General features: G+C 47.0%; 3 protein-coding genes across 7 annotated transcripts; 1 reads left to right on the plus strand and 2 right to left on the minus strand.

The window, feature by feature from the left end:
• Positions 1-638: 638 nt before the first annotated feature.
• DPYSL2 (dihydropyrimidinase like 2) lies at positions 639-56,636 on the plus strand. 4 transcript variants are annotated; one of them, XM_085559234.1, is made up of 15 exons: positions 639-788; positions 1,656-2,025; positions 15,676-15,764; positions 16,971-17,155; positions 35,186-35,350; positions 36,115-36,176; positions 37,242-37,322; positions 39,139-39,207; positions 43,383-43,503; positions 46,533-46,689; positions 46,850-46,991; positions 48,248-48,418; positions 52,142-52,321; positions 54,995-55,160; positions 56,129-56,636. In XM_085559234.1, the coding sequence occupies exons 2-15, from the start codon at positions 1,675-1,677 to the stop codon at positions 56,218-56,220; spliced, it is 2,031 nt and encodes a 676-aa protein (XP_085415360.1). In that variant the 5' UTR covers positions 639-788; positions 1,656-1,674; the 3' UTR covers positions 56,221-56,636. The 4 variants fall into 4 exon arrangements, with proteins under 4 accessions (XP_085415360.1, XP_085415361.1, XP_021401947.1 ...); XM_085559235.1 differs by lacking the exon at positions 639-788 and adding an exon at positions 1,087-1,305; XM_021546272.3 differs by lacking the exon at positions 639-788 and having other exon boundaries at positions 1,643-2,025.
• A 13,107-nt stretch (positions 56,637-69,743) lies between these two features.
• On the minus strand, positions 69,744-83,092 carry ADRA1A (adrenoceptor alpha 1A). Of its 2 annotated transcripts, XM_085559239.1 has the most exons (4): positions 82,793-83,092; positions 81,060-81,618; positions 79,989-80,973; positions 69,744-70,397 (listed from the first exon to the last, which is right to left on the minus strand). In XM_085559239.1, exons 3-4 carry the CDS (start codon positions 80,869-80,871, stop codon positions 69,886-69,888), a joined length of 1,395 nt encoding a protein of 464 aa, XP_085415365.1. In that variant the 5' UTR covers positions 80,872-80,973; positions 81,060-81,618; positions 82,793-83,092; the 3' UTR covers positions 69,744-69,885. The 2 variants fall into 2 exon arrangements, with proteins under 2 accessions (XP_085415365.1, XP_021401945.2); XM_021546270.3 differs by lacking the exon at positions 82,793-83,092 and having other exon boundaries at positions 79,989-80,969; positions 81,060-81,194.
• A 20,852-nt stretch (positions 83,093-103,944) lies between these two features.
• Positions 103,945-105,639, minus strand: LOC146765607 (uncharacterized). The gene is made up of 4 exons (XM_085559241.1): positions 105,369-105,639; positions 105,038-105,127; positions 104,481-104,937; positions 103,945-104,150 (listed from the first exon to the last, which is right to left on the minus strand). The coding sequence occupies exons 1-4, from the start codon at positions 105,529-105,531 to the stop codon at positions 104,072-104,074; spliced, it is 789 nt and encodes a 262-aa protein (XP_085415367.1). The 5' UTR covers positions 105,532-105,639; the 3' UTR covers positions 103,945-104,071.
• Between the last annotated feature and the right edge of the window lie 36,646 nt (positions 105,640-142,285).

The following is a 142,285-nucleotide window of genomic DNA, read 5'->3' on the forward strand; positions in this document are numbered from 1 at the left end:
TGGAGACGACCTATTGTATGCTGCACTTCTTACCTTTGTGACCAGGCTGGCTCTACTCCCACATCCCCAGGGGCTCACAGGGTCTGGGGGACTCCACTCCAAGAGTCCCTCTGGGAATGACCCCAGCCCTCCCTCCACCTCGCTGTGCCCGGAGCGGCTCGTTTCGGTGCCAAGCCCGGGGAATAAGCGGCAGAGGATGCCAGGATGGGCTGAGCAGAGCAGCCGGAGCCCGGCGGGCTCCGCGCCGCCCCAGCCGGGCACGGCGGTGCTGAAGGGACAGCGCCGGTGGCCGGGCCGGGACCAGCGGGGTCCCGTCTCCCCCTCGACCTCCACCCCTCTCCCTTGCCCCCATCTTCCCTCTTCCCCGTCTCCTCTGCGCTGCACCTCTCTTCGCCCTCTATCTCCGCTCTGCTCCCCACCCTCGCTCTGCCCTCATCCGCTCTCCATCCCCCATTTCCCCTTTCTCCCCCAGCCTCTCCTCGCCCCCATCTCCCCTTTGCCCATCTCTCCCTTCCTCCCCATCGTTCCTCGGCTCCCATCTCCCTTCTGCCCCCCTCTTCCCTTTGCCCCCCTCTGTCCCCATGTCCCCCTGGTCCCCGTCTCTCGCAGGGTCACTGTCACCCCGGGCAGGAGCACGCGGGGCTGCTCTGTCTCCTCCTCTAGAAACCTGCCCTCAGCCGTAGCCGCCTGTGGCTGCCTCTCCTCATCTCCCGCAGGGAGGAACCGGGGTCTCCTGGCACTGCGGAGGCTTAACTGACTCGCAAGGTCAAGAATTTGGGCTTCTGGAGGTAAGTCCCCGTTGGCAGCTCGTTTTTCCGCCGGTTCCCATATCCCTCTCCCATCCTTATCTCTTTTTCACCCTCTCTTCAATGCCATCCATCAGCCCCTTTCCCCCCTGAGAGGGTCTGCACCAGCGACGCCCCGAACCCCAGGAAGCTGAGTCAGCGTTCTGCTCCAACCCCCCTGACCCAGCTGCGATCCCAGCTGCTCCCGCCCTCGGCTCCGCGGCGCTGGGCAAAGTGAGGAACAATGGGATTCCCGGAGCTCTCCACCATTGCTGGGCTGGGGGAGGCAGGGAGCAGGCACAGAGGCAGAGCCCCTCGCTGCCCGGCCGGGCAGGAGGAGCGGCCGGAGCGGAGGAGGTGCTCGGACCCCATCAGCCTCTGGAACAGCGAGATCCGCACGCCGGGGAAGGGGAGGGGGAGAGGTGGGTGTGAAGGGGGCTGTTGCTCCAACCTGATCGAGTCCATTTGCCACTTCACCATTCGCATCACTTCCGGAGCAGTCCTCAGTTTCTGCTGCAGAGTGAGCTTTTTTTTTTTTTTTTCCCTTCTCTCTCTCTCCTTTTCCCTCCCTCCGCATCTGGATGCTGGGAACTTGAAGCCTCCTCCCTTTATTGCAGCAGGATCTGCCCCATCCTTGCTTCAACTTTGCGCTGCATCAAAGAAAGAGAGAAAGCGAGCGAGCCACAGGCTGGCGGTGCCGATGGGGGCAGGGGGCCGGCCGGGCACAGCCCTTTGCAGCTGATGTTGCCGTGTCTCTAGGACCCAGATCCGTCCTTTTTTTCCTCCCCACCTCTTCTCTCCGAGTGTGTGTGTGTGTGTGTGTGCGTGTGCAGGATCCTCCTGGTTACCGCTGTTGTTATTCCCCCTTAGCAGGGAGACCACCCCAGCCATGGCAGAGAGGAAGCAGAACGGGCGGCAGGGCGAGGAAGAAGAAGTGCCAGCCTTCTTCAAAAACCTGGGCTCGGGCAGTCCCAAGCCCCGGCAGAAATTCTGTGGCATGTTCTGCCCGGTGGAAGGCTCCCTGGAGAACAAGACCATCGACTTCGACTCGCTCTCGGTGGGCCGCGGCTGTAACAAAGTGGTGGCAAAGCAGAAGGATGTTGCCCACCTGGGTCCAGATGCTCAGTCCGTCTATTGCAAGCAGAGCGGGAAGGGAGGGGAACCATCTGTTGAATTCGGGAGAAAGGTGGAGATCAGGAGTGCCACGGGGAAGGAGGCGCTGCAGAACCTGAATGACAAGGTGGGTGCATATATATAGAGATATATTTATATATATATATGTGTGTGTTGTCTGGGGAGAACTCGGGCACGCGATAGGCTGCAGAGAGGACGGATCCTCTCCACCTGCAGCCGCTGGCTTTTATGTCCCTGCATCCGTGTGGCAGCAGCATCTCTCGCAGAGCCCTCCCTCCGGAGCTGTCCGCTGCTCTCTGCAGGTGTACGAGAGGGGGGCACGAGAAGAAAGAAGATCCCTCCCCACCCCCCCGCACTCACCAACACCCCGCCCTGCCCTCCTGTCTGGGGAGAAACAGCGACTTTTTTGTTTCTTAGGCAATTCCCCCAGCACGAAGGTAGGGAAATGCCCCACCCAGGCAGGGATGCAGCTCACGGAACAGAAAGGCGGCTGTGAGCAAAAGAGCATCAGTGAGGCTGCACCCACCGGGATCAAATCCCTGCAGGCTCCTTCCAGGGGGGACTCCTGCCCTGCTCCCAGGGGAGGACAGGAGCCGGAGCGACCCCGGCAGCTGCATTTCAGTGCCAAATTTCAGCAGGGCTGCTGGCTGCAGTGGGCATTTTTGACTCGGGAAGATCTGGGACTTTCACAGGAATGAGGCATCCTTGTAGCAACCCAGAACTCCTCCCAGGATTTTAAGACTGCTGCAGATACTTCCCATTCTCTGGCTCTGTCAGGGTGTAATAAAGCCCATTCTCTTCCAGAGGCAAAACCCACTGAACCCATAGATCTGCCTGACCATGCCCATCTGCTTTCCTCAATAGATGGATTTAAACCAGCTTGGCTCAGCTGTGAGCCAGGAAATACTCAGTGCACACCTCTGACAATGCTGGCAGAGGCTGGAAGAGCAGAAATGAATGAATGAAGGACCTCCCAGCAGCCTGCTAAACTCCAGCTATAGGGCAGGAGTTCCTCTGAGCAGCCTCCCCGTGGGTACAGAGCAGCCCTTTCTTCTGGGATCTGCTCCTAGGATTTTAATTCTGATATGGATTGTGCATGCTGGGCAGAAGTCTGCCTGGAATTCAGAATATGGGCTTGTTCACCACTTTCTCCTGCTTTCAGAAACGTGAAGTATTACTGAAGGTAATATAAAATATAAATTAATCACATGTATTAGTTATAAAATATAAACTAGAGGCTCATCCTCCCCAGATCAGACTCTGTTGCAGTGACCTGAGGGCTCTATCCAGCCAGTGCTGTTACAAAGAGCTCACAAAGACAGGCACAGATTTTCAGAATTCCCACACACCAGCCCCAGTGAGGAGGAGGATGTGCTCCACAATGCTCCAAACCTGGTTTCCCAAACCCAAACAAAAATTTGCCACTACAGATGCCTCAAGTTTGCTTGATCATGCTGGAGTGTCTATTAATGGAGTAACTTTCCATGATTAATTAGTCTTGTTGGAACAATCAAGGTGCGTTTCAAGAATAAAGGGCTTTTTCATCTCAGGGAGTCAAAGGTTCTGCAATTCATGATGTTTTAAGAGCTAATTTTGGACTATCTGATGTCCTGTGGGACATAAGTATAAGCAGGATATACATTAACTCTGAAAAGATAAATTATTTTCTGACCAGTATAATAAAAATTTAAGTGCAACATTGTGCAAAATCAGAATCCACTGAGAATATCAATAATATTTTTTAAGTCTGTTTTTTGTTCTATTTTAAAGATTATTGCCTAAATGTTAACTGAGGGGATGAAATAATGGGATGGTACAAAATATTTGAGCTGTTTCTCATTAGCTTTACTTTAACACTGATGCCAGTGGATCGTGATGAGAGGAGTGGTGAGCACTGGGGTAAGTGAAGTCTCTTGGGATAGATGTCATGCTATGGATTGGGAATTTATTGCAGGAATGTTTTAGCTTTGGTTTTCCAGCTGACTGCACCCATAGCTTGAATCAATGGTTAAATCCTCAGCAAGCAAAATTGGCTTTATGGGTTTAAAACTCAGTCATCCTTTCTGTCACATATAGAAAAATCTCATCTTAATCCCCTTTGAAATAGTTAACAAAGCAATGTGGACAAGCTATTTTTTATGTTTTTCTCTGAGGTCTCAACTGTCAAGAGGGCAAAAAAGGGGATGCAATTATTCCACATTAAATTGCAATATTTTGTTTTGCGGGGCAAGATAAGGGCAATCAAATCCCTCTGTGTCTGCCTTGCCTGGGACATTCTGTAGCCATCTATCACGTGCTGCCCCTGGGCTGTGCTGCCTCATAATTCAGGGTTAAGATCATCTCTGGAGGCACCAGGAAGGCTCAGCTCAGTTCCAGCAGCGTTTGCAGCTCCGTCTCTGGTGGCCAGTTCAACAGGTCTGCAGCTCAGCTTGGAGCCAAGCTCTGCTGCTGCCAGGAGAACTGACTGTGCTGCTGCTTCCCTTCTGAACTTTCTCCTCTCCCTCTTGGGGCTGCTCCTGGTTCTGGAGCTGCTGGTTCAGTGTCTGGGCTCAGCATGGGATGTGACAAGAACAAAACCTTCAGATCTGGGATTCCCTAAACGAGGCAAGAGGTCCTTGACCTGGCTCCCAGGAGCTGCTGAGCACCTGGAAGATCAATTTCTGCAGTGGGATTTACCCACAGAATAATCCAGGTTGGAAAAGCCCTTCAGGAGTATCGAGTCCCAGCTGTGCCCAGTCCCCACATTGTCCCCAGAGCTCTGAGTGCCACATCCAGGAGTTCCTGGGACACCTCCAGGGATGGGATCCAACCCTCCCTGGGCATTTCCAGTTCCTGAGCTCCCTTTCCATGGGGAAATTCCTGCTGGTTCCACCCTGAGCCTGCCCTGCCCAGCCTGAGGCCGTTCCCTCTCCTCCTGTCCCTGGCAGGAGCTGTGCAGAGCCACAAGGTCCCCCCTGATCCCCCTTTGCTCCAGGGCTGAGCCCCTTTCCCAGCTCCTCAGGAACTCTCCAGCCCCTTCCCAGCTCCCTCAGGAACTCTCCAGCCCCTTCCCAGCTCCTCAGGAACTCTCCATTCCCTTCCCAGCTCCTCAGGAATTCTCCATTCCCTTCCCATCTCCCTCAGGAACTCTCCAGCCCCTTCCCAGCTCCTCAGGAACTCTCCAGCCCCTTCCCAGCTCCCTCAGGAATTCTCCAGCCCCTTCCCAGCTCCCTCAGCCTCTCCTGGTGCTCCTGACCCTTCCCCAGCTCTGTTGCCCAAAGCTCTGCTTTGTAGTCAGTGCAGAAGCTGGAAGGTTCCTGGTCCCAGAGCAGGGACTGCTGGAATGCCATCCCAATATTCCCCTTTTCCTTGCATGACAAGTCTTGAGAGAGGGGCATCCATCTGGGGTTTGAAAAACTTTGGCCATTGATTTCTTCAGCTGGGTCATTTCTCCTAGTGTATTTCTCAGATTTCCCATATCTGTACTTGCTACTCCTTCCTCCCGCATTTTTGGGAGAATGACAGTATTTTAGGAAACACCTATAGAGAAAAACAAGGTTTAATTGCAAGAGAGATCACCAGGACTTTAATCTGGTTTGCTGAGAGCCTGAGTACCTGCTCAGACCCTACAAGGCCTGGGATCCCAGATGTCTCCTTCATTTGCCATCTCGTAGTAACTCCAGTGGTTCAGGTGTTTTCCTTGGGCACCTTTAAATTCCTTTTTTGCCTCCCTTAAAACAGTTCCTGGCCCTTTGGGAAGCACAGAGCACTATGTGTAAACTGCTGGTCTAAACCAACTAAGCCTATTGTAACAAATAACAACAACGAATAAACAGACAGTAGGAAAATGTTTTTAGTTTAGAATTGATAGGAAAGAACTCACTTGCAAAACACTGCCATGAAGCTTGTGACATGACTGGACTTTTTCCTAAAACCTCAAAGCTCTCAGGATCATGGTTGTTCATTCCTGGAGAGAAATAATGAATAACAGGATGTTGTTGAGAGCTCAAATAATCACAGACTCTGGAACATTAATGGAACTGTTGTCTAAAACAAAGGAGCTGTTCCAGACAGCTGGAAACGCAGTCCTGAGTTTAATTTGTTACAATGCCTGCAATTTTTCTAGCCTTGTTTCGACAATCATTGCTTGCAAAATAATCATAAGGGAGGATGACTTGCATATTCTTCCAATGGGTTGGGATGGTTTGTGGAAAAAAAAACCAACAAAAAACAAGAGTGAGGAGCAAAAATGCCAAAGTCCTCTTAACTTCTTCTCAAAGCCATCATTCTGCACAGCTGCTGTTCCACACATCCAATGGGTGTCTTCTGGAGTGGTTTTACATGCAGAATTTACTAATACCATATTTCCATGCAGGAATGAACAAGGGGTTTTGATCCAGGCACAATGGATTATTTGGGTTAAAGATTTGATGGGAAAATTTAAACATTTGTGGCCAGATCTCCCTGCTCGGCTTGGAGCTGATCCAGGCTGCATCCCAAGGGATAATTGCAATTATTGGCACGTGGGAGTGGCAGTTTGCTGTGCCACCCTTATGCCACCTCCCTGCACACAATTTAACAGGCCCCATCTGGTTTTTAGTAGGTGCTGAGCAGTCATTTAGGGTCTGCATAAGGATTTTTACCTGCGGGGCCGTGTCTGACTCCTTTATCACCCATCTGCCTTGTGACACATCAAATCTGGGTGTATCTCTTAGCTTATAAAACAACAGCATTTGGGAGCAGAAAACCACCAAAACCCAAACCTCTCTTCACTTCTGTGTGATTATTGATGTCCTGTCCTGTGACCCCCTCCCAAAGAGCAGGAATGATTCTCATGGTGGGAGAATAGAGGCCAAAATTCCATTTTTTCCCTGAGTTATGATCATCCTGCACTTCAGGGGAAGGCAAAGCTGGCTGGCACAAGCAGGGACAGCCGTGGCTGAGAGCTTGATGCTTTGCCCTCTAGGTTTTTGGGGAAGGAGAAGGGATTATAATGTTAAAAAATTGTACAATCACTAAAACCAGACATTTCTTAGCACCTACCCATGCTTCCCATGGGCCTGGGAGTGCCAGGGGATGAAAGGGAGAGGCAGTGACAGCGAGGCCTGAATGCCCCATGCCTTTATTCCAGAAATCCTGCAATTCCAGAATGTCCCATGCCTTTATTCCAGAAATTCTGCAATTCCAGAATTTCTGCAATTCCAGAATGTCCCATGCCTTTATTCCAGAATTTCTGCAATTCCAGAATTTCTGCAATTCCAGAATGTCCCATGCCTTTATTCCAGAATTTCTGCAATTCCAGAATTTCTGCAATTCCAGAATGCCCCATGCCTTTATTCCAGAAATTCTGCATTTAGCTGTGGTGCAGGTCAGGGCAGGATGTGGTTTGGAGAGAATAGCAGATTTTTTCTTTGAACTGTACAACCCCTGACAGAGCAATCCCTGTCTAGAACCCTGAGGAGAGCCTGGCTCGTTGCTGGGTTCGTGATGGGGAATTGTTTAATTGCTAGGATTGTTTAAGGATAATTCACATCACGGTGCTCAGGACATTTCCTCTAAGAAACACACTCCAACACTAACAGCCTTCTTCAAATGCTATTTTTGAGCCTCCTGAAGGGGTTCTCTGGGTATTAAAAGAAAGAAAATCAATTGTAAGGTTAATTTTATTTTGCAGATCGAATGTACATTTTGATTGACCTGTTTGTGTGGCTAGAAAGTGAATCTTACCCTCAAAAAAAGTGCTAATCTGTATTAAAAAAAAAAAAATCAGGCTATTTCTCTGAGAAGCTGTATGATTTTTAACTTCTCATAGTAACATGTTTGACCCCCATGGTAATTTCTTTGCCATAACTCTTAATTTTCATTTTCTGCTCTAAGATAATAAAACAAGAGATGTCTGTTGTCAAGCACAACTCCCCTCAGTAATTTCATTTACGATGATTAATGAAGGACAGTTCTTTCATAATCTTTTGGGAAGGACAGATGTAACTCCTCCTACCATGTACCAGCCTGGATTTAATCCTCTCTGCACTTCCTAGTATGCAGGATGTTCCTGGATCCATGGAAAACTCCTTTAGAATCATTGAGAGTTGGAGCAACAATTGGCATTGGCAGGATCATGGCAGCAAATCAGGGCCTGGTGGGTGAACTCCTGGAAGCTCTTTTGGCCCAGTTTATTTAAATCCATCTCTGATCCCTCTTTTCATTAAGTTTTAAAATGGATATTTCCATTTGCAGGTTTTTTAATTTCATGGCAAAACGCCATTGTGGACACACCTTTAAGTATTCAGTAGGAGTAGAAGCAATTTGAGTGTTGCAGAAATTATGTGGGCTTTGTTGCCATTACACTAAAATTCCACAGAGGAAGAAACTCTTTTTAATACTTCTTTTCCCAACCATCCAGTAACTCACAGTGGGAATAAAATTCTTTTCCAAGTGCTTTATGGTAGTTCACAGAATCCGTGAGTTAAGATTCAGAGCTGATGTAAATTGATTTCCTCTGATGCCTGTGCTGATTTATTTCAGCATGGATTTATTCTGATGATTTTAGCATAGATTATCACTGCACAGGGACTCTCATATTCCTGTGCCATTTTCCCTCTAGACATTTGCAGGATATAAATTTAGACATATATATGTTCCTTTAACATGAAGTAAGTTTTTGCAGCCAAGAGTCTCACGAGAAGTGCTGCAGCAGCTGGGCAGGAAGGGCTGATGAAAATCCAATACTCCCCCAAATACATGAAGCCTGAGGATGGGCCAGGGACACTCTTGTATTCCCCTTTATTAGCATTGATTAGACAGTGCTCATTAATGTGACATCTTTAATTTTATCCTGTTCAGCCCCCTGTGTGCATTAAGAGACCTGTGGAAGACAAAGTGCATCAGCATTATCCAGAAATCCCATCACTTCTCCAAATATCCCAGCACTGCTGTGGGGCAGCAGGGCTGGATAACTTTCATGTTATATCCTGCCAGGATTTAACATGAAAGTTCAATTCTTGACTTTCAACAAAAGATCCAACTCCTGCCCCTGACATTTCCTGAATAGTTACTTTTCTTCATTTAACTTGTGGGGGAATTTATGCAGAAACTAGAGATTTATCAGAGGAATTACTCCGAGAATCCTGGAATGGTTTGGGTTGGAAAGAACCTTAAAGCTCAACCAGTTCCACTGGACCAGATTGCTCCAAGCTCTATCAGAACCAAACAAAAAGATGCACTTAAGTAATTCCAGGTGGTTTCCCAATTGTTCTCATCCCAACACTGTCCATTAACTCTTCTCCTCTCCTCTCCTCTCCTCTCGAGATTATACAATAGGCAAGTTCCATTCCTCACCTTTTTTTAACAAGGCCAAATAAACCAGTTTTTACTGGTAATTTTTACTGGTAATTTAAAACTACAGTAATTTAAATGTTACTTATTTTGACGTTTTAGCTCATCATTAAAAGCAAAGAAAATTGGGGCATATCCGTGTGCTGTAATGAAGCTAAGAGACAAGCTTGGGAGCTAAATCATGCTCCTAAATCATGGAAGTTTTAAAAATTTGGTGCTGTGTAGTTGTTGCATTTTCAGCAACTGTGGTTTTCCAGCCCTTTAATCTCTGAATTTACTTAATTCTTGTATTACTTAGGTTCTTGCAACAAGGTGATGAGAAAGACAAGCTAAGTGTCTCCTGAAGATTGGTTATTGCTTTGTGACCCTAGTCACTGCTGGATCCAAGTCATAGAATATATGATTGTGGAATACTCAATGTTCAAGAACTGCTGCTCTGAATTAAGCCCATGTGCAGTAGGATGTATTTTTAAAATAAAAAAAGAAGAAAATTTGGAATAGGTGTGTTTGGGCAGCTGAGATGGGCTCTAGGTGTGTTGGTGATCCACTGCCCAAGGCCTGGGTGCCAGCTCCCAGCCTTGGGCAGTGTGTGATTCCTCTCTGGTACTCTCCTACCTGCAAATAAAAGGCATGGAACAATTCAGACATTAAACTGAGGAGGAAAACAAGCATCAAAGAGAAAAAAATGGAACAGTTGCACTGTCTAAATTTGAGACTTGATGTAGGTTCTTGGTACCACGTTCTGAGCAAAAATATGCTAAGGTTTCAAATCTTCTTCAAGCACACATCAGAGTCTCAGGATAACTCATTCAGGGTTGTCTAGTCTAATCATTAAATCAAAATAAACCCTACAGGCTGACAAATTAATAATTTTGTCACTGTCATAATAAGCCACTTTTTCATTTGTTGCTAATTGGATATTAACTGATTGACACATCAGTTCCTTAAATGTTGTGTGATATCCTACCTATAGCCAGAAAAAACTACTTCCCTATATTCCTTAGGGCTTCCTGTGAATAAATGAACATAAAAGGTCTGGGTAGGAGTCTGTTTGACCAGATGTTGTCTTTATCATGATTTACTGCTCTCCTAGACCAAAGGTTTCATTTCTTAGTGGCTTTGCGTGGTGTGTTTGGATATGCAGAGATCACAATTTCGTGGCAGGCAAAGATGCAGTTTGTGTGATGTGAAATTCATGAGTGAGGGAAGGTAAGTCTTTGATCATTATTAGTTGCAACCTTCAAGCAGAAGTGAACTTGTGGCACTGAGTTCTCAAAAAATTGTCCTGTACCTTACCCCAGCACAGCTGATGTGAGAGGAACCGCCTGGCCACGGACCCCACCACCCTTCCCTGCACTGAGACAAGTGCGCTGTCAACAACGAGGAGATATTTATGCCATTTAATGCATTTCTTTCCTTGAAGTACCAGCTTATGGAGTTCAGGGACTGAGAAATTTGACTCCAAGTGTGACTGAAACATGGAACACGGAGTTGGCAGCACTGCAGTAGTAAGGAATGGCCCGGGAGACCATGGAGAGGACAACCACGGCCGGGTGCGTAGCTCTGAGCCCACATTTCCCTGGCACTCAGGTTTCAGGTTAGTGACCACAGGTGGCTGGGGGGGTTGGATCCGGGCTGGATTTTCTGGACGAGGCATGGGAGAAAGGCAGACTGGGAAAACAAAGCGTGGAAGCGGCTTCAAATCTTTATTCCCCCTACCCTCGCCTGTTTGCTAATTGGGAGCGGCAGGAAGGGCGGGGTAGGACAAAGACGATGCAAAGCAGCGAGTTCCCCGCCGGGCATCCTCCGCTTTTCCCGTGCTCGGGGGGATGGAGGCTGCCCGCACTCCGGGAACGGGGGATGGATCCCGCTTCTCCCGGGATGGGTACAGCCTCATGGGGGTGTCGGGAATAGCGGGGTCCTTCCTGCCGCTCCCGGGGGATGTCGCAGGGGAATAAAGCGGGGTGTGAGCATCCCCCGAAGGGCTCCCTTCGCACAGCCCCGCGGCTGCCCCGCCCAGCGCTGCAGCTTACTAGCGCGGGGCCCACGGGAAGCGCTGCGGTGGGAGCGGGGGGCCGGGCGGGCGGTGCTTGGCGCATCCCGATGGATTGCGGTCCGTGTATCCCGAGATATCCCGAGATAACATCCCGACATCATATCCCGACATCATATCCCGAGCTCTTATCCCGACACGTCCCGACGCCTCCCCGCCCGCGACCCCGCAGCCCCGCCCACCGCTCATTTACATTCCTCGCGTCCCCCGCTCTCCCATTGGGTGGAGGCCGCCGTTGATTTGCATCCCGGCGGGCGCTCAGCCAATGGCGCGGCGTGCCGGGCGGACCGGGCCCGGGAGCGGCGGGGGGCGCATGCGCGCTCCCGCCCCGCCGCTGCTGGGGGCCGGGCCGGGCCGGGCCGGGCTGGGCTGGGCCGGGCTGGGTTGGGCTGGGTTGGGCTTTGCCGGGGCTGGGTTGGGCTTTGCCGGGGCTGGGCCGGGCTTTGCCGGGGCTGGGCAGGGCTCCGGGCACAGGGAAGAAAGGGAGGCGCGCAGGGTTGGCTGCTTCTCCCGTTCCTGCCATTGCGGAGAGCCGATTACCTCTCGCGCCGTGCCGCGCCCTCCCCCGCGCTCCCCTTCCCTGCATCGCAGTGATTTGGCCTCGGGAGATTGATTTTTGTTCTGTTGGTTTTTTTTGGTGGTTTTTGTTTGGGTTTTTTTTTGGGTTTTTTTTATTGTTTTGTTTTTTTCCTTGATCTACACACTGGTGGAGGGGAGGTCGCGGGAGACAATAGCGGTGCAGCAGCCGCCGCGCTTCTCTTTACAAAAGAATACAACACCCTTGAATAAATACATCGGGGCTTGATTTCCCAAGATGTCTTATCAGGGGAAGAAAAATATTCCGCGGATCACGGTGAGTGGAGCGCAGGGGGGAGCGGCGGCGGGGAAGGGGGAGGGGTGCGCGGGGATGGAGCCCTTTGTGTGCCGGAGCGATGCGGGGCTGGGGCAGGATAATGGGATCAGGGATAATGCGGCGCTTCCTGTGCTGCAGCGCCGGGGGGGCCGGGGGTCGGCGGAGCCGGCCCCGGGAGAACATCGGGGACCCCCGCCCGGGCGATCGGCGCCGTCGGGCCGTGCCCGGGGAGGGGTCCCGGCCCCTCGGGGTGTGCCCGGAGGGTCTCCCCCATCCCCCGGAGGGTCTCCCCCATCCCCCGGAGGGTCTCTCCCAGCCCCCGGAGGGTCTCCCCCATCCCCCGGAGGGTCTCCCCCATCCCCCGGAGGGTCTCTCCCAGCCCCCGGAGGGTCTCCCCCATCCCCCGGAGGGTCTCCCCCATCCCCCGGAGGGTCTCTCCCATCCCCCGGAGGGTCTCTCCCAGCCCCCGGAGGGTCTCTCCCATCCCCCGGAGGGTCTCTCCCATCCCCCGGAGGGTCTCTCCCATCCCCCGGAGGGTCTCTCCCAGCCCTCGGGGTGTACCCGGAGGGTCTCTCCCAGCCCCCGGAGGGTCTCTCCCAGCCCCCGGAGGGTCTCTCCCATCCCCCGGAGGGTCTCTCCCAGCCCTCGGGTTGTACCCGGAGGGTCTCCCCCAGCCCCCGGAGGGTCTCTCCAGCCCCCGGCTGTGCCTGGCAGGGGATCGGTGCCATCCCGGGGGGCTCCATCCCCGCCCGTCCCAGCCCGGCGAAGGGCGGCGCCGGGCGAGCGCATCCCGGAGCGCCCGGTCCCCGGCGGGCTGGCGCTGGGGATTGTCCGGGATGGGCTTTGCTTGGCCGGGAAGGTTCTGGCAAGGCGCAGGTTTCGGTGCGGTCCCGGGGGACATGGAAGGAGCTGTTATATAAGCCCCTCCCTGGGTCTCCTTGTTGTGGGAGCCGATTTAGGGCAGGTATTGCAGATCCAAGGGTACCAACTTTTGGTTACGTAAGATATCCTCGCCTAACGGGCTGCTGGAGCCGCTTGTTTTCATGGACACGGGAGTTCTTCGTCCTTGGCAGCGGTTCTTCACCTTCCCCACGGACACACCCTTCCCCGTCCTCCCTCCTCATCCTCGGGGGCAGGAAAAGGAGCTCCGGAACGGGGCTTTGACGTGTCGGGTTTGGGCAGGAGTCGCTCGATTGTACAATGGCAGTGTTTTAAGGAAGGGAGAGGATGTGCAAAATGGTTATTGATAAATGGAGCATCCTTCTTTTTATAAATTATTTTTTTCTCTGGAAAGGGGAGTCAGTTTCCCTCCAAGAGTCCAATGGTAGAGAGTTTAAAAAGCTGCCTCTGTTTAAAGGGCAATGGAGGTTCCTGCTGAATCCCTGTCATGGGCCAGGAGTAGCATGACGCATTTTTTCTTCTGGCTGAACGCTCTGATTTATGTTCTGTGCACACAATCCTCCTGCAAAGGAGTAGGAAAAATCAGATTCTGCTTCTGTTTGCTGTTGTGCAAACCTGGGATTATCAACCGAGGCTAATGCTGGAAAAATGAGGATAATGGATGTGTGGCTGCCCTGATTTTGCTGCTGAATAGACACAGATTTGGTGGCAGGCCCTCGCAGGGATGTGAGCTGTGTGTGCTTTTGTCTCCAGGGTGGTTGAGATGAGCAGGAGGATTTGTCCTGATCTCGGAGCCTTCTCGAGAGCCCAGCAGCAGCCCTGGTTACTGCCAGGAGCATCATTAAAATGCTCCAGGCTGCGTTTTTGTCGCCATTTCGCATCTATTTTCCCCCTTCTTCTTCCCTAATTGATGCCCAGTGTGTGAGGACTTGGGCTGTTGGTGGCATCCATGGCCAGGTTTTCCCATTTTAATGGCACGAGGAGCCTGCAGTGGAGGTGAGCATCAACACTGCAGTATTTCTGGAAATGGTAAACATGTAGGATAGTTTGCTGGAGAGGCTGGTATTGAAAGACAAGTGGGTTTTTCACACCCCACATTTATTCGCTCAGGTTTCTTGACATTTGCAGCAGCTCCTAAATTTAAATTTTGACGGTTTCTTTGTATTTGAAATCAGTAGCATTATCCAGGGGAACTCTCCATTGCAGGAGGAGGAGGAAGGAGAAGCAGAAAAGGAGGGAGATGGGCTGAACATCTCCTAGATGTTAAGCAGTGATGCAAAAGATGGATATAATGGTATAAATCAGTATCTGGTGCAATTCATGGACCCTTTTGGTGTTAAAAGAGCCATGTCAATTGAGAATTGGGTGCTCCAGCTCTTCGGTTTTATTATGAGGAATTTGGGAAAATGCCTGATTGTTCCTTCAACGAGTGGAGTTGGCACTTCAAAATCGGAGCCCTCAGCACCCCCATCACTGTTTTATATGTATTTTTATATAATTTCTTATATATATTTTCTATAAGTCCGTGGCACCTCTGAGTTAAAAGTCTAGGTTTTGATTCCCCCAGCCTTTGGCTGTGCTGGTATTGCTTTGTTCTCTTTCAAAGATGTTTCTGTGAGAAAGGAGAAAAGGATCAGAGTAAGTACAAGTGCAGATCTGAGGGCCAAAGGTGTGGTTTAAGCCAAAGATTCACAGCATGTGTGTGCTTTGCTTTAAATATTCATCTGCTGTAAAAATGCATCTGTGATGGGGGGAATGAAGGAACCGGGGGTTGTAGCAGCCAGACATTTTTAACTCTCCTCCCCATCAGGAGCTCTGCAGCGAGTTTCACTCTTATTTATGACTACTGCAAGGAAAAAAAAAACCTGAAAGCCAACATTTGTTTTTGACCTAAAATCTTGCAGAAGCAAGCTGTAACCTGGGCTGGGATAAAATCACACTGCCTGATAACTGCCTTTTTATAATTGCCTTCCTGTTCCTGCCAAACTGTCTTCTAATTTGAGGAAACTTTAATAACCGTTTTGTATGTCCTTCCCTTAACCCTAATTTGCTAAATGCGTGCACGTATTCCATCTGGTTCTGCAGTGGTGCTCTGGATCCCCTGCACTGAAACATCACTGAAGTGGACCAAAGGAGTTTGTTTGTGTTGTGTAACCCCCAGCAACAGACTTTTGGGCCATTTCCCTGACAGCAGCTGACTCACATGGAGCCAAACAGTGACTCCACTGTGTGGATGCATATAGGAAATTCTGCGTATGACCAAAAGAAAGAAATAAGAGATGTGGTTCTGACACATCCCTCCAAGTGTTATTTAGTGCTGCTGCTGCAGGTGATGGTGGCAGGCTTCAGGTAGGAGTGAAGCTGCCAGAGTAGATAACATCACTGGAACCATTTCTTTCCTCATTCTGATTTTTATTTTGTTTTTTGGATCATCGGTGATGAAAGGCCTTGCAGATGAAATAAAGCATTTTATCTTTCCAGTTGAAAGTGCGGCAGTTGACTGGTGTTTTGATGTGTGCTGGTGAATAATGCAGAGGTTGTTGCCTTCCCTCCTCTTTCATCTCTGGAGTGACACTGCAGACTGTCAGCTCTCCCATTGAATAATTGTGTCTTGTGCTGTGCTTCTTTTGTTGCAGAGCGATCGTCTTTTGATCAAAGGTGGTAAAATAGTTAATGACGACCAGTCCTTCTATGCAGACATTTACATGGAGGATGGCTTGATAAAGTAAGTGAAGCCTCATGGTGGGACTGGGTATGTACAGAAATGCACTGCAGATTGGCTGGAATAGCTTAATCTCTGGGAGATCTATTAAATTACAGTGAAAAATGAATATTTCCACATCTATCCTGGTGTTTAATGAAGGAGCTTTAAAAGTAGGGTATTGAATAAATAAACAACTGGGCCCAAACCCTGCTGGCTCCAAGGAGGTACTTGCATGTGCTTAATTTTAGCCATGACAGCAGCCCCATGCTGAGATGACACGTGTGTTTGAAGTTATCTGTGCTGTAAAGTTTCACTGAGTTATGACTCCAGATATTTTGAATTCAGAGTTCAGCGTCCTAACACAATTCTCTTTTAGGCTTGGAGGCTGGACTTAGGTGACCTCTGGAAATCTCTTGCAGTGCTGACTTCTCTGGGTCTGTGATGCAGAGATCACTCCAACCCCCCACAAGTAAAAAAGGACCCTGTAGTGGAAGAGGTTCAGACCTCTTTCAGGCCTGGAACATGTGTTCTGGCACATTAAATGTGTTACAGATTTCTTTGGAAAATTACTCCTAGGAAAAAACATACAAGCCAGAGGTTACAAACAAGGAATTTTCCTGTTCTGGCTAAACAGTCAGCACATGTGCTTTTTTAATCAAGGTTAAAAGTTAAAGGAGCCAGCCAGAGACAGCTAATTAATAGCATCCACTACTGCACTGCTAAAAATAGGTCTGTGAAGAGTTGGACTGGAGAGACCTCTGAGGGTCTCACCAGGAATTTGGTGACCAATATCTGCTGGAATTTATGTTTGTGTAGGGACTCTGTAATACTTCCATATGAGAGGAAGGTAGAAAATAAAGAATCAAAAATTCTTCCAGTGTTCCCAAACAATGGTAACGTGGAAGTGGCTGTTAGAGAGCTGCAACAAGTGTTGAGCTGCTGCTTTAAAAAGTCCAGCCCCAGGAAGGCTGTGTTGGGTGCAGTGAGGGGCTCCTTTTCCTTCCTGTTATGTTGTCCCAAAATCCTGAAGAAATTGCACCCTTACCTCACCGTTACACAAATGCTTCCAGGGGAAGCCTACAACACCCTCAGCCCTGTGTGTGCTGATCCTGTGCCCTGCTTTAGATGGGAAAAGACAAGTGCAGCTAGGCTAAGTAGCACAGGGGTGTTTGTTTACAGCTGCTTACCTGGCTGTGCCTGACCTGCTGCTCAAAACCTCTTCCCCAGGCAGATAGGGGAGAACTTGATCGTGCCAGGGGGAGTGAAAACCATCGAGGCCCACGGCAGGATGGTGATTCCCGGAGGGATCGACGTCCACACCCGCTTCCAGATGCCAGAGCAGGGGATGACATCTGCTGATGATTTCTTCCAAGGGACCAAAGCTGCACTGGCTGGAGGCACCACCATGATCAGTAAGTGCCTGCTTTCCTCTTCCAGCAAAGCTGGGCTTTTTTCTTTCCCAGATAAGAGCAAGAGCTTTGGGAGTCACCTTGTTCTAGATCAGTGTCTGGCTGGGAGAAGCTTGTGGGAATAGGGGCAGAAAAGCAGGACTCCAGGATTCCCCCATCTTGCAGTTGTCACTCATTTAATTTGTCTTCCCTTGCTGGTGGTGTGACTTCAGCAAGTTTTTGGGTCTGCTCCTGCTTGAACTAGTGTCTCTGTGACCTCTGGCTCCAGAGAGAGGAGCAGATCCCCCACATTCCTGTGCCTTGGTCCCTTGTCTGTGGAGAGATAACTATGGTGTTTGTCACACCCAGAAGCCTGACGCCAGTGTTCAGTGTGTCTTTGAAAACTGGGCCACTTACTTCAGGATCTGCTTTAGCCACCAAGATTTTTGTTAATGTAGCTCTGCTTGGGCTCATTTCCTCCTTTGGAGAAAGAGAGGAATTGTGAAGTGAAAATACCTCAAAATAAAAAAACACAGACTGACGGATGTGCTGGCAGCAGGATTAGATACTTTGGGTGTTCCCTTCTGTCTCTAAAATGCCTCAGGAATGATTTCCAGGCTATCTGTCCCTGCTTATGATGGCCACAGGATCTTAAACCACGAGCGAGTCATAACCCTGTAGCTTTGTTTGAGCCAGAATAAAAAACAAACCCCTCTGTTTGTTGCAGGATCAGGTGTAAAAATCTACCATGGTGTCCCAGGCTCTGCATGTGGGAATGAGGGATAAAGGTGTGAAGTGATCCAAAATCTGAGCATCTCACAGTCTTTCATGTACTCTCAGGTGCTGCCATTGCACAGAACAGGAGTTCAGGTGCAGAGGAATGAAAGCAGCTGGTTCAGAACCTGTGTCAGTGTCTGTTGTTCAGTCCATGGGTACAAAGAGATCTCAGGCACAGCCAGGAGCCAGCTGAACTCTGCTCAGTTCAAGCCAAGCTCTGCACGGACTGGAGCATCCTCATCTCCCAGCCCATGACTGTGAGCAGTCCTTGATCCCTGGCCTGCTGGCTGGACTTGAATTGTTTGACAGGAGGCTGGAAGTAGCTCTGAGTCTGATGCTTCAAAGAAATAAAATAACTCGGGAAATGATTTTTCATAAAATCATCACTTCAGGGTGTGAGGTTTGTGTCTGAAGGTAACCTCACCCACACAGGGGGTGTGGCTGTGGATGGTCCCTTTGTGCACACCAATACCCAGTTCTCCTTCCAATCTTTGCTGTCAGCTTAAATCAGTAGCACTGAAATGGTTTTTTATTTCCAGTCTCACTTCATTGACTTGGTTTCGTTGGTTGCTCCTTTGTTAGAGTACCTGGTTCACACTTGAATTTTCATTTTGCTCTTCCTTGTTAAGTCGAATTAGATCAAAAGAACATTATCTGTCATCTGCATGTGACCTTTCAGCAGCACTGTTCCCCTCAGTAGCACTTTTTGAAAGTAGAAATTGGTTTGCAAATTTTTTTTGGAGTAGCCCTTTACTTTGGTTGCCTAATTTTACCTCAGCAGAGCTGCCTGCTTCAGAAATCCTTTATGTGTGTAAATATTTATTGCCTTTATGGCTGTAGTACCTGAATACCTCACTAATGATAAGGTAAGACTTTTCTGACTTATGGAGGTGGAAGGAGGATACCCCATTTTACAATTTCTCCTTATGAATATGAACATAATTTGGATTATGACCATGAGCAAGCCATTTAGAGAAAACTAGGGATTAAACTTGACCATCTTGAGTATTTCAGACTAAGACACCAAAATACAAAATCATCTCTGAACCACAAAAAATAAATCTTCCTGAGACTGCAGCAAGGACTAATTGGACTAAATAGGATGGTGGAGAGACATTTCTGCTGGGTGGGAGTCAGCAGCTGGAGCAGTGCAAAGCAGGATGAATGACCCAGAGTGGACTTCAAAGCTTCAGAGCCTCTGCCCTGTGTCAGCTCAGCTTTTCTCTGAGCAAAATCTGGACAAGTTCTTCCACAGTGAAGCTCTGGTGAACAGTCTCTTGGTGGGAGTTGTGGTGGATGGCAATATTTTTTTCTCTTTATGATTAACAGGTCAATATTTAGTCAGCTGGATTCACAATATCACCAATTGCAGCCTGAAAATGATGCTCTTATCTCATTGTGTGTTTTAAATGTTGGGATTTTGCAAAGGGAATCTGCTCCTCCCATGGACTTTTGTCTCTGTTCTTCAGTCTTTTTTAGGAAAAAAACACTTCTTTTTGGATGTGAGATTTGTGGGAAAAAAAACCCAAACAATTTTCTCATTAATACTTTAACCAAACTTTGTATGATTTATTTACAAATACCTTTACTCCATCTGTTTCTCTGCTTTATGCAAAGCCCTCACTTTGGGCACACAAACAGCTTCCTCAGCTTCATGCTTCAATTTATTTCACATTTTTCTGCTGGAGGGCACTTTAAGGCTGTTTACTTTACAATCATTTTAAGGAAATATTTGTTTTGCATGCAGTTTTCGGTGAAATTGAACCAAGAACCTTGGATAGATTCCCACTGATGGTTGGTTTATAAAAATTGTGGGTGAAATTCTGACTTTGGTGAGTTTTGGCATCAACCTGCATTGCCAGGGATTTACCTGGAGGATCTGCTTTGGTGAACCTCATTTTCAGCTCAGATCAAATTCAATGTTTGCCCCTTTAATTCCATGGCAGGCACATCCAAGGAGTGCACAGGAGTGTAAAATGTTGTTTCCAAGCCCTCATTTGCTTGTTCTCTCTAAATTCATCCCTGCAGCATCAGGGAGGGGGGATCAGATGGATGCTGGTGTCAGATGGAAGAATTGTGTTGCTTTTGGCACCAGGGGAGATTTATCCTGGTGGGAAGCAGCTCCAGCTCCAATCCAGGGGAAAGGGGCTGGGGTGAGGATCCAAATCTGCCTTTTTTGTCTCTCTGCCCCTCGCTTTCCTGAGCCTCCCTAGGTTGGTCCACTCAGGAGTTAGGGCTGATTGCTTTTTCTGCTGGCTCCCCTGAGGCCATCTGAGCAGGAATTCCAGCTATGATCCTTCTGTCTCTCCCCTCTGCAGTGCCAAAGGCAAAGTTCCAGCTGACTTTGCTAAGGAGGAACAAACAAGAGTTGGTTTTTTTGCCTGAAATGACGTATTGTGATATCTTTGTTTTTCTGCAGTGGCAATTTGCACGGTCCTTTTCTTGGTCCCCACCTTAGAAAAATATTGGTGTGGGTATGTTAGCTGCAAAACCCTCCCTCTGGGTTTTAGGATAACATTGCTCTGGGAAAAAAAACTTGGATTGTCGCCCTTTTGAAATGTCAGAATGCAGTGTTTGGGCATTAAGTTGAAAGGAGAATTCCAGAATGCTCTGCAGAGAATTTTGATGGAGACAGGAGTATTGAATATGTTCCAACCTGTTCTGGTTGCTTCCCTAAACTTCCCTGTATTCCATGGAAAGGGAACAGTCCTTCCAAGAGCTTTGGAGAAGGACTCTGTCTGAGGTTGCCCTCTCCACAAGGCTAAAGTTTTGGTGAGCTAAAAATGGCATTTTTCAGAGACTCACAAACCATCCTGAGTTGCAGGGGATAATCCCCAAGGACCACCAAAGCCCAATGCCTAGCCCTGCACAAGACACACCTATTTTTGAGCCCCTGTTTTCCCAGCCTGAGCTAGGTTAATACCCCAGGAAATAACCCAGTCCCTGGAGCTGTTAGAGGAGGAAGAATTCCTGCTAGGAACAGGGTGGCCTCTCGGAGCCTGCTGATGGTTTGGTTGCTGATTAACTGTGATGGGTGAAATCCCCATCAAAATCGGTGGAAAAACTCGCCCTGATTTGAGCAGGGATTGCCTCTCTCTGCTCCCAGCCCTGCAGGAGGGATGAGAAAGTTAAGCTCTGTGTATTTACTGGCTCTCTGATCCCTGAGCCTGTTTCTTGTCCCAGTGAGAGCTCCATCCATCCAGGCCAGCTCCCACACACATTTGAGCCCCTCCTCCCAGACTCTGCCTTTTCTCTGGTATCTGCTGGCCTTGGGTGAAATCTCTTGCTGACATTGCCTCTCTTGACTCAGTCAACCACTGCTCTAGAGAGAAATTACAGTGAGAGAAATGATAGCTTTTTCTGGCCTGGTGGCTTGGAAGCCAGCAGCTTTGAACTCAGCAGCAGTTATCCTAAATGACATGGGGAGGGAAGGCTGGGGAGGGCAGCCTGTGTGTCTTGGGAAGTTCAGGAAATGAAGGGGAGCCTCACATGGGCTCCCTAATTCCTGACCCTGCTATTAAAGAGCTCCTGTGGGCAGCTTGGCAGGGCTTTGAGCGGGGTTTGAGCTGCCTAGCCACAATCAGACTCAAAGTGAGGTGACACCAGGTCTCCCAGGTCATCCTGGAGATCACCACCTTGCTGGAAGGAGATGTTTCTAGTCATGAATGATTCCTCCCCTCTTGGGTTTTGATCTCAGCGTGACAGAGAATGGCCCAAAGGAGATCAGACTCTATGATAGTCTCAGCTTATAGTGGGGTTTAGACAGGATGAGGGTGTGGGATGGTATTTAAAAACCCACCAGTGGAGATTAAATCCTATTCTACCTGACTGCGTGCATTTATTTTGTGTTATCAGGGTTAGTCTTGTGCTGAGTAAATGGTGAGAGGAAGAGGAGGGAAGCAGAGACAGAAGGAAGTGACAGGAGTGGTCAGGCAGGGACTTTTGGCTAAACTGGAATTATAAAACCAAGTGTTTTGCATCCAAAATCAGCGACCACAGAGCTGCAGTGTCTCCCCAGGCCCCTGGCTGTGTGTACACAGCACTGCATTGTTCCACAGGCACCAGCCCCACTTTTGTTTCTCTTTGCACCCAGAGATGAAAGAGGAACTGTGCACTGGGACCAGCCCTGCAGACGGGCTGCCTTGGCTCTGCAACTCATTTCTTTTTCTGGCAGTTCTTCTGCCCCAAAGAAATCTTTAATTCTCTAGAAGCACAGTGAAAACGTCCACATATTATTGGGGATTTTTATGTGTGGGAATCCTTGCTCTCTGTGACTGGAATAATGGCATCGCCACACAGAGGTGCAGAGTCCCTCCTGCCCTGTCCCTCCTCTCTCCAGCTCCCCTTGGTCCTTTTTACACCCCCAAAAAAACAGCCTTGGCCCTGATTCACCCTAAATCTCTTTGCTTCACCAGCTTCCTGCTGCTGTGTTTGCACCTTTCATCCAGGGCAGGCTTCAAATCCGTGATGAGAAAGTGGGGCTGTAAGTAGAGCTGGGCAGTTCCCTGGTGTGAGCTCCTCTTCCTGAGCTTTTAAACCCCTCTAAGTCCATTAGGTTCTGCCTGCAGTGGATTGTGCAGCCTCTGTCTGGGGCTTGCTCTGCTCCCAGCATCCCAATAATGCTGGATGGGCTCCCCCATTGTTCTGTGGGAATTCCAGCAGGGGCTCACAGGGCTCTGGTCCTTGATGTCCCTTGCCAGAGAGCACAGGAGGAAACGGTGAAATCTAACCAAGAACCTCGGAGAGATTCCCTCTGATGTTGGTTTATAAAAATGGTGGTTGAAATTCTGACTTTGGTGAGTTTTGGCATCAATCTGCATTTGCCAGGAATTCACCTGGAGGATCTGCTTTGGTGAACCTCATTTTCAGCTCAGATCAAATCCAGTGTTGCCCCTGTGCAGACTCAGATGTGTTGTGTGTTTCTGGGTGTGCTGAGGGGGCACGTTTGGACCCTTTGGGCTGTAGCTGTTGTTTGTCAGCTCTCTGTGCTGTGAGGAGCACTCAGGAGCTGTGTGGCTGTGCCTGGGGCGATGCAGGAGACCTGTGGTGTGGTGAGGTGTTTCACAGAATCCCAGAATAACGAGGTTGGAAGAGACCTCCGAGATCATCAAGTCCAGCCCATGCCCTGACACCACAACCAGACCATAGCACCAAGTGCCAAGTCCAGCCTTTTTTTAAACTCATCCAGAGATGGTGATTCCACCACCTCCCTAGGAAGACAATTCCAGTATTTTATTATTCTTTCAGTGAAAAATATTTTCCTAATATCCAACCTAAACCTTCCCTGACGTAACTTGAGGCTGTGTCCTCTGCTGGCTGTCACATACTCAGCTGGGCCATCATCCCCTTCAGTGCTGAAAGGTGCAATCACCTGCCCTGCTGTTGGGCTGGATCCTGTGAAACCTCTGCAGTCTGACCTGGCTTGTTTCTGAGTCAGTCAGGAGATCTTTCCCTGTTTTCCCATTTTTCCTTCACTGCTGGGGATCCTGCTACTTGCTCCTCTCCCATCCTTCTGCCTCTTGGTAACACTGATTTTTTTAAAGAGCAGGTGAGGGGTCTCTTTCTCTGTTTTGACCTGTTCTGTTCCAGCCCCTCCTTGTGCAGGGAAGGAGGGGATGGAATCAATTCTAATTCTAATCCAATTCTAATTCTATGCATGCTGGAGCTTGGTTTAGTAATTCTATGCATGCTGGAGTGGCAGCAGTTCTGACAGTGCAGATGTGACCGACCTAGATTTTTCCATGCATCCAAAGAGAGGGATTTATTTCAGGAGAAATTAACCTGTGTTGTCTGTTGATGCAATAGCACTTAATGCCTCTTATTCCATTTAGTGCTGGGGATCATTGATGCTGCTTTTCCCACTGCGTGGGGAAGAGTTCTTTTGCTTGAAGAGCTGCTTTGAAGTGCTTTTTTTACAGAATCACAGAATGGTTTGGGTTGGAAGGGACCTTAAAAATCATTTTGTTCCACCCTCTGCCATGGGCAGGGTACCTTCCATACCCAGCTTGTTCCAAGCCCTGTCGAGCCTGACCTTAAACACTTTCAGGGATGGGGAACCTGAGCCAGGGCCTCACCACCCTTCTAATAAAGTATTTCTTCCTAATACATCATTTAAAGATGCCTTTCTTCTGCTTTAGGCCACCTCCCCTTGTCCTATGACTACATGCCCTTGTGAAAAGTCCCCAAAAATCCCCAAATTCTTGTTTTCTTTGTCCAGTGTTCTCATCCCCAAGTTCCAGGCCTTAGGGATGACACAGAAGTAAAGAGCCAGGGGATCTCTCTGATGTCCTGTTTCTCACCCAGCTCCTTACATCAATGGAAAATGATGTTTTCATGGGGGCAGGTGTAAAACTTGGCTCCTCCAGGTCTGCTGTGGATGGAAAAAAAAAATCGTAAAAAACTCAAATGAAATTATCCACCTCACTTCATATAACATCATTAGCTGCTTGTGATAGGTTTTCAGAGCATGTGTGTTAAACCTTGCTAGATAAAAGTGCCTTAATCACCTTCAAGTCTTGACAAGGTGCTCAAGGAAGCAGCAGGAATTGGTGCCTCCAGCTCTTTTCTTGGCCTGCTTTTCTGGGCAGGGAGTTTTCACCTCCCCAGCAGTGTTGAACGCCTTGGCTGCTTTTGCCTTCCTGTGAGTTTGACTCAGCAGAAAATGTCCTGGTCAGGCAGGACCTTTCAGCTCCCCATGTCAGAAACTGGTTCTGTGTTCCGTGGGAAGTGTCAGAATCTGAGGTGTTGATGATTCTGAGATTGTAAAAGTCTCTGTCTGTCAGCCCCCTGCCAAAGAAGAAGCCATAATTAATCTGTGCTGGTTTCCAGGTTGTTTATTCTGTTTTTCTCTCACATGTTCTGCTGCCCTGCCCAGCTCTGTCCTGCAGGGCAGCGTGTGGGGCTCTGCCCTCAGTGGGATGTGACAAACATTCAATACCAGAAACTCCCTGGGCTGCATTTACAAGAACGTGCCAATATCTGTCACCTACGTTGGACAGTGTGTCCCCAGCCTGAACCAACAGAAAAATGCCAACACCACAGTGAGACATGGAGGGCATGAAGAAGGAGAAAAAGGACAAGGCACACCCAATTTCCTCCATCTTGTCCCCTTTGGACCCCTCATCTAGAATCCTAAAATTTTACTTTTGCACCCGTGCCACACTTAATTATTACTGATATCAAACCCTCAGAGCTGGTAATTGATCCTGTGAGATTGAAAACTCTTTTCCATGGACAGAGATCACAGCCAGTGTCTCTGGGGGTTCTGTCCAGGGGGGTCCTGAGCCCTGCCGGGGTCCCAGACCTGCCAGGGCAGCCAGAGGGAAGCTCTGGGTTCCCACATGGGAAGGAAGCAAGTGGAGCGTGAAAGAAGCAAAGGCTGTAACCAACTGCAGGATTCCCCACTTGGGAAGGATTTGGAGTCCTGCCTGTGCAGTGGGATTTGATGTCTTTGATCAGCAGAGCCTTTTTTTCCCCTCTTTCCTTCAACCCCAGTGCCTTTAGAGTTCATAGATCCCATGTGTTTCTTAGAAACTGGATTTTTTAAAAAAATCTTTCTGGTGAGAGGAAGAATTGTTTGAGGAATACAAATGAGCTTCTCCTGTCTGGCACACTTTAATCTCACTCAGGAGCTGCCAGTTGTTAGCAGCTTGGGGCTGTGCCTGTGTCTTTTCCCAGCCCTCACTGCCATGGAAGCCCTGTGCATTTCAAGGAATGCAGGGATGGACATTTACAGGTTATGGCTTCTGGGAAAACTCTTTTCTTCCCTTAGTCCCCTGCAGGTGGTGTTGGGACCCTGTCTGTGACAGTGGGAATGTCATTCCATTTCTCCATGCTGCCTGTCTATAATGGGAGATGGCTTTGTTGCTGAGGGGTTGTGGTTTTAATTCAAATTAATTAAGTTCACCTACAGCCTCATATCATAAGTAAAAAGTGATTATTTTTATGGAGAGCTACCTGAGAAGCTGGTCTGGGCAACACTGGAAGTAAGGAGATAATCCCTGTCCCTCCCACTTGGCATCTGCAGATCCAGATCTGCTCTTGGCTTCCTGTTGTAGGTAAAAGAAGGAACTTGGAGATTTCACATGCAGATATTAACTGGGAGATGCTTTGGTTGGTTTTCAGACCCACCAAAAAGGGCTCAGTTTTTGGAAGCTTCTCTTTCAGCCTCTTGTCAGAGTGTTTTTCCACCACATTGCTTTAGTCCCTAGGAGCAGCTACATGTGTGCAGCATGGATATTTTTGGAATCTGGGGGACTCGATGGTAGTGTTTTACATATGAATGAAATTCCCTGGCACAGCTTGCAGGCAGCAGGAGCTGGGGAAGGAGTTCCTGGAGAACCATCCCAAATTATTGCACAGCCCTGAGCTGTGGAGGGAAGGGGGGAAGCTCCCAAATGACAACACCCTGAGTGGTTTGTGCCTCCGAATTGGGGTTCTTCATGGGCCTGGCAAGATTCCAGACTTCTTGAAAAGCCAGGCAGGGCCAGTTCAGCATCTAGGGGCTGTGGCACAGGATTCTCTATTCAAATATTCCAATATTGCTTTAAAAAGCCCTCATTCCAGCGTGGCTGTCAGTTAATGATGCTTTCTGTCCACCAGGCTTTTCTTTACTTCAGATAAGATTTCTGAGGATTAGTATCAGTGTCTCAAGAGAAGAGTTTGGCTACTGATGGGTTACAAAGGACTTTTCAGCCTGATGGGCAGAGACTCTTTCCACTGTGAATGGAAAATGTTTGTAGTGCAGCTGAGAAAAATGTGCAGTGTGTTCTTAAAAGTAGAATCAGGCCGTGGAACCAGGAGCAGAGTCAAGGACTCTGAGGCAGTCAGTCCTCCTGCAATGCAAACATCATAAAGGGGAAGGTGGCAGCTCCCCCTGAGCCATCCTGCCCAGATCCAGGGGCAGTTGTGGCTGTTCATGGAATCCCAGCATGATTTGGGTTGGAAGGGATTTTAAAGTCCATCCAGTCCCACCCCCTGCCATGGGCAGAGATGCCTCCCACTACCCCAGGTTGCTCCAACCCCTGTCCAGCCTGGCCTTGGGCAGGGATGGGGCAGCCACAGCTTTTCTGGGCAGCCTGTGCCAGGGCCTCCCTGCCCTTAGAGTAAAGAATTTCCTTGTAATATATGTTTGAGACAGGAAATTAAGCCTAGGTGTAGAAAGCAACATTTGCCCCTAAAGACTTGGTGCATGGAAAAAACCAAAAATCAGATCTTGTGTGTAGGAGTTTCCCAAACCAGGTTGCCATAGGATGGGTGTCTCTCTTTGGGTGGGCAGCTCAAGTGCTGCCCAGGAGTGATGCTCTGTGCCCCCAACATTGGATTCTTCACAGACAGCTTGTGAGGCCGGGCTGGGCTGGCTCAGAGCTGCAGGAGGAGGTTCAGCAGCTGGGGAACGTGGCACAGGAGTCTCTGTTTAAATTTGGGATAATCTAGCTAGGACCTCCCAGAGGTTAATGATTTTAGCAAGCACAAGAGCTCAATTTGCAGGTGGAGAGAACACCTGCAGGTGTGGCCAGGAGATGGCTGTGCGAGGGGCTGATGTGGTGCTTGAGCCTTGTGGTTTGGTGGAAACCAGGTTCTGCTGCACCTCCCATCGGGATTTCTCCCTAAACAAGGAACTTTTAGGTCTGATTCAGCCCTCACTTCCTTGCCTGAAGCTGTGTGTGAGAGTCGGCAGTGGTTTGAGTGGGAGCAGGATGGGGATTGCTGATATTGTAGCAGAAGTGGCCGTGGCTTGGTGGTGATGGGTGACAGCTTCCACCTTGGAACATGATGTCACCTTGGCACAGTCATGAGAAGAGGAAGTGTCTGGTCCTCATCCAGGCAGGGGAGACGTTTATTTGACAGATACAGGGTTTTTCTTTTCCCATTTCTCTTACAAGCTGTATTAATAAGAAGTGCTTTTCTAGAATCAGAGCTCTTCACATTTCATTTATATTTGAGGGGGAGGGGAAAACCAACTTTTCTAATCCCAAACACACAAAGCCCTCTCAGAACCACCACAAATTTCCATTGTAAAAACTGGCGTCCTGCAGTCGTGCTCCTCTTCATCTCCAACACCCTGAGACAGGCCATGAAATGCAGGTGAGAATGCAAAACTCGGTGATAAAAATGCCAATCCAGAAGTGTTTCAGCTTCCCAGCGAGTGGAAAAAGCCTGAGGGGCAGGACACATCTGCAGTGACCTGAGAGGGACACAGCTGGCTCGTGGACGTGATCTTTTGTCCTCCTGTGTCTGATCAGCTCTTGCCCCTTGGATGTGTTATTCATTCTTATGTCTTGACTTGAAAGTCATGGCTACAAACCGAGGTTTTTTCCCCATCTCAGTCCCTCCAGGTTTACAGACCAATTCATTTGGAAGCCTTTGAAGTCCTGTGTGCTCTTTTCATGGCCTTCCAGTGTGGAGTAGTGCCTAAAAGAAAGAACAACTCTTGGAACCACTTACATGTCTCTTTTGAACTTGGTTCCCCTCCCTCTCTGCCATGGTGACCTCCTGACATACAACAAATGCACAATAAGCTTTACTGGGAAGAGATGCAGCCTTTTTTTTTTTTTTTAATCTGACCTTAATATGCTGCCATGCCAGCTGCTGGGGAGGGTTATTAATTATTGTGTGAATTCTTTATGTTTGTGTCCAGCCGGCCTCAAATTGTTAATTGTATTTTGGATGTAATCAGCCAAAAGGACAAGTGAAATATCTGTATGACATCAGAGAGGGGATAAGGGAATGGTGCAGACTGAAAATGTAATCAGTGGAGCACGGATGTGTCTGATTCTTCTGAGCCTGGTCCAGCTTCTGATTTCTCTGCATCAGGTCTTACAAACTGGATGTGAACTGACAGAAAACAACGTGTGGTGTCATTTAGGCTGCCTTTACTGTGAGTTTGGCAGGCAGGTACAGGAGAACAGTCCTTAGGTACTTGTATTAGCACTATAAATGCTGTCCTGTGCAGGGCTGTAGCTCTTCAGAATAATCTCTTTATTCCACTGTTGTAGGAATGTGCCCCTTGTTGATGGAGTAAACAAGTTACCCTTTGTCTCCTTAAAAAGGACAAAAGCCCAGAAGTTTCTCTCCTCAATTTGGTTAAAAGACACCTCATAGGACCTTGGGGACTTCACCTCAAACTTAAGGATAGCCAATTGGACAGGAGCCAAAAAGTCCCACCTAAGCAATTTCTTAGAAAAGAAGAGAACAAAATAATTTAATCTCTTCTGTGAAGTGTTTTAGCAGGAGCAAGAACCTCTTGCCCTGGCTTGGTTTTTCGCTGTAAAGAGCTTTTTTATTTTGCCTTTTATTAAAACTTTTTTCTTTCCAGCACTGTCAGAGGAGCCATCCTGCTTCTTTTATGCCACCTGAGGCAGCTGAGCTATCAAGGGTGCAGTGCTTGTCTATAAGCCTGGCTCGAATAGACATAACACAGATCTTTTCTTGAGGGAAAGGGGCAGTGGGGAGGGAACAAGAATAAAACACTTTGGGAATAAATCCCTGCAAATGCACAGAGCTGAAAATCTGGTTGCTGGAGGCAGGATGTGAAGAAAATCCTTGGTTTGATTTCTCTTTAGCTGAGGTGCATCAGGTCCATGGAGCTATTTCCTTCCAAGTGATTTTGGATTTTGTCGCTGTTCTTTTTCCCAGATCAAACCCTCTAAACCAGAGTGAGGTTTAGAGGAAGAATTGGGGTGGAATCAGAAAAAAGGAGGTGTGAGGCTCTTCTGGATCGCTTGATTTGGGATTTTTTGAGCTCAGAGAAGGGCTGTGGTCTCTGGATGGGGGCAGGGCTGCTGAGCTGGAAATTGAGGTTTAATGCTTAAATCAGAATTTTTGCTGCTGAAAACAGCTTTGTTACTAGATGAGGCAGCTTTTGGTAGCCCAATTCCTTGACACATAAAAGGGTCATGATGCATAAAGGCAGAAAGAATTGTGATATTTTTCCAGCTGAGAATTGGAAGCCTCTGGATCAAATAAGGTCTGTGATTATGGAATAATCTATGGGTCAGTCAAGGGCCTGACTTTCAGTTCACTGAGGTTGGTTTTATTCCTCTTGCTTTCACAGAATTATTCCCACTTCACTTCAGTGCCAGGAGAATATTCCTGCAGCCACAGCCTGACAGCTCCAGACTTCTAAGCAGGGACCTGTGCAATTACCAGGGCTGAATTTAATTACAGTCTCTCAATAAAATGCCTTGTGACTTGAATGTACAACTCAATAAATTCACCAGATTTCATCACACACAGTTGCTGTGGGGATTAAGTAGTATTAAAAAGGCAGATGTGTTTATGGTGATCAAGCTGCTATTTAAAGTTTTCGGTAGGGGAGATCTGCCTGCTTAAAATGTTAAGGATTTTCACCTTATAAACTCCTCTTAAACAATAGGCACATTAAATGCTGGTAGGAGCAGGAACTAATGTGTAAAACTGCAGTCTGTAATAGCAACTGGAACCCTGAGTACATGTTTTTTATTACATACACAATTTTGGTAACATCTGACCCTAATTTATGTTTCTATTGTCCATTTCAAACAGTTTTTCTCCTTCCTGGTAGTGGCATTCATGAGCTGAAGCCCCAGAAAATTGTCATGCATGTTTTGGATGACACTTAATTAAACCAGCTGAAAAAAAATCCTCTGCAGTGGAAAGCTGGAAGCATGGGCTATTAATAGAAGCTCCAGGAGTGGGTTGTTCGCAAGCCAAGGCTTACTCAACTGAGGCAGGATGCAAAAAAGAAAAAAAAAAAATGCCCATGCCACAATGCCAGGAAGCTATAAAACCCATTAATCCCCACCCATGAGCACATCCATCCCAAAAAGCAGAGTTCTGTTTTCAAGGCAATCATTTCTCTGGAGTTTAGCAAGGGGTCAAAAATATAAAGGCATTGCTCTTCATCTGCTTTTTTTTTTTTTTTTTAATTCGAGAGAGATTCCAAGTGTCAGAAAGAGATGATATGGGGATTTTTCTGGCCCTGGTCTCAGGGTATCCTGCAGAACAAATTCTGCTGAGTATTCCCCAGCCTCTGTGCTGGGTCCCTCTTGCCCATCTCCCTTCTTGCTCAGGGTGCAGATGCCACCCTGCTCCAGGAGAGCTCTTCAGGAGCATTCCTGAGCTGGGAAGAGGGAGCCAAGATGTGATGCAACATTTCCTAAAGCCACCATTTAAAGCTGAGATTGGCACCATTTTCCGTGGGCTGTGGAAGTGGTTTTAAAGTCTGGGAGCAGCTGGATGAAGACAAGGAGATATTTCAGGCCAGCATTTACTGTGGTTCAGCTTTTCGGCTGTCCTTTCTGGAATCAGTGGTTGGATTTGATCTGTATGGGTCCCTTCCAGCTCAGGATATTCCATGATTCTGTGAATTGTGTAAAATGGCAGTAGGAGTGATCTGAACTCCAAAATTACGTGTGTGTGTGTGTGTGGGATTGTGCTGGGATCTGATTTTAGTACAGCTTTTATGCTAATATATGATAAGAATGTGTTAATAATAGGTATATAGCACTATATAAAGTGCTGCTAGCACTTCTGTGTAGATTTTTCCATGGTTATGTTAAAACAACACTGCTTTCTTTTCCCCATCCTTGGAGCATTTAATCCGTTCCCCTATTTTTAGTTTCATTTTTGCCTTCCCCTTTCATTTCATACCCAATTATCTCCCCACCAGCATCTCACCAGTTTGGCCCATGAGATACAGAATATTCCAGCGTGGCTGGGGCCAGCTTTGGTGCAGAAGAGCCACATGGATCACCCAGTGCTGGTGTCTCACTTCAACTCATTGTCTGCCTTTAATCCTGAGCTGATTAATCTGCCCAAGTGCCAGAGCTCACCCTGGGTCACGGGTGGCTCCGTGTGGTGGAAAAGTCTCTCCTCCAACCCGAGCTTCCAAAGAAAGGCTCAGCAGTCTCTGTTGTTGGGTCTCAAGGCAGTTTATTGCAAGTTATCTAAAAGATTTTCTCCTTGGGCTGCTGTGGTTTGCTCAGCAGCTCAGGCAGAGGCACACACACACCCTGACATCCTCTCTGACCCCGACTGCTTCTTCTCTCCCACCCAGGGCTGCTGCTCTCTTTTATATGGTACATTACGTGTTACATGGTTACAGTTTTCCCCAATGCCTATTACCTATATTAAATGGTGATTTTCTATCTTTTCTATGGTACATTACGTGTTACATGTTCACAGTTTTCCCCAATGCCTATTACCTATATTAAATGGTGATTTTCTATCTTTTCTATGGTACATTACGTGTTACATGTTCACAGTTTTTCCCCAATGCCTATTACCTATATTAAATGGTGCCTTTCTATCTAAACCAATCTGTGAGTGCCAACATCACCAAGAACGTGGAGGTGAGGAAGGAGAAAGAGGGAGGACAGGGCAGGCCCAAATCCCAAATCCATCTTAAACCCTCTGACCCCCATGTACAAAACCAAAACCCCCTGTACAGCACTCAGAAATTCTTCGCTCTACTTTGTGACTACTTCTACTCTAATATCTAAACTTTTGTGACTCCTTGTTCTTCCTGCAAGGTTGGTAACTCATTCCATGGCTCAAACCCAAAATCACAGCTGTTTGCAGCTGCCTGCCAGGGTCTCAAATGCTTCTGACCTGGGCCCAGAACATCCAAAAATGTCTGAGGGACATTTGGAGTTCTGACACCCAAGGACCCTGAGCTGAGCAGGGCAGGCAAGAAGCAGCCCTGGCTGGTGGGGGGTGGCAGCTGGAGCACTGGGAAGCAGGGGCAGATGCACCTTGTAAATCTGTGTATAATGACTGAGAGAGAGAGCCAAACCTGGAATGGGAAGGGTAATTAAGAGTCTGGATGATTAGGGCTGGAGCATGTGTTCAAATCCCACTGCTCTCAGAGGTGAGGTGAGAGCTTGGGTTGTCTGGGAGAAAGACTATCCGGGTATTTTGGAATCCTGTCAGTGTTTAGCAAGGAGAAAAATTAGAATATTTGTAATGTATAAAATAGTTTTTCTCTTTTACAAAGGAGTTCCTTTGGTGGTGTAACAGCCTTGTTTGCTCTCAGGCCTGGGCTGCTGCATTTTGGGTTCTGCAGCTCAAAAGGTTAAAAGATAATTTACAGAATGTTTTCTGCTCTTAGCTGAGAAACCAGTGTAACCCTGAGCTTGGCTTTGCCTTGCTGAGAGTGTGTTAAATAAAGAGAAACATTAGAATTAGGCCTGAATTTCACTCAGATTCAGGGAGCCACTACAAAACCCACAAAACTATTTTATTTCTTCTTTGAAGATTTCAGCACTGATGAAGTGATTCTTACATTATCTCTTCCTTTTTTTTTTTTTTTTAATCTCCGTTTTGTTTCTGTTTTTGGAACAAGCTCTGAGTTTAAAAATGAGCTGGCAACTTCCTTCTCAGACCTCAAGCAACTGAATTAACTTAAAACAACAACAGGAAGAAAACATCTGGGCTGGGAAGCACAGCAGATCAGGGCTGTGGTGGTGGGGGGAATAGGGGGGTGACAAGAGCCTGTGTCACAGCAGTTTGTCCTCAGTGGGGCAGGACAGGGATTGAACATTCCTGGTTCCTGAGGTGATGGAAGGGAAGGTGGGGCAGTGGGATGGGATTCCCAGGGAGCAGGTTGTGATTCCCAGGGAGAAGGATGGGATTTCCAGAGAGAAGGATGGGATTCCCAGGGAGAAAAATGGGATTCCCAGGGAGAAGGAGCACCGTGGGATCAGGACATCACTGCTTTTTCCCTGGGAAGCCTCCTGGGAATTCTCCAGGAGGGAGATGTGTGTGAGCTGGGGTAGGTCAGCCCTTGTGTCTGTGGTCCTGTGACAGATCATCCCCAGGGGTCATCCTGGAAGCCTGGGGCTGTGGGAACAGAGGAAAGGAGCCTCCATCAGCTTCTTGTGCTGCCCTGGAGCACAGGGACATGAAAGAAAAAGCTTTTTGTTTTACTCTGAGCTCTTGAGCTGTGCGTGAGGGCTGGAAGGAGCTCTCTGAGCTGCAGTTCCTGGCCATCTCAACAGAAGCAGTTGGAGAGCTCAGTCCTTTTAAGAGCAGATAAAGAGTCAGCCTTGACTACTCTCCTTTCCTGGGTCTGGGCTCATTTTTACTTATCTGAGCTCCCCCAAAACCCCACTCTCATGGAGGGATGTAGGCCGTGACCTTACAATGTGTTGGGCCCCTCGCATTGCACAGGGGATGGGAGGATTTGTGTCTGAACTGCCTCCAGGCCAGGATTTGGCATTGCATCCACTTTCTCCATGGCTTTTGTGCAGCATCCACTCCTCCTGCTTGCTCTGCTCCATCCTGGCCAGGTACAGGGATGTCCCTGTCACCCTGACTGTCCCTTGGTGTGCTCTGCTGGGTCCTTCCCTGTGGGAATCCAGGAATTCCCTCTGGCTGCCCTGGGACCCTGGCAGGGCTCAGGAACCCCCCTGGACAGAGCCCCCAGAGACACTGGCTGTGATCTCTGGCCATGGAAAAGAGTTTTCAATCTTACAGGGTGAATTACCAGCTCTGAGGGTTTGATATATGCAATAATTAAGTGTGGCACAGGTGCCAAAATAAAATCTTAGGATTCTAGATGAGGGGTTCAAAGGGGACAAGATGGAGGAAATTGGGATTGTCCTGAGGGTGATGATTGAAGCAACTTTTTATTTTCCTGTGTGTTTTAATGTAGATCAAGCCAGGCCCTCTCCTCCTCCTCCACAGTGCTTCCCAGTTTGTAACCCCTGAAATCCCACAGGCTTTTCCTGCTCTCTCAGTTCAGTCCTGGAGATGCTGAGTTGCTTTTTTGTTATTGCACTGTGTCATTTGAAGATCTCAGAGACTCCATGTGCTCAAATAAAAGCCAGGAACACTGAGCCTTCAGATCCAGGTCCCTTGCATCACCCTTTGAGGCCGTCCTGCAGCTGCAAGCTGCCTGTGAATGCAGTTGTTGCTGGATTTGGTGTGAGGACCAACCTCAGAGGCAGCAGGACCTTCTCAGTGTCAGAGAGCTCTCCCCAAGCACAAATTGTTGGTCCTGCTTCCTCCAGTCCTCTGGAAGGTGCTCCTGCCTGGGATGTGTAGCACCAACACTTGTAGTAAGCAAATTGTAGTAACAACTCGTTTTCCTTCAGCTGCTGCTCCATAATCCACTTCCCTGGCTGCATTCTCCAGAAACCACTGATCAACCACAAACTTAGAAATATCTTAAAGGGAAAGAGGATGCCTTGATTTTGCAGCAGCCTCTGCACAGCTCTGCTTGCTGTCCTGGGCACCCAGGAAAACTTCAGCACCAGCAATTTACCAGTGCTTTTTTTTGGTTGTCATTCCCAGTTGACCATGTGGTCCCCGAGCCTGGGACCAGTTTGCTGACAGCCTTCGACCAGTGGAGAGAGTGGGCAGACAGCAAATCCTGCTGTGACTACTCCCTGCATGTGGACATCACTGAGTGGCATAAAGGTGTGCAGGAGGAGATGGAAGCTCTGGTTAAAGATCATGGTAAGCTCAGGGAAGCCTTGCCCCTCCTTGTTTTTCAGGATCCCCTATTATTTAGGGTTGTCTCTCGTGCAGTATTTTACTTTTCTATGCCAATAAAGCTGTTTTGGGCCCATTCTGGCTCTTTGAGGAGGTTTGGGCAGTTGGGATTGCAGAGGGCACACTGGTGTTGCAGCCCTGATTTTCCAGAGGTGAATCTCCTGCTTTTCCCATGCAGAGCAGCTGCTGTGCCCAGTGAAGGTCCTTTGGGTTCATCAGTGCCCTTGATGATACCTGCAGCCATTAAATGGCTGAAAACAAGGGAAATAGGAGCCCCAGAGGGCCAGTCCAGCTCTGCATGCAATAAGTGAAGAGCTGAGTGAAATTACCTCATAGGTTTTCCCCCTCTTTATTTCCTTGGCATTTCATCCTCAGACTGGAGTGATTTTCCATCCTATTTGTACTTTCAAAATCCAGCATTTTATTTGTAATGGGGGCTTCCCACACATGCTGGGTGAGAGCTTTTCCTGGTTCCAAAGGCTGGAGAGGAGAAGCCAGCTGAGGATCAGTGGGTCAGTTTGGACACGTCACAGACTCGTGTTTCACATTGTCCTCCCTGGAGGGTGAGTGGGATCAGCCATGCTTCTGTGTGAGATGCATTTTTGCTTTTCTGTGGTTACTCAAAATAAACAGTGAATTCCTGCAGTGAATTAATGGAATTATTGCTGGGGGCTGCTTTAGGGATTGTAGTCCATGGTTTTACCTGCAGTGTGCTCTCTTTCCCCCAGGTGTGAATTCCTTCTTGGTGTACATGGCTTTCAAAGATCGCTTTCAGCTCAGTGATTCTCAGGTAGGAAGGAAGTCTTCATGTTTAATTTGTCACAAATTAGTGTTTAAATTCAATATCCTGGGATCTGACACTCTTACCTGTTTCCAGTCTTCATGTGGGTAACAGTACCTAAGATCAGCAACAGCACCCATAGCTCTGGTTTGAAGATTATATTTTTAATTAAAGATAAAACCCAGCCAACAGCAAACCCTGAAAGACTTGGTTGAGGGAAGCAATAGTAAAACTCTCATTTTGAGAGGTCAGAGGTTTTTTTGTAGCTCCTTTGGGGTAGAAGCAGTGGCAGTTCTATGAATTGCTGCTTTATGCCTCTGCACAGGGCAGGACAGGGAGATCTCTGGGCTAATTATAATTATTCTGTTTAGAAGCTAAAACTGATCCTGGTCCAGAGATGGTTTTTTGATGGTAGAATCACTGGGACCTTAGAAAAGAATTAATTACCCTCCTGTTTGCTGTTCTGGTGAGCATATTTGGGCATGTTTCGTTCAGAGGGGCAGCTGATGTTTCTGAAGGTGTGGGAGGAGAGGAATGCCTGGGAGTGTTGGTGTGAGTTATCTCTGAGGGCTCTGGAAACATTTCCATGAGGGAACATTGGTGGCACCAGCTGGGGGTTACTGGACTTGAACCCACCCAGGCTGGTTGCTGGAGTGGGAAATCACACTGCTCCTGCCTTCAGATACTGATTTCCATGGAGCACATGCCCCCAGCACTCAGATATAGGGGATGTTTTTTATGCCCGCCACCAGTAAATGAGACATCAAACAGGCACAACTCTGCGAGTCCTTTAAAATCATCCAGTGGTGGGGCTTGAGTTGTTGCTGTTTCTTCCTCCAAGGTACTCCAAACCTGCCACTGGATAATCCTTCTTTGCCACATCAGCAGCATCCAGCTGTGGAATTGGGAAATTCAGTGAAAACGGCTTGCACCTCTCCAGCAAATCACATCTTACATTGCTTAGTGCTTCTCTTTTCTCTTTTTTTCTGCAAAATCCTGTTTTCTGTGGGGATCTGGGGTGTGGCCTCCCCGACAGGTGTGTTCCTGCTGTGATGTTTGTTCTCTGGCCCCCAGATTTACGAGGTGCTGAGCGTGATCCGGGACATCGGCGCCACAGCCCAAGTGCACGCTGAGAACGGTGACATCATTGCTGAGGTATGGCCTGGCTGCTCTCGGAGTTCTTGCCTTCAAATGCTGGCAGGGCGTTAAATTCTGACTCCTTCTTTGCACACTGAGAGCCTCCCAGTCTTTTGAGAGCGTGGCAGGGCTGTGTCGAGGGTGTGAGTAGGGCTGTACAGCAGTTTTTAACCCCTTTGATGTGGGGGTCCAGAGCATCCCTCTGGCTGCCCTGGAAGGTCTGGGAGCCTGGCAAGGGTCAGGAACCCCCCTGGACAGAGCCCCACAATCCCAGAATCCCAGAATCCCAGAATGATGAGGTTGGAAGAGACCTCTGAGATCATCAAGTCCAACCCATGCCCTGACACCACAACCGGACCATAGCACCAAGTGCCAAGTCCAGTCTTTTCTTAAACATATCCAGAGATGGTGATTCCACCACCTCCCTGGGAAGACAATTCCAGTATTTTATTATTCTTTCAGTGAAAAATTTGTTCCTAATATCCAACCTAAACCTTCCCTGACGTAGCTGAGGCTGTGTCCTCTTGTTCTGCCAGTTGCTGCCTGGTGGAAGAGACCGACCCCACCTAAACATCCCAGAGACACTGTGTCTGTGATCTCTGTCCATGGAAAAGAGTTTTCAGTCTTACAGGATGAATTACAAGCTATGAGTGTTTGATATAAGCAATAATTAAGTGTGGCACGCGTGCAAAAAGTAAAATTTTAAGATTCTAGATAAGGGGTCCAAAGAAGACAAAATAAAAAAATTAGGTGTGTCTTGTCCTTTTTCTCCTTCTTCATGCCCTTCATGTTTCACTGTGGTGTTGGCATTTTTCTGTTGGTTTAGGCTGGGGACACTGTTCAACATAAATGATAGATATTAACACATTATTATAAATATAGCACACGTAGTTTCTAGTATATAATATTTATAACATCCCACTGAGGGCAGAGCCCCACACGCTGCCCTTCAGGACAGACCTGCAGCAGAGCAACAAAACATATAATATATATTATAACATATAACATATATATTATAAATAAGCAAAAAGAAACATCCTTATAAACCAACACAAACGAATTACAACTTCTTCTTTGTCAGTGGGGCTAAAAAAACAAAGACTTTCTACAATCTCAAAATCATCAATACCACAGATTCCAACACTTTGACACTGATAAAATAGGTTTTTGTGGCAGCCTGCAGTTTGGGGTGGGTATTGGGCATTTCTGCCTCTCTCCCCAAAGGTGAAAAGCTGGGTGTGGCTGTCACTGTGCACAGCAAAATGTTCTGAAGGAAATAAGAAGTGGGGGAGTGGGAAGGGATGTAGTTTCATACAGTACATGGGATGCTGATGGTTGGGGTCTGTTTCTCCTTCAAACAGCAGCAAAAGAGAAATGTTAATAACGTATCCCATTTAATCTTATCTCCAGCTCATTTTCTACATTGTGTCTCAAGCACCCAGAGGATTTTCTGGCAAGAGCCTACCCCAGTCCTTCAGCCCAGTTGCAGAATGATTTTTTCCATGAGTTATCATTCTGCCACATCTTAAAGATGATTTTATAGATGCAAATGAGTGCTAAAAGTCAAGGGGCTATAAACCCCGTGTGAAGCAAATCCAAATAAAAGGTTTCCTTGACCTCCTGTGAACAAATCAGCAAGGTTTTGTGAGCTCTGGTTATTCTCAGCAAGGGGAGTTGGAGAGGATTTTCTTGCAGGGCCTTTATGCAAAGCCCCATGTGGTTTTTAGCCAGTACAGATGCTCAGGATCTCACTCATGCACCTTTACAACAGCTGCTAGAAAAATTCCCTGTTGCTTTAAATCTCATCCCTGCTCTTTTTTCTTCTCTGCCTTAGGAGCAGCAGAGGATCCTGGAGCTGGGGATCACAGGCCCTGAAGGGCACGTGTTGAGCAGACCTGAAGAGGTGAGAACTCCCCTGCCTTTGCATTTACCCCCCTCCCCAGTTTATAACATCTCTGCATTGCCAGTAAGTCCTTCATGTTGGGATGAATGTGGCTGGAAACAGAATTTTTCTGCATTTGGGGTTATGTTGGTGGAATTCTGCCATTATCCTTTCTAGATCCAGTGGCTTGGGCTTCTCTCTTGGTTGTTATTTTGTCAGACTTCCAGTGAATAGCAGAATTTTTTAATATATGCCCAAATCGTGACATTGTTTTGGGTACTTCATAGTTTCCATTACTGTGATATTTGATATTTTGATGAAATATTACCAATGGGATGGGGTTTTTTACAGCAACGGATTAAGTGGTTTGCTGAAGGCACAGAAAATATGTACCAGAGCAGAGAGGTCATGCTCAGGCCTTAGCCCAGCACTTCAGTATAGCTACCCTTCATATTTCCCCATGGATTTCTCCAGGGATGAGCACTCCAATCCCTCTAAGCTTTTGAAATAAATCCCAGAAGTGTGAAAAAGCCTTAAAACTTTGCCTTTGAGGTTAGTTCCTGTTGTATTCTTCACTCACAGTCCCTCACTCTCTCTAAGCTGGACACCTCACCGTGACATTCCAGTTTGTGGGGTTCATCTGTTCTGTACAGAACAGCTCTTTTTGTTCCTTCAAGATCCTGGGGCTTTGCTGCCTTCCAGATGTGGGAGCTGGGGCTGTGAGATCATCCACACATGCCCCTCGTGCTCACTCTCCATTTCCTCCCCTTGATTCTGACAAGCATCATCCAGAGGCTTTTCAGTAGGAACATCAATCATTCTGTTGCCTGGGGAAAAGAAAAAGCTCACAGAATCCTCACAGAACACAGAATCTGTGTGTGGCTCCCAGAGCTGGAATCTTTTGCTTCCTGAAATTGTGAGCAAGCACTTTGCACTGAGCTTTCCAGTCACCCATCCAATTTGTGTTTTTTTTTAACATATTTTTGGCCTGCATCAGGGGAGTGGGAACAGATGCTGGTGTGACACTTGAGGGAGTTCAGTTTGTGTTGTTTTCAAAGGAACGCTGCTCTTACCTTAAAGGATCTGGACATCAAACCAGCCAAGTTGTGTCTGGCTGTTTTAAAACTCATCTTTCATGGAGCAGGAGCTTTAAATGTGAGTTGTGTGGTTCCAAGGCGTGGATGGATTGTTAATCTGTGCAGGACTGGGCTCTCCCTCTGTGCAGGGAGGAAAAAGGCAGCCTGAGGACACGTGCAGGGTGGAAGAAGGCAGCCTGAGCCACAGATGAGGCTCAGTGAAGCTTCTCCCTGATCTCACACGGGGCAGCCTCTGTGCAGCTGAGCTCAGCTGTGCTCTGCCCAGGCTTGGGAAGCGTTTGCTCCAACATTCTCCTCCTTGAAAGTCATAGGAAACAGAGCAGGAAACAATGTCATCTGGTTCCCTCATCCCCGTTCTGCAGCCTGGGAGTGACTCTGTGCTTCTAAAAACATCCAGCTCCCCTTGGGATAGAGGCCAGATTCCACGGGTGGCAGCAGATCCCTGATTCCTGTTGACTTCAACGGAGTGGATGTTTGTTGTATCTCTCTGGGGTGCTGTTGACACTAGAATTGGCTTTTCCTGCTGTCCCTTAGGGAATGCAAAGCCCATCCTAAGGACAATTGGCATCTGACTGGAGAGCTCCTTAATTCAGACCTCCATCTACAGCAAACCAGCAGGAGCTGCTGAGCAAGTCTAAAATATTTATTAACTCGACACTCCTACTCATTTCAGGTGGAATAAATATTGAGGGAAGCATTCAGGACATGCACTTGTGTCTTGGAGTGCACAAATCTGAATTCCCAGGCTGGCAGGAGGCTTGCACTGAGGCTTGAGTTTCACTGCTGACTCGGGGGTTTGGCTTTGCTCACCTCAGTGTTCTGCACGTTATTCCAGCCAGAAAACAGGGCCTGAGTTAAGACAGCACCATCTCAAGTCAGCCTTACCCATCACTTTCTGGAAAACTCTACCCCTCACAGCTCAGTTCATTCTGTGATGACTTTTCAGAGCAATCCATCATTTTTTTTTGTATTTTTTCAGCCACAAAAATGCTGGAAGCACAAGCAGTCAAAATGCTCCAGGAAATGTCTGTCTTTTTTTGTTTTGTTTTGTTTTTTATTTTTTCCAAGAGAACTGCTGTGCTAGGGCTTCTAATGCATCCTGGTAATTGCAAACATTCCCCTTTGGACTACTTGTTAGGTTATTGTTATATGCCTGTCACCATAGCATCTGGGCACAAGGCAGGAATTCAGCAGCCTTGTTCAGAAAATATTCTCCTGCTGCTTCACAGTTGCTCAAACGCCTTCTGCCCAAAAGTCTGGGGGTGTGTGTTGTTTTATCCCTGCTCTGCCTGCGGGGAAACTGAGGCACGGGGTGGGAACGTGGTTCCCAGGTGCTGCAGGGGCAGAGCCGTGCACAGACCCGTTCTAGCGGGGCGTTTGCAAGGGGAGGCCATGGCCTGGAAGTTGTGGCCTCTCTCAGTCCTCCCCTTGTCTCTCAGAAGGGACAGCTGAGCTTCTCTTGGCTCTTCCTTTCAGCCCTTGTGAGCGGTGCTGGCTCCGACACTTCGGGTCCAACATTCTGGAGCAAAACCCTCCCTCAGCCTTTGCCTGGGGCATCTGGGTGAGAAAATACTCCCCTGTGAGCATCCCCTGCCTGGGGCTGTAACCCTTCGTGCCCCAGAGAGCACCCTGCTTGCTCTGGGGGGCTGCTTTGCTGTTCCAACTCCTGGCTGTTGTTTTCCTGGAGCATTCTGGCTGCAAACAGGGCACGGGTGGCTTTGCTGGCATGAGCAGAGCTGTTCAGGACACTTGGACAGCAGCCTGGCCCTGGTTCCCCAGGCTGGTGGTTCTTTTCCTCCAAGGACAGTGTTAGGAACCAGCAGTTACAGAAACCCAGAGTGGTTTGGCTTGGAAAGGACCTCAAAGCCCACTGATCCCACTCCTGCCATGGGCAGGGACACCTCCCCCTACTCCAGGATGCTCCAAGCTCCATCCAGCCTGGCCTGGACACTTCCAGGAATGAGACACAACCCCTCTGGGCAGAGTATTCTGGGACAGGTGGTGATGATTTGTGGCACTTGGGCTATCAGCCATTGCAGAGCAGATTTTCACAAATGCTGATTGTGTGCCAACGCCTCCAGAGTCCATGGGAGGGGTTCTGGGAGCCTCTTGCATTGGGAATCTGGTGGGGAATTGCTCTGGGTTTGTTTCCTCTGTTGTTCACTTGGAAAATGTCTGTGGCACTTCTGGCAGCAGGCACAGCTAGCATCACCCTGCTGTTCAGTCTGGCATCTGGATCCTTTGATTAGGACGTGTTTGAGCCATAAAATCAGAGCAATGCCCATCATCCTGAGGCTGCAGTTACAGCGTGACCCTCAGTTTGGCTGAGCTTAATTCTCTGTACACATGCAAGGAAAAACAGTTGATTTATGGGGTGGTTCACACTCTCTCAGATCCCAAGCCAGAGACTGGAGTGGAGGGTGCAATTTAGGAGGCTTGTTTGCAAACGTGGTTTACCAGAGTATGTGGTGCAGCATCTCCCTTCTGCGTGGGCTGCAGCAGGAGCAGTTCTGTTGAGTCAACGTTTAGTTGCTTATTTTTGTCTAGGTTTAAGAAGGGGCTTCATCATTCTGACCCTGAGCACCTGGACTGGTGTTTCAGATCAGGCAGAGAGGCTCTGAAGCAGCCTGGGAGAAATGGTGGTAATGAAAGGGGACTGCAGCATGATGTCATTTAATTGTTGTGATTGTGCTGTGCCTTTTCAGGCTCAGAGGTGGAAAATGCCTTGGCACTCCTCATTTTTTGGAGAGCAGGGTCTGTGACTTTTGAGGATGAGCAGAGTGCTGTTTTCTGGGAGAGCAGGGTCTGTGATTTCTGAGGATGAGCAGGGTCTGTGATTTCTGAAGATGTTTTCTGGGGGAGCAGGGTCTGTGATTTCTGAGGATGAGTGGGGTCTATAATTTCTGAGGATGAGTGGGGTGCTGTTTTCTGGGAGAGCAGGGTCTGTGATTTCTGAAGATGTTTTCTGGTGGAGCAGGGTCTGTTATTTCTGAGGATGAGCAGGGTCTGTGATTTCTGAGGATGAGCAGGGTCTGTGATTTCTGAGGATGAGCGGGGTGCTGCTGGGTGTCCCTGACCTCCTGCCACTCTGTTCCTCAGGTGGAGGCAGAGGCTGTGAACCGGGCAATAACCATTGCCAACCAGACCAACTGCCCCCTGTACATCACCAAGGTGATGAGCAAAAGTGCTGCTGATGTCATTGCTCAAGCCAGGAAAAAGGGTAAGTTATTTCCTCCTTAGCTCATGCACTTCAGCTCCTGCTGACACCAGCTTCCTCCCTACAGGAAAGGTTTCTTTTTCATTTCCCACACACCAGGATTCAGTGGTTGTGTCAGAGCCTGGAGCTGCTTGTTCTGTTAAGTCCTGAACTTGTCTGTTCACACTCATCCTCCTCCAGCAAGCCATGTGCCTTCATGATACCACCAAGTCATTCCATGCTCTCTCCATGTAGTAAATTCACCTGGAGGCTGCACTGGGCTCTCCTTCCAGCTGCTGTGGTTTTCCCTTGGTGCTTTCTGCTTTCTTCCCGGGGTCAGCAGTGATTCCTGACAGAGCTCTTGACTCCCAAGCCCTGTTGTAGCCAAAGAGGCCACCAGTTCCAGCTGCCTGCTGTGCTTCTTGCTTGTGGAATAGATACTTTCCATGTGGTGTAACTCATAGGGATGCAGGGCTGGGAATCAGCAGGCTGGGGTGGGTTTGGGAATTGTGACTGCCTCTGATAACTCTGCTCGGGGATGCTGCAAGAAGCAAGACTCAGACCTGTTGTGGATGCTGCTGCCCATGTCTCCTCTCTGGCTGAGGCTTGTGAGGGAGCTGAATTGCTCTGAGGGATGCAAGAGCTCCCCCAGCCCGGCCCCTGCTGCCTGGCCCTCAAGGAGTCAGGATTGCTCAGGGAGTGAGTGCTGTCTGCTGCTTTATCCTGTGACTAAACCTTCCACTTCTATTTAAAGCTGCTCAGGTTGGCTGAGTAACCAGGAGGGATGATTTATCTCCTTCTTTCCTCACAAGGCTTGGATTTAAATTTCTGCAGCCTAAGTAAGCCTGGATGGGTATACAAATGACATCACTTTCCATCTGGATGTTTGATGCGAGAGGAGCTGATTTCCAGCAAACAGATTGGTGTTTGTGCATTGGCTCAGGAGTATTTTGGTCCCATGATTCCTGTTAAAGGAGTCGGTGAGGAGGACTGATTTTCAAGGCTGTCTGTGAAAGCAGCTCAAGCCATTTGGAATAAATCTTTCTCTCCCAGCTCCATCGGAGGGGATCATCCTGAAGGAAGATGCCTTGACCCAGCAATGTGGCTGCATGCTGCATCCACAGAAAAGAGCTTGATGTCGTAGTGCAGCTGTATCCTGAGAGCCAGGGAAGATTCTGTTCCCTTTTCCAGATAAAATATCGAAGGCATGTGCCCCATAAAGGTGGAGCATCAACAGAAACACCTTCTTGCTACACTCAGTGTCCTGAGACCACCAGTTGGAAGTGGAGTGGGGCTTTGGGATGAGGGACTACACACCTGGATCACAGAAAGCCATAAAACACAATTTGGCTTGGGTGGATGTTACCCTGGCTGTGAAAGGGGCTGGGATTGTCCCAGATGAATGAGCCACAGGGCTCACTTCACTGAGCCTCTTGAGCGAGCCAGAACATGCAGTTTTTATTCAAAATGTGTTTTCTCCTTATAAAGAGAATTTGGGGTATAAATGGTGCCCCATCCTCAGTTCCTTTATTCAAATAACTCAAGTTAAATGCTGTGCAGTAACCGAGGAGGGCCACACGCACTGGCCTTGCCCTCCCAAACAATAGAGGAAACAACCAAAGACTATCCAAGGCAAAAACAAGCCAGGATTGATTTGCTAAATGGCAAAGAGCAGACGTTATTTAAAGCCAGATGTTCCCAGTGGCTTTTGCATGGAGGAGATTCCCTGCAGACTGTGTTGCTGGCAGATCTGGAACCCGAAAACATCATTCCCTGCAGAACAATATCCCCAGTGTGCTGGACCACAAGCAGCCTCCCATTAACAGCCAGCATGTGTTAGGCCTTGCTTTGATTTCAGAACCTTATTTGTGGGCAGTGATGTCAGGGAGCCTCTTCCTCTGCTCCTGGAAACTCTCACAAAGGCTGTTCCTGGAGCTCCTGTGTCAGCAGCATGGAGCTGGTTAATCATCATCCTGCCTCAGCTAGTGGGCTCTTTCCCAGCTGTTTGAGACCCCAGAGACTTAACAGTAGCTCTGGCAATAAAGTGAAAGAAATACTCTGTCTTTTCACTCTGCATGGTGAGGTGTGAGACCCTGCTGACCAGCTCTGGTCGTCCCTCTGCCCATCCTTCCTGACTGAAGTATTTAGGGTTGGCTTCTCAGCCACCCACATCTTTGGCAGGCAGATCCAAACCCATGCAGCGCTTGGGGAGGCAGGTGGGTGGGCACAGAGCACATTTTGGCAAGGCTGCATTTGGTGAGCAGATCCCTGGGACTGCCAGCTCACGCTGCTTTTGAAGCTGCAGCAGCTGCTTGGTGTGCAGATGGTGCTGGTACATTCCAGCCTGCAGAGTATCCTGGCCTTAAGGATCTGCTGCTCCTTCATGTGGTTCCAAAAACCTTAATGAAGAGGAAGGATGCACTGGTGGTGAGCGCACTGCACAGTCAGGAGATGCAGTTCCATTCCCCAGTTCTGCCACAGTTTTGCTGTTTGGGGGGGGATCAGAGTTCCCTTGTGCTGTGTTTGTGAACCAGGAACTCTGGTATTTCCCCTGTGATGGGTTTTCTTTGTATGCAGAAAAGCTTTCCTGGAAGGAGTTTTCTCCCACATGGTCCCTACTCCAAGAAACCTGGCCTTGTTGGAAAGTCTTTAACTTGTACTATAATTTACAAAAACTCTTTTTAAAATTATTTTTCTTGTACATCTCTTCTAGATCAGACTGAATCTCTTCACTCCCTTACAGTTGCTCTCAGCTTCTTCCACAAAGTTCTTGGTCAAAATAAATAAAAAATAAAATTAATCTAAACAATAAAATTAATTTTTACAGTAACCATTTCAAGGACAATTAATCGGTGCCAACCTCTGCAGTCGTGTAAAGGATTGTGCACGTTGCTGCTCCCAGGTCTGGTCAGTAGCAATATCTTTATTTAATGCTCCAGGGGAAGTACCAGGCAGCCCTGCAGCATGTGTCTATTCCTTCTGCCAGGAAGCCAGGCTGGAAGTGCACATTCCTTGTGTTCACAGAGGGGTTTCTGTGTGTCCCTGTCCCACAGGCACTGTGGTGTATGGAGAGCCCATCACAGCCAGCCTGGGCACCGATGGGTCCCATTACTGGAGCAAGAACTGGGCAAAGGCAGCAGCTTTTGTTACATCCCCACCACTGAGTCCTGACCCGACCACTCCTGATTTTCTCAACTCGTTACTGTCCTGGTAAGTAGTTTTTTTCTGTGTTCAAACAGCATGTGATTTATCATGAGGAAATGGGTGATAAAATAAGGGATGTTGCTGCCAGCAAGCAAAAAACCTTTTTACCTTCAGGAGCATTCCTGTGACAATAAAATCCCATAAATACCTTTTGTTTTTCTTCCAGTGGAGACCTCCAAGTGACTGGCAGTGCCCACTGCACCTTCAACACTGCTCAGAAAGCTGTTGGGAAGGACAACTTCACCCTGATCCCTGAAGGAACCAATGGCACTGAGGAGAGGATGTCCATCATCTGGGATAAGGCTGTGGTAGGTGACACCTGTCACGGGATTGTGTTTCAGCTGGACATTCAGAGTGCAAAATGCCACAATGCTCTGCAGTCTCATGCAGCAGCATCCTTTTTATTGTCCTAGCAGCAGCACTTCTTGGTGACAAGGCTTTTGCTCTGGTTTAGGTATAAGAGCTGGCAATTGTAGTGCAAACTGCTCATTTATTTTCATCATGATTTGTAAATACTATGGAAACAGTCTGTTCCTTGACTTCAGGTATAACTGTCATTGATTTCAGCAGAGCCTGTGGCAAATGCAGTGAGTGTGTTTCAGGCAAAATAACATCCTCTGCTTGATGAACTGGCCAAATGACAGAGGAGATCTCTCACACTCTACAAACCTGACTTTGCTGTGAGGGGACTTGCAGCTATAGTCTGAACACAACAGCCAAATCCTAGACATGTAGTTTGTGAATGAATTATGTTTTGGATGTCACGTGATGGCTGTATTATATTGGAGCCACTATTATCAGTCTTCCAGAATGCCAGAAATGTGTTGTTTTCTTGTCACAGTCCTTCCACTTGGTGTTTTTACCCCTGTGGAGATCCTTGGGTGTGGGAATCCAGAGCTTCCCTCTGGCTGCCCTGGCAGGTCTGGGACCCTGGCAGGGCTCAGGAACCCCCTGGACAGAGCCCCCAGAGACACTGGCTGTGATCTCTGCCCATGGAAAAGAGTTTTCAATCTTACAGGATCAATTACCAGCTCTGAGTGTTTGATATCAGTAATAATTAAGTGTGGCATGGGTGCAAAAGTAAAATTTTAGGATTCTAGATGAGGGGTCCAAAGGGGACAAGCTGGAGGAAATTGGGTGTACCTTGTCCTTTTTCTCCTTCTTCATGCCCTCCATGTCTCACTGTGGTGTTGGCATTTTTCTGTTGGTTCAGGCTGGGGACACACTGTCCAACGGAGGTGACAGATATTGGCACGTTCTTGTAAATCCAGCCCAGGGAGTTTCTGGTATTTAATGTTTGTAACATCCCACTGAGGGCAGAGCCCCACACGCTGCCCTGCAGGACAGAGCTGGGCAGGGCAGCAGAACATGTGAGAGTAAAACAGAATAAACAACCTGGAAACCAGCACAGACCAATTATGGCTTCTGCTTTGGCAGTGGGGCTGACAGACAGAGACTTTCTACAGTCTCAGGATCATCAATAGCTCAGATTCTGACACTGGGAATCTGCTGCACTGCCAGCTCGTAGGTGGCTCATGCAGTGACTCCCGTGCTGTTCCCACAGGTGACTGGCAAGATGGATGAGAACCAGTTTGTGGCTGTGACCAGCACGAATGCAGCCAAAATCTTCAACCTGTACCCACGGAAGGGTCGCATCGCCGTGGGCTCCGATGCCGACCTGGTGATCTGGGATCCTGACAGCGTCAAGACAATCTCTGCCAAGACTCACAACATAGTAAGGATGTTCCCTAATATTCCCTGCTTCCTTTCCCCCTCTCTTCCAGTGCCAGGCTGTGCTGTCAGCAACAGGAGCTTGTGACAGCTCAGCTCAATCTCCCTGCCTGAAGCCCTCTCTGGTCTCACTCTGGAGCTCAGCTGTGGGAGCACTCCCACGTGTTCTGGGCTCAGTCCTTGGCTGTCTCTAGAGAGGGCAGATCATGGAATCCTGGAATGGTTTAGGTGGGAAGAGACCTTAAAACCCATTCAGTCTCACCTCCTGCCACGGGCAGGGACATCTTCCACTATCCCAGGCTGCTCCAAGCTGCATCTAACCTGCCTTTGACACTTGCAGGCATGGAGCAGCCACAGCTCCTCTGCGAATTTCATCCCAGCTCCTCTCCACCCTCAGAGGGAGGAATTTCTTCCCAGTGTCTCATCTAACTCTGCCCTCTTTCAGCTTAAGACCATGCCAACTGTGTTTAGAAATGGGAATTTTCTGGTTTTAAGGGGCTCTAGCAAAAAACCCTTTTTCTTTTAAGATGACACACTGTGCCAGCTGAGAGCAGCTGTGGATCTGGGATGTGGGAGGTTTGATTTCTCAGCTGGTGTTGCAGTTGCAAGAAGGGCAGACTATAGAAAGGGATAGGAGAGCTGGCTAAGGGATAATCATTCATCCAGCTCTTGCTGTGCAGGGCTTGGTGCTTCAGGTGCTCAGGGCAGAGATGTTATTAATGCAGAACAGATTCCAGCAGATTTCAGGCAATGTGGGCCAGTGAAGGCTTTTCCTCCAAAGACAGAATCACAGAATGGTCCAGGCTGGAAAAGCCCTCTGAGAGCAAATGCAGCCATTAAGGCAGCATCAAAGTCCATCTGAAATCAAGTGGATTTCCCCTGGAGCAGAGAGCCTGTCTGCTCCTTCTGAGTGTTGGGTACATAGATCTGAGCTCACCAAAAGCTCTTTAAATCCTCTAAAATATGCAAAGACCTCTTAGGACAATGTGTTTATAACATCCAGGCTTGCCAGCTGCCCCTTTTCACTGAAGTGTTATCAGCTTGCACACACTTTTTCTGGAAATCTGGCCCAGATCTGAATGGATTTATACCACCCACTGATCTGGCACATGTGTGTGGAGTCAGGATTTTCCTGGTGGTCACACCCACGTTAGCAAAGGGCAGTACCCAAACCAACCAGACCTTCCCCTTAGCTCTTCTGCAGCTTGTGGCTGTCAGCCCCTGCACTGGTGGCACTCTCAGGGACATTTGCTGGGTCCCTTGCCTTACACCTGGCCCCTGCAGTGGCCAGGCTGTCTCAGCCTGTGGGAATCTGCAGAGTGGTTCCAGTGCAGGGGCCTGGCTGGAGTTTTCCTGTGACATTCAAGCCCTGTCTCAGACAAAGCAGCCACTGTTGGCATTTGTTGACAACTTGTTTCGCTGTTGACCATGAACCTATGGAATCTTTCCTTGGCGAAAAAAAAACCTGCTTGTTCTTTCTTCACATGAATGCTTTCATTCACTCTGGAGCTGAAGGAGCAAAATTTTCTTCCACACTTGGATCCCCGGGCACATTCACAGGAAACATAATTTTTTTTTTAAAGGTTTGGTTCACTTCCCTGTGACTTAACTCTTTGCCAGAATTGATCACAAATGGTTTTGCTTCATCCTGCCACTGCTTAGGCTTCTGACAGAGGAATTCCAGGAGTCTGGTCACTTCAGTCACCTCAGAGGTGCTTCCAGACTCCTTCCAATCTGGAGAGGAATGACTTAAGAAGAGGGAACCCAGGGACTCACTGCTTTTAGGTGCTACAATTCATGATCTGAACCTGGGCTTGTACTTGAAAATGGCTCAGAGAGCTGGAAGTAGTTTGGGTGGAGTGCTTGAAAGTAATTTCTATTTAGTGGCTGTTGTCTTTGGGAAATGAACGGGGCTTTTTCAATTTCCTGACACAGAATTCATAGACTTTCTCTTTTGGGGATATGCTCTAGTGCAGTCAGGATTGGTTCTGTGATTTTGCCATGGATCTGGGCAAGGCAAAGGAGGACCAGCTCCATTCACAAATGTTTTTGTCTGCTGAGAGCTGCAGATCCCCCAAAACCCTGACAGTGTGTAAGAGGCTCCAGCACTCAGCTGTGGCCAAAGGCTGCATCCTTAAGCTGTGCCAAGAGCATGAAGGACCAAGGGCCCTCATTCCCAAGAGTTTGAAAAGCCGGGCAGTCACAGCTTGTTTGCTTACAAACACATCTCTGGCCTTGTCCCCTGTCACCGCTTTGCCTGTTGCACCTGGTGCCACACCTGAAGCTACACCAGGAGGAATTTCTCCATGGCAAGGGTGATTAGACATTGGAAGGGGCTGCCCAGGGAGGTTTGGAGTCCCCTGTCCCTGGAGGTGTCCAATGAAGGCAGCCTGGACATGGCACTCAGTGCTTTGGGCCAGTGACAAGGTGGGAATCAGGCACAGCTTGGACTCAGTGACCTCAGAGCTCTTTTCCAACCTTAATGATTCTGAAATTCTGTAATTTTATGGGTTTTACACTGCACAATGCCTTGTGTTAGAGGAGAAACTGATACAAGTGATGCCCTTGGAGTGCAGACATCCTGGTTTGGCCAAGCAGAAAACAAAAGGCCCCTTGACAGTCAGGCACAGGGACACCCTCTGATTATGTGGCCTTGGACGATTGCTAGTTTTTGAAATGTTTGAGCAACTTAGGGATATTTTCCAAGAATTCACACTGCTCTTGCCACTCTCTGGCAAGGAAGCATCAGGAGCTGGAGAGGGAGGCTGCTGTTGTTCTTGGAAGCAGCCCAATCCATAAGCTCCTGACCCAGCCTCCTCCTTTACCACCCCGTTTTTTTTCAGGCTGGACATAGTTCAGACTCAGTTTAACCACTGGTCTGGCTAATTGCAAAGCTGCACTCAGGCCTGCCCATACTTAAAACATACTTCAAGGGCAAACTCCATCATTAACTTGGTAAAAAAGACCTGCATTTGACTCAGAGATGGTCACTGGAGTAACAGTCCCCAAGTAACATGATTGCAGTGCATCTCATTCCAGGATGTTTCACATTTGCAGTGATTTCTTTCAAACTCGCCTTTTTTTTCAGTGGTGTGATGTTTCAAATCCAGTTAATTGAGGATCAGCAATCCCATTAAAATAAAATAAGATTGTCCTGGTCCCTGACCCATCAACCAAAACACTGGTTTGAAAGACAGATTTTTCCCCAAATTATTCTTTTTAGTAGGAAACTCACATAAAGCTTCCTGTGGCTCCTAAATATTCCCCCAGCTCAGCAGAGATAGGTGCCTAAATATATTTAAACTGGGAGGCTCTCATTTGAAACTGTTTTTTCTCTTCCTCAGAGAAGCTGTGGCTGCTCCATCCCTGGAAGTGTCCAAGGCCAGGTTGGACAGGGCTTGGAGCAACCTGGGATAATGGAAAGTGTCCCAACCCATGGCAGGGCTTGGAATGGGATGAACTTTAAGGTCCCTCACAGCCCAAACCATTCTGGGATTCTTTATGAACCTTATTTCAAAGGAAATTTTGCATTAATAAACCCCTAAACTTAGACTGATAATTAAAAGCAGCCTTTATTTAAATCACAGCAAATACAGCTCAGGTAAGCACTGTTGAGTTTGCTTCAATCTGTGCTTAAAATTTTGGCAATTAGCATGCCCAGTGATTGCTAATTAAAGCCCTGCTGTGTGAATATGTTTGCTTCATGTGCTGTTTTTGCTCACTGCAGTCTCTGGAGTACAACATCTTCGAGGGCATGGAGTGCCGTGGGTCTCCCCTGGTGGTGATCAGCCAGGGCAAGATCGTGCTGGAGGATGGGAATCTGCACGTCACCGAGGGCTCTGGGAGGTACATCCCCAGGAAACCCTTCCCTGACTTCGTTTACAAACGCATCAAAGCCAGGAGCAGGGTGAGTGGCAGTGCTTGGCTGCACATTTGTTCTCGGCTGGAAAACAGATGCTGTCCCCTGGCTCGGGCAACACTGCTGTTCCCTGGATGGCAGCCACATTTATTTCATTCCTCTCTCACTTTTGCTCTTCACTCAAGTCATTACAGGAATATACTTTGGGTTGAGCTTGGGTTTTTTGCAGGTTTAATTTTTCTCTGTCTGGGGACAGCCAAACTGAAAATGTGTCCAGGAACCCTCGAATTTGAGTCAGACTACCCAGAACCCACCAGGTTTCTCCTGTCACAGGAAAACCTGTGTTTTCTTTCCCAGAGGTCCCAGGAAAAGTTAGCGTTAGCATTTATATATCAAAGTTCTCAACAGCAATTTAGAATTGTAATTTATTGTTACAGATATGCTGCTTTCCCTTCTGCCAGATACAATCAGATGCTCTTGTCTGGTGACTAATGAGTCACAGGCACAGCCTACAGACTGCTTAAAAGGAGCAGTGTTCTATTTTTAAGAGGCTAAAATAGTTGGAAAGTGATTCTGTAAAATGCACCCCTTCAAAACTGAACCTGTCTTCTGATATGCCTGAATTTGCCTGACAGGGGAGATGACACTGAACTCAGTTTCTGAGAAATGAAGAAGCTTATTTACAGATGAAATAATTTCTGAGAAAAAATTATTTTGGTGTTTGAAGTGTTGCCCTCTCCTGGACAACTCCTGAGCTGTGTTGGTTCTGCTGGCCACAAGTTGGTTCTGCTGGCCCACTCCTTGCAATTATCTTTCTTTGATTGTTCTTTTGAAGAAATTGCAAGTTATCAAAATTACAACCTGGCATAATTTAGCCCCATGGAGAACACATCCCTGGTTTCTGCTGTGTCCTCCAACAGAAATACATGTCTGACCCATAAATCAAAGTGGGCAGCATCTCAGCTGGAGTAATTGCATTTTTCCCAATCGGCAGCCCCAGGGCTGGCAGCTGAAGCCAGCCTGGCTCCTCTGGGCTGCCCTGCTGGTCTCAGCACTGCTCGACTTTTTGGGGATGAGTAATCAGGTGCATTTGAGACCTGTCAGGAGCCTTTAATCCAGTGGCAGGTAGGTTAGGATCATTAAAGGACAGCACCCTTGGGCCAGGGGACAGACTGGCTGGAGCCACAGCACATTCCATAGCACACACTAATTATCAGGCCTCTTGTCCTGCACAAAAATCTAAATCCAAAATAGGAATGCAACCTGTTCCAAACTCACAGTACCACACAGCAAGGATGATCCAAAAGGGTTTTTGGGAGTGCAGAGCCGCCAAGTCCATATTGCAAAGGACCTTGGGGTGCCCACGGACTCAGGGCCCCTCAACTCTCCCATCGTGGAAGGGGTTGAGCTGCACAAACACTGGTTTTGGCTTGTAGGAAAATAGTTGTTTGCTGCAAAACTGTTTGGGTTGGACAGAGACACAGATGTGTTTTGTATAGATAGATTTATATAGATACGGATATAAAATAGAACTAGATGTAGATGCAGATATAGAATGTTTAAATCTATATCTCTAGAATACAGATATAGATATAAAAATATAGCTATATAAATATGATATAATATAGGTAGAGATATAGGATAGATATAGATATAATGCAGATATAGAGCTAGATATTAAATAGAAATAGACATTATATAGATGTAGGTATAATACAGATATAATTATGTTACAGATAGATATAGATATATAAATATAGATATGGATATAATATAGCTATAAAATAGATACAGATACAAAATAAATACAGATAGAGAGCAGCTCCCCAGGGATGAGTACAGAGGGGATGCTGTGTACTTTCAAATTCTCTTACCAACAACCAATCCTGAAATGTGTATCCCTGGCTGAGCCACATCTGGGCAGGTGTTGGGCAGTGTTGTGGCTGTATTTTAAGGCAGTGTTGTGGCTGTTTTTGAAGGTTGTGTTGTGGCTGTATTTGAAGGTTGTGTTGTGGCTGTGTTTAAGGCAGTGTTGTGGCTGTGTTTAAGGCAGTGTTGTGGCTGTTTTTAAGGCAGTGTTGTGGCTGTTTTAAGGCAGTGTTGTGGCTGTATTTTAAGGCAGTGTTGTGGCTGTGTTTAAGGCAGTGTTGTGGCTGTGTTTGAAGGTTGTGTTGTGGCTGTGTTTGAAGGTTGTGTTGTGGCTGTATTTAAGGCAGTGTTGTGGCTGTTTTAAGGCAGTGTTGTGGCTGTATTTTAAGGCAGTGTTGTGGCTGTGTTTAAGGCAGTGTTGTGGCTGTGTTTAAGGCAGTGTTGTGGCTGTGTTTAAGGCAGTGTTGTGGCTGTTTTTAAGGCAGTGTTGTGGCTGTTTTAAGGCAGTGTTGTGGCTGTATTTTAAGGCAGTGTTGTGGCTGTGTTTAAGGCAGTGTTGTGGCTGTTTTAAGGCAGTGTTGTGGCTGTGTTTAAGGCAGTGTTGTGGCTGTGTTTAAGGCAGTGTTGTGGCTGTGTTTAAGGCAGTGTAGTGGCTGTATTTTAAGGCAGTGTTGTGGCTGTGTTTAAGGCAGTGTTGTGGCTGTATTTTAAGGCAGTGTTGTGGCTGTGTTTAAGGCAGTGTTGTGGCTGTGTTTAAGGCAGTGTTGTGGCTGTGTTTAAGGCAGTGTTGTGGCTGTTTTAAGGCAGTGTTGTGGCTGTATTTTAAAGCAGTGTTTCTCTCTCTCCCTGCAGCTGGCTGAGCTGAGGGGGGTGCCCCGAGGCCTCTATGATGGCCCCGTCTGTGAGGTGTCGGTGACACCCAAAACCGTCACACCAGCGTCCTCAGCCAAGACCTCTCCTGCCAAACAGCAGGCACCCCCCGTGAGGAACCTGCACCAGTCCGGGTTCAGCTTGTCTGGTATGTGATTTTGGGAATGATTTATTGCTGAGTGATTTACTGTTCTGAAATCGTGGCTGGTTTGTGGTCCCATGTTCTGAGCTGGGATAGGGGTGGAATCAGAGATGCTGTGGGGAGCTGGGAGCTTTTCCCTTTAGGGAGGGAGAAGAGTAGTACAGGAGCTGTCCTAAATTCCTGCTTCTTCTCATAATGTCCTATGAATGCTGAGCACTCCCACGTGTTCTGGGCTCAGCCCTTGGCTGTCTCTAGAGAGGGCAGATCATGGAATCCTGGAATGGTTTGGGTGGGAGGAGACCTTAAAGCCCATTCAGTCCCACCTCCTGCCATGGGCAGGGACATCTTCCACTATCCCAGGCTGCTCCAAGCTGCATCTAACCTGCCTTTGACACTTGCAGGCATGGAGCAGCCACAGCTCCTCTGCGAATTTCATCCCAGCTCCTCTCCACCCTCAGAGGGAGGAATTTCTTCCCAGTATCTCATCTAACTCTGCCCTCTTTCAGCTTAAGACCATGCCAACTGTGTTTAGAAATGGGAATTTTCTGGTTTTAAGGGGCTCTAGCAAAAAACCCTTTTTCTTTTAAGATGACACACTGTGCCAGCTGAGAGCAGCTGTGGATCTGGGATGTGGGAGGTTTGATTTCTCAGCTGGTGTTGCAGTTGCAAGAAGGGCAGACTATAGAAAGGGATAGGAGAGCTGGCTAAGGGATAATCATTCATCCAGCTCTTGCTGTGCAGGGCTTGCTGCTTCAGGTGCTCAGGGCAGAGATGTTATTAATGCAGAACAGATTCCAGCAGATTTCAGGCAATGTGGGCCAGTGAAGGCTTTTCCTCCAAAGACAGAATCACAGAATGGTCCAGGCTGGAAAAGCCCTCTGAGAGCAAATGCAGCCCTTAAGGGGCTCAAAGTGCCACACCCACATGGATTTTAAACCTGGCAGAGTTGGTGACTCCTCCTCTCTCTCCCACAGGGGCACAGATCGATGACAACATCCCACGCCGCACCACCCAGCGCATCGTGGCCCCGCCGGGCGGCCGTGCCAACATCACCAGCTTGGGCTAAGGAAAGAACCCTCCTGTGCCCGCTGGGTACACCTGGGGGGGACCTGGAGACCCTTTTTGATTCTTTTAGAGCCTGTGACGGTTACTGCGGGCACCCAGTGTGGGGAGGGGCTGAAGTAAAAGCGCCTCTTTTCAGTCCCCTCAGGTTCCTTCCTCATCTTCACCAACCCCTCACACTTCCTCCCCCCTCAGCCCCTTACACATTTAAAGAAATAAACCCTGTTTTGACACCTCTGACATGAAAAGAGTAAATGTAAAGAGGGTATTTGAGATACATGGTCTCTGTCCTATTCAGCATCTTTCTTTTAGTAAAGGAAGGATAAAGTGAATTTCCCAGGAGCTGCCTTCAAGACACACACACACACAAAAAAAGAAAGAAATAAAAAGAAATGCACATAAAAGCTTTTTTTTTTTTTTTTAATGTCAAGCAGAAGAGTAGTTCAAGGGTTTTAAACTGGATATTCTGTAGGGCTCTGTGTTCCAGCAGAATTAGCTAGGCAAGCACGGAGGGACAGGAATCCCAGCCTGTCCATGACCATTCTCCACCACCAGCTCTGAGGTCACTCACTAGATGCTGCCAGGAGAGAGAAACACGAGGCAGCACTAGGAATGGCAGAGAACATCACCCCAGCCAGCGAGTGAGCCAGAATCCTTGGGGACTTCCGTTCTGTTCACTTGGTTTTTCCTTGGTTTCTTTATTTCTTCTGGATTTTTGCTGCAGATTAGGTCCTTGAGGAAACTTCTTTTTAAATGTTTGTGTGTGTGTTTTTAATATGTTTGTATCATTGTGTTTACGAAGCCTTATCTGAGAACTGGGAGTCTCCCTGTTCTTCCCAAACCTCATCCAAGTAAGAGACTCCTGCCAGTGTCACTGCCACTGCCACCCTGGTACTTCAGGTGTCCCTTAGTTGCATTTTCCAGCCATTTCTTGTCACGTAGCTGCAGTAAGGGCATGGAGCAGGTCCATAGGATCTTCAGTCCATCATGTCTTGAGCTGGTGCAAACAGATGAGCTGGACACCATCTGAAGCTGCTGGGATGGAGTATCTGGAAGAGTTTGTAGCAGTCAGTTTTTCTTCTGCCCCTGAAGGTGGGTATGGATGGTCAGGGAGCTGTGGGCAAAGAGCAACATGTTGCTTGAAAGGTTTTTGTAGCAGAAACCCCCTCCCTGGCCATCAAGGAGAGGTTATTTAAAGCTTTGAGGGTTTATCTTTAGCTCTCAAAGGGCAGTCAGGGAGTGTGTGCTGAGCACCTGTGGCAATTCCAGTCCAAGTCCAGCTGCTGTAACTGAGAGCTGGCTGGGTCCCCAGCAGCTGAGAATCTCTTGTTCGAATGTCACAGCTACTCAGCCCTGCAGGAATCCTGCACATCCCCCTGGGAAGGTCTGGCTGTTCCCCACCCAGCATTTGAGACCCTCAGTGGTCCTTAAAGGAATGCCTCAGCTCTGGGGTCTGGGTGTTTAACCACCCTCTGGGCTTGAAGGTCTGGTAGCTCTGGGACTGGAGGCTTCTTGTTTTTGGGACATGGAGGATCAACCTGCACTGTCAGATCCCTGCTTAGGCATAGCTGGAGGGCTCAGCAGTCCCAAGGACTCGTCTTGGCACAGAGAGCTTTTATTACCACAGCACTGCCTCCACTGTCTGCCTGCCCTGCCACTTGGCTGCATCTTCTGCTCCCTCTTCTCTTTATGCTTTGCCATCTCCATCAACCTTGTTTTTCCATACTTGTATTTTCTTAAATGGTGTTTACAGGTTCTTTGAGGAAAAAAACCCTATATATATATCTATATATATATATATATGAAGGCTTTCAAGAAACAAATACCGAATTTGTTGTTATGAGGTATCAATGCTGGGATTTGCAAAGTGTCTGGAAGCTACTTAGCTACCAAACCTTCCCAGCTGCAGCACCTAAACTCTTTAGGCCCCTTTGAACATGAAAGTTAAGAAAAACTTTGCCATATTCCTCCACGCATTTTGCATTTAGGTTCAACTCCTGGGTCTTCTAGTTTTGCATAAAGAGTTTGCACTTTGTTAAGTAATCCATGAACTTAATATATATATTGCAGCTATTTTCATTTTTAATTTTTTTTCTTTGTCACCTGTATGTTAAAATCAATTTGAACGAGTTGGGGAGAAAAAAAAAGAATTGTGGATCCGTTTCAATTCTACGAAACACTTGCGGCTCTTCAGTATTCACTTAAGTCTTCCTTTTTTTTTTTTCCTTCACTGACTCATGATTACTTGTTAAATTTTAATTTGTTCTTGAAAAGGAAAGGAAAAAAAAATCACAAAAAAAAGTTTTTTGCAGGCTATGTAAGCATGTTTTTTTCTGTGAGAGCTCGTTCGCTTTGTGTCTGTTTAATGAATGTCATATGTAAATGCTAAAAAAAAAAAAAGACGATGACTTAGTTAATTAATTAACCGCAGTGACTTGAAGCTCTAAAAATAATAAAAAGAAAAAAGTAGGATTTAATACTAGCTGGATTTAACCCTTGGATTTGTGATTGTGAACCATGAGTGGAGGAGCTGTAAGTGCTAAAGCTGATCATGTGTGTAGACAAAGAGGAGTACTGATATTTGATCATTGTCTCAATGGCAAAAACAACCCCCCATCCCAGCCCCAAGTCTTGTGTTTTATTCCTTAAGAACTCTGTGTTATATTACCATGGGAACTCCTAATAAAGAAGAAATGTTGTTGTTTCAGTTTGTGTACCTGCGCGTTGTGTGCCGCTGCATTCTGGGCTGTTGCCTTCAGCACGGGCAACCAGCCCTGAAAACCAGGCTGAGGTGGAGCTGTGCAGGGGCAGAGCTGGGGAGGAGCTCCCGTGGTGATGCTGAAGATGAATTGATGGGCCCTGGAGTAGTTTCCTCTGGAGAAAGTGAGCTGTGACTGAGGGTACTTCGTTTAAAACAGCTTTTGGCAAAGCTGAGACAGTTGGCTGAAATATCCTGCATTGCACGGATCACTGACGGATTGTGAGCAAAAGCCCCTAAAAGTGTTGGCCTTGCTCTCAGCCCCGCAGTGTGGATCTGCTTAGACCCTCTGCCAGCCAAGGAATGGTGAAAAAAGCACAGCTGTAAATAGGAGCCACAGGCAGCAGCTGAGTGGGGAGAATTGGAGCTGGCTGGAACAGCTCCCGTGGAACTTGGGGTGGTGGTGCTTGGGATTTGCAGGAAAAACACCAGTGGAACTTGGGGTGGTGATGTTTGGGTTTTAGAGGGAAAACACCAGTGGAACTTGGGGGAATAGTTGTTGGGTTTTACAGGAAAAACACCAGTGGAGCTTCCTGTGGTGGTCGTTGGGTTTTACAGGAAAGCCACCAGCAGAACTTGGGGTGGTGGTTGGATTCCACTGTCACAGGGTCAAGCTTCCCTGTCAGCTGCTCAGAATGTTGGATGTTGCATCCCTAGACCCACCAGCTCAACCCTCTGGGGGACCTTCCCCCTACTCTGAGGACAGTTGAAGTTTGTGACTGACTTTGTGAGGAGTTTTAGCTCTTGTTCCTCATCTGAACAAACCCAGATGTTGGGGTGCTCTGTGAAATGTACTGAGCTTCCTCCACACAGCTTTAAACTTGGCACCCCACAGAGTGGTTTTTCCTTATCACCTGCTGTGAAGGGGTCAGTGGTCATCCCCTGGTGAAGAGACCTCTGGTTAACATGAGGATCCTGGCTCTGGCACCAGTGACAGGCTGTTATTTGGCTACTCACATCTTAAATTAAGTATTAGTATCTGTGCAATCAGATGACATGAAGCAGGGTTGGTGGGTAGCTCTATATAAGATTTATCAGCTAATCCCAACCATAATATCCCAGTGAAAGATGCATTCAGCCTGAAGCACTGTTGCTCAGTTAACAAACATATGCAGAGCCTCTGCTTGGTTTTATTCTATCATTAATTTTTTCCTCCAGTACCTGAACTGAAATGGAAGAAACCTCTTCCTGAGGAAATAAATGTCAGGGACTCAGAAAGCTGTTGGAACTGGCAGAGTAGAGAAGGTTTTAAGGTCAGGAAGGATTGCCAGCAGCCAGATCTAAACCAAATATGTGCTGTGGGATCAAGGCAGGGAGAAAGCTCAGGAGGTTATTTGGGTCAGTGGGACAGCCCTGGTTTGCTGCTTCACAGGAGCACAGGAATAGTTTTATTTGGGCAGCCCCTTAATCCAGGTAATTCCTGATCTGGCAGCCCACAGCTCGTTAATTGGTGTTAATTTGATTCTCTGCCGGCCCACTGTGTAAAGTCCAAATTAGATTTAATCTGACCTTAACATCAGTGGAGTGTTCTGTGGCTGAAAGGAATAGAAATAAAGGAGGTGATGAATGTGACTCTGACCTGGAACAGGAGCTGTCAGTTATCAGAGATGGGGACAATGCAGCCTGATTTATCCCTTGGTGGCAGAGCAGGAAATGTCACTGTGCTATAGAAGCTTTAGGATCCGTTTTCCTCCTTTTTTTTTTAGCCCCACATTTGCTGGTTTTGCTCAGCACCATCAGCAGCAGGACATGGGGGAAGGTAAAGGTTCAGCCATGGGCAAGGACACCTCCCACTGTCCCAGGCTGCTCAAACCTGGCCTTGGACACTTCCAGGGATCAGGGGCAGCCACAGCTTCTCTGATAAACCCATCCTAGCCCCTCACCGCCCTCACAGAGAGCAATTTCTTCCTAAAATCCCACCTAGCCCTGCTCTCTGGCAGTGGGAATCCATTCCGTGTCCTTTCCCTCCATCCTTGTCCCCAGTCCCACTCCAGCTTTCCTGGAGCCCCTTCGGGCACTGGAAGGGCTCTGAGCTCTCCCTGCATCCTTCTCCTCTTCAGGTGAACAGCCTCAGCTCTCCCAGCCTGGCTCCAGAGCAGAGAAGGATCTGCTCATTAAATCCACTCGGGATTTGCTCCTCTCGTTTCCACAGGAGGGCACCAGATACCCGCGTTTAAATCGAGTTTTTATTCTTTTCCTGAGGCTCTTGTGTCCCTTCATGTTCACATCACTTCTTTCCAAAGCATAAAGGCCTTGGCATTTTTGTATGATGCTTTTCAAGACCAAAAGCCACCATATTTAGCATTATCCTGAATAATGGTGTAATGAAATATCCCACATGTGTGCTTTAATCCAGTTTTATTTTGTCTTTTCCTCTAACAAGTCAGAGCAGCCTTGCTGCTTGGGTGCAGGGGGGACCCTGGGGGACGTGACCAGGGTTTAGCAGACAATTTAAAATCTTGTGGCAAGCATGTTTCTCTCCCTCTCAGGATTTTTCATAGAGGTGCACAGAGAGAAATGAAAGAGAAAACAATTTCTAGTTCTGCTCCTTGTTTTTCCCATGTGGAATGTGTTTGGAGAATTGCTTACCTGGGGTGAGTGCTTAATTAAATTCTGGTAAGGATTGTTTGAGCCTGATGGCCAATCCAACCCACCTGGGGCTGGACTCTGGAGAGGGTCACGAGTTGTGTTAGAGAAAGTAGTGTGTAGTTTTAGTAACTTTCTTTTTCTATAGTATTTTAATGTATTTTAGCATAGTTATAATAAAGAAATCATTCAGCCTTCTGAATTGAGGCAGACATCGTCATTTCTTCCCATTGGCTTTGCCTGCATTTACAATAAAATCTCCTGGGAATTTTATACTGTAAGAAACAGAGTGAAAAAACTCTCCCAAATCAGGCATGGGGATGAGCCCTTCTAGCACAGGAGGCTTGGAGGGATCACCATTAATTTTCCAACCTCCCTCCTCTAATTCGGGACACCATCCCAGGGTGTTCCAAACCCCATCCAGCCCGGCCTTGACACTTCCAGGGATCCAGGGACGGCCACAGCTTCTCTGGGAATTCCACCCCAGCCCCTCCTCACCCTCACAGTGCTCCCGAGGTTGTGTCCCTGCAGGTGACACCCTTCCTCCTTCCAGTGTGCCAGGGACAGATCTGTTTGTTTGCAGCAGACTATTTTTACAGCACCTGAATTCATCAATCTCTCCCAAAATAACATTGGAGGCATGGGAATAAAAATGTTCCAGCTCGTGATGGATAGGACTCAGCACCCGAGTGAAAACTTTATTCACTTGTGTTTTTCTGGCAAAAATCCTCAATCAAAGAGTAGAGAGGGTCTCTTCACCCTGACCAGCAAACACAGGTGGAACCCAACTCCTGCACAGACCTTTTGTGGTTTTTAGGCAGGCAATCTGTCGTTATTAAATATCACTCTTGTAGTGCTGCAGAGTTGTGTTGGGATGGTGAATAATAGAGGATTCATCAGTGCAGCCCTGAAAAATCTCCCACTTTGTGTAGCTGATTGGGTCATAATCTGGGAACAAAAGAGAGGGGGGATATCAGGAAAAAAAAAAGAAAAAATTAAGTTTTTGCCCTTTTTGCTCCAGGGGAGCTCCTCCAGTGCTACCAGACACATCCTCTGTCACTGAAGGCTCACCTTCCCAGCACGCTGAGCTTGGCTGGTGGGTTTTATTTTTTCCTAATCCAGTTTTAGAACAGTTTTCCTGATATTTCATTCAGCAACAGCCACCAGAGGGCAAAAGCCCTTCATCCCTGGCTGGAGACATCTCCCTGTGCATCCATCCTGGACTGAAAAATTACTTAAATCAATAATAGGATTTCCATCCATTTCAGCGCTCTTTGGATTGAGTCCTAGAGTTCTTTAAAAAACACAAAGCAAAGCCAGCAGGATGTTTTATATAAACTTAGAAACAAGGTTTTATAAACTGCAAAAAGCCCCTGGCATTTATGTGCTTTGGGATTTGCTGTAACCTGTCACTTGGCTATGAAATGGGCCTTTTTATTTATAATAAATTTATTTCCTAAATACCCAACGTATTATGAACCAACCACGGCAACAGAGGGGACATAACCCAAAGCCCTGCAACTTTATGAGATCAACCTCTCAGCACTGTGAGATCATGCAAGGATCTTTGCATTGGTGGCACTTGTATCTACAAGCATCAATTTTTCTTCTGGTCAGAGAAGAGGAGGAAGTGAGGACGAGTGAGGGAAAACAACAAAAGTCAGTAGATAAAGAGGTACTGGAAAAAGCTGTGATTGAGTGGGAGACCCAAATAGAGAGAGAGGGCCCTTGCTTCCAGACACAGAGAATAGAACCCTTGCTTTAGAGCAGCCTGTCCTTAGAGGACTGCACCCCATGGACTAGTGACCTGTTGGAACTCCAAATGTCCCTCAGACATTTCTGGAGGTTCCGGGCCCAGGTCAGAAGCATTTGAGACCCTGGCAGGCAGCTGCAAACAGCTGTGATTTTAGGATTGAACATGGAATGATTCACCAACCTTGCAGGGAGAACAAGAAGTCACAAAAGTTTAGATATTAGAGTAGAAGTAGTCACAAAGTAGAGGGAAGAATTTCTGAGTGCTGTACAGGGGGGGTTTTGGTTTTGTACATGGGGGTCAGAGGGTTTAAGATGGATTTGGGATTTGGGCCTTCCCTGTCCTCCCTCTTTCTCCTTCCTCACCTCGATGTTCTTGGTGATGTTGGCACTCACAGGTTGGTTTAGAGTAGAAAGGCACCATTTAATATAGGGAATAGGCATTGGGAAAAACTGTGAACATGTAACACGTAATGTACCATATAAAAGAGAGCAGCAACCCTGGGTGGAGGGAGAAAAGAAGAAATTAGGGGACAGAGAGGATGTCAGGGTGTGTGTGTGCCTCTGCCTGAGCTCTGAGCAAACCACAGCAGCCCCAGGAGAAAATCTTTTAGATAACTTGCAATAAACTGCCTTGAGACCAACAACAGAGACTGCTGAGCCTTTCTTTGGAAGCTCGGGTTGGAGGAGAGACTTTTCCACCACACGGAGCCCCTGAACCAGGCCGGGGTTCCGACAGTGAGCCACCCCACAGCAATTTTAGGAAGACTGCCCATTGGAGGGACCCCATGGCACAGCAGAGGGAAGACTCCTCTCCCTGAGCAAACAAAAGAACTCAGGTGATGAACTGACCCAAACTCCCACGCCCTGTCTCCCTGCACTGTCTGTGGGAAAGGGGGAGATGCTGGGGGGGAGAGGGGGAAGTGTTTTCAAGGCTTATTTTACATTGGGATCAATGGGATGGGGTGGATGGTGTGGGTTGGCATCAATGCCATCAATGGGATGGGATCAATGGTATCAATGGGAACAATAGGATTATCCTCCTCTGACTGTGTTAATAACAAATTTACCTTGTAGCTTTAAATTTGGGCCTGTTTTGCCCTTAGAGTGGAAGTCCTTTCTCAGCTCATGAGCCCTTTGTTAACATTTTCCCTCTCCTGTGCCCAGCTGTGACAAATGAAGGTAAGCAAACCTTCATGTGTGCCTGGCATCTGGCCAGGGTCCCACCATGACAAGGGAGGTGACCAGGGGTTCTGGGGGGGGTTAGGCATCATCTCTTGGCAGCACTAGGGGCATATCATTCTCAGGAATCATCAGGAGACTTGCAATATGTCCAGATCCATATAGAAATATAGCTTGGGATGAGATTTATATTCAGATATTTCCTGGGTAGACACAGCAGGCATGTCACAAATGAAACAACAACCCAACCAAACCTTGTAATTTAATTTAACTGCCTCTCTTTGGGGTATGTGTCATGCATTCAGAATCAGGCAGCTGAATTCCCAATCAAATGTTCCTTGGATATAACAACAGAGTTTAAGGCATAGAAGTGCCTGAAAATAGCTTGCTAACAGCCCCATGGAACCTGTGCTTTTGGCAAAAGGAGGAGGCAATTTATGGGTCTGGGCTCAGTGCTCATAAATAAGTGCATGTTCCTTTTCCTCTGCGCTGGCAGGGGTTTGGCTGCTCATATTCTATATAATTTCTCATACACACCATAAATTCTCATACAACTCCTCAGGCAGTTGATGGGAATGCACAGGCTTTTTGGGGATGTGAATTTATCCTGTTTGAACTGGCACGAGTTCTCTGTGTGTACCTTGTGAGGAAATTCTTCCTGCACTGAGTACTCCAAATCCACTTCTGCTTCACCAGCCTGAACCTGACAAGCTGCTTGTTTTACTGAATTTGCTTGAAATATTGTTTTCCATAAAGGGAACAGCAGCAAACAAAAATTTTAGATTATTGCCTTCATATTTTTTGCTATCTGGTAGCAGCAAAAGTGATTTTTGAAGTAGATAAACAGTAATGGAGTAATTGAAGTAGATAAATAGTCTGGAGAGGAGAAAAAAATAGGAAAAATAGCATTTCCCAGGGTTTCACTCGAGACAATGGATGAGCATTGTTCTGCTGGTGTTTGTTTATAAAGAAAACAGCAAAATGAGCTGGATTTCATCTGGGACTTGATGTTTTACTGTAAGAAAGCTGAAAGAGCAGAGTAAGGACCTGGGTGCCAAATAAAATTGCTCAAAGGTTTTTTTAAGAATTTCAAAATTTTACAGTAGAAATGTAAGTTTAATTCCTTTATTCAGTTTGCACCTTGCTCCAACTAAACCCCACTAAGATCAGAAGTATTGGGAAGAATTTTTACCTTATCGTCTGCCTAAAATGTTTGTTGAAAGGGGGAAGACAAAACTGTATGAATAATTTGGAGAAAAAAAAAAACCACCAGACTTACAGCTCACATATCCCAAAGCATCCATTCCCCCCCAATAATTTATTTGTTCACCTTAGCAAGATTTCATATACATTCAGTATTTTGTTCAGGAAATTACCAGCATGAACTGTTGAAACATGATAAAGCTGGAAAACAGCATGTAGAAAATTCAATGACACGGGAATACCACATTCAGAAAATGCAGTACCTGCTTCAGGAAAAATCTTTTAAAACCAGCCAAACTTATACAACATGCAGGCAAAAAGCTGCTGTAAGAAGGAAGAAAAACAAACAAACAAACAAACAAAAAAAAGCCCCCCCCAAAAGCCCAAATCAGCTTGTATACAATTCCCACAGTTGTACTGTCAGGAAGAATTGAGTGAAATTCAGGGAGGTTTTCTATCATTGAATTTCACTGAGAATTCAGTGAAATTCAGGGAGGTTTTCTATCACTGGCTGAGTGGACTTACTTTGAAAGTGGAAATACGCTGAAATATTGGGCAGGTTTGTGTTTTCCCACTTCAGAAAATGGTTTACTAGGGGTGAATTTTGGCAGCTGATAAGAAATCTGGATTAATGCAAGAAAGTCTCATTCTTTGGACGAGACGTTGAGCACTGTAAAATTATGTTTATTTTCACTATTAACATGTGGAGGATTTTGACTCTGAAAAAGACCTTGATGTTACCATGAGGATAAAGGAGAGGCCGTGACTCATCCTGGGTTTGAGCCCGGTGTTGCACTGAGAGGGAAATGTTCATTAAGTGGAGCTTTGAGCCCTTGTGGGACTGACAGATAAGTTCTTTCTCATGTGATGGTTGCCATCCATAGCTCTCCTCCTCAGCAATTAATTTCCCCTTAGCACACATTTGCTATTTGCTCCTTCTCTGTCAGCATGAGAAATATGCAGTGTGCTCTGCAGAGAAGGAATGACATTTCACTCCAATCCCCAGGACAAGTGCTCCATCTCCTCCCAGGAAATCAGAGATTCGATTACATCTGCCAAGCTGGGGGGAAGGTCTCTATTTTAATGCACCACAGGCTACCTCTGTAGTGCCTTGTGTTTTTTGTAGCACTGTCATATGTGAAATACCTTCATAAATATCTGAGTGTGTGAGAGGTGCAGGCAGAGAGCAGATGCTGCTGTCTCACGACCTGTTGGATTTTTTTCCTTCTGAGAAAGGATAACACTGGTGCAGGTCCCAAATTTGCCTGGAGCTAAGTGCAACACTTTGAAGACCAACTGGCTTTCCTCTTTGGCTCTGCTGTCAGAAGAGACCATCCAGGAAAAATTGGTGTCAACACCCTGTCCCCTCGAGTTAGTTTTCAACATTGTCCTCCTTATCCAAACCATATCAAGACAGGAAAGAAGATCAAGGTATCTCTGGGTAGGATGTGGAGATAATTACCCAGCATGGATTGAGCCTGGGACAGCTGAAACCTGGAGAGGATGGTGGGATGTCAGAGCCATCACTCTGAGGTTTCATCAGAACACATCCCCTGCTGGGTCAGTGTAGGTCAGTGGATGTGGCTTTGAGCAGAACTCCTGGCACTCCACTGCTCTCCCTTCCCATCTGGGCCCTCTCTGATCTCTGCTCTGTGCTCCTGCCAGGTTCACACGACAGAATCCTGATGCTGGGAAGGTTTTACAAGTGATGATTGATGACCAGCTTCTGGGAAAACCTCTTGTCCTCTTGTCCTGTTCATGCTTTTAGACAGATATGTTCAGCCTCTGTGACTGCAGCTCTTTCACCAGTGCCAAGTTCACTTTAAATAACAGTAAAAATTGGGCTGATGAAATCTGCACTCTTTTTTACTGTGTTTTCTAGAGCTCCTTCTCAGTCCAAATACCCACCAAAATGACAAGTGCCAATGACCCTTCTTGCAACAAGGGAACAGGGCAGTTTTCCTGCAGAAATTCTCTGAGGGAGCCAAAGAAATGATGGGTTTGCTGTTACTGACAAACCTGGCAGCAGCAGAGGTGTGGCTGGGATCAGGCTCACCTGATGCTGAGGACCAGGAGCTTTTCAGAGTCACTGGACACAGAGAGGTTCTTTAGAATCTGTTTGGTGACAAAAAAAAAGGATGAAGATGAGACCAAGACTTCATTATTCCAACCTCTGTCTCTGCCATGCAGGAGAACGGTGTGACAACCACATCCATCATGATATTTATCTTCATCTTACAGGGTCAGGTTATATTGCTGCATCAGAATTGCTCTGGAGTCGAATTAATTCAGCTGTGGAAGCCTCCATGTGTAGCTCCACAACAACTCCTTGCCTGACACCGTGAAACCTCAATAAATCTGAAATTACTCTAGCAGCCCTGTGTAAATCTCCCAGCTTCAAAGAAGAGATGGCAAAAAGGTTCTTACTGTCATAAAACAAATATTGGTTGTAGAATAAGACAGGGTTGGGCACCAAGACTGTGCAGTGAATACTTTAAATCTTGCCAGTCTTGCTCAATTTAAGGAGTGTTTTTTCAAAATGTTTCAAAATTCAGGTTTTGTCCACGTACACGTGCCACATATCTGAACCCTTTTATACTGGAAAACTCAGCCATGAGTCTCACATGACTTTCTTATGAGATTTCCAGCTTTTCTCCTTCTGCTCTTGGCTTGAAGCACCATAAGAATATTTTCTTACATGGTATTTCCCCAATTTTAGCTTCAAATTCTCGGGCTGAAGAACCCTAAGTGTGATGAGGATTTCTTATTTCAGCTAAAACTGGGATCATGCGACAGATTTGTGTTCTGGGAGTGCATAAATAAAAGACACAGGAGACAAATTCTCTTGACATTGGGGACTTAATACTGAGTGAGAGATAAACAATTTTTTAAAATGAGATTTCTCATCAACACCACCAAGGTGTTGTTTCAAGATAAGATATGATAATGACTCTTGAGCCGTTCCCCTTTTCAGGGTAGTGGATCTTCAGCACAGGAGTTGCCACAGAAAAGAGTAGGGGCTCATGTGTTGTTTCAAGGAGCTGAATTCTTGGCAGGCTCAGGAGGAGCTATGTCAAGAGCTGCTTATTTCTAATATTGCACAGAGAATTCCTCCCACTATTTCTTCCAGATGCTGGGCATCTCATTTATTTATTTATTTGGATTAGCTGTATTAAAATATAACATGCTTCCAAATTCTTTTCTCCCAAATTCCCAAGGGATGGCTCTTTCTCGTGGGGATGGATGTCCTTAAGCCTTTTAAAATTTAACTCCCTCTGATTAGAACAAGGGGAAAATTCCTGACTCCAGAGTAGCCAGGATCTCACAGAAAGCTTTGAGCACTTGGTTTCTTCCCAACTTGAAGGAGTCAGGAAAATGATTGTAGCAAAACACCGGGCAGGGAGACAGGAAAGATCTGTGGCTTTTCCAGTGACTGTGGCACTGTGGCTATTGAGCAAAGAATTGCTGAGCCTTTCGGCAGGGTCCTGATGGACTCAGAAGATGAAAAACAAAAGGATGAACACAAGAGAGTTCTTTGAGCCTTGTTTGATAAGAACTTACCTAGTTTTGAGTTTTATTAGACCTGCATCAAGGCGCACGGATGGTCTGAATAAACCAGGGACACATGCAAATTTTCATTTGGTATGGTGTGGAGATTAGGGAGGCTGATTGTACAGAAAAGAAAAGTTCTCCTTGGTCTCTGAAGCTCGGTGGAGTTCAGTCATTTGGATCAAGTTTTCCTTGGCAATGGAGTTGACTGAAATGCACAGGTGAGGAGGTTTGGCTTTATGGGGAGGGGTGGAATCACAAAATGGCTCTGAAGGTGGAGGTGCCGGAGAGTGTCGAGGCTGAAATCAGCACAGGGTCTTTGTGGTTCTCACTTCCTCTTCCACTGCCCCGAAATGACAGCAGTGGGAATTTAAATGAGGAGAATAGAGGGATAAAGCCCTTAAATGCCAAGGAAACACCTGGCAGATGCTGGACCCTCAGAATACCATCCTCTGAAGCCATGCACTCTCTTTGAGGGGCTCCATTCATGTTCCCAGCACTCACAGACATCCTTCCTCTAAAGATCTGACCCTGTTTCCCCTGTTCCTACCTGGATCCTTTCAACTAGCACACCTATTCCTACCTCCCCATAAAAAGAGCAACATCCCATTAAACCCCCAAGCTGGTGCACCCAGCTGCTTAGACATCCTCCCCGCTCTCGCCCAGGGCGATGGAATGGATTTTGGTGGTTGGCACTTTGCAGCTCTCACGGATGAGACTCCCCGAAGTGCCTGCACAGCAGCATTCCTGCAGGAACCCTTTGCTCTTGGCTTTGGCAGCTGTGCAGTCTTTGGAAACGGCGTTTTTGGTGGGCACGCCCCGCACGGTGGAGAAGATCTTCCACTCGCAGACCCCGTCGGATTTGGAAATCTTGTAGAAGGTTTCTCCCGATCCCACGGGGATCCGCACCACCCCTCTGCCACTCTCGGTGCTCTCGGCAGCAGGATGGTTGAGGTTGAAGCTGGGGGTTTGCTTCACTGCTGGCTGCTTCCTCAGGAGGCACTGAGCTCTCAGGACATTATGGAACGCTTTCTTGAACTCCTGACTTGAGCATGGATAGATGATGGGGTTGATGCAGCTGTTTAAATATCCCAGCCAAAATGTTATTTTAAAAAGTGTGTCCGGGGGTTTGATTGCAGGAAAGAAAGAACCTAAAATGGAAAACACGCAGAGTGTTAGGGCAGAGGCAGTGAGGAATTGCAGGTAACCAAAGAAACTAAAACACTGGAAAAAATAAATAGGATTCTGTTCCTTCTTGAAAAAATTATGATTGGAAACACAATTCCTGCAGGAACAAGTGTTTCACGATTTGTGATGTCATACAATTACATGGATGTTCCATCAGAAATCAAGTCAAGAGAGCTATTTAATAATTACAAGCATTATATTCCCATTTACAGCCAGAGGGCTGATTCTAGGGATAGAGGAAAATTCCTTCCTCAGGGACTCCTAATTCAAGATTAATTACCCAAATGACAGCAATATCTTGGAGGCCATACAAGGGGCTTCAGATGGCAAGAAAATCACACCATTTCAGAAGGGTTAGAGAAAAAAGGGATTAGAGTTGACTGTGTTACAGCTAAAAGTCTTTGAAATGATGAAGTATTGGGTACTCATATTCCATGAAAACTTCAGAAAACTGAACTATCCACACCCTGCCTCATGGAATGCATCTAAAATTGAGGGGAGTTAAAGGGAAGTTTCCTTCTCATATCAAGGAACACTGGGGAGGGTCTCATAGGCAGACATGAGATATGTGCATATATTTTTAAAATTTTTTTATTTATTTATATACACATATTCTGATATATACTTGCAAAGTTATCTTCCAAAGATGACTCAAAGAGCAAGAACTTTGATGGCTCCTTAGAATGGAAAGGACTTTGGCATTTCTTTTTCTATAGAATGATGAGTTATCTGCTGATCTAAAATCTTGCAAATGTTCTTCCTGATGCCAAATCTTTAGTTTTATAAAAAAAAAAATCCCAGAAACAAAATTGACTTGTTTTGGAATTTATATTCAAATTTATCATAAACAGGACTTTTAGCACAGACAAATGCTTGTCTTCATGCTTCCCCTGGAAAAATTGTAAGCACATGGAAATAAATACTGTGAAAGGTTTGGCATCAATGCATCCATCATCCTCTCCAGTGTAACCATGTCTGCGAGCAGCTCCTGAGCTTTACAGGGATTGATCTGTTCCCTGGACCTCTCCTGGCCAAGGAAAAGCTGATAATGCCCTCGGAGGATGTGCTGATTGAAATCTGGGAGCTGCTCAACTGCTCGAACCCTTTTCCTCAGTCTTTGTCAAATGAAGCTGCAGCACTTGCAGCAAATGCTTTCAAGTGGCCACAGGAATTCGTACGATGGTTTTACCTGCCTGGGAATGCATCAAAATCCTGCCTGGGCCAGAGCCACTCCTGGTGCAGGGTGATTAACAACCTGCTCATCCTGCTGAGCACAGGATCTGCAGGGAAATGTGGAGCGATGTCAGAATCTGAGCTATTGATGATTCTGAGATTGTAGAAAGTTTCTGTCTTTCTGCCCCGCTGCCAAAGCAGAAGCCATAATTGGTCTGTGCTGGTTCCAGGTTGTTTATTCTGTTGATCTCTCACATGTTCTGCTGCCCTGCCCAGCTCTGTCCTGCAGGGCAGCGTGTGGGGCTCTGCCCTCAGTGGGATGTGACAAACATTCAATACCAGAAACTCCCTGGGCTGGATTGACAAGAACATGCCAATATCTGTCACCTACGTTGGACAGTGTCTCCCCAGCCTAAACCAACAGAAAAATGCCAACACCACAGTGAGACATGGAGGGCATGAAGAAGGAGAAAAAGGACAAGGCACACCCAATTTCCTCCATCTTGTCCCCTTTGGACCCCTCATCTAGAATCCTAAAATTTTACTTTTGCCCCCGTGCCACACTTAATTATTACTGATATCAAACACTCAGAGCTGGTAATTAATCCTGTGAGATTGAAAACTCTTTTCCATGGACAGAGATCACAGCCAGTGTCTCTGGGAGGTTTAGACAGGTGGGGTCGGTCTCTTCCACCTGGCAGCACTGACAGAACAAGAGGACACAGCCTCAAGCTATGTCAGGGAAGGTTTTAGGTTGATATTAGGAACAAATTTTTAACTGAAAGAATAATAAAATACTGGAATTGTCTTCCCAGGGAGGTGGTGGAATCACCTTCTCTGGATATGTTTAAAAAAAGACTGGACTTGGCACTTGGTGCTATGGTCTGGTTGTGGTGTTGGGTTTGATAATCTTAGAGGTCTCTTCCAAACTCATTATTCTGGGATTCTGTGTGATTTTCTTCTGTGGTTGCTCGAAGCTGGCCCAGGTAGAGCAGTTCCATTATTACTTTCAATATCAACCGGATTTTAAGAACAAAAAGGTTCTGCTGAAGAAAACAAATGCTGTTTTGCAGCAAAGCACAAGCAAACACATGTATCTACAACCTAAATTTTTTCTCAGCAAATTAATGCTTCTCTCCTTTAGTGCAAAACATTTAAATAACATTCTGAAAGAACTTTCTGGCTGAAGTCATTGGCAGATGAAAAATAACAGAAGGCTTCTAAATGCTCAAATCATGCTCAATTTTTTGGTTTATTTCCTCATTTAAACACAGTGAATCTACTGCTTTCTCATTTTGTGGTGAGGGAAAAGGTGAACCAAATCCCTGTTTAGGGAATCAGCTGTGTGAGGCCAAGTGTAAAAATGGGTAAACAATAACAATTCCTGTTTGCTGCAACTCCTCGCTCTCTCCAGATGGAATGCAAGGGTTGTGCCAAAGTCTGATAAAAATAGAAAACAGCCAATGTCAGAGTCTGTCCCTTGCTCTTTTTTTGGGGTGGGATCTGCATGTTAATTTATTAATGTAGCCTTTTTTGGTTCATCTGTGGAGACACTCGTTGCCTTGGAATGACACACAGTGAAAGAAAATGAAGGAGCTTTAACAGCACAGAGACTTTGCTATCTACAGGTCCCACTACACACTGGCTTTCAGATAACCATGGAATGGTTTGCACTGGAAAGAAAATGAAAGATCATCTAATTCCAGCCCTCTGCCATGGACAGGGACATCTTCCACTATTCCCGGGTGCTCCAGCCTGGCCATAGACACTTCTAGGGATGGAGCAGCCACAGCTTCTGTGGGAATTCCATCCCAGTCCCTCACCACCCTCACAGGGAGGAATTTCTTCCCAATATCTCATCCAAGTGTACCCTCCTTCACCTCAAAGTCATTCCCCCCTGTGGTATCAGTGCATACCCTGGTAAAAACTCCCCCTCCAGCCTCCCTGTAGGGTGTTTGACACTCAGGGGCCACCGAAATATCTGTTACCTCTGTAGCTCAGAAATAGTCCCTAATCTTTCCTGTTGGCTACCCGAGTATCTAGGAAAAGGGGAAAAATATCTTATTTTCCAAATCATTGAGGAATGGTGTTCCTCCCCACAGAATCCTAAGAACGTGTCCCTTTCTTCCAAACTTTTAATATTCAGTGATGTTGTTGTGATCAATCTCAGTGGCTGATGGATCTGGTAATGAGCAGGAGGCATCTTCAAACCTGGTGACAAAGTAGTTTGTTCAGTGCTGAGCCCTCAGAATGGACAGGTCAGGTCAGATGAACTCAAAGGAGAAATAAAACAAAGATTTTGTGGGTTTTTTTTTAACAATGACCATAATTAATAATGAAATTTAACAAGAGTGATGAATTATCTCTTTTTAAGGCATATGGTACATGTTCCCTACAGAGCAGTGAGCACAGGGAAAGCAGGTGGAGCTGGGATGAGCATTTCCATTAAATACTAGACCCTTTGGTGACTGCCAGTTTATGTCAGTTAAAGTTTGGACACTTGGACACCATAAGCTATGGCTGAGAGAAAAAAATTACTGCACCTAATTCTCAGGGCAAATTTTTCCAGTCCTCTCACTCCAGACCAAGTGGAATCACAGGTGTCCTACAGGAGAGCTAGAGGGTGAACAGCAGCTAAAATACTAAATTTTCACCTTTGAAATTAATTCTCTGTGCTATTCACTGGCCTTAATATCTTCCTTTGCACACTTTGTCAGGAATTAATTCATAAGTAGTAGCAAACCTGATTAAAGTTTAAAGGCTTCACCTTACACTGTGAAGCTTCAAGGGGTCTTTTCATGCATTTTGAATAATGGATTGGGTAAATGATGCTACAATTCTTGCTTTGTTTTCAAAAGGTTGAGGACAATCAAGTGTCAGTAGCACAATACAATTGCTTCTTGTAAAAGTAAATAAAATAAAATGTACTATGAGCCTCCTGAGATCTTTTGCCATTAAGTGCTTCATCACTCATCCCTTGAAATGTCAGAAGTGCATTTTCTTCCCTCATCTTTTATTTCCCTGTTTGTCAGCTGGAAGTTTCTTCAGCTCTGAGAGATAAGTTTGCCACATCCCTCCTGGTGAGTAAGTGCCAACTCACTCTCAAAGATGTAATTTGACTTTGTCACAAGAGCTGCCTGATTAGGGGTTGTTTAAAAAGCAGCCCAGATGTCACGCGTCATTTCACTGACGGACAGCAGAGAGGGTTTTGGAACCCGCCAGACTGTAAAAAAGTGTGTTATTTACTCTACATCATCGCTGTCAGCACCATGGGAATCAGATCCTGTATATTTGTGTGACCCATAAACCCTTTGTGGTGTTAAAAACCATCTCGGCTATAAACCCATCTCTGCTACAAATCCATCTCGGCTATAAATCCATCTCTACTACAAAATCCATCTCTGCTACAAAATCCATCTCTGCTACTGAATCTTGCATCTCTGCTGAGGTTTGCTGCTTTATTTCCCTTCTTTTTATTTTGTGAAGCTTAAATCTGGGCACTGAGGCAGAGCACAGACGTCAGGTGGGGGTGATGCTGCTTCAGTGCATGGGGGAGGTCAGGGTTGTGTCCAGAGAATCCCAGATTGGTTTGGGTTGGAAAGGACCTTAAATCCCATCCAGGGCCACCCCCTGCCATGGCCAGAGACACCTTCCACTATCCCAGGGTGCTCCAAGCCCCGTCCAGCCCGGCTTTGGGCACTGCCAGGGATGGGGCAGCCACAGCTGGGAATTCCCTCCCAGGGAACAATTCCAATATCCCATCTAACCCTACCTGCTGGCATAGGGAAGCCATTTCCACTTGTTTTGTAATTCCCTTGTCCCAAGTCCCTCTCCAGCTCTTGAAGCCCTTTCAGGCTGGGAAAAAGAAGAGTGCTCTGGTTACAGAGAAGCAAAGTTCAAAACTCAGGTGCTGGGATCTGCCTTGAATCAATCAGTCCAGAGGGCAGCAGCTCTTCCAGAGCCATAGAGACCAAGAGGATGAAGCACAGAGGAGCACTGATATTCCAAAGGGAATTAACTGTGTACCATGGCCTCCCTAATCCCTCATGGCTCTACAAACATTGATAAATATGCTACATTTATGTTCCCAAGCCGAGTGTTAGCATAAAATTTATTCCCTAAGACAAGAGTTCTATCCTGCATCTCAGGTCATGATTCAATCCACCCTCTGGAAAGTGTATTTATAAAAATAAGCATATATAAGTATATATATCTAAATAAATAAATAAATAAACATAAATAAATAAATAAATAAATAAATAATTATATATATATATATATATGCTGCTGCAGACATTCAAAGCTGCCCCCCTGTACACACATGACATCTCCAATATGCTCTCATTGCTCCCTTATGGGAACTATTTTTTATGGAATAAAAAAATGGTATGAAGGAACCGTTAGACAGTAGAAATTATCCTGGACTCAGCACAATCCAATTAACACAACCCGTGCAGAAAAAGCAGTGATGTGAGGAAGTCTTGCACTTTCCAGTTGTGCCTCCCCAGGGCCTGGAATATTGTAGCTATTCCACAGGGAAAATAAGAAGGATTTTGTGCTTGGCTATCCCTGATGCACAATAAACAGACACAGAAGAAGGAACAAGTTTGTTTTCCCTCCCAAATCCTGAATTCAGTTCTCTGCAGCACCATGAGGGTGTCTGGGCACAGGTGAGAGGTGAAAAGATCAGGCAGCAGGACTGGGTCAGTCTGGGAACACTGCGCTGATGATTTGGATTATTTCAGACCTAATTTATGCTCTGTTTCATATTGTACCCACTTAGAATGGATGATATTTCTGGGAAATGTCTCAGCAAGCAACTATTTCCAGATTTGCTGTGGGCAGCTGCAGATTTAGAAAGCTGATAAAAAACCATGGGAAGGTAAACTGAGGTTTTGTTACCCGTGTGAACCCAAACAATCACATTGTTTCACAAATCAATGTAATTGTCACTCCAATTCCAGTTCTCAAGCTCTTCCTGCAGTGGAATGGGTCTGGATCCCACTGCTGATATGTTGGGAGATATTTGATATTTGCCCTGAAGTCCTCGCTCTTGAAGTCATTCACTTATAATAAAATAATAATTTTCCTTTAAGAATAAAAAAACCCAAACTAACCAGAGAGTAGTTTGAGAAGCTGGGTCAGTCTCAGGCTGTCTCATGAGTTTGTTGTCTGTCATGATTTTGGAATCCTTGGAGTTTGAAACAAGAAATTATCTCCTTCAGCAAGAGCCAAGTATCTCTCCCATTATCCAAACTGCAGACAAATCCTGACATTTGCTCAGTGGGGTGGGAGAATCTCTCACCACAGCCTTTCCATCACTCCCCAACGCTGAATTGTGCTGTGGCATTCGAGAGTGAGGGAAAAATGCTACTCCTGCTTCCTTTTCTGTGGGGATTGAAGGTGGTGGCTGCATGACGAGGGATTCTGAGACAAGGATGAGCCACGGGAGCGGCTCTCAAAGCAGAGCGCAGCTGACCGACCTTCCCTCCCTGGCTTTTAGTAGAAATGGTTTTTAACATTGATTCCTCTGCTCCTTTGCTGTGTTCTTCAGTCACTGGGACACATTTCAGGGTTTGGGAATTGTCGGAACTCACAATGTCCCTCAGACATTTTTGGATGCCCCAGGCCCGGGTCAGAAGCATTTGAGACCCTGGCGCAGCTGCAAACAGCTGTGATTTTGGGTTTGAACCATGGAATGATTTACCAGCCTTGCAGGAAGAACAAGGAGTCACAAAAGTTTAGATATTAGAGTAGAAGTAGTCACAGAGTAAAGGGAAGAATTTCTGAGTGCTGTACAGGGGGTTTTGGTTTTGTACATGGGGGTCAGAGGGTTTAAGATGGATTTGGGATTTGGGCCTGCCCTGTCCTCCCTCTTTCTCCTTCCTCACCTCCATGTTCCTGGTGATGTTGGCCCTCACGGATTGGTTTAGAGTAGAAAAGCACCATTTAATATAGGTAATAGGCATTGGGGAAAAACTGTAAACTCAAGGAGTGCAAGAATCCTTCCTCTCCCTGAGCTGGAAGCCAGCGAAAGAGCTGGGGCTTTATTCTGAGAGTTTTTTCCCTCTTTTATATCTTTTTTTCTCCCTTTCTCACTGAGAGAACGCTGAAATATTAATGTGGGGAGTCTGTGTTGGTGTGTGTTGCTACTCTGAGTCTTTTGACCCTCTGAGAGGTCATGTTGTGTCAATAGCAGAGACGGAAAAATGCGCTTTATTTTTTTATGTCTAATGAAAGTAGAGTGGTTCTCTTTGACTCCATTAAAAAAAAATTACCACAAAACAGTAAATAGAAACCATCTGCAGACAGGATTAGAGGTTTCCCTTGACAGTGTTTGTGTCAGTTCACAAAACTAATTTACTCCTCGACCACAAATAAAAACACCCTCCAGCAGATCGTCTTTCTTAATTGCGAGAATGATTGAAAAATGCTAAAACACTTCCTCCAGAACTGTGAAACTCCTCCAGAATCGATGGGACCATGTTTTGGTCTGTCTCATGGCCACAGAGCTGCAGAGCTGGTCAAGTTCTGGCTGCCCAGCTGCTATGAGCCTCCACCAGGGTTCAACAAGGAGGATTTTGTACATCTGGAAAGTCAGGACCCCAAAACCCGTCAGGATCACTTCCCTTCACTATCCCAATTAGGCTGCAGGACAGACCTGAAAGTGATTGTTATCTTTTGGAACGTGCTCTGCATCAAGATGAGTCCTTGGCTTTTTCTGAGGACTTTTTAGTGCCATTCATCTCTTTAATATTTTTTTTTGTCCTTAAACAAAAACAGAAAGTAGTTTTTGAAAGCCCTATAATATATGCTTTAAAAATGACCTAGTAAACCCCCAAAACATAAAAAAAATATCTCCAAAGTTTCCTTACAAGGGATCAAAAGAGGATACAAAGCCATTCTGGAGCCCAGAAGATTTCTTAAATCCAAAACAAATTAATTAACAGCTCTGTATGGGCAACCAAATTTGCAGATGAGAAGTGTGTTTAATGCATTCTCTCAAACCCTTTTTGAGTATGTTCCAGTCATCTTGGCAAGCAGCATTCCAGCATGCTGACATCGTGGCCAGCACAAGCCAGGCTCTCAGGGGCTTCTCTTTTGGAAACAGTTCCAATCCATCCTTCCCACTATTGACCAAGAGGAAAAAAAATCTGATTTTTGGGGTTTTTTCACATTAGCAACGGGTTTTGGTGTGTCTTGATAAATCTTGGTAAAACCAGTAGAGGTTAATTGAAAAAGAAAAACTATTTATAAGTTTGGAAAATCAGAATTAAAAAAAAAAAAAAGGAAAATACCCCCCTCCCCCCCAATCTTTATTTCCATGTAAGGATGTTTTGTCTTTTCTGATGTCTTTTCTGAATTGTCCATATTGTCTTACTAACGAAAGCTTCCATAAAATCTTACTTTATTTTTCCTGTACAGCATAAGCCCTTTCCATAAGAAAAGCCCTGAAATTGAACAAGTCACAGATTGTAGTTTCCATGTTTGAAAAACCCAGTATTTAATGGCAGAGCCCAACTCAGTGTGATGAGCCACGTCCCTCACCCTCAGCTATAGGTATGAAATCAGTATTCTGCCTTTCCATCCTGCAACTGCATCAAACGTAACTGAGCAAGGTTTAATTAAAATTCTAATTACTTCTTCATATTCCAGCAAAGCAGAACAAATTCCTAGCTTTGCTCCTGTTTGGAATGACAACAGGAGAATAAATATTCATACCCAGCACGGTGGCTGAGCTAGTGTTTGGCCAGTGGGCTCAATGGGTTCCCAGAAAAGATGCAATCCAGAGCAGAATAAAATCAGTTAGAAGGACCCTCACTGCTGTCTCCTGACTGGTCATATCAAAACGGGATTAAAATATTAAATTCTTTTGGAGTTATGGTATTGCACAGGATGAATTTCCTGATAGGAAGCAGATATTTTTTTTTCCTTAGAGTGGGAATCATCAATGCTGAGCACTCCAGGAGATCTGTGAACAGCTACTTCAACCCTGAATGTATTTATATCCTGACCTTTTACACATTTAAGTTGCCTGGCTGCAAGCATCAACACACAAACCCCCAAAGATCCTGTTCCTATAGCAGAGATGGTCACAAATATCTGCTCTAGTTCACAAAAGAGGATTTTCTATGTGGAAAAGTATAATATTGCTCCCCTGCTTTTCAGAATTTTGCTTCTCATCACCAGGGACCAGATTTGGTCAAATTTAAGACTTGTTTTTTTTTATCATGGTGCCTGCTTTGTGGTGGTGAGTGTTTTGTTTTTCGACAGCTTTGCAGCACAGAATTTCTCCCTCCGAGCTTTTCTGACCAGCGCTACCACACCCAGCCCCAAGCACAGAAGGCACTGGAGGACCCACAAGGCTTGGCTCTACTCACCAAGAGGCATTACTACAAAAAACGGGAGCCAGCAGAGAACGAAGCATCCCACAACTATTCCCAGGGTCTTGGCAGCTTTCTTTTCCCTGGAGAACTTGAGCAGGCGCACGGAGAAGTGGTGCTTGCTCTTGGGGTTGGGCGCGGGGCCGCCCGCACCGCGTGCATTTCTGCGGTGGATGCGGAGCGTCACCTCCTCGGAACGGGATTTCTCCGTCTTCAGCCCACAGGTCAGCCCTTTGTTCTCCCTTTTGGCCACCACGTAGACCCGGCAGTACATCACCAAGATGATGATCAGGGGGAGGTAGAAGGAGCCCAGAGCTGAGAACAAGACGTAGCCGGGCTCCTCGGTGATCTGGCAGATGGTCTCATCCTCCGGGGCTGGCTCCTTCCAGCCGAAAAGGGGCCCGATGGAGATGACCAGGGACAGTGCCCAGACACACAGCAGGGCCAGCAGGCCCCTCCTCTCTGTCACTATGCTGGGGTACCTCAGCGGGTAGCTCACCCCAATGTATCGGTCGATGGAGATGACGCAGAGGCTCATGATGGAAGCGGTGCAGCAAAGCACGTCAACAGCTGCCCAGATATTGCAGAAGATCCTCCCAAAGACCCAGTAGCCCAAAATCTCCATGGTAGCTGAGAAGGGCAGGACGGTGGAAGTCAGGAGGAGGTCAGCTACAGCCAGGTTGATGATGTAATAGTGGGTGACACTCTGTAGATGTCTGTGGCAGGCTACGGACAGGATCACCAGGATGTTACCCAAAACCCCAAAACCAATCAGCCCCCCTAGAATAACACCCAGTAAGATGGCCTTGGAAATGTTCACAGGTTCCACTGAGTGGGTGCAGTTGGAGCATTCGGAAGAGTTTCCAGGGAGGAGAGCCATGGCTGGTAATGTCCATGTGAGGCTGCTGAACTTCACCCCCTTTCCAGGCAGGAACGGTGACAAGATCAGGAAGGTCCTATAGGCAACATTAGCTTAGCCTTGCTGGGGAAAAGAGTTTTAGAAGAATGTTTTAGGACTGCAGCAGCAGCAGCAATGAGAAAGATCCAGAAACATATCAGAAAACTTACCTTTGCTCCTAAGCTTTCAGCAGAATAACATGGTTGATACCAGTTCCAAGTCAAATTTAACTCCTTCTGCATTTTCCTTGGGGTGCACAAGTAGGGCTACACAAACCTGAGGCTGTTTGTGCTACTTTCCAGGGTCATGGGATAGGAAATACTGGAGCTGCAGGTTAAAATAATTTCTGTCTTTTGGGGAAGGTTCTGTATTTAAGGAAAGTAAATATTCCAAAGGGTCTCCAATTTAGCTTCTCCTGAGAGGAAATCACTGACGCTGAATCGTGTTAGTCCTGATTCTGCCTTAAAATTGGCTTAGAAACCTGACTGGATGGAGGTTTGCTGCTGTGTCTGCTCAGCAATTTTGTTGGAGATACCCACCACTCCCCATCCTCAGCGTTTAGGCTGTGAGTCAGAGCTTTCCATATGTGGAGCGCTCATCAGTCGAGGTCCTGGGCTGCAAATTAAAGCTCATATACATCTCCTCCTCCCGGCTTGCTCTGAGGGGAAGAGTGGAGTTTGCCATGTGCACAGGGCCATGCTCTTGTGCTCTCTGCAGATCCTCACCCCCCTGGAGAAGACAAAAACACGAACAATGCAATTCCCAGAAGCCACACTCACTGCTAGGGTTCTCATATAAGAATAGAGCAGGAGGCTATTTTAGGGTGCTTTCCTCAGGCTGGCTCCAGCCAGTGGAACCAACCTTTTCCAGCCCAGCACTGTTTAACAGAAACGGAGAGATCCAAGTGGGTTTTCCTGCCTAAATTTTCCCTTCTTTACAGGGCTAGGCATCAATCCTAATTATTAGCTCACCTGCAGAGACCAGTTCTAGGAAAGACAGAAGCCTGCAGGACACAATTCAGGACTATACAAACTGTGCAGCAGATTTAGAAGCCCAAATTTAATCTCAGGTTTCTTTATTAAGCGAGACCTCTCCCCGTTAAAGTGTTAGTCCAGCTGAGCTGCTCATTTTGATAATCTATAGGGCAAAGCAACTCCAAACCAAGCAGAAGACGTTGCAAGGAGCAAGCCTCCAAGTGAGTGACACAACATTTCAGAGTATCTGGAAGCCAAGCTCAGCCTTTGCTGACTAAATATGGAGAAAAGGTACCTCAGATGGAAAAGTGAGGATTAGCCTGGGAACCGAGACCTGGGGGGCACAGAGAGGAGAGCTGCAAGTGGAAGCTGCAAAACCTTTTCCAATACCTCCAAATGCATATAGAATTTCCATCCCAAATATTAATCAGAGGTGAAAAATCACCACTAAGGCTGCGCCTGTAAAACCCCAGATGAGGAAGGACCCTGTAAGTGTCCTTTGGGATGAGTCCCTCAGATCACACTTTAAGCAGCAACAACTGTCCCATTTCCAAACCTTCACACTGAACTTTCCTGCAGGCAAAAGCATTTCGAAGTCTGAAGCCCCAAAATTCCCAGTTCACAGGCAGGGAGGAGGGAGGAAGGGGGAGATGGATAGGTATGGATAGGTATCACACAGTGGGAATTTTACTTCAGTACACTAAAATGAAATTGGATCTTATTGTATTTCCCACCAGATAGAACAAGTTGAGGAATAATCCCAAGGAAGAAAAGGACAGATTACCTAAGCACATACATGAGACATGAGTGTTGCATCGAGCATCTCTGAGCATTATACTTGTGGTTATTCCCAAATAATGCCCAGCCTGTGGAGATAGCTGATGCTGGGAAGAGCAGACCCCAGGCTGCTGTGCCAGCCCCACACCCACCTCTTCAGTCTCCAGAAGGCAGCACATCTCCTGTGAGCATCTGGAGAGGAGATTCTCAGCACAGCAGGCTCCTGTTTCATGCAGGGATGGGGCTCCGTGCCTGGAAATCCTCAGCTTTGCTCCCTTCCTGCCCCCCTGGTATCCCAGCAGCTGCAGTGGGGCTGATTCCCTGTATCCCACGGCTGTCAGGGGCTGGCTCCAGGCTCCCTGGAGGGATCCGTGCCCTGCTCAGAGCTCAGCTCCACACGGGCAAGGAGCAGCAGGAACTTCGCTGCTCTGCTCTTAGCACAGCAGTAGCCTTACCATTACCGTAATTCCCAGCCACTCCCGTATTGCCCAGAAAGAAAGAGCACTCACAAGTGTAGTTTTAAATCTTCTTTTCTTTCTTTTTCTTTTTTTTTTTTTTTTTCCCCACTCGAATTCCTGCAGAGACCAGAGAGTGGAAGGCAGATAACAAACTCCTGTTTGTGAGTTAATACAAAATTTTTGGGATCTAAAAACGAAATTTCCTGCAGGAGAAACTGAACAAGGAGATGAAGGCAGGACACACTGCCTGGGGATTCTGCATGGTGGGACAAAGCACAGCTGACTGGAGATGGGGGTTTAAGGAGGAAATTCCTCCAGCAGAATGTGCTGTTGAAGGGAGGTTGGTTTTTCACATGGTTTTTCATTGCAGTTAAAAAAAAAGTGTCCAAAGTCCTCAGTGAAGAACAGATATAAAAGTGATGTCCTGAAGTGAAGGGGACACAGAGTGGGATTTCATAGCCAGCAAACCCTGTAGCCACAAGGAAGCAGATGAACCGTGTCATGTTCTTGCGTGACACTCTCCACCTCTTCCTCCTGGGCACTAACTTTGAGAGGAAATTTTGGGTTTTTGGGTTCAAGAGTTTCACAGACAGAGGCAAATTTGAGTGATGCTCAGATTCCCCCTGGAGAGTACTGAAAGCAGATCTGTGCTTGTCAACAGCTCTGATCACTGGTCCAACAAATTCAGAGTGCCTGCTTGCTTCTGGGATAGCCATGGCTACTGAGGGGAAATTGAAAAAGCAGCTCCCAGGAATGTGCAATTTGTGCAAGTTGGGCAAAGAGTTTGGGACAGTGTAGTCACTCCTGTAGCAGCTGCAGCTACAGCATCATTTGCTGTCTGAGAATAAAAAACCCCATGAGAATAAATGTCAAAGTGAGAGGGAAAAAAAAAAAAAAAAAGAATAAAAAGGAAAATAATTCAAACTGATTTTGAAGAACTTGCAAACTGCAAAAATGAGTGCTTTCTAAATGCTGTTTCTCCAGTTTTCTTGCCTCATGTGGTGCCTGTTCTGTTGTACATCTACAGAAGGTAGATGGTTTTTGGAGGCTACTTGGAGGTCTTGTCCTTCCCTGAGCAACAAAGGGTGCTGGAAGAGAGCAAAGCCTAAATGGATGAAGGGAATGCTGAGTTACTAAAGATGCTTAAAGGCTGAGATTCAGCAGGTTTATTTTCGATGCCTATCTTCAGATGAGACAACTCTGTTTCCATCGATTCATTGGGAAATGAGTCTAAGTGGCTGAGGGGAGGGAAAGGAGCAGAACCCCATTCTGAGTTTTGTTTCTACTGGTACATAGACCTGGCCATACTGGTGGTTATTTCAGGCTCTTAAATGCACCATGGAAATAAATAAATATATATTAAAGGCTTTAGTCATTAATATACTCAAAATATCAGCTCATCTGTCAGTAATACCCTTGTCAGGGGGCATCTCTCCAGAGTGGAGGGGAGCAGAAGGAAGCAACAGCAGATTTTGTCCTAAAAACCCTCAGGGAAAAATGAATTTATGGTACTGAAGAGCTCGTACGCCTGGAGACCACCAAGAGGTCAGAAGGGTCATTAAACACAGTGCAGAGTATCCCCAGGTAGGGTGGACGGGGTAGGATTAGTGTCACATCAACCCTGGTGAAGCAATCTTTGTGCTTGGCTCTGGCAAGACGTGCTGGACTTGTCTGTGCCCGGAGTAAAAGTTTTGGATTAATCAAAGTTTGGGAGAAAGCAGTGAGAGGGGTGCAAGCCTAGAAAACAAAAGGAGGAGCTATTTAATCTCAAAGTTTGCACCTCTAAAGACAGATGAAAGCCTGTCCATGGGGTTCTGAGTGTCCACCACTGGAATTTTGTAAGAACATATTAGGCAAGGATCCATGGCAGGGTTTAACTCAGCTTTCATCCTCCACTGAGAAAGGATGAACTGTCCCCTGGTGCTCACAGTGTACCTGAGTGGTTTGGGTTGGAAGGGACATTTAAAATCATCTAATTCCAGCCCAAAGTTTTATGCCACCCAAAATGATTTTCCAGACAGGGGCAGGTCTCTAAGTTGTGGAAGGAAGGAACAAAGTCCTGGATGAGCTTTTTGTTCCATCTTTGATCTTTGGCAGGTCCATTTCTGGGTGTATCTTTATCTGTGACATGGAGGAAATAATGTTTTTGTCCTCTTTCTCTTATTCATTTGGACTTCAAGCCTTCTGAGTAAGGTTTGTAGCTGACTCTGCCCAGTTAGCATCCACAAAACAGATCCCGTGCTTTCGGTGTTGTTAATTATACTCATTAGCATAAGAGTGTCCCTAGAGAGAGCTCCTAGCAATCCACAGCTGCTCAGCTGTTTCTGAGCTAAAAAATGTTAAAATCAGAACCTTAAATCCTGATTTTTGGGCAGCAATTGTGTTTTCATTACAAACATCTCATCAAAAGGGCCGAATCCCATTGTTTGTGTGTCTGAAGGCGTTTGATGGAGTGTCATTGGTAATCTGCTCACCTCGGTGCCACACCACACAGGCAGCTGGACCAGGAGTAGAGGAACTTCTCTGAGGTGCTCCAGGCCTTGAAATTACTATTTACTTGCCCAGAAAGAAGTGAAAAGGGTTGTTTTGATGAATCATCCCTCAGATTTTAGCGAGGGTTCAACTTCTGCTTGGATAAGAAAGAAGACCTAACCCAAAGGCAAGAGATGTTAAATGTTGTCTATTAAAATTGAAGCTGGACTCATTCCACTGTCTTTTTAGGACTGGGACAGCCTGAAGCTTTTAGCATGACTGAGTTGAAGATAAACTGGAAAATTCTGTGTTTAGAAAGGAAAAAACCCAACCTAGCATATGAACTAAGAGTGAGCATTCAAAATGTGGATTAAAAAGTGTTGGAAATAAAAAAAGACTAAAATTTTCAAAGCAGGTAGATCTGTCTGTGATTTCATACTTAATTATAAGATACCCAAGTATTAGAGGTTTCTTTGTCTTGGGATTCATAAGGACTTTTTCACCATGTTCCTAAATCACTTAGGCACAGGCTGGCTAAACAAGATCCATGCTTTTGCATAAATCAAGGCAGCCTCATTAAAACCTCATGGTACCTTCTTAATTCTCCACAGATGAAAATTTGAGCCACTGGATTTTGTGTACAGCTGCAGGTCTGAGAAGAGCTGTTAAATGTTTATTTCTACATAACTCACAATGAATTTCCTGGTTTGATTTATTACCTGGATGATCTGATGAAATCTGACCACATATGGAGGTCAGGGCTCTTTTGTAGCCTCAGAAAGACTGATTTTACCTAGTGCTGAAATAAATCTACACAGACATGAGTGCGTGCCTGAGTTTTTATCCCTCCTATGTCTTGCTGCATCCTTTCCCATCCTGGCACTGCTGTTCCCTCAGGTGAGAGTTCACTTTTCTGAGCTTCAGCTCAACATTCATCTTTAATATGTAAAATAGGTGGGGGAAATTGAAGATGTGTCTAAATCACGCCTTCTTGGACTCATTTAAATCCTTCCTTCACTCTTTATCTGCTGTCTGCCCACCTGTGAGAAGCCACAAGGTCCAATGCACTGGAACATCTCCCTCATCCCCCTGACTTGATTTCATCACCAAAGCTTCTCCCTTCATCTCCCTTTCCCATTCCAGTTTTTGGCAAGAGCCCCCCTTAGGGCTGGAGCTCTGACTGTGTGTCCTGTGTGGCACACCCAGCTCTTTGGGCAGTGGAGTTCACAATCCATAGAACAGAAATTAACCCAGAGTTCTGCTTTATCTTTCCTGGATCTGAGCTAGGTTGAGCTCTGATCCTGTGCCATCCACAGTGCAATAAATATCTTAGGGAAACATGGCTCTGAAAAACCCCAGGGAAGAAATTCCATGTTTATTCTTATTCCAAAGGGGCTGGAAGCCACTGTGAGTGTGTTGTGCCTTGTTTTGGCTGATTGTCCAGGCTCAGACCTCTCTTGCCATACGACTTTGTGTACAGTTCTGTCATCTCTGCTGAGCTCCACCTCCCTCCCGTGCTCCAACTGCAGCTTGTGTTTAAACAACCCTCGAGACAGCTCAGCCCACAGTGATGCTGTGCTTGATAGATGGAGCCTCTCATCTCCAAGGAGCTGTGCTACTTGGGGACCAGAAACGCAGAGCTCGTGTCACCCACTGCCATCCCTGGGCAACTGTTAGAAAAACAATTGTTTAGGGAAAGGCTGGGAAAGAACATGCTTTTAGGGATGTATCAGTCTTTCCATAGGCACATATTTACCCGTTATTTGCTTATCACCACATCTCGCTGGAGATCCCCTTGGAAGGAAAGGGGCCCACAGCAGAAATCAGCAGCCTGGAGAGGAATGTGGCAGCAGAGTCCTCTTGGTTCTGTGTCCCTGGGACCAGCACTGGTGTGGGCAGGGAGGAGATCCTGAGCCCCCCGAAGTCAGAGTCAACAGCTGGAGCTCCAGAAACGTGTCTGCCGAGTCCACTGTGCCCTGTCTTTGCCATGGATAACTGCATAACTGTATTTTTCTCCTTTAGTTCAGTATGATGAGGGAGGCTGTCCCAGTGAAGTGAGTTTTAAATGTTTTGGCGATGGAGGAACCAGAAATCAATTGTTGTTCAGTGCATTTTTCCTTCCCACTGAGCGTGCCAGGACAGAAAAGTCCCAAGTCATCCAAGCTGGCCAGAAGTGCAGCAATCCACTCAGAAACTGGGTGTCTGCAGTGATGCATGGTCTGGAGGAAAAAAAAAAAAAAAAATCAAAAAATGGAACACCAGGCAGCAAATCCAATTCTTTTTGCAATTCCAAGCCTGCATGAAGGGTAATGTAAAGATACTTCAAAGACAAGGAAGAGAATCAGGAAGCCCTTAAGAAAGGAATCAGTCATTGAACTGGAAAGACGAACAGCACCCTTATCCAGGAAAATTCCTGGGAAATTTCTATCCAGGAAAATTCCTGGGAAATTTCCATCCAGGGAAATTCAGCTAGGAAAGCTCTCGCTGGAGACATAAAACACTGTCATAAAAGACTGGAGACATCTCCAGCTTTGGAATATCATAGATTCCCAACATTAAGATAAACAGCCCCTATGAAATAAAATTTGACTGGGGAGTGGGGGGAACCTGAGACACAGGGATTTAATAACGTCTTCCATGGGCACCAAATTGACCCCAGACATCCCAAATAACCTCCTGCTCTGCCCTCTTGGCTTTTCTGTTCTTGTTGGTGCCACATATCTGATCCAGCTGTAAAACTTCCACTGCTTTGGGTTCTCCTCAAGACTCAGAGCTGGTCTGCCCAGAATAATGAGCCTGTCACAGACAAACGTGGTGCCTTTAAATTCAGTGCTGGTGACTCCTGGCAAGGCACAAGGAGCACTCGCTGCTGGAATTACTCCTTGGATATGTTCGTGTGTTTGTTTCTCCCCATATGCTACAGCATATTTTACAAATATGACATTTATTTGAGATCGAGGTAAAAATAGTGCAGGAGTATGGGAAAAAAAAAAAAAGGATGAATCATAAAATGAATCATGGAGTGGTTTGGGTTAGAAAGAGTCTTCAGGGTGATCTATTCCTCCCCCTATCCCAGGTTGCTCCAAGCCCCATCCAGCCTGGCCTTGGACACTTCCAGGGACACAGGGGCAGCCACAGCTGCTCTGGGAATTCCATCCCAGACCCTCACCATCCTCCCAGGGAGGAATTTCGTCCCAATATCCCATCTCTGGCAGTGGGAAGCTCCTTGTTCTCTCATTCCCTTGTCCCGAGTCCCTCTCCAGATCTCCAGGAGCCCCTTTAGGCTCCTGGAAGGGGGAGTTTCTGTGAGTGCTCACCCAGGCTGAGGATTTGCTGACTTATTCCATGCAATGTGGTATCTTGGGAATGTCCTTGTTTTAAACAAAGTTGCTGCCTTGCATTTAGCTCCATTCCAAGTGTTTAAAACCAGCTGCTCAATTGTGGTCAGCAGAAATTTCACGGTAACTCCATTAGGAAAAGAAAAAAAAAAAAGCACAGAATGAGAAATAATTAAAACCCTTCTAATGTGTTAAAGGAGGGTGTGTGTGGGGGAGTGGAATATCAGTGCAAGCTCTTCCAGGTTTCAAATTAACTTTATTATTTGGTGCAAATGAGAAGCCTGTCTTTAACAAATTCATTAGAGGTCCTGGTGATCTCTGAATTCCCTTGTGCTGGTGTGACTGCAGTGCCTGGCGGTGGGGAACAAGGAGCTCTGACTCCTCCGGGTTCCCCACTGCCTGCAAACCATCCAAAGCCCATGGAAAGCAGCAGCATCATAAGAAAATCAGGGTTTTTTCCCCCCAAAGAACAATCCTGATGGGTGCATAATCAAAAACAGGACAGCTGCTCTTTTGTTCATAAAAACCTCAGATGGAGAACACCTCCCAGCTCTGCTTGCAGCTTTTTTCCCTTTGGCTCAATCTTGATTTTGCTGATGTTTATAAAGCATGGCAAGAGGCAAGAGTTCAATGACTCCCATCTGAAATAAGGCATTTCTCTTTATTCCCAGCTGGGAATATTCCCAACATCCTGGGAATGCAGCCTGCACACAAACGTAGCACATCTGACAACAAATCTCCTTCTCAGGATGGCGGCCTCCTTTCCTGGTGCTCCAGAAGATTGAATTTCTTCTGCAGTTCTGGAAGCAGCACTTGGATATTACAGTAAATATCTCTGTGGGTGGAAAACAGTCTAAACAAAATTTTTCCCTCTCTGCAGTGAAGCAGGGACTGGATCCATTCATTTACCTCGAATTGCTCTGGTTCTGTAATGCAGGTTTTGCTGCAGGAAGCAGGTAAAATGATACCCACGAGGCACATAGGAGAGAAAAGTAATGTACCCATTCTACATTTTCATGGATTTATTGCTTGTTAAAGATGCTCTCAGGGTGCTGGTGTGGTGGTGAATTACTGTTTTTCTGGTTAGCAGCCAGGCACAGCAGTGAACTCCAATCAGCCTGGCTTACCAGGGAAGCAGACTTTCATGATTATCCAGTTTTTTGTTCTGCATTCATAGATATTTCCCGACACCAACTCATCAGACTGGGAAGATGTCCAAGACTCCAAACATCAAGGTCAGGAAAGCACACGATGAAGATGCTTGTCCAGACCTCCTGCCTGAGCTGGATTTGGCCAGGAACCCCTTAAATAAAGCAGTAAGAAACCAGGATAATTTCTACCTGCTCAGGCCTGGCTCACACCTTGTGGAGTCAAAGCAAAATGTGGTCCCTGCAGTTATGGATCTTCAGATCTGAGGGAAAAAATCTCATTCCAAAGCTAAACTGAGAGATCCATCCCTCACCTGACTTTCTTCCCTTGGATGGAGCAGGGAGTGGCTCAGTTTTTGTTAAACAGTAGGAAGGGATAACAGGGCTCAGGGGGCAGCAGGGAATGTTGAGTTGGCAAGTTGAGGGGTTTTGAAAAGCCTGTGGTTTAACCCCAGATGAATTCACATTTTCTGAGTAATCTTCAAAAGCAAAGCTCGTTGCCATGAAGCAGCAAATCTCCCAAATCCCAGTTTTCCACAAGAGAAGTGGAAGCTGTGACTGCTCCTCAGCCAGACCCTCCAGGCTGCACCAAGGCAAGGAGCAGAGCCTTGTTTTGGGAGAAAACCTGAAAATCCAGACAGCCTGGGGGAAAGGATCAGGCTCCATTGCAAAGAAATGAGCAATCTGCAGAAAATAATTATGTATTTCCACAGCAACACTGCTTATTTCTCTTGTTCACATCTGTGGTAGTCTGTTATTTTACAGTTTGCTCTTCTGTAATAGGTTTTAAATATTCCTTGTTATAAGTCTGTAATGGTTCATTCTATGTACTCAGTTTGGCTTCCCTAATGGTTCAGTCTTGAGTTGTTTACCCCAAAATTTTCCTGTCAGTCTCCATCAGTTCTGGGGAGTGAGCTGGCTGGAGAACATCTTCCCTGTGACCACAGCGTGCAGTGACACAAATCCACGGGTTTAAGAGCTGCTGTGAAGGGAAAGGGAGCTGTGAAAGCCTAAAGCTTTTTTCCTGCAGCGAATTTATCCAGAGGATAGGTTATATCCAGGGTTTCTTCCTTCAGATAATTTGTTGGCAAAGTAAACGCAGCTTCAGCAACCTTGGTATTTTGCTCTCAGTAAAATAACTTGGCTGGTAGATCAGCCTTTGACTCTAAGTGTTCCTGTCAACCCTCAAAATACTTGAAATAAATGGATGTTGGATCATGCTTTTAGAGCTGGGTCCAACAACTCTAAAACCTGAGCAGGATCTCAGCTCTCAAGGGAAGGCCGGGCTTGGTCACACCTCAGATCTTTCAATCTTTCTGGGGCTGACTTGGTTTTTTCCTGGTTGCTCCATGTGCTGGTGTGTGGCAAGCACGTTTCTCTCCCTCTCAGGATTTTTCATAGAGGTGCACAGAGAGAAATGGAAGAGAAAACAATTTATATTTCTGCTCCTTGTTTTTCCCATGTGGAATGTGTTTGGAGAATTGTTTACCTGGGGTGAGTGCTTGGTTGGATTCTGGTGAGGATTGTTCGAGCCTGATGGCCAATCCAATCCAATCCAATCCAATCCAATCCAATCCAATCCAATCCAATCCAATCCAATCCAAACCAATCCAACCCACCTGGGTCACAAGTTGTGAGAGTTAAAGTCAGAGAAATTAGTATGTCGCTTTAGTACCCTCCTTTTATATAATATATTAATATATTTTAGCACAGTTACAATAAAGAAATCATTCAGCCTTCTAAATTAAGTCAAACTTTGCCATTTCTTCCCATTGGGTTTGCCTGCATTTACAATGCTGGTGCCAGCCAGGGAATTATATTTCTGAAAATGGTGATGTGCTTTTGGTTGTAGACCCCAGTCCAGAGGAGTTTTTACTGCAAGAAAACCTTTTCCCACAGTTAATTTTCTCAGGGAAAGGAAAATCTTTTTCAGCTCCAGATTAGGGAAATGACACAGACAGTAACAGTCAGTGACATGGACAAAGCCTGAAAAGGATTAAACCACACTGTGTTAACATGAATTGACAGTATTTTTAAGAGGAGGATGGGAGAGAATTATCTGTTTTGAGGAAGAAATTCTAAAATTATTTGGAAAAAGGGAGAAAGGGCATGGGTTGGACTTGAGCATCTTTGAGGTCTTTTCCAACCTAGTTATTCTGTGAATTCTGTGAATTCTGCAGAAGTGTTTAATTGTATGTGTAATGTATGTAAATGTGCACATGACACCAGAAATCAGGTGAAGGAGAAACTGTACATTCTTGAAACCCCTACTCCACCAAACAAAGGTCACTCACCCATTCTGATCCAGTTTCCCATTTTGCTCTTAGACTGCAGCTCTGTTTCTCCTCTGGCCTCCAACCCACCTCCAACCCCTTCTAGGGAGGCCTAATTTGGTTTTTTGCAGTCTGACCCCAAACAAGCCCAAGTTAAAAACTTTTCCCTTTGACTTCAGTGAGTGCTCCAAAGATCCTTCAAACCCAGCCCTGCTCACAGTTCTGCTGCACTGATGGAAATTCATAGACTGCAGTGGAGTTGGGATAATGATGCTGTTGTAGAATGAGAATTAAATCAAGGCATCAGTGATGAAACTGAAAAAATAAACTTTGGTTTCAAAGTCTGCTTCAGCCAGAGGTTGTGCAAACATTCTCACAAAAAGCAAAGCATGAAGGGAACAAGGAAAATAAATTCTCTAGCAGTTGTTCCAGCAGTTTCAGGCACTGGGTCCTGTGATTCCATAAATGACAGAGAGCTGAAAATATTTACTCATCTTGTTTTGAAGTATTTAGTTATGTTCAGCTGCGATTTAAAGAGAACACGCTGGCACATAATTTCTCATGGAGATAAAAATCTACTCTTTATGTCACCACCAGGTATTTTATTTTACTTCCCTGAACCCGATGTCAGCAGCAAAAAGGCATTTCTGATCCATAGAAATTCCCAGGAGGAGTTATTGACACAAACAGCGGGAGCCTGGGCAGCAGCAGGAGCAGGGGAGCAGCGTGCTCTTCCCACATTCCCTTGGTGGCTCTGATGACAAGTCTTTGGCACCCTGGAACACTCCCTGGAGCCAAGAGACCACGGGCAAACTTCACCATTTCTATTTCTGTGATCTATAGTTTTTTGGAGCTTTTTTTTTTTTCTTTTTTTTTTTTAACAATTTCATGCTCCTTTTTCTGCTGGAGCAAAGCTTTGGTTTTTTTGTAGTCAGATAATTCCTTGTCTGTTTTCTGGCACCTGACATGGCTCAGGCAGATCCAGGTGCTTACAAGGTGAGCTCCATTATTTACCATAAAACAGGAGGAAAAGCAGATGTGAAAAACAGCACGGTGGCGGTGGGGGGGAACAAGGGACCTAAAGTCTGGTTTATGTTTACACACTTCAGTGGCAACAAAGAGATGAAGATTTCTAAAGATACAGAGCAGGGATTTTGAAGAGCATCTTCATAAAAAAGGTGCCAAATTCCTGTATCAAGGTATCAAACTTAAAGATGTGTGCTAATGTCTTTAAAAATAATCGGATGTGTGAAGGTATGGGTGTTAATGTGTTTGAAGTGGGTCTTAGTGGTTCTGCTGACTTTGGGCATCAGGTTCATTGCAGAGCCCGGCCAGCCTGGCTCCTGGAACAGGCACGGCTCTGCCCAGGGCTCAGCTCTGGGGTAACCCAGCAGGTTCAAGGGGGATATGGGCTAGGAGGTTCAGGAAGGCTCCACCTTCCCACTGCCTCAGCCAGCGCGGAAAGGAAAAGAAGAACAGGCAGGAGTTTAGGATGAAAGGGAGTCTGTGCCCCCCAAAACCTCGGGAGAGAAAACTGCAGGCGTGTGCCCCGTGGACTCTGCCCCTTCAGTCGAATGAAGCTGAAGGACTGCTCTGTCTCCTTTTTTTGGACATAAACCTCTGGCGTTTCTGGATTTTCCTGACAAAACTGTCAGGAATAATGCTATAAAAAAGCTATTTTTAAAAAGTGGTATTGATCCTCTCCCTCTGGATTCCTACACATTACTTGCTCAGCTCCCTCTGCAAATGTTTATCCCATTAATACATCTCCCTGGAACATTTACTACCAGTTTGTGACAGTTCAGGGCAGTGAAAGCAATGAGCAATGTGGTGTGGCCCCAGACTTTACAGCAAACTAATCACTTGTGGCTGCAAGGCAAGCGAGGGTGTTAATTACTCCCAGTATTAATTTTTGACCTCTGTATGGGGAAGATTGCAATAAACCCTGCTCTGACCTTGCTGTCTTTGAAGAAGAAAGGCTTTTAGAGGCTGATTCTTCAGCTGCAAAACTTTCTGAGTGCTTCATGCATCATCAGATCCTCATTGGTATCCACCAGGATAAAGGGTGTTGATTAATTGATTAAATCTTGCTAATTGTGCTCTGAGACTTACAAAAATGCATACTGAAGAGGAGAACTTCATCAAGAGTATCTTGGATACTGCATTTCATCTGTTCTATCTGCACAGGAAGGATGAAGATTTCCTAACAAATCCTGCTGCGATGGTGGGGATTTGATATTTGGCATTTCTACAGCCCAGCCACCTCTCAGCATTTATTTTACCCTGGTGTGTATGTGCTCGCCATGGTGACCTGTCTTGCTCCAGGAGTGTAAAATGAGCAAGATCCTATTAGCAGTGGGAACTGAGCATGACAGGGAGGTGTTCCACTCATGCTAATAATACTTTTTGCTTGGAGATAATAACAGTCCAGTTATGTTCATTTTTTTGCTTGGCACATGCAGTGTGCCACTGACAATGACGGCCCGTAAGTGATTTTATGAGGGCTTGGTGCACATTCTGGAGTTCTGCAAAACAATGGTCAGAGTTAAATGAAGGACAAAGCAGATGCTTAATCAGCATGTGAATCCACCAGGAGCCGTGTCTGCAACCCAGGAATTGGTATTTTTAAACCCCTGGGGAGCTCTGCCACCAAATGGGCTTTTTTTTTTTTTTTTTTTTTTTTTGAGCTATGAGTCCTCCTCAGAACAGTTTGGTTTGGGCTTTACACATCCTCTAGTAGATTTGTGAATACCCTTCTGTAACTGCTCAACCTGGCTCCTTATTTTTTAGGCAGGGATCAATCAATATGAAGAAAGTTAAGGCAAATCCTGTGAGTTTGCCAGGTTGGATGGAGCTTGGATCTGATGGGGATATTTGGCCTTGTTTTACCTGTCCTGGCCCTTGGAATACATTAGGAATAATTCAGAATGAGGTGTCCCAGCCCTGGAAGTGCCCAAGGCCAGGTTGGATGGGGCTTGGAGCAACCAGGGACAGTGCAAGGTGTCCCTGCCCATGGAATGAGATTATCCTCAAGCTCCTTTCTAACACAAACCATTACATGATTCTTAGTATTTAAATACCCAAACTCACTGATTTTGGGAGTTAAACATTGGGATATGAATGCAGTTTCTACATCCCTCTGTGAGCCTAGATTTTTAACCATCCAGTTAATTCCTGGAAGTAAATAAAGAACTTCACCGCTTGAGGTTATTTGAAAACTGCTAAGTGGGGTTTTGTCCTATTTAATTTAAACTTGACCAAAACATATACAGACTCAAAAGATAGGATGTTAGAAAGAAGTTGAAAGTGAAAACATCTATTATTCAGTAATTTTTCTTCCTGTGTCTCTAATGTAATTTTTCTCCCTGCTCCTAAATAAATAGGGGAGACAATTTCCATTAAAAGTGGATGAGCTGGAAGGCTGAGTGGAGGGTTTCCTACTCTGAAATCTAAATTCCTTAATCTTCAAAATCAATGCCCAAGTGCTCATTTGTCTCATGTTCCTCCACAACCATTTTATCCGCTAAGTAATCTGCAATGACTTTATTATTAATAGACAATGTCATGATTTTCCTCTAGCAAACTTCCCGAGGGCTTCATCTCTACTGTGAGCAAGACAATAATATTTACTCTCACTAAAAAAATCATTTTGACATTTCTTCTGACCATTAATTAAGCTCGAAAAGCACTTACCAGCACTACTATTAGCACTTCAAGCCTGACTAAACTTACAGAGAAAGAAGTGAAGAGAACAATTCAATATATAGTGAAATAAATGTGCAGTGAGGAGAACGTCATACAGAAACATGAATACAACCAACAGAAAGCTGATTTTTCTACTTTGATCTAGAACTAGAGGTTTCTGGTAAATATCCATTATATGTTTTGCTCTATACTAGACACAATTTTTTTATATACTCAAAATGCACCACAGTTATTCCTTTTTCCACTTAAATAATTACTGGAGCAGGACTTTTGCATCTTGTGTAAACATCATTAGTACTCATGCTTCTTTCTGGGATACAGAGGGATTTTCCCCCTCTTTTCTCTGTTTTCCCTTTCTCTCAGGAATTCCTTTTCTTTTTGATGTGCTTTGTTTGTTCCCACAAAGAGTTTGGGTTCTGAACATTGGAAATTTTCCAACAGAAACCCATTCCATGAGAAAATCTCCAAGCTAGTAATTTCTCTGACTACAGGCATTTTGCCTCCCATGGTCCCAGGTCCAGCAGCAATCACACAAATATCAACACAACTTCACAAATTCCTCCAGCCCAGCCCACTCCTGTAGCCATGGCTTAAATAAAATTGAATATAGAGAGACATTTCTACCTTTTTCTGGGATGCTACAGTGCTGTGGCCACCAATGGCTTCCTGATAGATTTAAATCTAAAATGTGATTTGAAATTAAATTTCAAATGAAATGTAAAATTTGATTTCAAATCAAATTTCAAATTTAATATAAAAGTACATTTATTCTAAAGCTATCTCCCAATGCATATGGGTATGAAGAAATGTCTCTGCAAATACAACATATTTTCTCATTGTCAGTGTGCATTGTAGCAAAATCATGCTGGAGTTTGCTCTTCCCCAGCAGACACCTCCACTGCAGCAAGAAAATTTAAAAACAAAAGCAAAAAGAAGATGCTTTCCTCTGTATTTGCAAAACATTGTGTGTAAATTTTCAGCACAAGGTTCTGAGAATGAAATATTATGTATTACACATACAAAAGTCTGCCAAAATGACAGCAGCTCTTGTTATATTTCTTTTGTAAGGGAGAAAAACTTGTCTGAATGGCCTCCCTATTTTATTAGGAAATGAAAAACCAATATCAAAGTGGCATTTCTTTTAGAGTTGCATTGTAAATGGAGTTAAATACATTGAAAATGTAAACATGGTTTGATTGATGTGTATTAGATCTCCCTATTTATCTGCATTTCCCTATTCCCATCACATTTTGTTCTGATTTTGACCTGGGTTCTTTGCTTAATGCTCAATATTTTTGTAGGGAAAAGACACCCTCCTTCCCAAGCTGTCATCTGCAAATCCAAAAAGAGAACTGTCTTCTTCTGATCAACCTGATGATCACCACAGACCTCTCCATCTGGGCTGCAGCTCTGGCCAATATTCAGGTGTGAAGTAAACTCGAAACATTTGAAATTCTCAGCCAAAAATAAGTGCAAGTACTTTTCTAGACAAAGCCAGCTTAGGTACAGGCAGAATTTTAGCAAAGACTGGGGTGACTACACACTCCTGTACTAAAAATAGAAGTACTTCTTCAGACATTTATTTAGCTTTCCTGGTGCAGAAGTGGAACAGGAAAGGACCCACGTTGTCAATCAGTCCTAGGGCTCTCACCCAGTTGGAACAGGACATGTCGTGCACTATATTTTTATCCATTTCAAAAGGCTGTGGATTAATTTTTTTCCCTGACATGAGAAATGTTGGTGGAAGCACTGAAGGATTAGAGAGTGGCTGTGATTTGCTGCTAAAGTAAACATGAGCCAATGCTGCAACCAGATCACATTCTTGTGGTGGGGTGAAGAGACTTTAATTCTCAGCCACACTGAGAAGCAGCAAAAAAGTGCTCCAGGAAATAGGCTGAGCTTTCTTTAGTGTGGGAATGAAAATATGGGAAAAATGGGGACATTTGGTCTCATTTTACCTGCCTTGATCCTTGGGATACACCAAGAGTAGCTCAGGATGAGATGCCCCATCCCTGGGAAGTGTCCAGGTTGGATGGGGCTTGAAGCAACCTGGGTCAATGGAAGGGGAAACTGGATGGCTTTAAGGTCTTTCCTACCCAAATCATTCTGGGATTGTAAAGATTCTGCAGACAAGAAATAAAACTGATTTCTCCATTTTAGAGAGGGCAGTGCTGTCCTGCCCAAGCAATCTCTGCACTGAGTGTGTGTGGTGGCACTTCCCAGCAGGACTGGAACCCCACTAGTGAGCAAATAAACGGCAAAAAACCCTCCCACTACAAAAAAACTTCACCAGGACACGTACAGGGAGGGAGGAGAGCTGCCCTGCCAGGTCCCCTGTGCTGACTGAGGTCAAATGATAACCAGGCTCTTCCTTCCCAGTATCTTTTCCTTCCTTTGAGGACATTTCTGTGCATGCACCAGAGAGGATTTAACATCAGTGGAGAACAAATCTGCTCAGTCGTGAGTCCAGAACTTTCTATTCCTCCTCTGAACTGCATAAACTCTGTTCGTTACAAGTCTGAAGTAATGCTGAGGAGCTTCTCATCTGATTTGACTTGAAGATGCACTTAATTATTCTGAAAGTGCCACCAATTACTCTCCTGAGAGCTGGATGGGGATAAATCAAAGCCTGGGGATGATGTTGCTGCAACAGTGACAACAACAAAACAGACATCTGGTGTTTTTCACTGTAATAGTGTCAAAATTCAGGAGAACTCTGAAGTGCTTCAAGAATTCCTTACCCATATTACCTCACAAATAGCAGGAATTAGATTTTTAGGAAAAAAACCCTTTTTCCACAAAGTACATAAAATGCAAGTTGCAGAGAATTAGATTAAATTAAAAGGATTAGGGTTAGGGATCAATTGGATTCTTATTTGAACTGCAGATGTCTAGATCAGGAATAACTCCTGAAATTACATACTTTTTGGAGTAAGAATTGTTTTCTATTGAAACCTTTAATTAAAAAAAAAAATTGAAAATCCCCAAATGCAAACCTAAAAGGAAACCCTGGTGACACAAACATTTAGCTGGTCCCAGGATAACTGAGAATCTAAAAGTGACCAAAGGAAATCTGGTGCCAAACTGAAACCTAAAGCACCTTCTTGTCTTTTGACCCCCACACACACCTAAACCCAAAGTAGGTCCCTGATAAACCAAAACTTTTGTATTAATTCCCACAGGAAGGGAAATATCTCCCAAGGAGTTCTGTGGGTGTAACAAACTTATTCTTTGTATTATTGTTGCACTGAGACTTGGCCTTTGTGACTGTTGTCCCCTTTTTTGGTGGACAATTAGGCACCTTTACGAGAAGAAAATGTGTATTTTAAGAGGATGGTTGCAGTTGGTGATACCTGGGCTCCCTCTCCTGGCTTTCCCTGCTTTGCTGCTTTTCCTGCTGATCACCAGACTCTGAGCACTTTAATTCCTCATCACTGTAGAACTGGGATTAAATATTGCAAATTGGGCTGATTTTGGGGAGCAGCAACAGAGCTCTGCCACAGAAACCCACAGAATTTCCCTCCTGCTAGCACATCCCTACACGTTTTTTACCTATTCATTGTTACTTTAAGTTTTCTGTGCTGGATAAAGAGTCAATAAACAGCAGCCAGAATTTTCTTCTAAAACAGATTTTTTTTTCTTTTGCTGTTTAGGATGGAAGAAATCTTCTAGGAAGGAGATGTTTGCCATCAGGTTGCTGTCCTGCTGTCACTGTGTTTCTCACTCTCTACACCCTCTATTAAACTGCACAGCTGTCCTGGCCTGTGAGACCAGCATGGATTCCATTTGCCATCTGCTGGAGGTGGGGCAGGTTCCTTGTCTCTCCCAAGAACAATGTCTCCCTCGGGAGAGATCTTCTGTTCATGGCCATTAATGACTCCCTGCATGGCTGGGAAAGTTCCATCAGCCCGTGGGGAGATGCTCCGCCCAGAGGGAGGAGCCAAGCATTCCTAGCTGCAGAAAATCAGCATTTTTGGGACACCAGGGCAGCCCTTGGCTGGATCCCCAGAGGAGCAGCTTCTTCCCCGCTGGATCCCCAGAGGAAGACCAGGCCCAGCTCCTCCATCCCCAGACTCCAGAGAAAACTCCACCCTTCTCCAGATCCCCGCTCCAGCAGCATTCCATCTGCCCCTCCAGAGGAGCAGCCACCATTTCACTGGACTGTTCCCAACACCCTGACTCCTCAGGGTGGCAGTTTTCTGACTCCATCACTAGCTTTGTTTGTACTAATTACATTTTTTAAAATTATTATTTTTTTTTAGTTTCTTTCCCAGTAAAGAACTGCCATTCCCATTCCCATATCATTGCCTGAGAGCCTTTTTATTTTGAAATTGTGGTAATTCGGACGGAGGTGGTCTTACCTTTTCCATTTCACAGGAGGCTTTTGCCTTCCTTCACAGACTCCTGTCTTTTCAAACCAAGAAAACAGCACTTGCTCTTGGACATCCATAACTGGGACACCTCCTCCCTTTCCCTCAAAGCTATGAATTGGCTGAATTGCTGCATGTTTTTCCTCTTCACATTCCAATTTTAAAATCCCCAAAAACAAGGCATTCTGCTCTAAAAATAAGGGAAATTCCTATTCCACTTGACGCCCTCTACTCCCTGAGCTAATTGGAGGATATTTTACTGTCCCAAGGTTTTATTAATGAACAATATTTCTTTCAAAGATAATTAGAATCTCCAGGCACTTGGCAATGGAGATGTCAGGTGCAAAGGCAGGGAGCAGGTGAGCAGGCAACCTAAAAACTGTTATTATTTTGTTGAGAAGAAGGAATAAGGGGCAATAAAAACCAACATTAAAGACTCATAAATACAAAACACTCAAGAAGTTGCCAGCTATGTTGAGCCACCACAAATAATTCACTGATGCTGCTTTAAAAAACTTATTTTAAAGAGCAAAAGACACTGAGATGCTGTTCTCAGCATGTTGCTCCTCTGCTGGGGCAGAAGGATCAGAAGATTTGGGTTCTTCCAGTTCTACCAAACTGGAATTCTAACAAAGAATTATTAATTTTTGTGTCAATGCATCACATAATTGATGGCATTTTTTTGAATAGTTTATGAGGGTTTGTCCAATTCACCTGAATTGTACTGAAAGGAAGCACAACACTTTTAATAATTAACTCTGTGTTAATTGACTCACAATTAACCTGCCAGAAATGTCATAATTGTCATTGTCATGTTGAAAAATATACACCCTGTAGCTTTAATTGATTGAATAATCACAATTTTTATAACAATTTTAGTTTTATGATCATCACAAGGAGACCTGGATCATCACCCAGAATTATTAAATCTGAAAAATTCCACTTGTAACAGCAATTAACATTCAGCCAATCCATTAAAAATATTTAGACTTTCCAAAGGTGATCTTGGAAATGGAGTCTCCGAGATGTGCTCCTGAAACTCCGACCATTCTTCAAGGAAGGTGTAAAAGAAGCAACATTCCAGCTGTTCCTGTGTGTCTGCAGACTACAGATATTCTCTTATGCTTATTTGAGCACTGAGTTAATTTTAATTAAGCTCCTGTGCCTAATTGCTCAGGAAAACTCCTCCTAGTAACAAATGTTGCTCTTTGCTACTCAAAAGAAGCTGAATCACAGCCCCATGTTGCATTCTATAAATGTCTGTGTTATGGCTCATTAAGCTGATATTTTTAAGTTGTTTTAGATGATGTGGTTCACCCTTTAAAGCTGAGCAGAATGAAGTATTGGCTTTAAAAGGGAAAATTAAATCATGGAAAATAATAATTTATTGCTCTCACTCTGACAGGCAAGACATCGATTTGATTTTGTTCAGTTTCTGTTGCTATGGTTCTCAAAACTGCCTTTTCCTCCCAAAACAACAAATGAGTTTTGACTTCCCTTCATTAAATGCATCATTAATTCCTCCTGATTTTTGTTTCTTTTCCCTTCCTGCTCTTTGGGGCCTGAGTTGAACGATGTGAGGGTTTTATCCTGTGGCTTTGCATTGTTCCAAATCAATATTATAACCCAAAATTCAATATTATTCCCTAATTCAAGTCCATGCCCAGGAAATATCAGAGATGCAAATATTCAAATGTGGAAGTAACCACAGGTTGAGTGCTGGTTGTATTGTGTCCCCTACCTATACAAACATTACAGTTGAAGACTTTTGACTATTTATTTTTGCTGTAAAAACCCAAATCAAACCAGCACACTTGGTTTTCTCTGGCATTTTTTGAATCCCCTTGTCTTGATGTGTAGTTGGAGGGAATCACCGTTTCTTTTGGAGTCGAGGTGTGTTGGGATTAAACCAGACATTATTGAAAAGCATCAGATTTGTACGTCACATTTGGGGAATTGAAGGTGGTACAATTGAGGAGGACATGAGAAGGTCAGTGAGAGGCAAACAGGGCAGAGCCTGGACAGACAAAACCTTGTGGCTTTAAGTGGGAACTTTCACACTGTTTGAGAGGCACATTTGGAATCATGCAATAAGAAGTTTTGATAAATTATATTTTACAAAACAGGACTGAGGTTCCATCCAGCTGCATCATGCAAGGACAAAGAGTCTGGAGCAGGTTCAGGAGAGTCCTCAGCTGTCACCTCAGTCATGGAGATATTTCTTTATCTACCCCAGACTTTTCTGCGTGCTCTGACCCTGGAACAAGCCTTTGCTTTTGCTTCCCTCTCAAACTGCTTTAAGGTTGCCCTCATTCTCTCTAATGACTTTAAATCACCGGGTTTGATGTCTAGTTTATCTTCTGTATCTATATCTAAACTATATCTAGTTTATCTTCCCAAAATGTACCACCTCTGACTGCATCAAATTCCCTCCTTAATCCCCTTGGCATCTCTGATCACTGAAGACTGGAGGTAGATAAAATCTCCCAAGTAGCTTTTGACATCTTTCAAGAGGCAGATGAACGCCGTGAAAGATCCATCATGCTTTCCGTGGTGTCAGAAAGGTTTTGCTATTAAAGATTAGGGAGGCTGGAGGTCACTCCAAACCACAATATTGCTCACTTTATAAGCCAGTTTTATCCTGTCATCTGGTATTTTGTGTTCCAGTTCTTTCGGAGGAGGCTACAGCATTCATCAATTCCTCATCCTTCAGCCCCTTTGCACACTGGGGTTTAAGCACTGAGTGATTTGTTAAATGTCTCCAAAGTCAAGCCACTGATCTTTTTCACTGTATTTTATTGTCTCTGTTTTCCCTGACTTCCAAACCTCCAGCACAACACTGAGCTCTGCTTGCTTTGAGAGCTGGTGCCTCACAACGGGATCCTGAAGAAAGAAATCCTCGTGTGGTGAAACCCCCCTATTGAAATACTATTTTAAACAGAAAGGAAAAAAAGAGAAATGTAGAGGCCAAAAAACAGTTTCAAGGTCCAAAATATTATTGCTGATTATTTCTCAGACTCAACACTGAGCTTTCCAAGCCCACTTATATAATGCAAGCCTCAAAACTGGGGAGAAGAACATCACTTTTAAATCCCCAAAGCCCACATTTGGCAGACCAAAGAATTGATTTGAGGTCCAAACCCACTCTCTGGGACTACCAAACCACACTCGTAAGCTCCAAGGCCTATGATTTTAAAGCTCAAAGCCTCTTTTTAAAGGGCTTTGGGCATAGTTTTTCAAAAATCTGATCTGGAATAGCAGTGAGACTGATGTCACACAGAGCCTGTGACACAGTGGGATGAGAGGGGCCACAGGGAGGTCGGTTCTGTACTCTGGAGACAGCCCAAGGGTGAACATCCTCACCACTGAGGACATGGCTGATAGTAAAAGGGTTTTATCCACTGAAAGGTCACAACAAGGTCTCCTGGAATATTTTCTCCTCCAGGATGGGAGGAAAAAAACCCCAAATCTCACAAGGTTTCTGTTCCAGGAATCTGTTGCAGCCCTGGGATCATTTTAAAGGCCTCCTCTGGACCTGCTCTAACAGGGCTGGGTCCTGCATGGGGTGGGGGGAGCTGGACCTGCAGTCTCCAGAGAATGGAGCAGAGAGCAAGAATTCCTTCCAATCCAAACCTTTCACACAGACCATCGTGCTTCTTATCTTTATTTAGATTTCTACCACTAATTCCTTGTCTCCGGTCTCACTGTCCAGGAGCTCAGAATTGGCTCTCAAAGCTGTGAGGTGCCTGTGGAGAGAGGGTAAGCTGCTGAAGCCCTGCTGTGAGTGCATACGTGGTGGGTGAGAGGATGTGGAGCAGTGCTGGACATCCTGTGGGACGTGGACACCCAGCAGCTGTGAGCATAGAGAGCTCTGGACAGAGCATGGGGCACCAGCTCCCACCACAAATCTCTGCTGAGTTTGGCCAGTGACCAACTGGGCATCCAGTTTCCTGAATTGCCTCATGGCAGGTCCAACTACCCTGTACCAAAATTGGGCAAGCCTGGAAATGCCTCATGGCAGGTTCATCCCCCCGGCACCAACATTTGGCAACCCCCACACCCCACAAGTCACTCACTTTTTTATGTTTTTTGCCCATGCAGGGGCCACCGTGAGCAGCAGAAAAGCAATCAGGCTGCAGACCACAGACACAAGGTACGCTCTTATAAAGACACTCCAGGTGATTTTATCATCAGCTGTGCCTGTGTTTGCCATGCCCTCCACAGTGTTTGGGTCTGTCTTGGTGTCCTCAGCACTGCTGAATCTCTTCTCCACACCTGGAGGATATTCCCAAAGCTCTGAAATCCCCAGGAATGGGATGGGTGGGGTGGGGGACATCTCACTGCACGCACAGAGGGGCTGAGTGTGTGTCCCTGGTGCAGGAGTGGCCACAGCCTCCACCCTGAGAATGGCCAAGGGACAGGGATTCCCTGGCTCACCCGTTGGCTGAAGGGCCTCCCTGCTTCCCCCAGGGACTGGCGCTGCCTGAGGACCTTCCTGAGCTGCCTCCTCATCCACAGGCTCGGGGTCCAGCACTTTAGAGAGACAGTGTGCCAGTTTAATTCCAAGTCACCCTTCCTCATGGGAATCTGCAAGCCCAGCTCCCCGACTCCTGTGATTAAGAGTCACTTGTACCTGGAAGTGTTTTCTTCAGTAAAGTAACGAATTCAGAGTGTTCCATTAATGGCCAGGAAATGTTTCCCAATCCAGGTGTATTCTTCAGACCTTAAGGGAAGGAAGGAAAAGTTTTCACCACTGAAATCCCTGGCTGTGCAGTCGGTCAGGACTGAGCAGTGACCCTCATGGTGCTTGGTCTGGCTGAGGAGCTGGGAAAGCTCAGGGGACACCAGACCCCCATGAGGAGCTTCTGCCACACTCTGTGGTGTTCCCAGTCCAGACTGACCAGCAGCACAGGGACAGGATCATGGAATGACCCATCACACCCAGCAAGGCTGGATTCTCATACCTGCAGGAGACACCTCGCTTACATTCGGGCCTTGAGCTGGCAGTTCCCAAAACAAATCAAAAGCCATGTAGGATCCAGGAGAGTCATATCCATCCCCTGGATCTTCACTGCCTCCATCCACGGCTGTGAACAGGACAGAGAAGCTCAAATGAAATATTTCCATGTACTCTCCATGGCAGGAACTGTGGCTGGAACATGGAGTGGCTCTGGGGACCTGATTGTCCCTTCCCCTCTGGAAGGTCTCTGGAGCACCATGCAGGCAGGTGCCAGGTGTTGACCCCTGATGATCCAAAACAAACTGTGCAGGAGCTGTCAGGAGCTCAACCCAACCTCAACAATGCTGCTGGCAATGATCATGGAAGCATCTCAGGGCTTTGGAATTAGGGAGGGAATGCTCTGCATAGCTGCGTGTTCTGGAGCCATCCCTGAGCCCGACCATTGCATCCCTGCTCTGCTGCACAGCTGAGCATCAGCCAAAAAAAGTATTACATTTCCTATCAACAGGAAATAATATAAAAATATAAAAATAAATATAAAAATATAAAAATATAAAAAATATAAAAAGTATTATATTTCCTATCAACAGGAAATATTAAAAAAATATTAAAAATAGAAAAAGTATTGTATTTCCAATCAACAGGATATTAAAACCTAATTGCTCCTGTGGGACCTGCTACACTGCCCCTCCCTGCCCACCTACCTGCTCCTGATGGTCCTGACTCACCCGTGGGCAGCTGGGCCCTGGGAGCTAGCAGGGCTACCAGGGATAGCAGGATCACCAGGGACACCAGGACCGTCAGGGCTCTCTGGAGAGCCAGGAGGACGATGCTGGCCATGGACCACCGTGCCCACACCATGGCCACAGAGGCTGCTGAAGCCTCACCCGCCTGCTCTGCACACCAGAGCCCAGCTGTGTGACCCCTCAGGGGGCTGTGCCAACCCTCAGGGGGCTGTGTGACATCATGAGAGGCTTCTACCACCAACATTCCACTGTCTCCAGGCTGTGGGAATCCAGGGCTTCCCTCTGGCTGCCCTGGGACCATGGCAGGGCTCAGGAACCCCCTGGACAGAGCCCCCAGAGACACTGGCTGTGATCTCTGTCCATGGAAAAGAGTTTTCAATCTTACAGGGTGAATTACCAGCTCTGAGGGTTTGATATGAGTAATAATTAAGTGTGGCATGGGTGCAAAAGTAAAATTTTAGGATTCTAGATGAGGGGTTCAAAGGGGACAAGATGGAGGAAATTGGGTGTGCCTTGTCCTTTTTCTCCTCCTTCATGCCCTCCATGTCTCACTGTGGTGTTGGCATTTTTCTGTTGGTTCAGGCTGGGGACACACTGTCCAACGTAGGGGACAGATATTGGCACGTTCTTGTAAATCCAGCCCAGGGAGTTTCTGGTATTTAATGTTTGTCACATCCCACTGAGGGCAGAGCCCCACACGCTGCCCTGCAGGACAGAGCTGGGCAGGGCAGCAGAACATGTGAGAGAGAAACAGAATAAACAACCTGGAAACCAGCACAGACCAATTATGGCTTCTGCTTTGGCAGCGGGCTGACAGACAGAGACTTTCTGCAATCTCAGAATCATCAATAGCTCAGATTCCAACACCAGGGGAGCTCCTGATGTCCTGCAGGACAGCAGAGGCTTGGCCCTACCCCAGCCCACCCAAAGCTCTAGGAAACTCTACATAGGAACTTCACCTGTCTCCAGAACAAACCCAAGAGCAAAAGGAGGCACTCCAAAATCATGATTTTTAGCTGTTCAATGGAAAAATGGAGATCAGGCTGATTTTTTGGGACAGCATTTCTGTCAAGGGTTAGAATTGTAGAACCCCAGTGAAGCGATACATGAAATAAATAAATAGACTCCACAAGCTGGGGTAGTTCTGAAGTGGGTATGTATTGTCAGTGCTTGGCACAAGTGAGATGTTTCTCCAAAAAACTCATGCCCCGAGCCTCAGTCTGACCCAAACTTTTATTCACAAAGATGTTCCATTACACAACTTTTCTGTGCATATTCAACCCCTGGCCCCGCCTGTCCTCACCTCTCATGCTAAATAGGTCCACGCCCTTCTGGGCATGCCTGATTTGCTGTGGTGGTTTTTTGGGGGTCTCTGGTGGTCTCTTGAGGTTGAAGATCGTGGTCTTCGTCATGGTTGAACTTCTGAACTCTTCCTCTCTGCGTGTGCACTTTGGGTCCTTCGGTGCCTATCTGTGTACATCTGTCAGTCTGGCTAGGCCTGGAGACAAGGAAGATTCTTCATCTGGGTTCTTTGCACTCTGAGGCACAATATTGCATCCCTATCATGTTCCTGAATATCTTTTGAGGTGTTTGTTCTTTGGAGATGCTCCTTGCACTGGGTAAATATTTAAAAATCACAGTAAAACTCCATAGTTTAATTAGTGCTTAAATTATGCTGGGAATTACCCAGAGCACAGAACATTTGTTTCCACATTGAGCAGTTGTGTGTCAGTGTGGATATATTTGAAGTCTGAGATAATAACAGAATAACTCATAGCCCAGAAGTCTGCAAGACTTGAAGTTTATTTATAGTGAAAATGCCAGGTAAGGACTACCCTAACACTCTCAAATGAGATGACCAAATTCATGTGCTGGGAATGCAAACCACAGAAGGCTTCTTCCCAAATTACCTGCTTTGCTGCAGTGGGTATTTGCTCTGGGAGACTTGACAAATCTGTGCAGCCTGGGAGGTTGATAATGGATAATCTAATCTCGTGTTCATGGCAGGAAAATAAAAATCAGGACTCTTGTAACATTGACAGGCAGTCTTTCTGCTCTTGCACTTGTCACTGCCCTGTAATGTTTCAGCAAATGCTAGAAAATAAGTGTAGGTTTTGATCCCAGCTTAGTACAATATCAGTATAATGTATCGACCCTGTTCATCTTTGTTTGCATCTAGGGAAAAGTGATGGGAAGGAGAACAGAAGCTCTGACTTGTAAAATGTATTGGTTTTCAAATCTCCCATTTCTAAATAATGTTTCTACCAAAATATACTTATCCTGGGGGAAAGAAAAGATTTTCCTACATCATAATTAGCACTAGAGCACTGAAAAATGCAGTATTTCCAGGCAATTTGTATTTAGGGGTGTAAGAACATTTTATATGTCGTCAATTTTGGAGAAGGCAGGATGTAGAACAGATTTGTGCAGTGTTGCCAGACAGTGTTACTAAACCAGATGATGTTGGGTTTTGCCTGATGCTTTCCTCCTCTCACAGGCTAAAAACCTTTTTGTCCAAGACATCGCTGTTACAAAATTCCCCCTACAGAGACCCAGGAGTGCCAGGATTCCCTAAAAAGCAGAGGAGTTGCACTCTGGTTTCGACTTTGATGACTAATTTGGGCTGGTCAAAGAATTTCAGACTGATTTGGATTGGAAGTGACCGTAAAACCCACCCAGGGACACCCCCTGCCATGGACCAGGACAACTTCCACTGTCCCAGGGTGCTCCAGCCCCTGTCCAGCCTGGCCTTGGGCACTTCCAGGGATGGGGGGAAAAAGGCTTTTTCTTCAGTTTATTTAAAGAACAAAGATTTTTTATTTGGCTTTAGCACTAGATGGGGCTAAAGGACTAAGAAGAAGAAGAAAGAAAAAAAACAAACACTGGCTGAGCCACAGGATGTGAAAATCCCCAGGAAATGAAGAGGGAGACGCCAAAGGGGACAACAAATGCTGTGGGAGCCCCTTCACTCGCTCAGCTTTGAGACAGGAACCAGACCATGACCCTGCAGGTGTTGGGTTGTCAGCACTTGTGAGGGGTCAGTGAGATGTTGTAGGGTGGGGTGAGGGGTAAACCATGAGTAGGATACTTTGGACAAAAGTCCTCAGCAGGTGGATCCTGGTTTCAGACAAATATTTTAGCAGAGCCTTTCCCTTCGTGCTATAAAGGGCCTTCAAAAAACAGCAGCTCCTCAGCGTTCAACCTGCAGCAGCCAGGAATAATCCCAAGAGATACCACTACAGGGGAAAGACCCAGATTTTGTGTTTATGAGCTCATGAGCATGACCGGATTTGGTGGTTTACTAGGTGACTTTTTATTTATCATTTCTGTTTTCAAAATACACAATAAACCTCATGTTTAGATTGTTACTCACTGCAATTTCCCCTCCTGTCCCATCCAGGTAAAAATGTGTTGGTAACCAGGTAAAACAAGGAAATAATACTTCATTTTCAAGCACAATATCCCTGGACTGTTTCAGTTAAGAATTTTAACTCTCCTTAGACATCCTATTGCAAATTGTATTTATCAATCCTATTGCAAACTATTGTTATCAATGCTAGTGTAAGCTATCCTTACCAATCCCATGGCAAAGATCTGCTGTTGCACCAGATTTTTCCTATATTAACCTGAGTATTCATGCGTGTTCACATAAAGATTTCACTAAAACTCAATAACCAGCTCTTTTCTCATTTGCTTCACGAATGTAGAAACATTTAATGAAATTGCTTATGGTTTAGTGATTTGTATGACATAAACAATACTTCCCTTCTGTCAGACCTGGGCCAATCTTCAATTGCTTGAGGATATAAACATGAGAAAACAAACCCAAACAATTTAAATTAAATGCTTAATGTACCTAGGTACAGATTATCTGCTCTGCTTCCATCTTTCCTTCCAATCTTCTCACAGTGGGGGTTCCTGTTTGTTGTTCAGTGTTTTATTGCACAAATACAAATACAAGGAATAACACAGGGGTGAGGGGATGGGCATGAAACCTGCAGTTTCATCATGGAAGAATAAAATATCCTGCGTTGGAAAAGACTCATAAGGAGATGTTGGAATAAACTCTGAGGGAAAAGACAGAGCTCTAGGACATCAGCAACAACAACCAGAGCTGTGGTGTTGTGGTTTGACAAGGAAGAGAAACCCTGGCACTGCACCAGCGTCCAACCATAACATGTGGACAGCAAGGAAGGATTCACTCCTTGGGGCAAGAAGTTTCTAGTGCACAATTCTCATTTCCCTCAGGATGGTGTTAAGCTAGCTCCAGCTTGGATGTTCTGGTCTTTGCAACTGATCCATTTTTGTTGTTGTGTGTATTTACCATCCCTCTTTTGTCCGTCTTGAGTATAAGTGGTGTGGAGGTGTTTGTGTGGGCCAAGGACTGCCTTTGTCTTGTACCTGTGCAAACAACTCCAGCCTTTAACATCCCAGAGAAGCTGTGGCTGCTCCATCCCTGGAAGTGTCCAAGGCTGGGTTGGAGCAACCTGGCATAGCAGGAGGTGCCCCTGCTGTGAGAAATGATACTCACTTTAAAAGATTTAAAAGGTTTATGAAAACCTTATCAAAAATACAGCAGAAGACTGAACAGAGGAAATATTACGCTGCTGGGAGCAAAGGATTTTTTTTCTCACTGTGTGCTCAGCCACACAATGGAGGTTTTGTCTTTTAACCCTTTGGGCCCTCCCAAAGTTGTGTCCATCAACTCCTTCACTGTCCATTGGTGATGGTCACCTCCTGACACCTTGATTGGAGGTCAGCTCTTGCCATGGTAATGAACCGACCCTCCCAAATGTCCCAAACCCAGGTCACTCCTGACAACACAAAGGGGGGTAAAACATAACCATAAATCTACAAAACTTCTAACATTTATCCATAATATTTGCCTTTTAATTGTGAGAGTCAACCATTGCATGACTCATCTACCACACTGCCCGTGGCATGGGGTGGGGCTGGATGGGCTTTAAGGTCCCTTCCCACCCAAACCACTCTGTAATTCTAGGATTCATCCTTTTATTTGCTTCTATCAAGGGCTTGGAACCTTTACAAATGGACAGCAAAGAGAGTCTTTGCATCAAGCAAAAAAAAGAGGGAACTCGGGACGTAGCTGCAAAAAGCTGGTGACCTTATGGAATCCTAAACTCTGCTCCCCTGCTAGTGAAGCATGTGGCACCATGACCATAAAAAATCCCCTCAGGCTGTGCCAAACAGATTTGCAGCACCAAAAACATCCCGCTGATCACTGAAGTCCCAATCAGTTTAATCAGTTTACTTCTTGGTGTGTCTAGTGCTGAGGAAGGTGGTTAATCACCAATTAGGTGATTTCAAAATTGCTTTCACCAAGGAGGGCTGGGGAGGACAGGAGCTGCTGTTGGAATATCACATTGGCTTTGGCATTAGACAGGCAGGAGCTGTACATTAAAGAGAGCAGCAGAAAATCTGATGTCACATATGTTCCTCCCATGCAAGTTTTAATTATAGATCTGGACTTGGCTGAGACACATCATTGAGCCCCATGTTCAGACAGCTTTTCCATGAATAAAATTGGCTCCCAAGGATGATGTGTGGAGCAGGATGCTGAACCCAAATGCATTTCAGAGAAGTCATTCTGGGTAGAGCCCCAGAATGAAGCTGAACCTCCCAGCAGGGCATAGAAATTAAACCAAATTGCAATCTCATTTGATGTATTCCTTGGGTTTTTCCCAGTTTCTGGGGAAAACAGATGGGTGGCAGCTCAGTTCAAGCAATGAACTTATGACTATGAGAGCTTTATGGTTTTTTTTGCCAAGAGACAGCTCTAATTGATTTCCTTACACTGGGAAAAGTTATGTTTGAAAGACAGGGTATTATTTACCACTGATCTAAAGGCAATTTTCAGCCAGGGCCTTTGGCATAGGTGGAAAGTTCTAATTTGAACAAGCAAAAGGTGAGACTGTAATCCTTCACCTGGATCTTGCTGTACAGAGGCTTGCTTGGTCTTGAGGCATTGATATGGAAAAAATGTGTAAGAATAAATTTTCTGTCTTTTTAAGATGTGAAATTTGCCTTTGCCCTTTGGTTCTCTCCTGTCAAGTCACTGCATGAGCCCACAGGATGTCAGGAGATGATGTGGGAGTGACATCAGCTTGGAAATGGAGTCTGGAAAGTTGAAAATAGTTGAGCAGTCCCTATTAGCTTATTCCTCCTTTTTTTCCTAAGCCTTTTAAAACGTTTCACGGTTGAAGTCAAACTCTGAAATGCCATCAGTTGATTGACTCTGCCAACATCACCCTTAATCCAAGAGTGATTGAATGAAGTATTTTGAGTGTGTCCTTTGATGACCCCCTATTAAGGGATTTTTTTTTTTTTAATTTGAGCTTTTCTCCTAAATTTGTGATTTTTTTTTCTGTTTGTTTTTAAATTGAACTCTGGACTTAGAGATGAGGTGAACTGCCCAAGGTGACAAAATTCTGGGGCAAAGAGGGAACTAAATACTGCTAGAGAAGGACTTCCAATAAATGAGAATATTTTTCGTAGAATCATGGAGTGGTTTGGGTTGAGAGGGATCCTCAAGACCATGTAGCTCCAACCCCCCTGATATTAGACCTGAAAACAAAAAGAAACTCCAAACAATTATTGATAATTTACTGGTCCAGCCACCTGGATGCCATTGGAATTGTTTGTTCCCAGTGTCAGTTCCTGTTGTGGGTATGGAAGCAGATGGAAGTGTGGCTGTAAAAGCAGGGTATATCTGTTTGTGTGTCTTTAATACAAGACCAGTTTTAAAAGGCAGAGACTTCCTAAAAGAAATGAGTCTTGAAATCTAAGCCTTGCTGGGTAACTAACACAAAATAACATCTTCCATTATTTAGGACATAAGCAACAAAAAATATTATTGCTCACAATAGAGAGTTTTTTCCATATAGACTTGTTTCTGCTGTAAAGTTGATGAATCGGTAATGGACAGCTTAATTAAACATTGCAGGGATATTGCTTTGGAGAGGAAACAAGTAATGAAGGGGATACAGTAAATTTTGGTGATTACAGATACAGTTGTTCAGCCCAAGCATTGCATGGTCTGCTTTGCAGGTTAAAAAAATCCCAAAGAACACAATTTCGATTAAGCTCTGCCTCACACTGCTAGCAATGGATTAGGCTATTAAAAACTATATTTTTCCATTAATAAAAAAAATGTTAATGCATTGTTTGATGCTAATAATGAAACCGTTGTAGGAAGCACAGACCCTTCCATTAACATTTATCACATCTTGTCGAGGCTGGGGATGTCTTCAGGGCTTTTTTCATCGAGGTGAATTGGGAAAGCACAGCAGGAACTTGCTGCCCTCCTAGTCTGCTTTGTGTTTGGCATGTTTTTATGGACAAGGCTGATCCAAGGGCTGCATAGAGCTGAACTTTAAATACATCCAACTGTCTGCTACAGCACATCACTGGCTTCATTAAATTTTAGCAATTCTTAGCAGGGTGAGTCAAGCAAGAAATCTCTGCTAAGCTCTGCCTGTTTCGAGAATCTATGAAGAGGCTGGAAATGCTCCACCAGCTCTTGTGGGACAGCACAGATAAAGATCTGCCTGTCCTAAGATTTTTGCACTGCTGCTTGTCTTGGGCACATCCATAAAAACCTGGAGTTGGAATTCGCCCCTCTCCATCAAATCCAGCCTGGTTAGATCTGGCTGCCCTGCTGAGGTAGGGGTGTGTGTAGTTATGGGGGCATGGGAATGGTTTAATACCTTGTCCAGTTGCTAATGGCTTGATTTTTACCTTTTTCAGCTACCTGGGAGAAAGTTCAGGAGTTCAGGAGGAAAAATCTGGTGTTTCAGGGGGCTCTAACTGGGTGCCTTACTGAGGTGGTAGTGTGTGCATTGATCAGGGCATGGGAATGGTTTGAGGCCTCATTCAGCTGTTAATGTCTTGATTTTTATCTTGTCCAGGGACTTGGTAGAAACCCACTGAGCTCAGGAGAAAAAAAAATCTGATGCCTTCAGCTGGCCCAACTGGGTGTTGTTCACTGCAAGGAGAAGGTCTGGTTTCCCCCCCCCCCCAGCTCTTTGTTTATTCTTTGTTTATTTATTCTTTTATCCCTGGCAATTCTGTCAGCTGGCTGGAGAGAAAGCAGGAGTGAAAGCACCTGCACAATGTTTATTCTCCTTATTGTAAAGCTATGTGAAGACACTTAAATTGTGGATATTTTAATGCAAACAATGATAGCTGCAGATAAAAGCCAGTGTAGGGGGATGGCTGGAGCCTCCCCATCAGTGATTTGTATGATGCTGCACACAACATTTCGAGAGCAGAGGGCACAGGCAGCTCTGAAGCCTCAGCAAAAGCTGTTCCCAAGGTCTGCTGGAGCTCTCTCACATTGCACACAGGTGTCTGTCACAAGCAGGATGGCAGTGCCTTCAGTCACAAAAAGATGAAGTCAAAGGCAAAACAATCTCCTGGTATGTTGGGGCTGTAGCCACAGCTGTGCCCTCTGCATCCCGAGCAGCAATTTGTGTTAAAAGACTGCGAGGGAGCCACAGTTGGTGAGTCAAAGGCATAAATTCCCATAGCCAAGCAGGTTCAAAGAAATGCTGCTGTGCTATTAAGGAGAATATTTCTGAGTCTTCCAGCTGCATGACTGTATCAATTCTAAAAGGTACCAATTTACAAATGTGCCTCAAAAAGCAGCTCCAGCCATTTACTGGAATCCTTCTGAAGTCTGTGCAGGCCTTAATTTGCCTTATCAAAGGATAATCTATTGTGTCAAGACTTGATTAAAAAAGCAGTTGAGGTGTAAATGCTGATGTCTGGGTGGTGCAGAAGTAGTATTTATTTAAATGCATTTAATGAGTGATTTTGGTAATGTATTTAGATTAAGTGACACTTCCTTCAGCAGGGTTTAGTCACACACTGTCTTTTGCTGCTAAGATTATTTCTCTGTTCTGTGGCAGGCTCGTGGTGTTACATACTGGACAAACCCAGCAGGTTTGACACCCTGAAGGTTTTATTGAGAGCAAGGAAGGAAAGCAGCCCTTTTGGGGTTCAAACAGCTGATGTGCCCTTCTGTGCTCTCCTGGCAGGTTGTTTGGTCTCACTGTTGTCCACCAACAAGGTTTAGGTAAGACCTTGCCTTGTATGAGCTCCAGGGCACAGCTGGGAGAGCTCAGCTTCAGTTCTGCCAGTGCTAACAGTTTTTATAAGCAGTTAAATTAAAATGAATTATCTTAAAGCTTTGCTTAAAAAAAAAACCAAATTAAACCTCCTCCAACTATTTTGGCACGAAAAAACTTTCCACTAGGATGGAAATGATTATTCTGAGTATGACAAATAAAACCTGATTTTTATCTACAGCTTTGATGCCTTCAGCACTCAGCCCTGCCCTTCTGGGTGCAGGTGGAGTGGCTGCCTATTCCTACATGGAAATCTCTTCCAGGAGCCGCCATCCATGTAGAATTATGGCAAAATCTTACTGTTGTTTGGAATAAAACTGTAGCAGGGGGCTCCTAATCCCTTTTCTCCTGAAGAAACGGTTTTGTGTGTTGGGCCACATTAATGTTATATAATATTAGGTGAAGCAAATGCACTTTATTTTAATACCTGCCCTGCAATTTCAGTAGCTGGAAATAACTAAGTTTTTAATAAAATATGGTTGTTTATGCTAACACTATAATGCTCAGGTTTATAATTTCTCTCTTGAGCAGTCTTTATTTTTTTCTGAAACACTTAAGTGGTCATATTTAGGTTTTATTAGTCTTTTTTTTTGTTTGCCTACCTTCTCCAGCATATTCAAAGTGTTCCCTATTCAACTCATGTAATTTTAATCAAATTCAATTGAACATTTCTCCTTTCTGTATTAATGTACCTGTGCTGGCTTTTATAATACAGGCTCAAATATTGTGAAATTTAAAATTCAGCTCTTTCATGATAGAGAGTAACATAAAGAGAATGCAGATGGTGAAAGCAACTGTTGGAGCAGCAGATGAATATAACCTCCTGCTCAGGTATAAAGCGTAAAATTCTGTTGTACAGACAATTTCCTCCAGATTGAATGAGACCTGAAATTTCATTCATCGTTGAAGACTGTTTGTGTTTTAGAAAATGCTCTCTGGGGAAGCGTTGTGCCTTTCTGCATGGCAGAGAGTTGAGCTCAGCATTACCAGTGGGACACAGCTGATGGACAAGCTGGTGAGATTTGCCAAAATCACATTAAAGGCCTTGAGATGAGTTTGTATGGATCCCCAGCTGATGATTTATGTCAATTATTAGAGCAGCTTTGTGGCCACATCAGGGGTGGCCTTCTTCACACGCCTTTGAAAAGAAGATGCCCTTGCTCTGTAAGCTTCTTTTTGTGGCTGGATTGTCGGTCCTGAGCTCCCTAGAACTCTGCTCCAGCCACTGCTTCCCATATGCTCACTTGGCTTTGGGAAGGGCTCTCTGGGCAGCCATCCAAGAGGAGCCAGACCTTCCTCTGCAGATAATGTTGTCTCTTCTAACAGCAGAAAATAATCAAATATTAAAGAGATTGGAGAACGGCCTTGAAAAGAACAATTCATTTGATGCACTGAAAGCTTGCAGGTCAATTTTTGGAAGTGGGCAGCCTTACTTGACAGGCCTTAAGAACATTGTCACACGTAAGGGCAGAGATTGGAATGTCTGTGTGAACTGAAGATTGTTTTATTGTTCCTTGCTTGTTACAAGTGCACTACTGTCAGTGTTCAGGAACACAAATAATCACGGGATATGATTATCTACAGGTGCTTTTATTGAGAGCTCTGAGAATCAGGGCACAGACCCAAAACTGACTCCCACACCCATTTTGAGCTGAACGTATTTTATATTCTATCCCAATATAACTTACATATTAATTATTAAACATATATTGTTCTATTGTATACATTGACATGAGTTTCAGGTGATCTTTCTTAGGTCCCTGACCACAGTTTCTCATGATTATTATCATGATTAAACAGTAAATATATTTAATAATTAAACAATCATCACATCTAAAAATCATATCATTTTTCATGTATAAGCTACACGGGTGCAGATCTAGCAAGGTACAAGGCCCTCAATTTCTTAGGCCAATTATTTATCTCTTCAGGGCCAACTAAGGTTAGTATTCCTTTTAACGCTAAATCACAATTATAGACCCAAGGGAGCCCTACAAACTGACATCAGGAACCTGGACTGCTGAGTTTTCTTTCCCAGGGAAAATGGAAAAAGGATGTGCCCAGGGGCCCCTGGCCCTGGGCTGGGGCCTCACTGCAAAGAATCCTTATATCGAAGAATGGACCCCACACCGAAGTTGTCCCCACCTCAAACTTGTGCTGCCCTGATACACCCAAGGGAGCCCTACAAACTGACATCAGGAACCTGGACTGCTGAGTTTTCTTTCCCCGGGGAAATGAAAAAAGGATGTGCCCAGGGGCCCCTGGCCCTGACTGCAAAAAATCCTTATATCGAAGGATGGACCCCACACCGAAGTTGTCCCCACCTCAAACTTGTGCTGCCCTGATAGACCCAAGGGAGCCCTACAAACTGACATCAGGAACCTGGACTGCTGAGTTTTCTTTCCCAGGGAAAATGGAAAAAGGATGTGCCCAGGGGGGCCCTAGCCCTGACTGCAAAAAATCCTTATATCGAAGGATGGACCCCACACCGAAGTTGTCCCCACCTCAAACTTGTGCTGCCCTGATATACCCAAGGGAGCCCTACAAACTGACATCAGGAACCTGGACTGCTGAGTTTTCTTTCCCAGGGAAAATGGAAAAAGGATGTGCCCAGGGGCCCCTGGCCCTGGGCTGGGGCCTGACTGCAAAGAATCCTTATATCGAAGAATGGACCCCACACCAAAGTTGTCCCCACCTCAAACTTGTGCTGCCCTGATACACCCAAGGGAGCCCTACAAACTGACATCAGGAACCTCGACTGCTGAGTTTTCTTTCCCCGGGGAAATGAATAAAGGCTGTGCCCAGGGGCCCCTGGCCCTGACTGCAAAAAATCCTTATATCGAAGGATGGACCCCACACCAAAGTTGTCCCCACCTCAAACTTGTGCTGCCCTGATAGACCCAAGGGAGCCCTACAAACTGACATCAGGAACCTGGACTGCTGAGTTTTCTTTCCCAGGGAAAATGGCCAGAGGATGTGCCCAGGGGCCCCTGGCCCTGACTGCAAAAAATCCTTATATCGAAGGATGGACCCCACACCAAAGTTGTCCCCACCTCAAACTTGTGCTGCCCTGATAGACCTAAGGGAGCCCTACAAACTGACATCAGGAACCTGGACTGCTGAGTTTTCTTTCCCAGGGAAAATGGAAGAAGGATGTGCCCAGAGGCCCCTGGCCCTGGGCAGGGTCCTCACTGCAAAAAATCCTTATATCGAAGGATGGACCCCACACCGAAGTTGTCCCCACCTCAAACTTGTGCTGCCCTGATAGACCCAAGGGAGCCCTACAAACTGACATCAGGAACCTGGACTGCTGAGTTTTCTTTCCCAGGGAAAATGGAAAAAGGATGTGCCCAGGGGCCCCTGACCCTGACTGCAAAAAATCCCTATATCGAAGGATGGACCCCACACCAAAGTTGTCCCCACCTCAAACTTGTGCTGCCCTGATAGACCCAAGGGAGCCCTACAAACTGACATCAGGAACCTGGACTGCTGAGTTTTCTTTCCCAGGGAAAATGGAAAAAGGATGTGCCCAGAGGCCCCTGGCCCAGGGCAGGGTCCTCACTGCAAAAAATCCTTATATCGAAGGATGGACCCCACACCGAAGTTGTCCCCACCTCAAACTTGTGCTGCCCTGATAGACCCAAGGGAGCCCTACAAACTGACATCAGGAACCTGGACTGCTGAGTTTTCTTTCCCAGGGAAAATGGAAAAAGGATGTGCCCAGGGGCCCCTGGCCCTGGGCTGGGGCCTGACTGCAAAGAATCCTTATATCGAAGAATGGACCCCACACCAAAGTTGTCCCCACCTCAAACTTGTGCTGCCCTGATACACCCAAGGGAGCCCTACAAACTGACATCAGGAACCTCGACTGCTGAGTTTTCTTTCCCCGGGGAAATGAATAAAGGCTGTGCCCAGGGGCCCCTGGCCCTGACTGCAAAAAATCCTTATATCGAAGGATGGACCCCACACCGAAGTTGTCCCCACCTCAAACTTGTGCTGCCCTGATAGACCCAAGGGAGCCCTACAAACTGACATCAGGAACCTGGACTGCTGAGTTTTCTTTCCCAGGGAAAATGGCCAAAGGATGTGCCCAGGGGCCCCTGGCCCTGACTGCAAAAAATCCTTATATCGAAGGATGGACCCCACACCAAAGTTGTCCCCACCTCAAACTTGTGCTGCCCTGATAGACCTAAGGGAGCCCTACAAACTGACATCAGGAACCTGGACTGCTGAGTTTTCTTTCCCAGGGAAAATGGAAGAAGGATGTGCCCAGAGGCCCCTGGCCCTGGGCAGGGTCCTCACTGCAAAAAATCCTTATATCGAAGGATGGACCCCACACCGAAGTTGTCCCCACCTCAAACTTGTGCTGCCCTGATAGACCCAAGGGAGCCCTACAAACTGACATCAGGAACCTGGACTGCTGAGTTTTCTTTCCCAGGGAAAATGGAAAAAGGATGTGCCCAGGGGCCCCTGACCCTGACTGCAAAAAATCCCTATATCGAAGGATGGACCCCACACCAAAGTTGTCCCCACCTCAAACTTGTGCTGCCCTGATAGACCCAAGGGAGCCCTACAAACTGACATCAGGAACCTGGACTGCTGAGTTTTCTTTCCCAGGGAAAATGGAAAAAGGATGTGCCCAGAGGCCCCTGGCCCAGGGCAGGGTCCTCACTGCAAAAAATCCTTATATCGAAGGATGGACCCCACACCGAAGTTGTCCCCACCTCAAACTTGTGCTGCCCTGATAGACCCAAGGGAGCCCTACAAACTGACATCAGGAACCTGGACTGCTGAGTTTTCTTTCCCAGGAAAAATGAAAAAAGGATGTGCCCAGGGGCCCCTGGCCCTGGGCTGGGGTTCACTGAAAAGAATCCTTATATCGAAGAATGGACCCCACACCAAAGTTGTCCCCACCTCAAACTTGTGCTGCCCTGATAGACCCAAGGGAGCCCTACAAACTGACATCAGGAACCTGGACTGCTGAGTTTTCTTTCCCAGGGAAAATGGAAAAAGGATGTGCCCAGGGGCCCCTAGCCCTGACTGCAAAAAATCCTTATATCGAAGGATGGACCCCACACCGAAGTTGTCCCCACCTCAAACATGTGCTGCCCTGATAGACCCAAGGGAGCCCTACAAACTGACTTCAGGAACCTGGACTGCTGAGTTTTCCTTCCCAGGGAAAATGGAAAAAAGATGTGCCCAGGGGCCCCTGGCCCTGACTGCAAAAAATCCTTATATCGAACGATGGACCCCACACCAAAGTTGTCCCCACCTCAAACTTGTGCTGCCCTGATAGACCCAAGGGAGCCCTACAAACTGACATCAGGAACCTGGACTGCTGTGTTTTCTTTCCCAGGTAAAATGGAAAAAGGATGTGCCCAGGGGCCCCTAGCCCTGACTGCAAAAAATCCTTATATCAAAGGATGGACCCCACACCGAAGTTGTCCCCACCTCAAACTTGTGCTGCCCTGATAGACCCAAGGGAGCCCTACAAACTGACATCAGGAACCTGGACTGCTGAGTTTTCCTTCCCAGGGAAAATGGAAAAAGGATGTGCCCAGGGGCCCCTGGCCCTGACTGCAAAAAATCCTTATATCGAAGGATGGACCCCACACCGAAGTTGTCCCCACCTCAAACTTGTGCTGCCCTGATAGACCCAAGGGAGCCCTACAAACTGACATCAGGAACCTGGATTGCTGAGTTTTCTTTCCCAGGGAAAATGAAAAAAGTGTGTGCCCATGGGCCCCTGGCCCTGGGCTGGGGCCTCACTGCAAAGAATCCTTATATCGAAGAATGGACCCCAGACCGAAGTTGTCCCCACCTCAAACTTGTGCTGCCCTGAAAGACCCAAGGGAGCCCTACAAACTGACATCAGGAACCTGGACTGCTGAGTTTTCTTTCCCAGGGAACATGGAAAAAGTATGTGCCCAGGGGACCCTAGCCCTTACTGCAAAAAATCCATATATCGAAGGATGGACCCCACAGTGAAGTTGTCCCCACCTCAAACTTGTGCTGCCCTGATAGACCCAAGGGAGCCCTACAAACTGACATCAGGAACCTGGACTGCTGAGTTTTCTTTCCCAGGGAAAATGAAAAAAGAATGTGCCCAGGAGCCCCTGGCCCTGGGCTGGGACCTCACTACAAAAAATCCTTATATCGAAGGATGGACCCCACACCAAAGTTGTCCCCACCTCAAACTTGTACGGCCGTGATAGACCCAAGGGCGCCCTAAAAAACTGACATCAGGAACCTGGACTGCTGAGTTTTCTTTCCCAGGGAAAATGGAAAAAGGATGTGCCCAGGGGCCCCTGGCCCTGACTGCAAAAAATCCTTGTATCGAAGGATGGACCCCACACCGAAGTTGTCCCCACCTCAAACTTGTGCTGCCCTGATACACCCAAGGGAGCCCTACAAACTGACATCAGGAACCTGGACTGCTGAGTTTTCTTTCCCAGGGTAAATGGAAAAAGGGTGTGCCCAGGGGCCCCTGGACCTGACTGCAAAAAATCCTTATATCGAAGGATGGACCCCACACCAAAGTTGTCCCCACCTCAAACTTGTGCTGCCCTGATAGACCCAAGGGAGCCCTACAAACTGACATCAGGAACCTGGACTGCTGAGTTTTCTTTCCCAGGGAAAATGGAAAAAGGATGTGCCCAGGGGCCCCTGGCCCTGGGCTGGGGCCTCACTGCAAAGAATCCTTATATCGAAGGATGGACCCCACACCGAAGTTGTCCCCACCTCAAACTTGTGCTGCCCTGATAGACCCAAGGGAGCCCTACAAACTGACATCAGGAACCTGGACTGCTGAGTTTTCTTTCCCAGGGAAAATGGAAAAAGGATGTGCCCAGGGGCCCCTGGCCCTGACTGCAAAAAATCCTTATATCGAAGGATGGACCCCACACCAAAGTTGTCCCCACCTCAAACTTGTGCTGCCCTGATAGACCCAAGGGAGCCCTACAAACTGACATCAGGAACCTGGACTGCTGAGTTTTCTTTCCCAGGGAAAATGGAAAAAGGATGTGCCCAGAGGCCCCTGGCCCAGGGCAGGGTCCTCACTGCAAAAAATCCTTATATCGAAGGATGGACCCCACACCGAAGTTGTCCCCACCTCAAACTTGTGCTGCCCTGATAGACCCAAGGGAGCCCTACAAACTGACATCAGGAACCTGGACTGCTGAGTTTTCTTTCCCAGGAAAAATGAAAAAAGGATGTGCCCAGGGGCCCCTGGCCCTGGGCTGGGGTTCACTGAAAAGAATCCTTCTATCGAAGGATGGACCCCACACCGAAGTTGTCCCCACCTCAAACTTGTGCTGCCCTGATAGACCCAAGGGAGCCCTACAAACTGACATCAGGAACCTGGACTGCTGAGTTTTCTTTCCCAGGAAAAATGAAAAAAGGATGTGCCCAGGGGCCCCTGGCCCTGGGCTGGGGTTCACTGAAAAGAATCCTTATATCGAAGAATGGACCCCACACCAAAGTTGTCCCCACCTCAAACTTGTGCTGCCCTGATAGACCCAAGGGAGCCCTAGAAACTGACATCAGGAACCTGGACTGCTGAGTTTTCTTTCCCAGGGAAAATGGAAAAAGGATGTGCCCAGGGGCCCCTAGCCCTGACTGCAAAAAATCCTTATATCGAAGGATGGACCCCACACCGAAGTTGTCCCCACCTCAAACATGTGCTGCCCTGATAGACCCAAGGGAGCCCTACAAACTGACTTCAGGAACCTGGACTGCTGAGTTTTCCTTCCCAGGGAAAATGGAAAAAAGATGTGCCCAGGGGCCCCTGGCCCTGACTGCAAAAAATCCTTATATCGAACGATGGACCCCACACCAAAGTTGTCCCCACCTCAAACTTGTGCTGCCCTGATAGACCCAAGGGAGCCCTACAAACTGACATCAGGAACCTGGATTGCTGAGTTTTCTTTCCCAGGGAAAATGAAAAAAGTGTGTGCCCATGGGCCCCTGGCCCTGGGCTGGGGCCTCACTGCAAAGAATCCTTATATCGAAGAATGGACCCCAGACCGAAGTTGTCCCCACCTCAAACTTGTGCTGCCCTGAAAGACCCAAGGGAGCCCTACAAACTGACATCAGGAACATGGACTGCTGAGTATTCCTTCCCAGGGAAAATGGCCAAAGGATGTGCCCAGGGGGCCCCTAGCCCTGACTGCAAAGAATCCTTATATCGAAGGATGGACCCCACACCGAAATTGTCCCCACCTCAAACTTGTGCTGCCCTGATAGACCCAAGGGAGCCCTACAAACTGACATCAGGAACCTGGACTGCTGAGTTTTCTTTCCCAGGGAAAATGGAAAAAGGATGTGCCCAGGGGCCCCTGGCCCTGGGCTGGGGCCTCACTACAAAAAATCCTTATATCGAAGAATGGACCCCACACCAAAGTTGTCCCCACCTCAAACTTGTGCTGCCCTGATAGACCCAAGGGAGCCCTACAAACTGACATCAGGAACCTGGACTGCTGAGTTTTCTTTCCCAGGGAACATGGAAAAAGTATGTGCCCAGGGGACCCTAGCCCTTACTGCAAAAAATCCATATATCGAAGGATGGACCCCACAGTGAAGTTGTCCCCACCTCAAACTTGTGCTGCCCTGATAGACCCAAGGGAGCCCTACAAACTGACATCAGGAACCTGGACTGCTGAGTTTTCTTTCCCAGGGAAAATGAAAAAAGAATGTGCCCAGGAGCCCCTGGCCCTGGGCTGGGACCTCACTACAAAAAATCCTTATATCGAAGGATGGACCCCACACCAAAGTTGTCCCCACCTCAAACTTGTACGGCCGTGATAGACCCAAGGGCGCCCTAAAAAACTGACATCAGGAACCTGGACTGCTGAGTTTTCTTTCCCAGGGAAAATGGAAAAAGGATGTGCCCAGGGGCCCCTGGCCCTGACTGCAAAAAATCCTTGTATCGAAGGATGGACCCCACACCGAAGTTGTCCCCACCTCAAACTTGTGCTGCCCTGATACACCCAAGGGAGCCCTACAAACTGACATCAGGAACCTGGACTGCTGAGTTTTCTTTCCCAGGGTAAATGGAAAAAGGGTGTGCCCAGGGGCCCCTGGACCTGACTGCAAAAAATCCTTATATCGAAGGATGGACCCCACACCAAAGTTGTCCCCACCTCAAACTTGTGCTGCCCTGATAGACCCAAGGGAGCCCTACAAACTGACATCAGGAACCTGGACTGCTGAGTTTTCTTTCCCAGGGAAAATGGAAAAAGGATGTGCCCAGGGGCCCCTGGCCCTGGGCTGGGGCCTCACTGCAAAGAATCCTTATATCGAAGGATGGACCCCACACCGAAGTTGTCCCCACCTCAAACTTGTGCTGCCCTGATAGACCCAAGGGAGCCCTACAAACTGACATCAGGAACCTGGACTGCTGAGTTTTCTTTCCCAGGGAAAATGGAAAAAGGATGTGCCCAGGGGCCCCTGGCCCTGGCCTGGGGCCTCACTGCAAAGAATCCTTATATCGAAGGATGGGCCCCACACCGAAGTTGTCCCCACCTCAAACTTGTGCTGCCCTGATACACCCAAGGGAGCCCTACAAACTGACATCAGGAACCTGGACTGCTGAGTTTTATTTCCCCGGGGAAATGAATAAAGGATGTGCCCAGGGGCCCCTGGCCCTGACTGCAAAAAATCCTTATATCGAAGGATGGACCCCACACCGAAGTTGTCCCCACCTCAAACTTGTGCTGCCCTGATAGACCCAAGGGAGCCCTACAAACTGACATCAGGAACCTGGACTGCTGAGTTTTCTTTCCCAGGGAAAATGAAAAAAGGATGTGCCCAGGGGCCCCTGGCCCTGGGCTGGGGTTCACTGAAAAGAATCCTTATATCGAAGAATGGACCCCACACCGAAGTTGTCCCCACCTCAAACTTGTGCTGCCCTGATACACCCAAGGGAGCCCTACAAACTGACATCAGGAACCTGGACTGCTGAGTTTTTTTCCCTGGGAAAATGGAAAAAGGTTGTGCCCAGGGGCCCCTGGCCCTGACTGCAAAAAATCCTTATATCGAAGGATGGAACCCACACCAAAGTTGTCCCCACCTCAAACTTGTGCTGCCCTGATAGACCCAAGGGAGCCCTACAAACTGACATCAGGAACCTGGACTGCTGAGTTTTCTTTCCCAGGGAAAATGGAAAAATGATGTGCCCAGGGGCCCCTGGCCCTGGGCTGGGGCCTCACTGCAAAGAATCCTTATATCGAAGGATGGACGCCACACCGAAGTTGTCCCCACCTCAAACTTGTGCTGCCCTGATAGACCCAAGGGAGCCCTACAAACTGACATCAGGAACCTGGACTGCTGAGTTTTCTTTCCCAGGGAAAATGGAAAAAGGATGTGCACAGGGGCCCCAGGCCCTGACTGCAAAAAATCCTTATATCGAAGGATGGACCCCACACCGAAGTTGTCCCCACCTCAAACTTGTGCTGCCCTGATAGACCCAAGGGAGCCCTACAAACTGACATCAGGAACCTGGACTGCTGAGTTTTCTTTCCCAGGGAAAATGGCCAAAGGATGTGCCCAGGGGCCCCTGGCCCTGACTGCAAAAAATCCTTATATCGAAGGATGGAACCCACACCAAAGTTGTCCCCACCTCAAACTTGTGCTGCCCTGATAGACCCCAGGGAGCCCTACAAACTGACATCAGGAACCTGGACTGCTGAGTTTTCTTTCCCAGGGAAAATGGAAAAAGGATGTGCCCAGGGGCCCCTGGCCCTGGGCTGGGGCCTCACTGCAAAGAATCCTTATATCGAAGAATGGACCCCACACCAAAGTTGTCCCCACCTCAAACTTGTGCTGCCCTGATAGACCCAAGGGAGCCCTACAAACTGACATCAGGAACCTGGACTGCTGAGTTTTCTTTCCCAGGGAAAATGGAAAAAGGATGTGCCCAGGGGCCCCTGGCCCTGACTGCAAAAAATCCTTATATCGAAGGATGGACGCCACACCGAAGTTGTCCCCACCTCAAACTTGCGCTGCCCTGATACACCCAAGGGAGCCCTACAAACTGACATCAGGAACCTGGACTGCTGAGTTTTCTTTCCCAGGGAAAATGGCCAAAGGATGTGCCCAGGGGCCCCTGGCCCTGACTGCAAAAAATCCTTATATCGAAGGATGGAACCCACACCAAAGTTGTCCCCACCTCAAACTTGTGCTGCCCTGATAGACCCAAGGGAGCCCTACAAACTGACATCAGGAACCTGGACTGCTGAGTTTTCTTTCCCAGGGAAAATGGAAAAAGGATGTGCCCAGGGGCCCCTGGCCCTGACTGCAAAAAATCCTTATTTCGAAGGATGGAACCCACACCAAAGTTGTCCCCACCTCAAACTTGTGCTGCCCTGATAGACCCAAGGGAGCCCTACAAACTGACATCAGGAACCTGGACTGCTGAGTTTTCTTTCCCAGGGAAAATGGACAAAGGATGTGCCCAGGGGCCCCTGGCCCTGACTGCAAAAAATCCTTATATCGAAGGATGGACGCCACACCGAAGTTGTCCCCACCTCAAACTTGTGCTGCCCTGATAGACCCAAGAGAGCCCTACAAACTGACATCAGGAACCTGGACTGCTGAGTTTTCTTTCCCAGGGAAAATGGAAAAATGATGTGCACAGGGGCCCCAGGCCCTGACTGCAAAGAATCCTTATATCGAAGGATGGACCCCACACCGAAGTTGTCCCCACCTCTAACATGTGCTGCCCTGATAGACCCAAGGGAGCCCTACAAACTGACATCAGGAACCTGGACTGCTGAGTTTTCTTTCCCAGGGAAAATGGAAAAATGATGTGCCCAGGGGCCCCTGGCCCTGACTGCAAAAAATCCTTATATCGAAGGATGGATGCCACACCGAAGTTGTCCCCACCTCTAACATGTGCTGCCCTGATAGACCCAAGGGAGCCCTACAAACTGACATCAGGAACCTGGACTGCTGAGTTTTCTTTCCCAGGGAAAAAGGAAAAAGGATGTGCCCAGGGGCCCCTAGCTCTGGGCTGGGGCCTCACTGCAAAGAATCCTTATATCGAAGGATGGACGCCACACCGAAGTTGTCCCCACCTCAAACTTGTGCTGCCCTGATACACCCAAGGGAGCCCTACAAACTGACATCAGGAACCTGGACTGCTGAGTTTTCTTTCCCAGGGAAAATGGAAAATGGATGTGCCCAGGGGCCCCAGGCCCTGACTGCAAAGAATCCTTATATCGAAGGATGGACCCCACACCGAAGCTGTCCCCACCTCAAACTTGTGCTGCCCTGATAGACCCTAGGGAGCCCTACAAAGTGACATCAGGAGCTTGGACTGCTGAGTTTTCTTTCCCAGGGAAAATGGAAAAAGGATGTGCCCAGGGGCCCCTGGCCCTGACTGCCAAAAATCCTTATATCGCAGGATGGACCCCACACCAAAGTTGTCCCCACCTCAAACTTGTGCTGCCCTGATAGACCCAAGGGAGCCCTACAAACTGACATCAGGAACCTGGACTGCTGAGTTTTCTTTCCCAGGGAAAATGGAAAAAGGATGTGCCCAGGGGCTCCTGGCCCTGACTGCCAAAAATCCTTATATCGAAGGATGGACCCCACACCAAAGTTGTCCCCACCTCAAACTTGTGCTGCCCTGATAGACCCAAGGGAGCCCTACAAACTGACATCAGGAACCTGGACTGCTGAGTTTTCTTTCCCAGGGAAAATGGAAAAAGGATGTGCCCAGGGGCCCCTGGCCCTGACTGCAAAAAATCCTTATATCGAAGGATGGACCCCACACCGAAGTTGTCCCCACCTCAAACATGTGCTGCCCTGATAGACCCAAGGGAGCCCTACAACCTGACATCAGGAACCTGGACTGCTGAGTTTTCTTTCCCAGGGAAAATGGAAAAAGGATGTGCCCAGGGGCCCCTGGCCCTGACTGCCAAAATCCTTATATCGAAGGATGGACCCCACACCAAAGTTGTCCCCACCTCAAACTTGTGCTGCCCTGATAGACCCAAGGGAGCCCTACAAACTGACATCAGGAACCTGGACTGCTGAGTTTTCTTTCCCAGGGAAAATGGAAAAAGGATGTGCCCAGGGGCCCCGGGCCCTGACTGCAAAAAATCCTTATATCGAAGGATGGACCCCACACCGAAGTAGTCCCCACCTCAAACTTGTGCTGCCCTGATAGACCCTAGGGAGCCCTACAACCTGACATCAGGAACCTGGACTACTGAGTTTTCTTTCCCAGGGAAAATGGAAAAAGGATGTGCCCAGGGGCCCCTGGCCCTGACTGCAAAAAATCCTTATATCGAAGGATGGACCCCACACCAAAGTTGTCCCCACCTCAAACTTGTGCTGCCCTGATAGACCCAAGGGAGCCCTACAAACTGACAGCAGGAACCTGGACTGCTGAGTTTTCTTTCCCAGGGAAAATTGAAAAATGGTGTGCCCAGGGGCCCCTGGCCCTGACTGCAAAAAATCCTTATATCGAAGGATGGACCCCACACCGAAGTTGTCCCCACCTCAAACTTGTGCTGCCCTGATAGACCCAAGAGAGCCCTACAAACTGACATCAGGAACCTGGACTGCTGAGTTTTCTTTCCCAGGGAAAAAGGAAAAAGGTTGTGCCCAGGGGCCCCTAGCTCTGGGCTGGGGCCTCACTGCAAAGAATCCTTATATCGAAGGATGGACGGCACACCGAAGTTGTCCCCACCTCAAACTTGTGCTGCCCTGATACACCCAAGGGAGCCCTACAAACTGACATCAGGAACCTGGACTGCTGAGTTTTCTTTCCCAGGGAAAATGGAAAATGGATGTGCCCAGGGGCCCCAGGCCCTGGTCTGGGGCCTCACTGCAAAGAATCCTTATATCGAAGGATGGACCCCACACCGAAGTTGTCCCCACCTCAAACTTGTGCTGCCCTGATACACCCAAGGGAGCCCTACAAACTGACATCAGGAACCTGGACTGCTGAGTTTTCTTTCCCAGGGAAAATGGAAAAAGGATGTGCCCAGGGGCCCCTGGCCCTGACTGCCAAAAATCCTTATATCGAAGGATGGACCCCACACCAAAGTTGTCCCCACCTCAAACTTGTGCTGCCCTGATAGACCCAAGGGAGCCCTACAAACTGACATCAGGAACCTGGACTGCTGAGTTTTCTTTCCCAGGGAAAATGGAAAAAGGATGTGCCCAGGGGCCCCAGGCCCTGGGCTGGGGCCTCACTGCAAAGAATCCTTATATCGAAGGATGGACGTCACACCGAAGTTGTCCCCACCTCAAACTTGTGCTGCCCTGATAGACCCAAGGGAGCCCTACAAGGTGACATCAGGAACCTGGACTGCTGAGTTTTCTTTCCCAGGGAAAATGGCCAAAGGATGTGCCCAGGGGCCCCTGGCCCTGACTGCAAAAAATCCTTATATCGAAGGATGGAACCCACACCAAAGTTGTCCCCACCTCAAACTTGTGCTGCCCTGATAGACCCAAGGGAGCCCTACAACCTGACATCAGGAACCTGGACTGCTGAGTTTTCTTTCCCAGGGAAAATGGAAAAAGGATGTGCCGAGGGGCCCCTGGCCCTGACTGCAAAAAATCCTTATATCGAAGGATGGACCCCACACCGAAGCTGTCCCCACCTCAAATTTGTGCTGCCCTGATAGACCCTAGGGAGCCCTACAAACTGACATCAGGAACCTGGACTGCTGAGTTTTCTTTCCCAGGGAAAATGGAAAAAGGATGTGCCCAGGGGACCCTGGCCCTGACTGCAAAAAATCCTTATATCGAAGGATGGACCCCACACCGAAATTGTCCCCACCTCAAACTTGTGCTGCCCTGATACACCCAAGGGAGCCCTAGAAACTGACATCAGGAACCTGGACTGCTGAGTTTTCTTTCCCAGGGAAAATGGAAAAAGGATGTGCCCAGGGGCCCCAGGCCCTGGGCTGGGGCCTCACTGCAAAGAATCCTTATAGCGATGGATGGACGCCACACCGAAGATGTCCCCACCTCAAACTTGTGCTGCCCTGATAGACCCAAGGGAGCCCTACAACCTGACATCAGGAACATGGACTGCTGAGTTTTCTTTCCCAGGGAAAATGGAAAAATGATGTGCCCAGGGGCCCCTGGCCCTGACTGCCAAAAATCCTTATATCGAAGGATGGACCCCACACCAAAGTTGTCCCCACCTCAAACTTGTGCTGCCCTGATAGACCCAAGGGAGCCCTACAACCTGACATCAGGAACCTGGACTGCTGAGTTTTCTTTCCCAGGGAAAATGGAAAAAGGATGTGCCCAGGGGCCCCTGGCCCTGACTGCCAAAAATCCTTATATCGAAGGATGGACCCCACACCAAAGTTGTCCCCACCTCAAACTTGTGCTGCCCTGATAGACCCAAGGGAGCCCTACAAACTGACATCAGGAACCTGGACTGCTGAGTTTTCTTTCCCAGGGAAAATGGAAAAAGGATGTGCCCAGGGGCCCCAGGCCCTGGGCTGGGGCCTCACTGCAAATAATCCTTATATCGAAGGTTGGACCCCACACCAAAGTTGTCCCCACCTCAAACTTGTGCTGCCCTGATACACCCAAGGGAGCCCTAGAAACTGACATCAGGAACCTGGACTGCTGAGTTTTCTTTCCCAGGGAAAATGGAAAAAGGATGTGCCCAGGGGCCCCTGGCCCTGACTGCAAAAAATCCTTATATCGAAGGATGGACCCCACAGTGAAGTTGTCCCCACCTCAAACTTGTGCTGCCCTGATAGACCCTAGGGAGCCCTACAACCTGACATCAGGAACCTGGACTACTGAGTTTTCTTTCCCAGGGAAAATGGAAAAAGGATGTGCCCAGGGGCCCCTGGCCCTGACTGCAAAAAATCCTTATATCGAAGGATGGACCCCACACCAAAGTTGTCCCCACCTCAAACTTGTGCTGCCCTGATAGACCCAAGGGAGCCCTACAAACTGACATCAGGAACCTGGACTGCTGAGTTTTCTTTCCCAGGGAAAATGGAAAAAGGATGTGCCCAGGGGCCCCTGGCCCTGGGCTGGGGCCTCACTGCAAAGAATCCTTATATCGAAGAATGGACCCCACACCAAAGTTGTCCCCACCTCAAACTTGTGCTGCCCTGATAGACCCAAGGGAGCCCTACAAACTGACATCAGGAACCTGGACTGCTGAGTTTTCTTTCCCAGGGAAAATGGAAAAAGGATGTGCCCAGGGGCCCCTGGCCCTGACTGCAAAAAATCCTTATATCGAAGGATGGACGCCACACCGAAGTTGTCCCCACCTCAAACTTGCGCTGCCCTGATACACCCAAGGGAGCCCTACAAACTGACATCAGGAACCTGGACTGCTGAGTTTTCTTTCCCAGGGAAAATGGCCAAAGGATGTGCCCAGGGGCCCCTGGCCCTGACTGCAAAAAATCCTTATATCGAAGGATGGAACCCACACCAAAGTTGTCCCCACCTCAAACTTGTGCTGCCCTGATAGACCCAAGGGAGCCCTACAAACTGACATCAGGAACCTGGACTGCTGAGTTTTCTTTCCCAGGGAAAATGGAAAAAGGATGTGCCCAGGGGCCCCTGGCCCTGACTGCAAAAAATCCTTATTTCGAAGGATGGAACCCACACCAAAGTTGTCCCCACCTCAAACTTGTGCTGCCCTGATAGACCCAAGGGAGCCCTACAAACTGACATCAGGAACCTGGACTGCTGAGTTTTCTTTCCCAGGGAAAATGGACAAAGGATGTGCCCAGGGGCCCCTGGCCCTGACTGCAAAAAATCCTTATATCGAAGGATGGACGCCACACCGAAGTTGTCCCCACCTCAAACTTGTGCTGCCCTGATAGACCCAAGAGAGCCCTACAAACTGACATCAGGAACCTGGACTGCTGAGTTTTCTTTCCCAGGGAAAATGGAAAAATGATGTGCACAGGGGCCCCAGGCCCTGACTGCAAAGAATCCTTATATCGAAGGATGGACCCCACACCGAAGTTGTCCCCACCTCTAACATGTGCTGCCCTGATAGACCCAAGGGAGCCCTACAAACTGACATCAGGAACCTGGACTGCTGAGTTTTCTTTCCCAGGGAAAATGGAAAAATGATGTGCCCAGGGGCCCCTGGCCCTGACTGCAAAAAATCCTTATATCGAAGGATGGATGCCACACCGAAGTTGTCCCCACCTCTAACATGTGCTGCCCTGATAGACCCAAGGGAGCCCTACAAACTGACATCAGGAACCTGGACTGCTGAGTTTTCTTTCCCAGGGAAAAAGGAAAAAGGATGTGCCCAGGGGCCCCTAGCTCTGGGCTGGGGCCTCACTGCAAAGAATCCTTATATCGAAGGATGGACGCCACACCGAAGTTGTCCCCACCTCAAACTTGTGCTGCCCTGATACACCCAAGGGAGCCCTACAAACTGACATCAGGAACCTGGACTGCTGAGTTTTCTTTCCCAGGGAAAATGGAAAATGGATGTGCCCAGGGGCCCCAGGCCCTGACTGCAAAGAATCCTTATATCGAAGGATGGACCCCACACCGAAGCTGTCCCCACCTCAAACTTGTGCTGCCCTGATAGACCCTAGGGAGCCCTACAAAGTGACATCAGGAGCTTGGACTGCTGAGTTTTCTTTCCCAGGGAAAATGGAAAAAGGATGTGCCCAGGGGCCCCTGGCCCTGACTGCCAAAAATCCTTATATCGCAGGATGGACCCCACACCAAAGTTGTCCCCACCTCAAACTTGTGCTGCCCTGATAGACCCAAGGGAGCCCTACAAACTGACATCAGGAACCTGGACTGCTGAGTTTTCTTTCCCAGGGAAAATGGAAAAAGGATGTGCCCAGGGGCTCCTGGCCCTGACTGCCAAAAATCCTTATATCGAAGGATGGACCCCACACCAAAGTTGTCCCCACCTCAAACTTGTGCTGCCCTGATAGACCCAAGGGAGCCCTACAAACTGACATCAGGAACCTGGACTGCTGAGTTTTCTTTCCCAGGGAAAATGGAAAAAGGATGTGCCCAGGGGCCCCTGGCCCTGACTGCAAAAAATCCTTATATCGAAGGATGGACCCCACACCGAAGTTGTCCCCACCTCAAACATGTGCTGCCCTGATAGACCCAAGGGAGCCCTACAACCTGACATCAGGAACCTGGACTGCTGAGTTTTCTTTCCCAGGGAAAATGGAAAAAGGATGTGCCCAGGGGCCCCTGGCCCTGACTGCCAAAATCCTTATATCGAAGGATGGACCCCACACCAAAGTTGTCCCCACCTCAAACTTGTGCTGCCCTGATAGACCCAAGGGAGCCCTACAAACTGACATCAGGAACCTGGACTGCTGAGTTTTCTTTCCCAGGGAAAATGGAAAAAGGATGTGCCCAGGGGCCCCGGGCCCTGACTGCAAAAAATCCTTATATCGAAGGATGGACCCCACACCGAAGTAGTCCCCACCTCAAACTTGTGCTGCCCTGATAGACCCTAGGGAGCCCTACAACCTGACATCAGGAACCTGGACTACTGAGTTTTCTTTCCCAGGGAAAATGGAAAAAGGATGTGCCCAGGGGCCCCTGGCCCTGACTGCAAAAAATCCTTATATCGAAGGATGGACCCCACACCAAAGTTGTCCCCACCTCAAACTTGTGCTGCCCTGATAGACCCAAGGGAGCCCTACAAACTGACAGCAGGAACCTGGACTGCTGAGTTTTCTTTCCCAGGGAAAATTGAAAAATGGTGTGCCCAGGGGCCCCTGGCCCTGACTGCAAAAAATCCTTATATCGAAGGATGGACCCCACACCGAAGTTGTCCCCACCTCAAACTTGTGCTGCCCTGATAGACCCAAGAGAGCCCTACAAACTGACATCAGGAACCTGGACTGCTGAGTTTTCTTTCCCAGGGAAAAAGGAAAAAGGTTGTGCCCAGGGGCCCCTAGCTCTGGGCTGGGGCCTCACTGCAAAGAATCCTTATATCGAAGGATGGACGGCACACCGAAGTTGTCCCCACCTCAAACTTGTGCTGCCCTGATACACCCAAGGGAGCCCTACAAACTGACATCAGGAACCTGGACTGCTGAGTTTTCTTTCCCAGGGAAAATGGAAAATGGATGTGCCCAGGGGCCCCAGGCCCTGGTCTGGGGCCTCACTGCAAAGAATCCTTATATCGAAGGATGGACCCCACACCGAAGTTGTCCCCACCTCAAACTTGTGCTGCCCTGATACACCCAAGGGAGCCCTACAAACTGACATCAGGAACCTGGACTGCTGAGTTTTCTTTCCCAGGGAAAATGGAAAAAGGATGTGCCCAGGGGCCCCTGGCCCTGACTGCCAAAAATCCTTATATCGAAGGATGGACCCCACACCAAAGTTGTCCCCACCTCAAACTTGTGCTGCCCTGATAGACCCAAGGGAGCCCTACAAACTGACATCAGGAACCTGGACTGCTGAGTTTTCTTTCCCAGGGAAAATGGAAAAAGGATGTGCCCAGGGGCCCCAGGCCCTGGGCTGGGGCCTCACTGCAAAGAATCCTTATATCGAAGGATGGACGTCACACCGAAGTTGTCCCCACCTCAAACTTGTGCTGCCCTGATAGACCCAAGGGAGCCCTACAAGGTGACATCAGGAACCTGGACTGCTGAGTTTTCTTTCCCAGGGAAAATGGCCAAAGGATGTGCCCAGGGGCCCCTGGCCCTGACTGCAAAAAATCCTTATATCGAAGGATGGAACCCACACCAAAGTTGTCCCCACCTCAAACTTGTGCTGCCCTGATAGACCCAAGGGAGCCCTACAACCTGACATCAGGAACATGGACTGCTGAGTTTTCTTTCCCAGGGAAAATGGAAAAATGATGTGCCCAGGGGCCCCTGGCCCTGACTGCCAAAAATCCTTATATCGAAGGATGGACCCCACACCAAAGTTGTCCCCACCTCAAACTTGTGCTGCCCTGATAGACCCAAGGGAGCCCTACAACCTGACATCAGGAACCTGGACTGCTGAGTTTTCTTTCCCAGGGAAAATGGAAAAAGGATGTGCCCAGGGGCCCCTGGCCCTGACTGCCAAAAATCCTTATATCGAAGGATGGACCCCACACCAAAGTTGTCCCCACCTCAAACTTGTGCTGCCCTGATAGACCCAAGGGAGCCCTACAAACTGACATCAGGAACCTGGACTGCTGAGTTTTCTTTCCCAGGGAAAATGGAAAAAGGATGTGCCCAGGGGCCCCAGGCCCTGGGCTGGGGCCTCACTGCAAATAATCCTTATATCGAAGGTTGGACCCCACACCAAAGTTGTCCCCACCTCAAACTTGTGCTGCCCTGATACACCCAAGGGAGCCCTAGAAACTGACATCAGGAACCTGGACTGCTGAGTTTTCTTTCCCAGGGAAAATGGAAAAAGGATGTGCCCAGGGGCCCCTGGCCCTGACTGCAAAAAATCCTTATATCGAAGGATGGACCCCACAGTGAAGTTGTCCCCACCTCAAACTTGTGCTGCCCTGATAGACCCTAGGGAGCCCTACAACCTGACATCAGGAACCTGGACTACTGAGTTTTCTTTCCCAGGGAAAATGGAAAAAGGATGTGCCCAGGGGCCCCTGGCCCTGACTGCAAAAAATCCTTATATCGAAGGATGGACCCCACACCAAAGTTGTCCCCACCTCAAACTTGTGCTGCCCTGATAGACCCAAGGGAGCCCTACAAACTGACAGCAGGAACCTGGACTGCTGAGTTTTCTTTCCCAGGGAAAATGGAAAAATGATGTGCCCAGGGGCCCCTGGCCCTGACTGCAAAAAATCCTTATATCGAAGGATGGACGCCACACCGAAGTTGTCCCCACCTCAAACTTGTGCTGCCCTGATAGACCCAAGAGAGCCCTACAAACTGACATCAGGAACCTGGACTGCTGAGTTTTCTTTCCCAGGGAAAATGGAAAAATGATGTGCCCAGGGGCCCCTGGCCCTGACTGCAAAAAATCCTTATATCGAAGGATGGATGCCACACCGAAGTTGTCCCCACCTCTAACATGTGCTGCCCTGATAGACCCAAGGGAGCCCTACAAACTGACATCAGGAACCTGGACTGCTGAGTTTTCTTTCCCAGGGAAAAAGGAAAAAGGATGTGCCCAGGGGCCCCTAGCTCTGGGCTGGGGCCTCACTGCAAAGAATCCTTATATCGAAGGATGGACGCCACACCGAAGTTGTCCCCACCTCAAACTTGTGCTGCCCTGATACACCCAAGGGAGCCCTACAAACTGACATCAGGAACCTGGACTGCTGAGTTTTCTTTCCCAGGGAAAATGGAAAATGGATGTGCCCAGGGGCCCCAGGCCCTGACTGCAAAGAATCCTTATATCGAAGGATGGACCCCACACCGAAGCTGTCCCCACCTCAAACTTGTGCTGCCCTGATAGACCCTAGGGAGCCCTACAAAGTGACATCAGGAGCTTGGACTGCTGAGTTTTCTTTCCCAGGGAAAATGGAAAAAGGATGTGCCCAGGGGCCCCTGGCCCTGACTGCCAAAAATCCTTATATCGAAGGATGGACCCCACACCAAAGTTGTCCCCACCTCAAACTTGTGCTGCCCTGATAGACCCTAGGGAGCCCTACAAACTGACATCAGGAACCTGGACTGCTGAGTTTTCTTTCCCAGGGAAAATGGAAAAAGGATGTGCCCAGGGGCCCCAGGCCCTGGGCTGGGGCCTCACTGCAAAGAATCCTTATATCGAAGGATGGAGGTCACACGGAAGTTGTCCCCACCTCAAAATTGTGCTGCCCTGATAGACCCAAGGGAGCCCTACAAACTGACATCAGGAACCTGGACTGCTGAGTTTTCTTTCCCAGGGAAAATGGAAAAAGGATGTGCCCAGGGTCCCCTGGCCCTGACTGCAAAAAATCCTTATATCGAAGGATGGACCCCACACCAAAGTTGTCCCCACCTCAAACTTGTGCTGCCCTGATAGACCCAAGGGAGCCCTACAAACTGACATCAGGAACCTGGACTGCTGAGTTTTCTTTCCCAGGGAAAATGGATAAATGATGTGCCCAGGGGCCCCTGGCCCTGACTGCAAAAAATCCTTATATCGAAGGATGGACGCCACACCGAAGTTGTCCCCACCTCAAACTTGTGCTGCCCTGATAGACCTAAGGGAGCCCTACAACCCGACATCAGGAACCTGGACTGCTGAGTTTTCTTTCCCAGGGAAAATGGAAAAAGGATGTGCCCAGGGGCCCCTGGCCCTGGGCTGGGGCCTCACTGCAAAGAATCCTTATATCGAAGGATGGACGCCACACCGAAGTTGTCCCCACCTCTAACATGTGCTGCCCTGATAGACCCAAGGGAGCCCTAGAAACTGACATCAGGAACCTGGACTGCTGAGTTTTCTTTCCCAGGGAAAATGGAAAAAGGATGTGCCCAGGGGCCCCTGGCCCTGACTGCAAAAATCCTTATATCGAAGGATGGACCCCACACCGAAGTTGTCCCCACCTCAAACTTGTGCTGCCCTGATAGACCCAAGGGAGCCCTACAAACTGACATCAGTAACATGGACTGCTGAGTTTTCTTTCCCAGGGAAAATGGAAAAATGATGTGCCCAGGGGCCCCTGGCCCTGACTGCAAAAAATCCTTATATCGAAGGATGGACCCCACAACAAAGTTGTCCCCACCTCAAACTTGTGCTGCCCTGATAGACCCAAGGGAGCCCTACAAACTGACATCAGGAACCTGGACTGCTGAGTTTTCTTTCCCAGGGAAAATGGAAAAAGGATGTGCCCAGGGGCCCCTGGCCCTGGGCTGGGGCTCACTGCAAAGAATCCTTATATCGAAGGATGGACCCCACACCGAAGTTGTCCCCACCTCAAACATGTGCTGCCCTGATAGACCCAAGGGAGCCCTACAACCTGACATCAGGAACCTGGACTGCTGAGTTTTCTTTCCCAGGGAAAATGGAAAAAGGATGTGCCCAGGGGCCCCTGGCCCTGATTGCAAAAATCCTTATATCGAAGGATGGACGCCACACAGAAGTTGTCCCCACCTCAAATTTGTGCTGCCCTGATAGACCCTAGGGAGCCCTACAAACTGACATCAGGAACCTGGACTGCTGAGTTTTCTTTCCCAGGGAAAATGGAAAAAGGATGTGCCCAGGGGCCCCTGGCCCTGACTGCAAAAATCCTTATATCGAAGGATGGACCCCACACTGAATTTGTCCCCACCTCTAACATGTGCTGCCTTGATAGACCCAAGGGAGCCCTACAAAGTGACATCAGGAACCTGGACTGCTGAGTTTTCTTTCCCAGGGAAAATGGAAAATGGATGTGCCCAAGGGCCCCTGGCCCTGACTGCAAAAATCCTTATATCGAAGGATGGACCCCACACCGAAGTTGTCCCCACCTCAAACTTGTGCTGCCCTGATAGACCCAAGGGAGCCCGACAAACTGACATCAGGAACATGGACTGCTGAGTTTTCTTTCCCAGGGAAAATGGAAAAATGATGTGCCCAGGGGCCCCTGGCCCTGACTGCCAAAAATCCTTATATCGAAGGATGGACCCCACACCGAAGTTGTCCCCACCTCAAACTTGTGCTGCCCTGATAGACACAAGGGAGCCCTACAAACTGACATCAGGAACCTGGACGGCTGAGTTTTCTTTCCCAGGGAAAATGGAAAATGGATGTGCCCAGGGGCCCCTGGCCCTGACTGCCAAAAATCATTATATCAAAGGATGGACACCACACCGAAGTTGTCCCCACCTCAAACTTGTGCTGCCCTGATAGACCCAAGGGAGCCCTACAACCTGATATCAGGAACCTGGACTGCTGAGTTTTCTTTCCCAGGGAAAATGGAAAAAGGATGTGCCCAGGGGCCCCTGGCCCTGGGCTGGGGCCTCACTACAAAAAATCCTTATATCGAAGGATGGACCCCACACCGAAGTTGTCCCCACCTCAAACTTGTGCTGCCCTGATAGACCCAAGGGAGCCCTACAAACTGACATCAGGAACATGGACTGCTGAGTTTTCTTTCCCAGGGAAAATGGAAAAATGATGTGCCCAGGGGCCCCTGGCCCAGACTGCAAAAAGTCCTTATATCGAAGGATGGACGCCACACCGCAGTTGTCCCCGCCTCAAACTTGTGCTGCCCTGATAGACCCAAGGGAGCCCTACAAACTGACATCAGGAACCTGGACTGCTGTGTTTTCTTTCCCAGGGAAAATGGAAAAATGATGTGCCCAGGGGCCCCTGGCCCAGACTGTAAAAAATCCTTATATCGAAGGATGGACGCCACACCGAAGTTGTCCCCGCCTCAAACTTGTGCTGCCCTGATAGACCCAAGGGAGCCCTACAAACTGACATCAGGAACCTGGACTGCTGAGTTTTCTTTCCCAGGGAAAATGGAAAAAGGATGTGCCCAGGGGCCCCTGGCCCTGGGCTGGGGCCTCACTGCAAAGAATCCTTATATCGAAGGATGGACCCCACACCGAACTTGTCCCCACCTCAAAATTGTGGTGCCCTGATAGACCCAAGGGAGCCCTACAAACTGACATCAGGAACCTGGACTGCTGAGTTTTCTTTCCCAGGGAAAATGGAAAAAGGATGTGCCCAGGGGCCCCTAGCCCGGACTGCAAAAAATCCTTATATCGAAGGATGGACGCCACACCGAAGTTGTCCCCACCTCAAATTTGTGCTGCCCTGATAGACCCTAGGGAGCCCTACAAACTGACATCAGGAACCTGGACTGCTGAGTTTTCTTTCCCAGGGAAAATGGAAAAATGATGTGCCCAGGGGCCCCTGGCCCTGACTGCCAAAAATCCTTATATCGAAGGATGGACCCCACACCGAAGTTGTCCCCACCTCAAACTTGTGCTGCCCTGATAGACCCAAGGGAGCCCTAAAAACTGACATCAGGAACCTGGACGGCTGAGTTTTCTTTCCCAGGGAAAAATGAAAAAGGATGTGCCCAGGGGCCCCTGGCCCTGACTGCCAAAAATCCTTATATCAAAGGATGGACCCCACACCAAAGTTGTCCCCACCTCAAACTTGTGCTGCCCTGATAGACCCAAGGGAGCCCTACAAACTGACATCAGGAACCTGGACTGCTGAGTTTTCTTTCCCAGGGAATATGGAAAAAGGATGTGCCCAGGGGCCCCTGGCCCTGACTGCAAAAAATCCTTATATCGAAGGATGGACGCCACACCGAAGTTGTCCCCACATCAAACTTGTGCTGCCCTGATAGACCCAAGGGAGCCCTACAACCTGACATCAGGAACCTGGACTGCTGAGTTTTCTTTCCCAGGGAAAATGGAAAAAGGATGTGCCCAGGGGCCCCTGGCCCTGGGCTGGGGCCTCACTGCAAAGAATCCTTATATCGAAGGTTGGACCCCACACCAAAGTTGTCCCCACCTCAAACTTGTGCTGCCCAGATACACCCTAGGGAGCCCTACAAAGTGACATCAGGAACCTGGACTGCTGAGTTTTCTTTCCCAGGGAAAATGGAAAAAGGATGTGCCCAGGGGCCCCTGGCCCTGACTGCAAAAAATCCTTATATCGAAGGATGGACCCCACACCAAAGTTGTCCCCACCTCAAACTTGTGCTGCCCTGATAGACCCAAGGCAGCCCTACAAACTGACATCAGGAACCTGGACTGCTGAGTTTTCTTTCCCAGGGAAAATGGAAAAAGGATGTGCCCAGGGGCCCCTGGCCCTGGGCTGGGGCCTCACTGCAAGGAATCCTTATATCGAAGGATGGACCCCACACCGAACTTGTCCCCACCTCAAACATGTGCTGCCCTGATAGACCCAAGGGAGCCCTAAAAACTGACATCAGGAACCTGGACTGCTGAGTTTTCTTTCCCAGGGAAAATGGAAAAAGGATGTGCCCAGGGGCCCCTGGCCCTGACTGCCAAAAATCCTTATATCGAAGGATGGACCCCACACCAAAGTTGTCCCCACCTCAAACTTGTGCTGCCCTGATAGACCCAAGGGAGTCCATGAAACTGACATCAGGAACCTGGACTGCTGAGTTTTCTTTCCCAGGGAAAATGGAAGAAGGATGTGCCCAGGGGCCCCAGGCTCTGATTGCAAAGAATCCTTATATCGAAGGATGGACCCCACACCGAAGCTGTCCCCACCTCAAACTTGTGCTGCCCTGATAGACCCAAGGGAGCCCTACAACCTGACATCAGGAACCTGGACTGCTGAGTTTTCTTTCCCAGGGAAAATGGAAAAAGGATGTGCCCAGGGGCCCCAGGCCCTGGGCTGGGGCCTCACTGCAAAGAATCCTTATATCGAAGGATGGACCCCACACCAAAGTTGTCCCCACCTCAAACTTGTGCTGCCCTGATAGACCCAAGGGAGCCCTACAAACTGACATCAGGAACCTGGACTGCTGAGTTTTCTTTCCCAGGAAAAATGAAAAAAGGATGTGCCCAGGGGCCCCTGGCCCTGGGCTGGGGTTCACTGAAAAGAATCCTTATATCGAAGAATGGACCCCACACCAAAGTTGTCCCCACCTCAAACTTGTGCTGCCCTGATAGACCCAAGGGAGCCCTAGAAACTGACATCAGGAACCTGGACTGCTGAGTTTTCTTTCCCAGGGAAAATGGAAAAAGGATGTGCCCAGGGGCCCCTAGCTCTGACTGCAAAAAATCCTTATATCGAAGGATGGACCCCACACCGAAGTTGTCCCCACCTCAAACATGTGCTGCCCTGATAGACCCAAGGGAGCCCTACAAACTGACTTCAGGAACCTGGACTGCTGAGTTTTCCTTCCCAGGGAAAATGGAAAAAAGGTGTGCCCAGGGGCCCCTGGCCCTGACTGCAAAAAATCCTTATATCGAAGGATGGACCCCACACCAAAGTTGTCCCCACCTCAAACTTGTGCTGCCCTGATACACCCAAGGGAGCCCTACAAACTGACATCAGGAACCTGGACTGCTGTGTTTTCTTTCCCAGGTAAAATGGAAAAAGGATGTGCCCAGGGGCCCCTAGCCCTGACTGCAAAAAATCCTTATATCAAAGGATGGACCCCACACCGAAGTTGTCCCCACCTCAAACTTGTGCTGCCCTGATACACCCAA

The sequence above is a fragment of the Lonchura striata genome, chromosome 22 (genome assembly GCF_050655825.1).
Source record: "Lonchura striata isolate lonStrDom1 chromosome 22, ASM5065582v1, whole genome shotgun sequence".
Classification (NCBI taxonomy): Eukaryota; Metazoa; Chordata; class Aves; order Passeriformes; family Estrildidae; genus Lonchura; species Lonchura striata.

What these genes read in the sequence shown, in the direction of transcription:
- DPYSL2 (XM_085559234.1), top strand. Translation starts at nt 1,675, where the DNA reads ATGGCAGAGAGGAAGCAGAACGGGCGGCAGGGCGAGGAAGAAGAAGTG. An exon ending in AGCTCTGGTTAAAGATCATG is followed by an intron (nt 35,351 to 36,114) that starts GTAAGCTCAGGG and finishes TCTTTCCCCCAG; the next exon opens with GTGTGAATTCCTTCTTGGTG. An exon ending in GTCCGGGTTCAGCTTGTCTG is followed by an intron (nt 55,161 to 56,128) that starts GTATGTGATTTT and finishes TCTCTCCCACAG; the next exon opens with GGGCACAGATCGATGACAAC.
- LOC146765607 (XM_085559241.1), bottom strand. Translation starts at nt 105,531, where the DNA reads ATGGAAATATTTCATTTGAGCTTCTCTGTCCTGTTCACAGCCGTGGAT. An exon ending in AAGCGAGGTGTCTCCTGCAG is followed by an intron (nt 105,128 to 105,368) that starts GTATGAGAATCC and finishes CCTTCCCTTAAG; the next exon opens with GTCTGAAGAATACACCTGGA. An exon ending in ACTGAAGAAAACACTTCCAG is followed by an intron (nt 104,938 to 105,037) that starts GTACAAGTGACT and finishes GTCTCTCTAAAG; the next exon opens with TGCTGGACCCCGAGCCTGTG.
- ADRA1A (XM_085559239.1), bottom strand. Translation starts at nt 80,871, where the DNA reads ATGGCTCTCCTCCCTGGAAACTCTTCCGAATGCTCCAACTGCACCCAC. An exon ending in TTTTGTAGTAATGCCTCTTG is followed by an intron (nt 70,398 to 79,988) that starts GTGAGTAGAGCC and finishes TTTCCATTTTAG; the next exon opens with GTTCTTTCTTTCCTGCAATC.